A 121,896-nucleotide genomic window follows, 5' to 3' on the forward strand; every position below is an offset into this window, starting at 1 on the left:
GTTTTTTCTTCTTTCTTTCTATTTGCTTGTGTTTTCTTCAGTTGCAGTGCATTGAGCTCTCTCGGCCACCGAACAAAATTCATCGAAATTGCAATTCATACATACAATGATGGGAATACACCTCTGCTATGATGAGTTATTAATTTGTAAATTTAAAAAAATCATTTTAATTTCAGTTTTATTTTGTTGGGGGCATAAAGTAAAATGTCAGGGTGAAACAATATTAAAGAAAGAAAATACAAATATTATAGAATTAAATTCTTGAAAAATACTTTTTAGTCTTCATATAATATCATAATCTTTTATCATTACTTCTTATAATAAATAATTTAATAAAACTGCTTTACTGTTTATTAACTTTTGAAAAACTTTTGTCTGCTAAATATAGAATATATAAAATATATATTTATATAAATATATATATATAATATATATATTTTAAATATACATTTAAAAAGAACTATAAGTAGTTTAAAGAAGTATAGTAAATAACTGCCTCAGCTTTCCCTTTAAATCTGATCCACCACCTCTAGCACAGTTTCTAGTGTTAAAAACAAAAACAAAAAAACATTCTTGAATTCAAAACATAATTTTACTTCCTTGTTTCTGCTTCATCATTCAGGGGAATCAGCATTTTCACGAGAAATAGGGCAGACCGTAATGCAGACGGCCAGATCCAAGTCCAGCCTTTTCTGGTTAGAGTAACTGCAAGCATCAATACACACACACACACACACACACACACACAAGAGCAGATGTGAACTGATCCCACCCAGTGTGCATATACGGACAATGTGTCTCAGTGTCGTTTCCCTTTCTGCTGCTTCATCTGATTGTTACATTCCCAGCGGTCTCTCCTTAAACAGTCCAGACTGAAATCTCTCTGACCCCGATCATAAAAATTCCAATCTACTATTTTAATTTCCAACACAGGACTCTTATCAGCCCTAGAACATGCCAGAATGGTGTACATTCATACCATAAATATTTCACGGAAATATTCTCCTGCATTTCTCCACATTCCACACATTTTCATCGAGGGAGGATGCTGCATTCCCAAACTATTAGTCTACATTTCCACAGCTAACAATAACCTGGTGTGTACGCCGGAGGAGGGAGAGCAGAGCGTTCAGTAACTTGTCGAGAAGAGCAGAGTGTTCTGTAACTGGAATTTGTTATGAAGACGCTGCAAAGCAGCTGGTCGAAACAAATTGTTTTAATATGAAAAAAAAATTATGAAAAGTTTTCAAAGAAAATCTTCTAACTGTAGCTGGACATTATTAGTGGTGCTTGCTAACTTTTAAAGAAATAAGTAGGACAGATCAAATTGATCTGAAGTGACAGTAAAGACATGTATAATGTTACAAAAGATTTCTGTTTCAAATAAATGCTGTTCTTTTGAACAGTTTCCACAAACATGATTAAAACTGTTTTATAATAACACATGTTTCTTGAGCACCAAATCAGCATATTAGAATGATTTCTGAAGGATCATGTGACACTAAAGACTGGAGTCATGATGCTGAAAATTCAGCTTCGGCATCACAGGAATACATTCAATTTTAGAATATATTAATAAAAACGGCATATAAAAGTGCATTAATATTTCGCAAATTCAAATGAATGCAGCCTTGCCGAGGATAAGAAACATTTTCCCCAAAATAACATTAAAAACTTGTACTGACCCCAAAACACTTAATGCACTTTGAACAGTGATGTATATTTAATCAACTTTGCTGTGTAACTTGTCCCGCATGTTTATGCTAAACACATGAATGATACTTGGAATCATGTGGCTCGAGTAAGAAGTGTTGCCACTGTTTTTCTAAGCAGTCAGCTTTATAATTTTAGCCCAATGACAATTGAAAAGAGAAAACTTCTCATAGATTTACACTGAAAGAGGGATCCGAGCTCATTTTTACATGCATTCTGCAGATGTTTCATCTAAAGTGACTTACAGTGCATTCGATCAGCATATGCGTTTCTTCAGAATCAAACCCATGACTTTTGAGTTGCTAGCGCCTTTGGTTGAACAAATAGGCTACGTATAGAGACATGATATCACAATATAGAGATTTTTGACTTGGGCCAGTAACAATCATTCAGAACACCTTAGCAACCTTAATATTCAACATATTGATTTGACTGCACTGACACCCGGGATCTGAGCTGTATGATGACATCACTGTTTTCTGCAGAACCACTTTATTGAACTCATTTCACAACTGATTTTACAGTTGTCGAACTGAACTGAATCAACACTGAACTGATTTTAACTGAATACTAACTTTTTACTATTGCCTGATTTACAGCACAGTTGAATTCTGTTTGCACCATTGAATCATTATTATCCTGTTTATCACTGTAGCTGTTTTAAAACAATCTGTAATGTATAAAGTTCTATATAAATAAAGGTGACTTGACTTGAGCAACCACCTAGTAACCACCAATAACACCCTATCAACCAAATAACAACGCAGTAAAATCCACTCAAAACAACCGCTTATTGGCACAGCTACTTTTTGCACTAGAAAGAATCACTAACATTGAGAATCTCACTTGAAAATGTAAACATTTAATATACAGTACATTTACACATCTGAAATTGACATTATGCACCAGGGTAATAATAAATGCAAATATTCCAGATAAGGTAGAGGAATACAGTAAATTAAAGTTATTGGAGAACATTAAAATTTTCTGTGCACTTTAATCATTTTTTAAAATAGAATTCCTTGAGTCAACAAATGCACAGCTGGATTATGATTCTAGTTCTTATTCCAGAGATGCTAATATGACATTTCTATGATGCTTTACTGTATTGGCGACTTCATGATAAATATGACCTTTTTTTTTGGGCAAGATGAAGCAGTTCAATCCAGGAGATCAGAGAAACTTCAGAGCAACCCATCAAGATGATGATTCACGTGCTGTCAGTAGTCAAAGGTTAAACGAGTAATCTCCCTTTTTTCTTTGTAGAAGCAGAGACCTCACTAAAGGTTAGACCACAAACATCCATCACACACGCACACACACACACACACACACACACACACACGTGGGTCGCAGTGTAGGAGGGGGAGCACATGGGGACGAGACACTGTGATGCAGACGTGCGAAGACAGATCACTCTTCCCTCAGACGAGAAACATGACAAGAAAACCTGAGAAATTAAATGTAGCGTTTAAAGTTAACCAGAAAACAAAATGGACGTCTTAACTTTCTAAATGCACATTCAATGTGCATCAGTGCAGGTTTTTATGAGTAAAAATTACTGTATATATTTTCCTATTCAGCTGACATGGCCATAATACTGTAATGCAGCATATCTAAAATCTAGCCAACAGTGAATGCTGTAATGTCATGCATCAGTGTTGTGATATGTATCAGTGTTGTGATAATACTTTTTTGTCCTATTTATTAATTTATTAAAAAATAAATAAAACATGCAATAAAAAAGCAGCATGCTTTTAATTTATATTTTACATTTATTTTGTGTGCGTGTGTGTGTGTGTGTGTGTTGGTGTTCCTAAAAACAGGGTGATACAACCAAAATCATTTGGTCCAAACCAACATACAGAAACATGAATATATATATAAAAAATAAACAAATAAATATGATTGATTTCACAGAGAGTCCGCCTGTTGACCATCATTGTGTCAACGACTCCTTTAAAATATCATATCACTTAACCTTTTCATGGCATGGCAAGGATAGTTATTATGTGGTGTGACTCCCCAAAAATGCAATATTTAACAATTAACATAATTCATACGGTGACCGAGAGAGTTCAACGCGTTGCAACTGAAAAACACACACATCCAAATAGAAAAAAACACCAGCAAATTAAGCAAACATCTTCATCAGTTTGACAACACGTGCTGCAAATACTCATAACACAACCAGATACAGAAACTCATCTGACATATTTTTCTCCTGGAATATCCTCTTTCAGAAGAAAATATTTCATTTGGGAAGTAAAATGTCGACTTCAATCTGGATTTTTTTTTGGCTGTTAACAATGCAAACAGAATCAAACTGCTGTGTTTATCGTGGCCTGTGGTCTCTGGTCTGGCTCAGCTAGAGATGCAGCAGTGAGCAGGTGACAGGTGACAGATGGAGAGTTTTTGTGGGGAAAGCACCACATGAGGCAACTATTCTGCAATCCTCCATGTGCACAGAAAAACATCTCCCCAACAAAACATCTCTGGCATTTCTCCAAATTTCTTCCGCCTTCATCCAAGCCCCCTCCCTTCCCTTCGGCCGCTGCTGGACGATTTGTTGTTTAAGAAGCCCACACGTGATGGGGTGGGGAGGGGGTCTCTCTGTACGCATGTTGAAAACAGGAACAGCTTCCTAGCTCAGCTGCAACGCTATCAAAACAAGTTCAGCATCAAAACATGTTCTCACTTTGCTTTAACTTTCAAATAAGGGGAGAGGGGAGGCAGTGGGGTAGCGTGGGTGTTGTTTTAGAGCGTGTTTTTGTCCTCATGCTGTTTTCTACTGGAGGGTTGTTTCTCAACACAAGGTAGAAAATGCAACGCAGTCCCTGCGTAAGTTCAAGGAAACAAGAAATGCTGAGTCACAGAGATAGTGTCAGGAGAGACAATGACAAAGCAAAAACTCTCTCTCTCTTCCAGGATGAAAGAACTAAATTGCACTCAAAGGACAAAAGTCAAAAATCAAGAGAGTATGACATCTGGTTGTATACAAATAATTTATATTATGTATATTACTAAGAATAACAAAATTTATTTGAATTCAGAAATGAAAAAAAAAAAACATATAAAGGTGTTTTCAAGTAGGTATTCATTGCATTTTTTGTTGTTGTTGAATAATTTAATTGATAAAACTACATATTAGTCGGATACAGGCTATGTGAACCTTCTTTGCATACAGCACCAATGGTGACCAAAACCTTCACAGACCACCAGACAGTCTGAAAGCACACGTGCTTAACACACCAAGTTTCTCCCCATTATTGCGTGCCTGTAATAAAATTGCGTGCCTCTACTAACAGTAATGATTTATCAGATTTGGGGATAGCCAGACACATCATATGTGGGAATCTAGACAGTAGTCAGCCGTCTGGACGTCCAAGCCCTCGGTTTCCTGCATAAGCTCCAAGACGAGACCCTGAAAATCTCAGACCGCTTTGATGAGTCAAAGTCTGCTGGCGACCTGATGTAACAGCCGAGGAATTTACCTCAGCCACTCCTGGCCGTCTGCCCTGCACAGCAGACTAAACAACACAGACACAGGAACAGCCGGAAGACTGGTCTTTTATCGCCTCCTGCTGGTTCTTAAAGCTAATAGATTGTGTAGGATTCATGTTGGACCCTTTCAGGACTTTTAAAGGGATAGTTCACCCCAAAATGAAAATGTTGTCATTACTTACTGACCCTCAAGTTGTTCCAAATCTGTTTCAGAGTTTCTTTCTTCTGTTGAACACAAGAGAATATATTTTAAAGAATGTTGGTAATCAGACAGCATTATAATGTAATGACATTGTAATCCCATTGACTTCCATAGTAACATAGTAAATGATGACAATTTTTTTTGTATTTTATTTTTATTTTGGAGTGAACTATCCCTTTAAGATGTTCTGTCAGGAAATGATCTAATAAACTAGTTTGTATTAAAAGATTGTCCAAAATTCCATAATTAATATGCATAATAGACAGCGTTTTTGCGCTGACAGTTGAATGAAGAAAATAAAATCTCGCAAGGTATAGAAGTAAAAGTTTTCTGCTTTTAAAGTCCCCATGAAATCAAAACAGATTTTTTTTATATGGAATATTGCCGTTTTCATTGTAAATTATTTATCCATGCTTATTTTTATTTTGTGTTGATCTTTAATCAAAATATCCTCCCTTCCCCATTGCAGTGATTGCATCTCTTCTCTTCTCTTCTCTTCTCTTCTCTTCTCTTCTCTTCTCTTCTCTGATCATGTGTTTACGGTCAACCTGTCAATCACACAAGATCACAGCAATAGTAAAAGACAACAGTATATGATCCAATCAATTCCCGAATGACACAATCGTGGAGAACAGGGAAGAAAAGACACACACGTCTAGCGCATAAGAAAAACAATGAATTAATAGATACAGGGAAAAAAACGTTGCCCTTAAAGAAAGTTTCACACACACAAATAAAGATTCTGTCACCATTTACTACTTTTTCTACTTTCCTCATAGACAATTTGCAGACTTCAAATGGCCTTGACACAGGGGTGAAAAATTATACTGAAATTTTAGAAAGCTGAGCTGGTGCCGACTGGAACAGGTACATCATTTACTATAGCGTATACAGAAGTTCCTGTTTTTTGTTTTTCTTCTGCCTGTTCTAAGAACAGAGTCCAGGAACATGTTTAATGAGTACATACTGAAGGCGTACCGCCATTCCGGAATTCTCCTGAGCTTCCCAGCATCGCCGGGCAAACAGTACAGACCAAAAGCAGATCTCTTTGTCTCAGCCAATCACAGTGCCAGAGCAACTGTACATGGCCAATCAGAGGATTTATCGCTCACAGCCAATCAGCTGCCTTGCCACCTGATTAGAATGCACGAGTTCTAGAAAAATATTCAAGGTATGTGAACGCTGTTGCGCTGTACACAGTGTGCTATTGGTATGTGAATGCAACATCAGATCAATTTTGAGTGTGTGTGTGTGTGTGTGTATTTCTGCAGTGACAGATGTCCCTGGATCAAAGCCAAACTTGCGTGCAGCTATTTACATCTCAGAGGAGAGGTTTTGTTTACATTTGTTTGTGATAGGCTATGTTTTGCAGCCATTAAAATAACTGAGAATGGAATCTTTTAATTTTTGACAGGATAATTCTGTCAGAATGCTTACTTAAAATTGTATACATTCATATCAGTTTCAACACAGAGGTTGGTTCTGTTTGGTTGCTAATGGCGTTTTAGCACATTGCAATGTGGTTGTTATGGTATTCAAGGTGGTTTCTTACGGTCCTCAGAAAGCTATATATTTTTGGTTCCTCCTTCAATTAAAATTTTAGGGATTTTTGCAACTGTAAAATCACCAGCTGGGTAAAATCGTTTGACTTTGTCGTTTGAATCGTTTAAAAAAGTTTGACTGCTTAGAAAATTCATAACAAATCTCTTCTCAACAAGCCAAATGATTTGAATCATTTATGAGTTACAGGTTGAATAAAAAATAATAATAATAAATAAAATAGGGTTGGGGGTTGTAACCAAGTGCAACAAAATCCAAATTGTCTTCTACAGCTGTTAAAATAGAAATGTTCTAATTATTTTTTCCATATGCACCCATTGTTTTCAAATTCGTTGGAAACATTTGCACTATATCATCAAAAAATCGACATATAAAGGCATTCCTCTGGTGGAATCAGACTGGTTGCAGTTTCCAGGTGGTTCCCCTGTGGTCGCAGCGTCTGACGGTTGTTTGCCCAAATCAGTTGATGTCTGAGAGGAGGGGATCACACAGCAGGCATAGAGGAGTTTCCTGCTCCCCCAGGCAGGGTTATTGTTGTGTGGAAAAGGTCCTGGCTGGGCTGAACATTCCAGATTGATTTTTTGAGTCCAACGTCAGTCATGTGGTTCTTGTTGTCTGTACCCTCAGTGAAAACATTTTAGATAATACACAGCCATTACTGATTACAAAAGATATAACAGAGACACAAATCTGCAGAGACAAAATATCTTTCAAACATGAATTTGGAACTTTGCAACAGAACCAAAACTTAACTAAAATAAATGTGATACCCTCCCCTAATATGGTTTAAAGAAATGGCCAGCAGCAACCTTGCCTTGGAAAAACAGACACAGGCCCGGATTGGCTAATCGGGAGCACCGGGAGAATTCCCGGTGGGCCGGTCTGTTTTATTGGCCAGGAGGCCACTGGGTTAAATGTTTTCCCTTTTAGGCTCCAGTCACAGCGCAGCCCCACAATTTTTTTATTATTATATTCTCGCAGCCCCACAAAAAATAAAGTCAGTTGTTAGAGATGTGCGGACAAAAAAAATACAAATACAAATACAAAACATGGATAATAGGCGCAAAGGCGGCGCTGAAAAGGCCAGAATAATAAAAAATCTCTAGAAACTCAAGCGGCCAAATAGCCTACGAGTCAGAGCCGTACCCACCATTGAGTTCTCCGATTTCATCATCTGAGCTGCTTCAGCGCTCAAACACCGCTCGTCGGCAATGGCAAAATGTTTGAGATGACCGATCAAAGCAAGTGGGATTTATGTTCACAGAAGCGCGAGCCGCGGCCGCGCGCGAGTCCCAACGCAACGCTTCACGAGATAAGATGCAAGTGGCTAAACGAAACGGTTGTTTACAACTTCTATCGTAAAACAGCTGACATAAATAATCAGTTTGCAAAGACTGTGTCAATCAAAGCTCAGCTTCGGGAAGGGGAGATTTACAGGTAAAGATAAAGAGACTGAGAGAAGAAGAATGAGAGAAGGAGATGGAGATGAGAGAGGAGAGCAGGTAGAGGAATAGCCTATTGCATACTGTGCCCAGAATGAGAATAACTTTATAACAATGAATTCCTATTTAACACAGATATAGCCTACATAGCCTATGTTCTTTGACAATGACAGTGGAATCATAAAATGCCCCCGAACCCCCTAGCCAGATCACTTTTGGGACCTTTGTATTTATAAAACCCTGTGTACTGCTATTGCACTGAATAGAAAATTCTATTTTTTAAAAATACAATGAATTACAAGGCTGTACAAAGCAGTGCACTATTGTAGACTTATATACTGAGGGTTTAATTACATTATTTTAATATAGTCAGTCGGGAACTAAAGTGGGCCGGTCTAAGGCATGAAACTCCAGGGCTGAAAATGAGTCCCACTCCGGCCCTGAACAGACATATGTAGTAAAAAAGACTCTGGACTAACATTTGGGACTCCTTAACAATGTAATAATCATGGGATGATGATATTGAACTATACACACCTCTTTTGTACTGAACATGTTCAGCATATAATGCAGTTCTTGTATTCCAGCAAAATAACTAATAACTTGTAAAGTTACACAATGAAAGGCTGTGAACTGTGATGTATCAATGTGTATTTTACTTATTTTATTTTATGTTTTTATTTTGTTCTAGATGCATTTATTTCCTGTAATGTGTTTTTATTTTATTTTATTATTAATTAATGCATTTATTTCATTATTCTAGTGTTTAAACAAATGCCAATACATATATTTTGAGGGGGAAATAATAATAAATGTGTCCTACAAGTGAGACTCAATATATAATCACAGAAAACATCACCTTTCAAGATCAAGATTCGGATGTCTGACAGGAATTATCCCAACACAGACTTCACTTTATTATAATATATAAAAATAAATAATAATAAATACATTTGAAATTTGAAAACTATAGCCATAATGCATGACGATGGGCTGAATTTGAATTTGATAACCAGTACATCTTTAAACTGACAAATTAGGAGTTCATCAGAAACATGTGTGTAGTTTAAGTCAGTTTACAATTCCATGTTTCAGACTTTAATTTTGAACACATAAACATCAAACGACTTACATACTCCAGCCTATAAAACATGTTAATTATGTGAAGCTCTCAGATAGCCGTACGTGTTGTTTTCAATGTTGCAATAAACGTTAATAGGACAATCCTCCAAAAAAACAGGCTTTGCTCACATTTAGGATCATAAAACTGCACATGCTCCTTAACATGTTTTACTCCAGATGAAAAGCATTGCTTGTGCACATCATTTGCACAGGTTTTAGGCAGCCATGTATGCAACATCTGCGAGGAACTGTCTAAACACACTTGTGAGGTTTAGAGGTGCTGTCAGTGAAAACTGGTTTGTGATGCATGGGCCTTAGGCCAAAAGCTCTCGCTCACTCAAGACAGGAAGTGAGGTCAAGTTTTATCTACCACTCCTGTGACGTCAACAGGCATCTCCAGGGAAAAGGGAAAACAAATGACCAGCGGTCAGTGCTGCTGACATGTTCCAGGAATACCTTGCCATCCACAAAACAGATTAAATGGTGTGAAAACGTCTGTTTGTGTTCAAGAGAGTGTTTATGGCCTAAATGTGTATTTAACACTTGGCTCAGGGACAACATGCACAGACAGATGATGAGTAGACAACATATATTTTTTCAACCAATATTCAGTCCACATAACCATTCAAGTCTCCTTTCATGTAATGTTGCACGTTCAGTTTTGTTTTTATTACGTTTCATTCACACACGTTACTGTTTTCATGACGTGGTCTTTGCGTCACGAAGGCATGGATCAGCGTGGACTAAACGAACAAGCTGGTGCTCACAGCCTTTGGTTTATTAACGTCATCTGGACAGCGTGTATTCCAGCCAATGAGCACAAACAGCTTCTCTTCCAGATGTTGTCTTATAATCAGTACTGACATACAAAAAAGTGCTTTGTGTAACTAAACTTGGGAAGGAACAAAGAACTAGCAGTGATGTAGCCTACAGCGCACAGAGAAAACTGCAATATAACAATGAATTTACAGTTAAGAAAAACTGCAGCCTTAAAAAACGAAAAAGAAGAGAACATTAAAAAAGTTAAAAATATATTAAGAGGAATGTAAAAAAATACTGGAAAAAATTCAACACGAACATAAACACATAATTTAAATGATATTATATATATATATATATATATACAGTGCTATGCATAAGTTTAGACACCCATGCTAAAGTTGCCTAAAAAGAGGAATAAAAAATCATCTTTTGGAAATTTATCTTAATGCCTTAATTTAAAAAATGAGGAAAACTCCAACCTTTAAGGACACCAATTTTCTTTGTGAATGAATAATGTATCGTAAAAAAATTAATGTTCTTCCTTAAAATACAGGGTGCATAAGTTTGGACACCCCTATGTTAAATTCCCATAGAGGCCGACAGATTTTTATTTTTAAAGGCCAGTTATTTCATGGATCCAGGATACTATGCATCCTGATAAAGTTCCCTTGGCCTTTGGAATTAAAATAGCCCCACATCATCACATATCCTTCACCACACCTAGAGATTGGCATGGGGTACTTTCCATAAGATCATATCTCAATGCAAATTAAACCAGCTTTTAAGCTAACTGAAATAAAACCATGCCAATCTCTAGGTGTGGTGAAGGTTATGTGATGATGTGGGGATATTTTAATTCCAAAGGCCAAGGGAACTTTATCAGGATGCAGAGTATCCTGGATCCATGAAATAACTGGCCTCTAAAAATAAAAATCTGCCTGCCTCTATGGGAGTTTAACATAGGGGTGTCCAAACTTATGCACCCTGTATTTTAAGGAAGAACATTTATTTTTTTAAGATACATTATTCATTCACAAAGAAAATTGGTGTCCTTAAAGGTTGGAGTTTTCCTCATTTTTTAAATTAAGGCATTAAGATAAATTTCCAAAAGATGATTTTTTATTCCTCTTTTTAGGCAACTTTAGCATGGGTGTCTAAACTTATGCATAGCACTGTATATATATATATATATATATATATATATATATATATATATATATATATATATATAATTATATATAGGCTATCATTCTTATAAAAATGTCGGTAACACTTTCATTTAGGGTCCAGTTCTCACTATTAAAGTTTCTTATTAGCATGCATATTAGGATATTGGCTGTTTATTAGTATGTAAAGCACATAGAATTGCCTTATTCTGCATGGCCATATTCTACATCACTACCTAAACTTAACAACTACCTTACAAACTAATAATAAGCAATAATTATGAGTTAATTGAGGCAGAAGTCGTAGTTAATAATTGGACTAAACTAAAGTGTGACCAAACTTTCTTACCCTCATAATTTTGGGGTGAAAACAAAATAACCATTTGAAATAAACTGATTTGTTTCTGTGAAATTTTGGTGTCACTATATTGTAAAAATGACTACTTTCAAACAAGTTTCCTCTGTCATCTTCTACATACAGACAGTCCCGCCATTGGTTGAGTCCTTGTTGCTATGCTGAGTTGGCCTAACAAATAGAGCAATATTTTGAGCAAAGTGCCACAAGTGTTTGCCCTGATATTGAAATAAACCTACAAACGGCCAACTTATTGTAGACACAATAGACTGGGTAAAAAAGAAAGTATTTTAAAACTGAAAAACAATTACAAACTTCACATTTAAGCAGAAAAGTGCTGAAAAAAATGACCTGTTCCCTGCATAAACCCATAGCTTCTGTACCATGTGCTTCCAATTGAGTCATAGAGACCTATAACATAAAGTTCAGCACAGAGAGGGGGTATGTCCTGACTAACAAATCTGGTTCACATAGTGGGTTCAGTCAATAAAGCTGTACACAGACTACTGGAGTGAGAGGATTTTGTGATCATCCAAGGCTGCATGGAGAAGAAATGGGATGAGGGTCAGCAGAACAGATCCTGCATAATTACATCTTATTAGATTCATGAAATACATTTAATATTGAAATTGGTGCCCAGACTATATAAGCTCTGTAAATAGCAAAACAAATCTGAAATGCTCTTCTTCAGAAAACGTGGAGGTGGTTCACTACCAATGGCATGAGCTTGAGATGTCTGGTCCATGCTGCAGCGTGTTCAGGTGCAGAACTTCCCACTGAGACAAGATGAGCAACCTGACTGACAATGTACAGAAATTAACTATGGTTTGTATTTTTATGTGGTGTTTAGGGGCAGAGATGTCTGACATATGGCGCTTTTCCACTGCATGGTACGGTACGGTTCGGTACGGCACGGCACGCTTTGGCGCTTTTCCACTGCATGGTACGGTACGGCTCGGTTCGGTACGGCTCACTTATGGCGCATTTCCACTGCATGGTACGGTACGGTACGGCTCGCTTCGGCTCGCTTTAAATGGTACCACCTCTGTTGAGGTTCCAAGCGTACCGTACCGATACTAAATGTGACGTGAAAACACTGCAGATCACTGATTGGTCAGACAGAATCGTCACTTCAGCGTCATTGTATTTGCGACACGAGACACTAAACCCGCTAGATTTAAATAGCCAGACAACAGCCAACGCAGTAGCACCTGTTTTTAGAGTATTTACTTGACAAAAAAAAGTAAAAAACAAACAAACAAGAAATGGCTGAATCGTGGTCAGTGGACGAGGTGCAGACGTTCCTCTCGTTGGTTGCCGAGGAGCGGAAGTAGCACAGCTCTTAGCCGCACACGGCTACCACCGGACATACAACTTAACGATCAGTCCCACCCACTTTGAAGCGGTACTGCAGTGGAAAAGCAACCGAGCTAAAGCGAACCGAACCGTGCCGTACCGAGTCAAGTCGTACCACGCAGTGGAAAAGCAAAGCGAGCCGAACCGTTCCGCGCTGAATCGAACCGTACCATGCAGTGGAAAAGCGCCAATACAGTATGTTAGGGTTAGGGACCCTTGGCTCAGTGGACACACGTGCATCTATCTACATTTGTGTACCTATACGTAATTCACTGCAGATTCCTACTGAAATGAACACTGGAGGCACTAAATTATGATTATGGGGACAGACTGTAGTGTGAATTTACTATTACTATAAATGAAGACTTATTTTCTTGCGTGTTCTTGCACAATACTATGAACTTTAAACGCTTTTACCATAGCACATGATTTTGACATCTGCAGCACATAACCAGCTCCAAATGTATGGATTTTCCAACATAGTTCATCTTTTGAGTAGCGTACAGCATTGTGCATGCGATGAGGAGTGTTTGGGTGCGAGTCCCATAGAAAACAAGTCATGACATTGACATGGTTGCTTCAACAAATAATGTTTAGCTCGTGTTTGCTTTAGTTAATAATATCAGTTACGTTTAGAGTAGGGTTTAATGTAGTTGGTACGGTATTTTCAATTGCGATACAACATCAGCCTTTTAGATATCGCATTTCATTTCCCAACTGCTGAATAAAATTGAAAATGCTTTTAGCGTCACTGGGCATTTCACTTTGAATGTCACAAAACTTGAAGAATCAACGTAATATCAAAAAATCTCACCACAGGCACATACGTCCAAGGAGCCCGGGCTGGATAGACCACATATAGTGCAAGAAACAAATATTGAAGTTATTGATCAGCTCTCTGGAATTCTGATTTTCCAATTTGTCCATTCAGTGGAAAGATGTTACTAAATCTTCATCATCGCCTGCATGTCAACACCATATCAGGCTATAACCCGGGTTACTGAACTCTACTCTCTCGTATCACATCAGGATTTGCGTCCCAGTTTGTACTTATGCTCTTCTATGCTATTTTGTAGTATAAACAGTGTGAGTGCATTCAAATAATAATAATAATAATAATACCCGGATTATGCTCATAATTCACTGAAAAAAGTGGAATCTTGGACACATAATGCACTCAACTGTTGCATCTTTAAAACTGGAAGGGGAAGGGCTATCTGACTACGATTTTACGAAATTACCTTATCAAATTCATACATTACAGACGACTGAGTACATAGTGCATAGATTAAGTGCATAGTGTACACTAAAAAAGATTAGCTGGTATATGTTGTAAATACACCAGTCTGAAGGCAAAAAGTCAATTTCTGATCTCCTTTCCAAAAAAAGGTCATGCATTCTGGTGGAATAAGTTGTTTTGTAACAATCAGTCATAAAAATCCATTATATTGTAGTAGATTAGTAGAGGTTCTTGAGATGAACTCGCTGGATAATTGCTATTGAAGGGCTCGGGACTGAGCACGTTCACCAGCTAGACCAGCACAAACCAGCATAATGCAGCACATGTGTTGAGGGATGAACCTGAGGCTGTTCGTTCAGACCCTGAGTGAACCAGAGATGTAATCCATTTAGAGGCTCAGAGATCTGCTGTGTCACGCTGACACGTAACCAGTGCACAAGGGTTCAAGCATGGACATAAACAAGGGTTTTCTTCTAGTGTTCCTGTCAGGATGCATGTTGCAGGGTCACGTCTTCATCTACAGAATTTTGCCTGCAGGGGCTTGACACTGACTCGACGTCTTTAGAGGGCCCACGAAACAAAACAACAACTCTCTTTAGAGATGTGAAAAGAATAATGACCCAACAATTAAATTGACTGACTATTACAAAAGCTTTCTTTCTCATGCATAATTCGTTATGCTTCTTTATGCATTACAAACAGACAGGCAATTTCAAGCACTTTTTTTCAGTTTTTTAGGAGACTTTTTCTGGTCACAAGAGTTTGCATGATGGATTTTTAGTTTCTGACACCTTTGAAATATTGTGCAACAGGCATTTGGATGGACTGGGGCTCGTTTTAAAGCAGTCAAACACGGACAGTGTCAGATATAAATGACATTCATCCTTACTGTGAGTGTGTCAACTGATCAAACCACTTCTTTGTGAATCAACTGTCATAATCACTGGAGACTGAAACTGAAAGCAGTTGCAGGCGATATTTATTAAGACAGGGTGGCAGTACAACAGATGGAACAGTGACGCAGGGACTAGATGGTCAGGATCCGTGATGATGTGCGATGGTGAGGTGACGGTGAGAAGACAGGTAATCCAGACACGTAACGCGAAGACAGGAACACGGCTGGAACAAGGCAGGAACAGGACACCGGAACACCAACACGAACAACATCAAACAACGATCTGACAATGAGAGGAGATAAGCAGTGAGTATATGTAGAGTGGTGAGATTGCCCGCAGCTGGTGAAGTGATGATGATGAACAGCTGGAGCGGATCAGGTAATGTCAACATTCACGCCCACAAACCCACGCGCTCACACAACCACGCGCTCACACCACAACATAAACACGAGACTAGAAGGAACAGAGAAAACGTCTACCGTGACAGTACCCCTCCTCCTAAGAACGCCTCCTGGCGTTCCCAGACTCCCTTACCTGTCGATTGTAATCATCGATAAGGGAGTGATCCAGGATGTCTCGAGCAGGAACCCAACTTCTCTCCTCCGGACCGTAACCTTCCCAGTCCACCAAGTACTGAAATCCGCGTCCCCTCCGCCTAGAGTCCAGAATACGGTTAACCGAATATGTGGTCTCCCCATCTACGAGACGCGGTGGAGGAGGAACCGGGACAGGCGGATTAATGTGAGAATGAAACACGGGTTTGATTTTGGATACATGAAAGGCGGAATGGACCCTCCTGTACGCGGGAGGTAGCTTGAGGCGGACTGCCACTGGACTAATGATTTTAGTGACAGTAAACGGGCCAATAAATTTGGGTGCAAGCTTATTAGAGACGGTGCGCAAAGGAATGTTCTTAGTTGAAAGCCACACTTTTTGACCCACGACGTATACGGGAGGCTTTGACCTGTGGCGATCGGCCTTGGCCTTGGTGCGCGCCCCCACCTGGAGTAGAGTCTCACGGGCTCTAGTCCAGGTGCGGTGACACCTCTGAACGAAGGCGTGAGCGGAGGGAACCGCAACCTCGGATTCCAGACTGGGAAAAATAGGTGGCTGGTAACCTACACTACACTCAAACGGAGATAGGCCCGTGGCCGACACTGGCAACGTGTTGTGGGCGTACTCCACCATAGAGAGTTGTTGGCTCCATGAGGAAGGATTCTTGGATACCAAACATCGCAACACTCTCTCCAAATCTTGGTTGGCCCTCTCGGTTTGGCCATTGCTCTGGGGGTGAAACCCCGACGAAAGACTAACCGTCGCCCCCAGTAATCTACAAAACTCTCGCCAAAATTTGGACACGAACTGGGGTCCCCTGTCGGAAACCACGTCAATCGGAAGGCCATGTAAACGAAAGACGTGATCAACGACCGCTACCGCTGTCTCCTTAGCTGAGGGTAATTTGGGTAAGGGAACAAAATGGGCTGCCTTCGAGAACCGGTCCACCACAGTTAAAACCACTGTGTTCCCCTGAGAGGGTGGGAGGGCGGTAACAAAATCTAGAGCGATATGGGACCAGGGTCTCGAAGGAACCGACAGCGGCTGAAGTAACCCATCTGGAGGTCGATTGGAAGTCTTACCAGTGGCACAAACCGAGCAAGCCAAAACAAAATCGTGAATGTCGCGAGCCATACGAGGCCACCAGAATCGTTGCCTGACTAAAAAACTAGTACGATTAACTCCTGGATGGCACGCCACGTTGGAGCCATGACCCCACTGGATAACGTCAGACCGTAATCCCTCCGGCACAAACAAACGATTCGGTGGACACCCGGGCGGAGGCGTTACCCCTTCTAGGGCGCTCTTGACCCTCGACTCGACCTCCCATGAGAGTGTGGAGATGAATAGAGTCTCCGGCAAAATGCACTCGGGAGTAACCGGGCGTTCGGAAAAATCAAATATACGAGATAACGCATCGGGTTTGATGTTCTTAGAACCCGGACGATAAGAAAGAGAAAAATCAAAACGACCGAAAAAAAGTGCCCACCGAGCCTGCCTGGAGTTCAATCTTTTAGCAGTTCTGATGTACTCTAGGTTCTTGTGATCAGTCCAGACGATAAAAGGTACCCCCGCACCTTCTAACCAGTGGCGCCATTCCTCCAACGCTAACTTAACTGCCAACAACTCTCTGTTACCAATGTCGTAATTACGTTCGGCAGGAGACAACCGGTGAGAAAAAAACGCGCACGGATGCATCTTGTCGTCTGCAGGGGAGCGTTGGGACAACACTGCGCCTACTCCCACCTCTGACGCGTCGACCTCCACCACGAACTGACGTGAGGAATCAGGGGCGACAAGAATGGGGGCTGAAACGAAGCGGCCTTTCAGTTTAGCAAACACGGCCTCGGCCGTGTCTGACCACCTGAACGTAGTTCTGGGGGAGGTCAAGGCAGTCAGAGGTGCGACTAGTTGGCTGAAGTTGCGAATAAAACGCCGATAGAAATTGGCAAACCCCAGGAACCTCTGCAGGGCCTTGCGAGAGTCCGGGCTTGGCCAATCTATCACAGCCTTGATCTTCTCAGGGTCCATCCGCATCCCTTCAGACGAGACGATGTACCCTAGGAAAGGAACAGACTGTGCATGAAAATCGCATTTCTCCGCCTTGACAAAAAGCCCATTCTCTAACAACCTCTGAAGCACTCGTCTGACGTGTTGCACATGTTCCTGGAGAGAAGAAGAAAAAATCAATATGTCATCCAGGTAGACATATATGAACTGATCGATCATATCTCGCAACACGTCATTGACCAGTGCCTGGAAAACTGCCGGGGAGTTGGACAGCCCGAACGGCATAACCAAATATTCAAAGTGCCCCCTGGGGGTGTTAAAGGCAGTTTTCCACTCATCTCCCTCCCTAATGCGAACCAAATGATAAGCGTTACGCAAATCCAATTTTGTGAAGACAGACGCTCCCTGCAACCTCTCGAAGGCTGAAGACATCAGCGGCAAAGGATAGGTATTCTTTACCGTGATGTTATTCAACCCTCGGTAATCAATACAAGGTCGCAGAGAACCGTCTTTCTTCCCCACAAAAAAGAATCCCGCCCCCGCTGGAGAAGAGGAAGGGCGGATGAACTTGGTTGCTAGAGAATCAGAAATATATTTCTCCATAGCCTCCCTTTCTGGTCTAGAAAGTGAATAAATCTTGCCCTTAGGCGGAGACTTACCTGGCAGTAAATCTATAGCACAGTCATAGGGACGATGCGGAGGGAGAGAAGCAGCACGAGACTTACTGAACACTTCCTTCAGGTCCAGATACTCTGCGGGCACGTTAGACAAATCCCCTGCTTCCTCCTGAAAAACAGAAACAGGAACAGACGAACAAGCAGAAACAAGACAGGACTTATGACATTCCTTGCTCCACTCCAGCACAGTCTTATGATGCCAGTCTATACGGGGGTTATGCTTAATGAGCCAGGGATGTCCAAGGACGACGGGTGCAAGGGGTGAATCCATAATGTAAAATGAAATGGTCTCTGAATGATTGCCGGAAGTGATGATAGTGACATCCACGGTGGACAGGGAAATGGTGGGAAGCTCTTGTCCATTGAGTGCATTAACTGTAATCCTGTGAGTGAGCGGTCTGAGTGGAATCTGGAGTTCCCGTGCAAAAGAGTGATCCATAAAATTACCTTCGGCCCCAGAGTCCAGAAGTGCTCGACAGTCGTGCTGGTGGACTGACCATCTAAGTCTTACCGGGAGGAGCGTGGAGGTAGATGTGGTCGTAGATGAGGTCTTCCTGGCGGAGATCCCACCCGATAGTAGCCTCAAGTTTACTATCGGGCTTGACCTTTTACCGGGCAGTTGTAAGCATAGTGTCCCGTACCTCCACAATACAGGCAAAGGCCCTGGGACCTCCGCCTCTCCTTCTCCTCCCGGGAAAGCCGAGCTCGACCCACCTGCATGGGTTCCGGATCGGGGATGAGACTGACCGCGTCCCTCCTGTTGGATCTCTCGCCCTCAGCTCCTCCGATGGGTCGGGTAGACGGACTCCGGCGCTCGACCATGGACAGTCGCGCGTCCACCCGCAGTGCTAGATCCACGAGCCCGTTCAGAGTGGTAGGAAGGTCCAGGGCGTAGATTTCCTTCTGGACGCGGTCAGCCAACCCATGCAGGAACATGTCCCACTGCGCCTCCTCGTTCCATCCACACTCCGCCGCCAGAGTCCGAAATTCGATCGAGAAATCGGAAACAGATCTCTCCCCTTGGCGCAGCTCTGCCAGGGTCCTGGCAGCCTCTCTTCCTGAAACAGCACGGTCAAACACCTTCCTCATCTCGGCGGCGAGGGCCTGGAACGAGGCGCAGCATGGGTTCTGGTTCTCCCACACCGCCGTTCCCCACAGCGCCGCCTTCCCAGTCAGCAGGGTCAACACAAAGGCCACCCGGGCTTGTTCAGTACTGAAGGTATGAGGTTGAAGAGCGAAGTGCATTGAACAGCGTTGGAGAAATGACCTGCAAAAAACTGGCTCACCGGCGTATGACTCTGGTACAGGTAGGCGGGGCTCTGACTGGGAGGGGCGCGCTGGAGCTGGTGGAGGAACGGCCGGTGTGGGCGGCGCAGCAGGACTCTGTAGGCGTTGGATCTGCTGGGTGAGCTCGGACACCTGCGTCACCAACGCTTGTACTGCGCGACCCGTATCCCCGATCTCTCGTTGTTGAGAATCCATTCTTTGGACGGTGTGATGGATGAAATCTTCCAAAGATCCCGAAGACACGCCCGCTGCTTCCATTCCTTGGTCAGATCGTTCTGTCATAATCACTGGAGACTGAAACTGAAAGCAGTTGCAGGCGATATTTATTAAGACAGGGTGGCAGTACAACAGATGGAACAGTGACGCAGGGACTAGATGGTCAGGATCCGTGATGATGTGCGATGGTGAGGTGACGGTGAGAAGACAGGTAATCCAGACACGTAACGCGAAGACAGGAACACGGCTGGAACAAGGCAGGAACAGGACACCGGAACACCAACACGAACAACATCAAACAACGATCTGACAATGAGAGGAGATAAGCAGTGAGTATATGTAGAGTGGTGAGATTGCCCGCAGCTGGTGAAGTGATGATGATGAACAGCTGGAGCGGATCAGGTAATGTCAACATTCACGCCCACAAACCCACGCGCTCACACAACCACGCGCTCACACCACAACATAAACACGAGACTAGAAGGAACAGAGAAAACGTCTACCGTGACATCAACGTTATTTTATAGATGTTATGTTCAAGTAAAATAATCCAGGTCTAGAAATATTGTTCAGAATGGAGGAATATGTTCTTTAAGATGTTTTTAAGAATCATGGAAAATGGACATGTAGCAAAATTAAAGGTTTATTGAAAAGCAGCTTGAGTCTATTTCTTCCACTTACTTACTTGCATCTCTATTTACTGTACACTCGACAGAGGGCAGAAGCCAGCAGTTCGACTGCTCAAACTCGACATGAACAGAACTTATCTTATAATAGGTGTTTTATAAGTATAATATAAGATCATGTTTAATAGCATGAAGATTCTCCACGAGTTCAAAATGAACCGAGGAAAGGATGAATGATCATAGTTTTCTCAAAATCGTTGATGTGGGGTAAAGTGTGTCAGGTGCTAATAGTGATAGTGAGCTTTATAGTCAGATGTATAAAATTGTGAAGGCTAAAGGTGAGTGCTGGCAAACACTGAAACTTTGTTCAAGTGCTCATAAATAAGGTTAATCGGGGTGAAGGGGGAGTTCAGTCTAGGACACAAGCCTGTTTAATATCGCTGAAAGAACTCCACCTTGTGGTGACTGTGAGAATAAACATCACACACACATAACACATTACTTTTAAAAATCTGCCATGCACTGTGGAATTAAAGTTTATATATAGCTGTTTTGAGTCACCATTGGAGTTAAGAATTTGTATTTGTCTGTGAGCTTACCTTAGTTAATTTTTTCCCATTCAGGGAAGTATCATCAGAGAAAATGCAATTTTTGGTAGGGAGAAAATAAAATGTCACTCTTAGTTTCTTTTTTACAGTCTATGGGCTCAACCAATCAGAATCAACGACCGGAACTATCTGTTTTATAATCTCTGATAGATCATAGAGCATTTTAGTGCCCATTTGACCTTATTAGACCACAATTAGTTCATGTTTCTTGGTGTTGTCAGCATGATGTCACTAACATGTTTTAACATCATGTTACAGTTTCATGTTTGCTAGCATATAGGCTAGCATATTTGCTAGCATTTGATGTTTTCATGCTTCTAACATGTTCCCAATGTGTTTTAGCATGCCGATGGCATGGTTTTAGCATGTTGTTAGTACATTGCTAGAATGTTTCTAGCGTGTTTTAGCACATTGTTGGCATGTTTAGCACAGTGATTGCATTGTTCGAGGATGTTGCTAGCATGTTTTTAGCATACTGGCATGTGTTAACATGTTTTAACATGCTAGCATTGTTGCATAGCAGAATGGACATCAAACAAGTGTAATTTGTGACCATAGAAGAGAATACTGTAGGCAATGCTTCAATAACATTAATCGGTTTGGTCACAGTGCACAGATCAGTCATTCAACTGTAATAAACTGTAGAACTACCTACAGATTCATACCTTTTAAAACAGATTTCCATATCACAACACAATGAATTACTAACTCCAGCTTGCAACTACTATACAGTTGACCCTATTCAGCTTTATTCGCCTACAAACAGTATAACCACATTCACAAAGCTACAGTATGTTATAGCAAATCTCAACTATACATTGTGTTTAGATCACCATATGTAAACTATTGCACATATTTTAATAAAACGTTATAAACATTAAAGCATTAAAGCATTATAAACATTAATATCATGAATTTCTGTAAAGCTGGCAATTGAAACAATGTATAGGCTTTTGTGAAAAGCTATATTGACGTGACTTCACTAGTAAAAAGTGAGGTTACTACTAGTAAGCCTGCAGGAACACACAAATGTTTCACAGTGCACCTTGTGCAAATAACAAACACCACTGTTTGCAGATGCAATATTATATTTGACATGTGCAATATGAAGCCGTGGCAGCATTTTTAGGACGTCATGGCAGGTTTATACTACAAGTGCAAACAATTCTGAAACAATCGAGCAATTATTCATCGCATCGGACGACAGAAACCGCCCCCTCTGCCACACGTCCACATCCTGCTACTAAGGATATGTTGTGTGTCTGTGCTGGGAGCTCGGCTGTACTTTACACCTGTGCCGTTTTATTTTTATGTCTCACAGCATCACCAAAATGATCTTCTCGATAGTTATTGTTTTGCTTATTTCTGTCTCAGCATCACAAGGTAAGACAAAGTGCATGTAGCTTGTAATTTTCAAGATTCTGCTGTTGATTTAACCTAATATTATAATTTGATATTTAATTAAAAATAACAGGCCTACATAAGATAAGTGTTTGATTATATATTAATCAATTAGTAATACAAAATACAATGTTTTTGCTTCAGTATTCAAATGTGAGTCTTGCAGATAATCCTACATTTGTTTATTTATTATTATTTTAAAAATCTATTTATGATTCAAGTCAACTAAAGAACACACTTTTGTATTAGGCCTACTCAAACGAAAAAAAAGAAAGAAAGAAAGAAAGAAAGAAAGAAAGAAAGAAAGAAAGAAAGAAAGAAAGAAAGAAAGAAAGAAAGAAAGAAATACTCATGCTAAAATTGTGGAAATTGTAACGTTCCCATTACCAATTGTTTTAGGAAAACATTCTCAGAACAATTCTTTTTTAGCTGGGTTAACTAATAAACTGTAGAACTACTACAGATGCATGGCTTTCAACCCAGATTTACATATCACAGCACAATGTATTATTAACTTCATATTTATTGTTAACACTTTTATACTAACTACAAATACAGTACCTACCAGTCCAAGTCCCACTGACATGACTTCTGGAGATACTTCTGAGACACTGACTACAACACAACAAATCATAACTCAACAAACAACAACGGATGTTACAAACAGCGCTCAGACAACCTCTTCACAATCTACTCTACTTCTGACCACGTCCGAATCTGCGATCACCACCGCCAACTCGACTGAAACATTTTCAGAAAAATCAAACAGCACAGCCACAGGTACAAGATTCAACAGGAACACTGTATAGACTGAGATAACACGAGATCGAGGTCTTTTGCACAGTTTCCAGTGCTGTGCTGGATTAGCACATCATTTCAGGATTCATATCGGCTCAAGTATACCTCTGTGTTCGTTGATTTATATGTTAATGTGGTTGATTTATCTCTGTCTTTTACAGCTCATGGAGACCGAGAAGTACATGCACAAGACGTGGCAGTAAATCCAGGGCTCGTCGCAGTTCTGTGTATTTTCTGCATTGTGATGGCTGTAGTTGTTGTGGTTGTGATAGTGAAGGCTGTTCGCTCCAGAAGGACACATTTTGAGAGGCTTGATGATACATCAATGGTGAGTCTCAAATGTAGTGGTGCTGTACAAACTGCATTTTCTTCTGGCTGTGAATTTTTGGCAGCCCATGGTAAAAGGTTTATCACACTAATGGTAAAGTCCTCAATATTTGGAGTCAGTCTGTCAAACCCAACATTCACAATTTCATATGTTTTAGCCAATGACTTTTGAACGAATCAAATGGTCTAATCAAAACTCCTTCAGCAAAATAGGCTCAGATCTTCTTACAAACAATCTTCACAAACTGGACATTATAATTTACATCCCATTGGTGTGTTTGGCCCTTTAAATATTTATTGCATCTATAAAAATAAATGAATCTATATATATATATATATATATATATATATATATATATATATATATATATATATATATATATATATATATATATATATAATAATCATCATTCAAAGTTTTGACGTTTTCACACAAGTCTTTGAAAGAAGTGTTTTATGCCCACCGAGGCTGCAATTATCAGTAAATACTGAAATACTGAAAAACAGTAATATTGTAAAATATATATATATATATTTTTTTCGGTTTTAATATATTAGAAAAATTAATTTATTCCTGTGATGTCAAAGCTTTATTTTCAGCATCATTACTTCAGTCACATGACCCTTCAGAAATCATTCTAATATGCTGATTTAGTGCTAAAGAAACATTTATTATTATTATCAATGTTGAAAACAGTTGCGCTGCTTAATAGTTTTGTGGAAACCATACTAATGTGTGTGTGTGTGTGTGTGTGTGTGTGTATATATATAATATATACATATATATATATATATATAAACTTTTAAACGGTATGCATATCTCTTATGGTTGGGAGGATTTAATACGGTAACTTATTTTTACTTGAATGATTTTATCTTTTTCTTTTAACAGGGCAAGATAAGTGAGGACGCTCCATTTGCCCACTACCCTCCAAAATGAACGGCAGTTTCTGTCTCAGTAAACTGCATAGTTATGCCTCTAATATTTTTCTTGTTTGTTTTGACATTTTAATCTACAGATCTGATGTGCAATAGGGAATATGGTAATGATGTGCTTATTTTTTTTCCTTTAAATGCCACAACCCACAAACAACCTTCAATCAAATGAAGAAATCAACCTGTTATGTCCTAGATTTTTTATTGATCTTATTTTTTTTGGTTAATTAAATGCCCTTTGCAATTCATTTTGTTAAAAGCTATACTTTATGCTGAATGAATACATGTAATTTGAATGTAAAATGTACATAAGGATAAACACTCTGAAGGCTACCTATAGTTGTGTCAAGAAAATGTTTACTGTCAATATTTTTCAGAGATTATGATGGAAGCGTGGCATTTTCAGCTTGTCCTCCAGATGGCGACATTGCTCGCAAGCTGTTGTGTATAATGTGGTCATAAAGACCTGATCTTTTAATATTATTTAAGAACTGAGAGTTTTTTATGTTCTGTATCATATTTGATACATCCGGCTTTTATGGCCCATATGCTGATGATATATGGAGCTCACACTCAAGGAGGGAAAACACATCTAAAATATATTTCGGGGACCAAACTATATGAACATTTTCTTTTTTTTTTTTTTGTTCTTTTGTAACAACAACATGTTGTTACTGTATGCATATGGTCAAAAAGTGAGATGCAATTATGTAATGTAAAACAATGATATTTTCAGATTCCTTTTTTTTTTTTTTTTTTTTTACCGGTACTAAAAAGCCTTTAACTTGCTAAAGATAATGTAAAACAGTTTTTTTTTTTCAGCAAAGTTTTGCTCATGATGACAATTAAGAGGCTTAAGAAATTTGAATTTGAAATAAGATAGGCATTAACTTTTTTCAATTTACTAAAGTTAAAAGGTCAATTAATTTACCATTTTCAGCGTTTTAAGAGGTTTGTTTTAGATTATTTATGGTGTGACAACTGAAAGATCTGTGTAGTAACAAATATACATACAGAGATTAGAAAAAAGTTTAAGTACAGTATGTAACATCTTGGCATCTCATGTGAACACCCCTGCTATTACAGCATGTCTCATTGTTTACATCAAGACTTTCTCACCATGTGACTGGATCAGCGTCATTGAAATGAGTGGTTCAGAGTTTGAAGTCTAAAACCTTTCACCTGGAATATAAACTGAAGTATTGTGAACAGAACTGCAGAACAGACACACCTGAGTGACACTCCCCTCCACTGCACAGGAATCCACACGTAAGGCCTTTTCTTCTTTCTTTACGTCTTCTTCGGCTGCATTTACAGATGTTGTACTCCCAGACGTTTTCACTGTATATTTAACATATTATTACCAAGTTCAGGGTCTTAGTGAAATATTTCACTTCACTGGCTCAATGAAAGTTTCAGTTTATTATGCGATTTGAAACTGTTTGTCTAAATCAGGACTCAAGGGGCCACTTGTAAAACGTTTTATGATTGCAAGGGTATATATGACCTTTTCCCTTTTTTTTCTGCCTCATTATTCAACGAAAAGTCTTTACATGTGTTCTTTTAACAAGGTTTAGTTATTTCAAATTCAGAAAATCAAGGTAAATGTAAAATAATTATAAATGATACACAAGAAAGTTGCACATATGAAGTTAAAACGTGTTTCAGTGGAGTCCTTAAAGAAAAACTCTTTACAAACTTTGAGTTTCAGTTCAGTTCTCATTAAAGAGTTGCCATGCACTAACACCGATCTAAATCTAATAAACCCAGAGCACTCAAACAATGAATTTTTATTGACCGATGTTTGTCACCACTTTACTTCAAATACTGTTCAAATGAATTGTATATTATATGCTATATTTTAAAAAGAAAAACAGAACAATTCTTTGAAAAACATTATTTGGCATGACCTCATCATGTTACATGTTTAATTCAAGGTGCCGAAATCTTTAAGCATTCCCATTCATCATATAAAAGATGCTGTCGACTCATCTTAATAATAATTAATCTTCAGGGACCCCCTACAAGATGTTCATAGGACCACAGAACATTTTTAGTGGGCAGTAAATGCCACTCTGGGGCCATTGATGGCATTTAGACATGATTAAATACATTTTTGTAAAATAACAACATACTGATATTATAGGAGATGTTTATCAGTAATTTTCCTTTGGCTCCAGGTCAGTGGCACAAAAACTATTTTGGTGTCTAGAACTAAGCGCTTATGAACAAAGATTCACATACAGTTTAATGATATACTCTACTATATACTGCATCAAGGATTTTACGGTAGTGTGATATTCCCAACATAAGGTGCGTTTACGCCATGTCAAAATGACTGTAATCACGAGATTTGACTTGTAAAGTGTATTCACGTCTTTATAGAACCCGTAGTTAAACTCCGAATTTTCTTAAAGTTTCAACTTGTACCACCTGCACTGTCATGCAGATATACTCAAAATGGCGGAATCTTATAACATTTTTGATCAATACTTTATATTGTTAATATCTTAATAATGCAAGAATAATCTGAAAATAAAAGACAGACAATACAGTTTAATGATATAAAAGTCAATAATTAGGCCTATGTAACTGGTCCTACTTGCATAACACAGTCTCACCCCAAAACGTCACATACTGACGGGTCTTGACCATACGGCAACATACGACGAAAAGAGTACCCTTTAACGTCCATATGTGACGATTCGGGTATGGTTGGGTTTAGGTATGCGTTAGGGTACCGCTAGGAGGCGCTGCTGGTGCGCATATGTCTGCGTCTCATATTGACGTTATAGGGGTACCCTTTTCGTCGTATGTTGACGTATGGTCAAGACCCGTCAGTATATGACGTTTTGGGGTGAGACCGGGCTGACTTGCACCGCTCTGAGCAGGATTCAGAACAGTGTCACCGGCATGGGAGGCAGGCGTACTAACATTGACGGTAAAGACCACAGCCTCTAACGTCAGTCGCTAGAGCGTCTCTTACGGCATCTTTACTACAGTAGCTGGCCTCTGTTACACTCACCTCCCTAAACCTCCCTCCCATCCGGGTCATGGCACCAACATAATACTCACACCGCTCAGAGTGGGATTCAAACCAGCATCATCAGCATGGGAGGTGGGCACGCGAAAAAGGACGGTAAAGACACAGAGCCCTATCATACACTTAGGCGCAACGCAAGTGTTTTTTGCTAGTTTCAGCCCGACGCAGTTATCATTTTCCTGACACAGTTATCATTTTCACATCCTGCGCCACGTTGTTTAAATAGCAAATGCATTTGCGCCTATTTGTGCGCCCATGTGCGTTGGTCTGAAAGCGAGGTGTGTTCAGGCACATTGTTGGCGTGTTGCTATTTTGAGGCAACTGAAATGCAACTGAAATAGACTGCCCCGTTGACCAACTGAAACCTGGTCTAAAGTCAATGGCGCAATATTTGATTTAAAGAGTGCCTTAGTAATGTGCACCTATAGGCGAATCCACAACGCACATACACTCCTGTAGATAGTCTGCTTGTGTGCTTTAACATCGCGCACGAGCAGATCCTTTTCCTCGCTAGAAAAGCATTCAGTTTTTCCACTTGCAGATTCCGCCAAGTAAATAGCGAATCCGCCATGGTGCGAGTGCAACTGGCTTTTAAAGGGAATATGAGACTCTGATTGGTTGTACATTATGCCCAAAACACACCCAATACTCACTAAGAGAATAGGGACAGTCCTTTTAGACCATGCGCTTAGGTCATTAAAATAGGGCCCACAGCCTCTAACGTCAGTCACTAATGCGCCTCTTGAGGCCAGGGGAGTGAGGTTTAACTGCCCAGCTCTTTAGTTGGGCTCTGTTACACTTACATCATGTCTAAAAGTTTATTAACAAGTCATTTGCACAACGACTGTTGTTTTGTCTATTTATTACTTACATTACACGATTAATTTTGGTCTTAATAGTGTTGCCATAGAAATGCATAATTCTGAGTCAGATGACGTGAACAGCAACGTCCAGGTTATCATTTAATAATTAAAAACATTATTTTTAATGAGGAGATTATTAAAGATCTAGTAATTTTTTTGACTAAATTTATTAAAAATTAAACTATTTTCAGTAAAGCTACACCTGCAGTGTGTAAACAAGTAATAGTGCTTTTTCAACAGGAGATCTATTTCACTGTGAAGAGAATCTGGGCGTTGGGTTTAGACTGCTTGAAAAACTGCATAATCACTCAGAATGACTTTATTCAGTCAAAGTGCTTCGGCAGGAGCGATACGAAAACAACACTCAAGTGTTTGGTTTCATAGTATGGTTCAGACGCAGTATGTTCCCTAAGGTGCATGTAATAAACAGGCACAAAGTGCATGGAAATATGAGTCATAAGCATTAGCCAATGAGAAAGAGTGTATGTTAATGTTAATGATCAATCAGGGGCAAATGTGAAGAGCAAAATGTCAATCATCATGGCATAACCGCTTTGAAGTATTGCCGATATGCCATTTTAATTGAATGCATGTTTGATGTACATTGAGTATGAGTGATCATATAGTTTAAGTTATCATGAAATGGGTTTTCCTCCTTAAGTTGTTTATCTGTATTTTGTATCTGATAAGCCACTGAAATTTGGATGAGATTTTCGTCAAGGGTACTTTAGGTAGATTTAAAAGCCTGTGAGGGAAACTGTTCCTGAGGGATTTATGGATATGCCATTTGGTTTTTCTAAAGGTTATACTGTCCTCGAAATAGATTATGCTGAAATGTCATAAACTAACTAGATTTGAAAAGTTATTTAAAGATAATATAAGTGCTGTTTGTCCATTCAAACCTTACTGCTATGATGAACGCAAAAGCTAGAACAGGAAAGCTAAATCAAACAATTCAAACATGAACAGACTCTGACAGTATGATGGTCACATACTCCAATTTGTTTTTTTATCTTGAGACTTGAACTGACGCCCAGTTTTTCTCTGCAATCACTTACAAAGTCAGCATGACGTATGACAGTGTTTTAAAATTTTCAGTTTTTTAAAGTTGGTTATTGTTTTCCACCTATATATGCGTGAGGTTCTTTATCGAGTTGTCTATATATTTGTTTAGCTCTATGGAATAAAATCAAAGGTATAATTAATTATTTTTTGAATGTTTATTAAATGTTCATGGCCCTGCATTATATAATACACTTCAACAACTTCTACTACTACTACTACTACTACTACTACTACTACTACTAATAATAATAATAATAATAATAATAATCATATACATCACTTTGGATTTCATATATACTGTATATTATTTATAATTTACTATTTAATCTAATAATTGAAATTAATTAATTGAAATCGGTTAAAGGGTTAGTTCACCCAAAAATGAAAATAATGTCATTAATGACTCACCCTCATGTCGTTCTAAGCCCGTAAGACCTCCGTTCATCTTCGGAACACAGTTTAAGATATTTTAGATTTAGTCCGAGAGCTTTCTGTCCGTCCATTGAAGCTGTATATACAGTATACTGTCCATGTCCAGAAAGGTAATAAAAACATCATCAAAGTAGTCCATGTGACATCAGTGGGTTAGTTAGAAGTTTTTGAAGCATCGAAAATACTTTTTGGTCCAAAAATAACACAAAATAAGACTTTATTCAGCATTGTATTCTCTCCCGGGTCTGTTGTCAATCTGCGTTCATGACTCCGCAGTGACGCTGCTGACGTAAGACGCTGATGACGTGTTATCTGGTGCGCCCGAGCTTCGTTTACAGTCTGAGGGAGACGCACGCTATATTCAAGCTATTCTATATTGTTTGCGTGGATATCATTTTTTTAATGGTGCGTAAATGTGCATGTCGCGGATGAGACACTTTTACAGCGTGCGTTTCCCTCAGTCTATAAATGAAGCTCGGGCGCACCAGATAACACGTCATCAGCGTCTTACGCCATCAGCGTAACTGTGAAGGATTGACAACAGACCCGGGAGAGAATACAATGCTGAATAAAGTCTTATTTTGTGTTATTTTTGGACCAAAAAGTATTTTCGATGCTTCAAAAACTTCTAACTAACCCACTGATGTCACATGGACTACTTTGATGATGTTTATATTACCTTTATGGACATGGACAGTATACCGTATATACAGCTTCAATGGAGGGACAGAAATCTCTCGGACTAAATCTAAAATATCTTAAACTGTGTTCCGAAGATGAACGGAGGTCTTACGGGCTTAGAACGACATGAGGGTGAGTCATTAATGACATTATTTTCATTTTTGGGTGAACTAACCCTTTAATAAACAACAATCAGAGTTTTTTTATGGTTTCTGATCAACAGTGTCTAATGGATTTATTATGGTGTGTTCCATAAAAAAAAAAAAAACTTTTTTTGAAATCCAAATACTGAAAAACAAATTTGCTTTATTACTTTTGAGCCTCACAAAATCTAGCAAACCTAAAAGGGAAATTCATCAGTATACAATTGTAACTGCACTTGTGATATTACCAAACCAGTATTTGTCCATTTTCAAAAAGTGTGATGTTCCTTTTCTGAATTTGGTTGATATCTGCATGTGTGCCGAATGGTAGACGTCAGTGACACGTAAATCCACGTACAGGTGCTGATTAAAAGGTGTTGGCGTAACACAGGCTATCATACTTTTATCACAAATCAGGCTCTAAAACTATTTTATTGCCTTTTGTTGCAAAGAAGAAAGAAAAATCCCGAAACAGCATGAGTATGAGAAAATGATGAGGGCATTTTCAACTATTCTGAACTCTTAACCACACAGTCTATCAGATTACCTCTCCAGTCTCATATAGATGTGATTAATTAAGACACGACTAAAATAATGTGATCGAATAATGTGACCTTTTAGTTGCTTAGCGTAAATGAATGTAACGAATGCTAGATGCTCCCTGTCTCGCTTGTTTATCTCTTTCAGTGGCGCCTTGAAATGTTAGTTCAGGACAAGAAAGAGATTTATGATTTAATGAAAGTGTTCCTTTAATTAAAGTGCGTTAGACTAATCTGTCACGGAACTTATTACATTTGTTTTTCTCTGTGCATCCAGTCATGAAGAAACGCATTGCTCAGATCTGAGCTACGATGAAACATCAGATATGTTTGTCATCTGCCATATTTCAGCGTCTGTCTCTCAGAGGCATTTTGCCATTTGAGCGTCCCTCAAAAGCCACCTGTTGTGTTTGTACGCATCTCTTATTGCATTCACACACCATTGATTTAGACTAATACAGATCATCTTCAGTCCTTGAATAGCAAACATTAGATTTGATCTGGACTTTTGGCCAAACGTTGAAACAGATAAACTCATTTGATCATTCATTTGAAGGTGTGCACCGTTGCAAACTCAACAACTTACGCATGCGTCTGCGTCACACTTTTTCAAAGGAAAGGTTTTTTTATTTCAAGGAGTAATAAAGCACAGATTGTAGATTGTAGACTTGCGTAAACTGACTGAGCTCATCATTACAAACCGTAAATGAATTGTGGACTGAATTACATTATTTACTCATCCCCAAGTTGTTTTAAAAAAATGATGTGAAACAAAGTTAGATGTTTTGCTTATTGTTCAAGCTGATCTTTTCCATAGAACTAAAATGGATGGGGACTTAGAATATCAAGCTCCAAAAAGGGCTAAAAGAACTGAAGCAGCACCATAAACATACTTACAATTCACTGCAGTTCAGCTGAACACCAGTGGCAGTAAAACACCATCAACTTTTATTTCTTTGTACACACATTATTATTACAGTAGCAGATTTGCAGAGTCACAATACTACTGCATGTTATGACCTTAAAATACGTTTACCATAATGCAATTTGTTAACTAATACATTTTCACTTTTGCATCATATAACCAGCTACAGTTTTGTGATGTAGCAAACCCGCTCTGTATCTCACCGTTGATACATTGCACTTACAATATGGAACGCATGTGTCCGTGAAACATGAGTCGTGACACTCATGAGCGCAAAGCAAAAATGGCATGATTCAGCAAATGCATTGTTACCTCAAGTTTGATATGGCTGTCAGTATTATCGGTTGGCTTTGGTTTGGTGGCTGCGATTTAATTTCTAAACTGCCACGTGAACTGATACTTGCAAGAATCAATACAACATTGGACAGTAATGATCATCTTTTTCAAAGAGAATTGGATGACTTATGTTTTTCATACAATTCTGCATCTTCAAAATTTAAGCAGAGTGACTCACTAGAAATTTCACTCTGAATCTGTGAAATGTGCATGAAGCTACAAAATAGTCTATAATTAAAAGAAAGGAAAAAAATCCCCACAGGCACCACTGTAAAAAATTGCGCTGTATAATAACGGTAATCAGCGGTAGCTGTAGTTGCCAGCGAAGTACTGTTAATTTACAGCCCTCTACCGTTATTATACAGCTCTCTTTTTTTTACAGTATGTTACTGTAAAATACCATGGAAGGTAACTCACATAATTTCAGAAACCAATTACATCAAACAGTTCAAGTTTAAAAACGAGTATTTATACTGATAGTACTGTGAACTTACTTAATTTGAGTCCACAGAAAATTAATATCTCTTAAAAAACTGCAAACAACGAATGTCAATGTAAGAGTGAATTAATTAAAAACATGTCTTGAACTAAAATCTTTGCAGATCGCATTTAGTGAACAACAGTAGCACACATGTATGTGCTAAAGCACTTAGCAACGAGATTGTCACTGCATCAGCAACTACTTACTGCTTTTAAATAAAGCAACCGGCAGTATAACATCAGTTTTTCTCTGCTCATCTTTGACTGAAGCACAGGCTCTACTCTCCAGCACAATGGTGACCCACAAAACTAATTAATTCAACTAACAGATCTCTCCTATATCATCTTGTGCAAAAACACATAAAACACTTCAGATTAATATTTATTCTCCTTATCAGTTATTAATATTTACTCTCCTTATCAGTTATTGACTTTGCATAACTTTTTTCTATGACCTTTTACTAATATTTCAGTGAAATTAACTTCTTTTGTTTAGTAAATCTGACTGTTAAGTTTTACAGAATATTACTGTTTTTCCTTGATTTTACGGTAATCTACTGGCAGTTTGGTTGCCAGTAAAATTAAAAAGTACCAGTTACTTATAATTCAGTGAATAATTGACTGATGATTGAGCATTGGTGATGAACACCTGATGTTAACAAGCAGAAGGACAGAGGAACAACAAGAAGATAAAAAAGCGAAACACAAGAACTACAACTGACTTCAGCCACAGAAGACATTAAATCTCTGAAGATCTCAGCAGAGGAGTATTAAACAACTCTAAAAAATAGCATTACCAGCTTCACTTATTACTAACCCGATTGACTTAATTGATTTTTTCATACATCTACAGAAATTCCTATTGAGAATTCACAGAGGTTTAGAGGTTGTTTTGTTTCATTTGACATTACCATTATGGAGATCAGTGTTTGCTTTAGTTGGGCTCTTGACCCTTGACTTTAACATTAGTGTTTCTTTGGCTGCTTTAACTGTGTGTTTATAAAACACATTTGTCATGGCAGAAGCAAAGCCAACAAAAATGAGATCAGGTGTTGCTGGTTATGTTTTGAATATTATGTCATCACATAATGTTTGGCTCACCAATCTCATTCAGTGTCTAATTATTTATCAATAATGTTTTTTAATACAGCTTAATTTAATTTAATACACTACACTGTGACACTACCGCAAAAGACCAAGCAGTGCTACGCAATCAGTTTTGAAGGATTTGTAAACTCATCATTCACTAATTTTTTTTAACAACAATTTCAGTTAGACACACACAGGCATCAAGAATCAGCCAATGAATCTCAACAATGGTTACAACCAACAAAAAAGATATCAAATCTGAACGTCATAAAACACGCTACTAAAAGTCAACACAAAAGAAACAGCAAAAATAAAAGCAAATAAGACAATAAGAAAATAACCAGACAATTCAGCTGCATAATTTATTCATGCTGCAATGCATGCTGGGAGTCATGGACGATTTTTTTGTACTATGCTGTTACCCAACATGCATTGCAGCATGAAACGTTTGATTGTCACCATTGTTGAGATTCATATGCCGATTATTGATGTCTGTGTGTGTCTGGCTGATATAGAAGTTAAAAATGAGGATAAACTTTTTTAAATTATTTATATTTTCTGCTTGTCACAACTCTGATCTGTAAAATCACAATGATACCATGACGCCCTCCAAACGGAGGTTTTCACAGTGATGCCACAGAAGAACCAAAGAACCTTTCAGTGAACAGTTCTTAAAAGACCCTTTTTTTCTTATTGTGAAGAACATTTGAATAAGCTGAAGAATCTTGTAAACTATAAAGAACCTGTGCAGTGGAAATGTTCCAATGTTGTTAAAGTTTTATTTCATCAAACCATAGATTGTGTTCTTTTTAAGTGTGTATACTGTCATTCTATATCAAGGTATCTCTCGAATTTGCATCAGCTGACAACACTCTCAATCCTCTCAATGACTCTTTTCTTTATAATAAATAACACTACAACTGTCATTCTGTGTTTAGTGTGTGTACTGTAAGTGTGAGTGAACTGTAAATGCAGGAAACACATCCTTACACACACTTAATTAACACTTAAAGAAATCACACTATTTTTGGAGGTGTAAAAAAAGAGGATCTACCGCTGAATAATCACTGAGGTGAGAAACATCAGCTATTTGGTGTAGATTTTAATGTGTGAACTGTTAAAGACACGGACACGCATGGCGTAGATTTGAACTAACGTCTTTGTTTACTGAATTACATTACGTTTTACATTGATGCTCAAGAATGCCTTGCTTAAGGGCTGCATAAATCGTTCAGCAGAAACATTTGCCTGTGGCAAGAATGGTGGGATTTTACGGTGATGACATCCAAGGTACAGGGTAATTAGCTAAACTGCTTGCTTTTAAAGGGAGGTCCATTATCTATCTTCACTACTTTTGAGATGCCAAACATTGAGAAAACTTTATCCATTACAGGGGTCACAGCATTGCCTGTGATGGACTGAAGAACTCTAGAACCCTAATCCTCAATTAGAGAATCTGAGGATTAGGTTGTCATTAGGATTGGCAGTGATTTAACTGCTGATGCTTTCATATTTTTATATTTTAGAAGTGTTTAGAACCCCAGGAATTAGTGGGAATGAGTGAGCTGGGAATGAGTGAGCTCTTCTTTGAAGAACTAGGCTGTGGGCTGTGTCGAAACAGGGCGACAAGACATGTAATATGCCGGGTTGTCTGAGCCGTTCCTGTACTTTACTCTGAAGTTATAAGGTTGAAGTTCTCAAGCGGGTGGTTTGGAGCATGGATTGTTCTACAGTAGGTGAGCTCAAAGGTTTTGTGATATGTTATTGTGAACAGATTTCCATAAATGTAAAGGGGAAAAGCCTTCCTGGCGTATGCAATGATAGACTGCTGTCTATCAAGAATTGCACCCAGACCCACAGGGTTAGCATCAGCTATGAGCTCAGTGTCTTGTCTAGTATCAAAGTAGGCCATCACTGTGTTACTGGTCAGGCTGTCTTTGAGGTGCTTGAATAATGACTCTTGTTCAGTACCCTATTCAGTGTGTGCCTTTCCGTGTGAGCCTTCTGAACAGTTCTGTTACAGTTGCAAAGTCAGGAATGAAACGTAATAGTTTGCCATGCAGACAACGCATTTCAATAACACTTGCTGGAGCGCTGGCGTGTTGGACCGCAAGCACTTTTTTGGAGTCAGCAGATATGCCACTTGCTGAGAATACAAATCCGAAAAATTAAAGCTTAGACTTGTTGAACTCACATTTGCTGTGATTGAGCGCGAGACCCTTTTCTTCGAGTCATTGGAATAGTGCAATCGATGGCCATGTTGGCTAGCCGCATGTCGACACAAATTCTCACTTTGTCGGGGTCTGCTGGTTTTGGATGTGCGACTATGAGTGACACCGATGGTTTAGGGACAGTTGCAGTTTCTATGATGTCGTTGTCTTCCAGTGTTTTTAGTTAATCTTCAACTTTTTTGACAATTGGAATGTCACTCTCTGATGAGGTTGGCATGTTGGTTGAACATCAGAGTTTATGTGCAAACGGACTTGGAAGAAGTCTGGATGATGTGCAGCCCTGAACTTTTTATATCTCGGTTAAAGTGAGTGAATTCACAGTTCTTAGCAAGCATCTTAAGTCTTGTGTGGAAAGTGTCTAGATTTTCTCCTGGCTGTTGGTTAGCATTTCTAAATACATACACTTTATATTGCACGTTTTTATTTGGTGTACCTTTTCTCCAGCCAGATGCAACGGAAGGGCCTTGAGTCTTGTGCCGACATTAATGTTCATTGCAGTAAAGTTGTAGAATCTTTGCAACCATTTGGTCCAACTGTCACACGTACAAATTTTTGTTTGTTCTTATTTTCTGTTTTCACTGGTTTGTTATTTTCAATCACATGTGTTTGTTTGTCTTTGTTTCCCGCCAGTCATCAGTTGTCATGGACACTCTTTTAATCATCACACCTGTTCATTATCATCTCTTTATCAATGTTGCACCCTTTATCTTCATCTTCTTCATCTTGTAATACCAACGAATCTGCCAGAGTGTGGTTCACTTTCTATATCGCAGGCTGGAAATGAGAGCGGGGTAATAGCCATGTTATCGTCTTCGTTCCCCTCGTTATCATTGTGCTTCCCTTGCAAAAAAATAAGTACTTCAAGTTCATTTTCAGTAATATGCTTGAAGTAATATACTTGTAGTTACTACATACTTTATGTAGGAAGTATATAATATCAATGTACTCGAAGTATACTTGTAAGTGGACTGTTTCAATACTACTTGGGACAAAATCGGTCCACCTTTTAGTGTATAAAAGTATACTTTTAAGTAAAGATTAAGTGTAACAGTAATACACTTTGAGTACACTACTACTAGTTTATAATTAAGTTTTATTTTTTAGTTAATGAAAGTACACTTTGAAGTAAACTCTCAGTAAACTACTAGTTTTGTAGTTTTATACTGCAAGTATAGGCTACTTGTGTGTTTTTATCTAGTTCATTTTGGCCACAATTATTGACACCCAATTACTGCAACGTGCTTTTCCCAAGATAACAGCTCTTCTAATAACAAAGTCTTCTTCTATAACGCCTGATGAGTTTGGAGAACACCTCACAAGAGATCAGAGACCATTCCTCCATACAGAATCTCTCCAGATCCTTCAGATTCCCAGCTCCGTTTTGGTGCTTCTTCTCTTCAGTTCTCCACTCATTTTCTATAGGGTTCAGGTCAGGAAACTGGGACGGCCTTGGCAGAAGCTTCATTTTGTTTTCAGTGACTCATTTTTGTGTTGATTTTGATGTTTGTTTTGGAACATTGCCCTGATGGAAGATCCAACAATGGGCCATTATAATATTTCTAGCAGAAGCGGTCAGGTTTTGATTTTTTATGTTGGTATTTGCTAGAATCCATGATACCATGTATCTGAACAAGGTGTCCAGGAATTCCAGCAAATAGGCCCACAACATTAAAGATCCAGCAGTGTATTTAACCGTGGGCATGATGTACTATTTATCCCTGTTTGCACCAAACCCATCTGGTTTTCTGCCAAAAAGCTATTTTTCATCTGACCATAGAACCAGGTCCCTTTTGAAGTTCCAGTCATGTCTGACAACTGAAAATGCTGGAGTTTGTATTTGAATGAGTGAGGACGATTTTTCTTGAAACCCTCTCTAACAACTTGTGGTGATGGTGCTGTTTGATAAAAAAAAAAAGTATTTCTGACCCCAAGACTCAACTAATCTCTGCAATTCTACAGCTGTGATCCTTCAAGAGTCTTTGGCCACTCGAGTTATCCTCTTCACCGTGCATTAGGACGCTATAGACAGGCAGATTTATAACATCTTTAGTTGATTGGAACTTCTTAATTATTGAACTAATCAGGAGAAACTGAGGATTTTCGCCACTTTCTATTTTGTGAAGTTCAACAATCTTTTGCTGCACATTAGAACTATATTCTTTCACTTTACTAATTGTGGTGAATGATTAAGGGATTTTGGCCTTTATGTTTCCCCATATTTATACTCGTTTTTACTTGTCTGGTTGATATTTGGCTGCATTTAATTTTTGTAAAAATTAAATATGTATTCATCTTATCTTTTAGATGTCTATATTAATACACTATTTTAAGCCGTTCACCTAGACCGTTTCTACTCGTCTGGTTGATATTTGGCTGCATTTAATTTTTGATAAAATTAAATATGTACCCATCTGATCTTTTTATTCTGATGATGAAATAAATGGTTAATTCCTGGGGGGAAATGGATAACACCTTATTATTTGGTGCCCATCTCCATTCGGTGCCCTCCAGCGAGTTCTAGTCTCAGTGTCTGACTCACAGAAGGAGGGTTTAAGAGGGGTCAGTTCGTTTTTTTCCTGCCGGTCATCCGTTTCAGGAAGCTGGATTGGTTTCTCAAGCTATACTAGAGACCAGTCTCGAGAGGCTCTCAGCCGTAGTCGTCTTGGGATAAGACATATCTGAGGTCAGTCGTTATCTCGAAGAAGGCTTCGATTAAGAAGAAGTCCTGATGCTGAGGCTGTCAGACTTCTGAGGGGAGTCCCCTCCGGGGAGACACGGGTTCAAAAATCTGTGTCTCCTCGGCGCCCTCTGGGGGCCGACTCTCTGAGGAGGGTCGCAGCCCTGCCAGTTCGGTTTTCCCTGCCGGTTCACCGTTTCAGGGCGCCAAGGTGCCTGCATATCTCAACGATCCCCAGAACAGTCAGTTCGGTTGTTCCCTGCCGGTTCGCCATACAGGACACCGAAGTGGCTATTCGACCAATACCAGAAGCCAGTCTCGAGAGACTGGTGCCCTTAGTAGATTTTCTGGCAGTGTGGAAGCTACTGCCAAATATATCTCGTTGGGTCCTGCTCACTATAGGAAAGGGTTACAGAATTCAGTTCGGTTCTCATCCACCCATATTTCTTGGGGTCCTCCCTACGGCGGTGGACCCCGAACAGACTCTGGTTATGTTATGACAGTTTTCATTCTTGGGAAGCGACTCTCTGAGGAGGGTCATAGCGCTGCCAGTTCGGTTGTTCCCTGCCGGTTCACCGCTTCAGGGCACCGAGGTGCCTGCATTTCCCAACGATCCTCCGAGGAGGGTCGTAGAACAGTCAGTTCTGTTGTCCCTGCCGGTTCGCCGTTAAAAGGCACCGAAGTGGCTGTTCATTCCTGGGAAGTGACTCTCAGAGGAGGGTCGCAACGCTGCCAGTGCGGTTGTTCCCTGCCGGTTCGTCGCTTCAGGGCACCGAGGTGTCAGAGTTCCCGAACGATCCTCCGAGGAGGGTCGTAGAACAGTAAGTTCGGTTGTTCCCTGCCGGTTCGCCGTACAGGGCATCCAAGTGGTTGTTCGACCAATAGCAGAGGCCAGTCTCGAGATACTGGCTTAGTGGATTTTCTGGCAGCGTGTAAGCTACTGCCAAATATATCTCATTGGGACCTGCTCACTATAGAAAGGGTTACAGAATTCAGTTCGGTTCTTCCGGTTCTTTAGAGCAGGCTCTGGTTATGGAGCAAGAAGTACAGACTCTTCTGCGAAAGGAGGCTATAAAAAGGGTTTCTCCTCCCAGCAGTGAGTCAGGGGTTTACAGCCGTTACTTCATTGTGCCAAAGAAGGATGGAGGCTTACATTCTAACAGATTGTGTCACAGATTCAGTCCGAGGACTGGTTTGTCACGATAGATTTGAAGGACTTCGATTCTCTCAGCCGTAAATGGGGTAAAACTATGCCAGTCACTCACTGTGAAACAGTTTCAGAGACTGTTGGGTCTCATGGCAGCTGCGTCCAATGAGACCCCTGCAGTGGTGGTGCAGAACCAAGGGGTTTTCTCAGAGGGGAAATCCGTTTCGCATGATCAAGGTCACACGGCGATGCCTACGTGCCTTAGTCATGTGGAACAAACCTTGGTTCCTCGCCCAAGGCCCAGTGCTGGGGGATTCTTGTTGACGCGTAACGCTATCGATGAATGCTTCCCTCACAGGTTAGGGGGCGCTCATGAGTGGTCGCTCGGCGAAAGGTCTTTGGCAAGACCATCCTACTTTCTTGGCACATAAATCTGCTAGAAATTATGGTGGTGTTTCGAGCTCTCAAGCACTTCCTGCCAGAACTGAGAGGTCACCATGTGTTTGTCCGTACGGACAACACATCGGCAGTCTCTTACATGATCCCTCCACGAGGAAACTCTACACCTTGAAGTGGATATTGTTCACTTCCTGAAGAGGTTCACTTCCTGTTGCGGAGAACACCAGCTGGACCCAGTTATCTGCCCTGTCGTTGCAGTGCTGGAGTTCCTGCAGGAGCGTTTCCATAGCGCACCCGTCTATGGCGTCTCGTCTCTCCATTGGACTGATTATACACGTGCTTCACAATGCAATCACGCAGGGGCATTCCCGCCGCGTATCGACGCAGTGTCTCGTTCCCGAGACAGGTTTTTTTTTTTTTTTTGGGTGCTAATTGTTTAAAATGTAATACACCTTTGTTGTTCTAGTAAAGGTGTATATTAAAATAAAATAGTGTACTAATGTTCACTATGAAGAATAATTCTGATCATGTAAATCGCAGAAGAGTTTAAACCTGTTTTGTATTTTGATTTTATGCTTAGATCAAAATACTTAAATTAGAATAAATAAATAAATTAGAAGGGGGATGTAATACATCAGTATGCGTATCACTATAAGTGCATGTGATCAAGAGGTCTCACATAGTCTGTGCTAAAAATGTAGCTTCCGTGTGATGTGTTTGTGTGGTCAATAAAGCCACACAGCTTGTGAAGCTCTTAGCTCTGGGGTTTATTTCATATTACACGAGTCAACACTGCTATGAACTTATTAATCTGCTGTGTTTTCTTTGTGATGTGATTCATACAGTTGTGATTGTTGCTTTGCCAGTGGCATGTAATGAAGATAATTACTGCTAATAGTGCTTTAGTTCTTATTACACACACACACACACACACACACACACACACAGAATTATATTGATTATTGGAGTACTATTACATGGAAATATGTAAAATGTACTTTAATAATCTTTGTTTATTAAAAAATTTGAATTTTGATTTTGTTTTGTTTTTTACAGTGTACTAAGGCATTCTTAAAATGAGGGAAACTAAATATCCCAAGAAATAATTTACAATTTGTGTAAGAAAAATACTTAAATTCATAACACTATTAATGTGTAGATTTTTGTAAAAGAAATTATAAATAATTTGTAAGTAAGTATAATTATATTTATAAGAATAATAAGAAACAACACTGTGTGACATTTTTAAATCAAAGCAGGTGAAATGTACAAAAAGTTTAACATTGCCATGCATACAGTATATGTATTTGTTTTTAAAACCCTTAGAAAATGTTTCATTTTGAAAAGTTACCTTTTCCTTCTGTCAGAACATTGTCTTATATATATTCTCGGAATTTTGATATTGCATTATCACTCCTATTTTTTATACAATAGTACAGGACATATTTCTCAATACTAAGTTCACTTTTTTTTTCAAAACTCACTACACAGTTCTCCTTACCAACTTTCAGCTTGGCAGAGCAGTTAATTTCAAAGGCAAAATGCATCACAACTTCCAAAACATTCATACTGTACCTGTACATGTCTCAAATCAACTCAACTCAACTCACTCTTCCATGAAACTAGCAAACATATCAAAAAGACTGTCACTCATAAAACAATTACCTAAAAAGCACTAACAGGCAGCATTACACAACCATTTATTTTGTAACATTTCTTAACAAAACACTCTCAACTGTTTGTAATTCATTGCATTTTATGTTACATTATCCATGTTTACATTCCAGTACCAAATTATTCTCCTAGAAAAAAGAATGGTTTCCCCCCTTTTTTCTGGATGGTAATGAAATTGAAAGTCTAACCGCTGTGTAGGTGTTCAGCTTCATCTAATTATTTTGATAATATTATATTTTTAGATTGAGAATGTATTTCAGTATGGTATCACTGTAGAAATGTAGCATATTATTGTCCTCTTCAGTTTTGCTGTCCTCTTCAAGATTTAGGAACGAGAATGCAATGTCATAAATTCGAGCAAAATAAATCAATAAAATGGCATATTTCTGTTATCAGGTTGAAATGGTGCCATTGTCAAAAGCTAATGACATGTAAAACCGTGGGACATTTTGCTCCTATTAGCTTAGCAGATTTAGCATGTTAACACATTGAAGCATCTCATTGTGTTCCATCTTTAAATCATCTGTATATGTGGCGTATTGTTAGAGGGGCAGAATGCTCTGGGGAGGCCAACCAGCTGACATACACACTCAATACAAACAGCCATCGATCTACATTCAATCTACTGTACATATTACCAACCATAGCAGAGAGAGATCTGACTGACAGTCAAATAATGAGACTATTCTTCCATCTTTGGCTGTGATAAATCATTGTTAATCAACTGACCCAGAACCATTCATCACAGTGGCAATCTTCCGATATTACATTGTCTGTTTGAGAGCTTCCCTGTAGTTCAGAGACTGAGTCATTGTAGCTATCACAGATTCACAGCTTACATGAAGCAATTAACACACAAAGCCCACAGTTTGTCAGCCGATGTCCTACGGCGTCCTACTCTTCACATTAGTCACTGCAGCTCTTGACTTTTTGTCACAAGTGTAACAGATTGGAGGATAAAACCTGGTTCCAGCTCAACTGGAGCATTAGAGAAGAGACTGCTCGGTCGATATGAGGGCCTGTTTGTACTCTTCACAGACGACTGATCAATGTTTGTACTCCTCACAGACGGCTGGTCAATGACACCTTGATTCTTGATAATAGGACAATCCTCATGACATCTTTAAGAAGCTCTGGGAAGTTGTGTTGTTTAACTGTGAAAACCGAGCTCTGAGATCAAGTTACATAATCACACTAACGGTCTTACACCTCACAGTGTGTTAGGACTTCATTCTTTTGGCTTTAGTGGCTACACAGCAAAATCCCCAGAGTTAAATTAACTCTGCTCAGAGAACATTTGGTCCCTCTCTACAGAGAGTTAAAATAACTCTGAATCAGAGTTAAAGTTAATGAGATACTTAAGTGATTACAGTTTTTTTCAATCGCTAACAAGCGCTTACCCATACTCCAGATACTTTTTCTAAACTCTTAACACAGACTCACACCTACAAAACACAATTGGCCAAATGGATAATTTTCTTCTCAAAAACACATTTTGTTAAATATATACTAACTCTTCATTTCAAAATAGAACACATCTTTCTCAAAATGAAATGATTCTGTCAAAGAATAACACTTGTTTTCACTTCACAAGGTACATGCAGTCAAACAAAGTACACCAGGTTTCAAAATACTGAATATTGTTGACATTACAAAAACTGCATAGACTTTTATGTTTCTTGGTTGGGAACTGTCTGTCCACATGTAGTAATGTTCACATTCAAAAGCATTCCAGTAAAAGCAAATCCTTTACTGTTTACTACAGGAGGTACAGTAGAAACACGGTATGATAGAACAGAAAAAGTTTTACAGTATTGCTTACAGTGAACAAAATATCCATGAAACACACAAGAGCATTCTGAACAACAACAACAAAAAAAACTTTTTTTTTACTTTTTTTTTTTTTACTGAAAAAAACACAAAATTATTGTATCTAATCTCTGCGATCTTCAGGGTTAGGCCACATGTTTTCATCAACATCACATATGATATTATCCAAGGCGAGGCAATCAAGAACTGTGATGTCCCTGCACCAGCATCCATGGCTTCAAGGAAATAAACCGTCCACCTCCATGCAGAAACGAACTCCTCTGGGGTTGAGGAAAGGTGAATAGGGTGGAAGGAAGAGACTTACCAGTCTTGGGTGGACTTCAAACCATGTTGTTATTGCTTGAGAATGATGGAAAGCCACATTGTCCCAGGTAATTACAAAGGTCCTCATGTTTTCATGAGAACCAGGCGCTGCTCTGGACCCAAGCGCTGGTGGAGATCATTGAGAAAGGCAAGGACGCGCTCGGTATTATAGGGTCCACTGGCTCACTGCATCTCTCACTGGGCCTGCTCTTCTCCCTTCTCCTCCTTTTACTGAATAAGTGTCAATGTAATAGAAAAAAATAACCCCTGCCACTGAGTCCAAGCCAGTCTAAGCCAGACTGGAATCAGCTGTGGTTGGCCCAATTTACCCAACATAAATCAGCTCTGTGTCAATTATTTAATTGTTTGTTTATTATCAGCTGAGATATATTGTTTTTGAACTGATCATTGCAGATGCAGAGGTTTTTATACTGTATCTAAGGTTTGGAATATTGTTTTTGCTATTGTGGGATGTTGTGTGTTAACATTCATAAATACTACAAAAACAATCCATAGTTTTGTTGGGAGGTATAGCTTGTCTGTTAAGAAAATGCAAGCATTGTGGAAATGTGTTCACTGACTGCATTTTGTGTGAAAACGACATGAAATGTGTGAATGGTATGGCCACAAAATACCGATGCTGTGCTAATTGTGTTTAGAGTTTTGAAAATGTGACAACTGGCTGGACAAACGCTTGTTAGCGACTGAAAAAAACTGTAATTAAGTGATTATTGGGCATTAATGATGAACACCACATCTGTAAGGCTTTCGTTCATCTTCAGAACACAATTGAAGATATTTTTGATAAAATGTTAGCGATTTCTGAACTACCACTTTGACGCTTCAAAAAGCTTATAAAGAGATTATAAAACTAATCCACATGCAGCGGTTTAGTCCAAATTTTCTGAAAAGACTCGGTAGCTTTATAAGATGAATAGATTGAATTTAGGCTTTTATTCATAACATAAACAGAAGCTGAACTGAACCTGCTTGACACGTGAGAACAAACCTCTTGCGGAAACTCAAACGTGTATAATAAGAGAATGAACCTGATTGTTTCTTGCAGAAGCTCAAACGTGCTGCGTAACATGAGAATGAACCTCATTGGTTCTTGCTGAAGCTCAAACATGAAGCGTAACATGAGAATGAACCTCATTGGTTCTTGCAGAAGCTCAAACGTGTTGCGTAACACGAGAATGAACCTCATTGGTTCTTGCAGAAGCTCAAACGTGCTGCGTAACACGAGAATGAACCTCATTGGTTCTTGCAGAAGCTCAAACGTGCTGCGTAACATGAGAATGAACCTCATTGGTTCTTGCAGAAGCTCAAACGTGCTGCGTAACATGAGAATGAACCTCATTGGTTCTTGCAGAAGCTCAAACGTGCTGCGTAACATGAGAAGGAACCTCATTGGTTCTTGCAGAAGCTCAAACGTGCTGCGTAACATGAGAATGAACCTCATAGGTTCTTGCAGAAGCTCAAACGTGCTGCGTAACATGAGAATGAACCTCATTGGTTCTTGCAGAAGCTCAAGCGTGCTGCGTAACATGAGAAGGAACCTCATTGGTTCTTGCAGAAGGTCAAACGTGTTGCGTAACATGAGAATTAACCTCATTGGTTCTCCCAGGTCAAGAGAACATGCTTGAGTTTCCGTTTACCACAACTGATGTTTTAGTTCATAAATGTTTTTATGTGAATAAAAGCCTTAATTCAATCTGTACATAATATAAAGTGATCGAGTATGGTAAAAAGTAATATTAAATTCATATGGATTAGTTTTACGATCTCTTTATGAACTTTTTGAAGAGTCAAAGTGGTAGTTGCGTAGCCGTCAACGGAGGGACAGAAAGTTCTCAGATTTCATCAAAAAGATCGAAGATGAATGAAAGTTTTGCAGGTTTGGAATGACATGAGTGTGAGAAATTAATGAAACAAATTTTGGGTGAGCTATCCCTTTAATATATAATATTAGACTTTAAGAATGTATCTTGTCCTACACAACTTCTGCTACAGACATGAGTGATACTTGTTGAGGAAAGGTGTGCTATTACATTTCTAAGAAATCAGACTTGTGATTTTCATCTTGTGGAGGTGAAAAACTTCATAAAAGACTGGAGCTGAGTCATAACAAGATTCCAGAATATCATAAAGACTTGGGCTCTTTCGATTTAGGCTAATAAACAACCGCACAGGACAGCCACCACCTAACAAGGTCCTGGCAACCACCAAAGCAGCAGTGGAGTGTCGCATTGAGGCACGCAGAAAACCTTACATATACCCTAGAACAAAAATAGTGTTAGTTTTGAATTCATGCGGACTTTAAAGAAAATATTCAAGGCTGAATACTAAATCTCTCTTAAAGAATCAGAAAAGTATTCAGTTTATATTACCTAAAAAGTAACTTTCAGATCACAGGAAGATAATTATTTTATAAATATTATTAGGGAACAGTGTTTTTTTCTTCTTCTTGTTTTAATAGACTTACTTTTTAATTGAGTTTCATTGTGGGATTTAATGAGTACACTTAATAATGTCCAGTAATGGGTGTCCCCATCTTATGGTTCTTCTCAATCTGAAGTCTGTGTACTAGTAAAGCCATATATCCCGGGTGCCACATCATCAGGCTCCCTTGAAGGCAGCCTTCATTTTGCATCCATCATTCATGGATGAGTCAAGTTTGTATTTATTTATTGTAAATAAATCACATAATGCTAATCTGTGCACAATGTAAACCACTGGGAGACATATGGTTGTCATTAACTGTGCTGCATTAGAGGTAGGGTAGGCATTTTAATATAAACACTTTTAGTTATTCTGGTTGAAACTCTCTTCACATTCTGATAGCAATCAATAATAGAAGTGGTCTTAAATATTATTACATATATCTTCTGTGGAAGTCTTGGGGCCAATTTTTTTTTTCATCTAATCATTGCATTTGGTCCGAATCGTACTGTATGTCAACATGTGCAATATAACCGGGATTACCAGATGGCAAGCCGGAGCTGTTCACATCTTCAAACTCGGATTTATGCGTTTCTGTCAACACTATCAATGCCGAAATGAATCTGCAGCAGAAAGGTGGTGCAAGTAAGAGCTCTGTAAGTTGTTTAAATGCATTATTATAGCTTTCTGAAGGGAGGGTGAGATCTCATGCTTTCAAAGCAAGCTTGCTATTGCTAGCCTCTCTGAAAAACCCTACCTTTAAAAGAATGGCAGTTAAAATTACGATTTTTTGATGTAAAATATTTGTCAAATTATAATTTTAATAGTATTTTCGCAGCTTGACACTAACTGGACAAAGAGTGTCCAAATTTGATCCTGGAGGGCAGTTGTCCTGCAGAGTTTAGCTACAACTAGCCTCAACACACCTGCCTGTAAGATTCTAGTACGCCTAGTAACACATTTATTAGCTGGTTCAGGTTTAATATGGTTTGGAGTTAAACTCTGCAGGACAGTGCAGTAAACTTGCACAACTTTCTTGAATGAATAATTTACTAGATGCACGCCGGTGTGTTATTGTAGGGACATCGACATTATATTGTCAAGCCCCTAAACATGACGCGGAACAAAACGAACTGTGATTGGTTTTGCCCTACATGTCCTCTTGGGCGGTGCTTGGCCAAGAAAAGCTGCGATAGAGTCCAGACCTTCTGCCGTCAGTCTGAAGGTCTGGCTACGTGAGACTATATGGGAAAGGCAAACTCTCAAGTCATCTTCCACATTAAGCCGTGCCCTGTTTGTCTTTATTACCATCATGGCTGAGAAAGAAGTCTCACAAAGATATGTTGTAGGGAAAGGCGACAGTATTCAATATTCCTTGTACTCCCTTTCAATCGTGGGCTAAACTCTGCTGGGGCCTGCTGATTAAATCTCATCCTGGGAGTGTGATCACTTAATAATTCCTAAAGTTCATCTTCAGCCTTCCCACTGAGGCCACTGGCCATCACACCACAAGAAAAGGGATCTAGAAACCCACTCATATTTCATGTCAATGTCTGTGAAATGAGGTGATTGGTAATGGTGCTGAGCATGAAGTCCTCTCACATGCAGTTTGTATCCGAAAATTCAGATAGATTTGGAAACATGTCAGAGCCACCGTACCTCTGAATGGAACGGTAGCCGATCATGAGCAGCCTCCGTGCATAGTTATGCGAAGAGACGTGACTTAGCGAAGTTGGCGGTCGCTAATACTACTTCCAACACATTGTGCAAGTGGTTGATGATGAAGCATATACAGTAAATGGCTGCGATCTTTGGATTCATGGCTTGAATTTGGGTGACAACTCCACTCCTGTGTCCAGTCATTGCTGTCGCACCATCAGTGTAAACAGACACACATTATTCCCAACTCAGACGTTCTTCTACCATGAAAGTGTCCAACATTTAGAACATTTCCTGACCCATAGCTCTCCCCTCGAGTTCTTTAAAAAAAAAAAAATCTTCCACAATTTCACTGTCCCATAAATATCGAACGTACACGAACAACTGTTAGCGCTGCTAAGGTCAGTGCATTCATCAAGCTGAAGCGCGAACTGCTCACACAGTCGGAATCTTTCGGTCAGTTGAGATTTCACATCAAAAGAGATGTCTTTGACCCGTCTACTTACTGCATCGTTGGACAGTGGTATGGATTTAATCTAGTTTGTGGCCTCCACTCTGCACATACCCAATGCTGCTGGAAGTAATTATTCCTCCCCGATCATGTGAGGCTTTATACATTTGGTTATTCGCAGGGCTGCAAGATACGAGGCTTGCTGTGCTTTCTCGGATATTGTAGTGATGTTAGTTAGTCGTACCTTTTGCTTTACGTATTCTTCTTTCTTTTTGTGGAAAGAATCCACTTTTATTTGAATGCTCCGAGATGTCGGTTGAGTTTATCTTTTTTCAAAGCTTCAACGGACAAAATCTTCAAGCACAACGTGCACTGCCGTCACCATATTCCATAAAGCCCTATTTTATGTACGAGTCGTCAAATTTACCCAGTTTAATAGATGTGGCAATTGTTGATGACAAGTTGATTGGATAGATTATTTGAACATGCTCCTTCCGAACTTTGTTGATAAAACATAATTCTTTTGTCACAATCAGTCTTTTGCATGTTATGTGTGCACCAGTGCAAGAACAAGTGACAGTTGCTGGCTGCATTTCACTTAACGGCCACCGGTGCCGCTAATAACAAGGATTTCTGAATTTTACATATACAGTGCTTAGCATACCTATAGATTGGCATGGGGTACTTTCCATAAGATAAATAAAAAAATAAAACCATGCCAATCTCCAGGTGTGGTGAAGGGTATGTGTGATAATGTGGGGCTATTTTAATTCCAAAGGCCAAGGGAACTTTATCAGGATGCATTGTTGCAGGATCCATGAAATAACTGGCCTTTAAAAATTAAAATCTGCCTGCCTCTATGGGATTATGGGGTACAATATGGGAACATACTGTAGGGGAACATAGGGAAAACATACATTATTCGGGCATTAAGATACATTTCCAAAAGATGACTTTTTAATCCTCTTTTTAGTCAACTTTAGCATGGGTGTGTTCACTTATGCTAAGCACTGTAGCTCCTTTAATGTGTTTTATTTGTTTTTTACTCTTAGACATTTTATGTGTATTTTTTTTCTGTATGGTATGTATCATGTTCTGTTCATGATTTTTTAAATTAAGACAAGCAAACAAAGTTAACTCAATCCGGTTAAGAAAATCCTTTAGCAACCACCCAGAACACCCAACCATATAAGCAGTATGGCTGCGCTAAAAAAAAAAAAACCTTTCAGAAAACCTTAGCAACTGCATAGCAATACCCTGACAACCACCAACCACACCCTAGCGTAGATGCAGTGAGCTTAGCACAGCCAGGCAGAATTATAGATTTTAGATATGATATACGTACTTCATGTGGAAAATAAGTGCTTGTTTATTCTTGTTCATTTATTTTTACATTTGTGTTGGCAGTTCACTCATGGATAATTAAAAGTATCATCAAGATGTGGTTCTGAAGTTGTCCTACTGTGAGCTGTAGACATGGAAAATATGGTATGTGTTTAAAAAAAACAACAACAATTCCCCACAACAGCTGTTATTTTTGCACTTCAAACTAACACTGTAAAACATTTTGCTTAGCTGACTTGAATATTGATTATTTTTTACTCAGAGACGAAGAGACTCCCTGGTCTCCAACCCACTGGAGCTTCAGTCCAAAACCAACTATGCGGTTCGCCGCAGGTTCTCCGGGCCGCTGCTGCTTCCCCCTGTGGCCCGCAGACACTCCACCCTGGATGCGAAGAAATTAAAGGACCTCGAAGCGCTTTATAAATCAGCCCTGGCCTGCGCGGATGCCCAAAAAGAGTGAGTCAGCCGAGCAGATTTAGGCGTCTGATAAAAGTGTGCAATATGCTATCTGATGTGATAGCTACTCTTCAATAGAACTCTGTTTAATGAATCACATCCTCAGAAATCAGACACAGATTGCTGCAGTCACTTGTGGAGAGGTTTCCATAATGGACACTGAGTATGCAGTTACTGACACTGTGAGAAAAATGTGACTCAGTTCAATCATGATGCTTATTGTATGTCTATGTATAAGCCGGCATGGTGTGCACCACAGTGAGTGTGTTTGTGTTAAATGTCACCCAAAAACGTATCTAATCTGACTATTATATGACATGAAGTGACGTAGCCACAATCTTTAGGCAGATTTTTGGAAGTGGCACTGTTACTTCTAATATCTTTCCTCTTCTCCATCTAATGGAGTCAATGACGTGGGAAAGCAAATGAAAGAAAGGTCACGGAGATTTGAGCAGAGGGTGGGAACAACTCCCGGGTGCTCCGACTCTGTTTACTGATCTGGTGAAAGGGCACATTGAGATCATATGAATACAGAGACAGAAGTTCGAGACATTCAGTATGCTGTTAAGAACACACTAACATGATATATTTCACTTTTGGTGAGCATAAATAATAACAAAAGAGTAAAAAAAAAAAAGGCTATTTTTTTTATTCAAACACCTTAAAGCTTTTGTGCTGCCATCAGATTAGTTCTGTTCCTGCTGGGGGGAAACAACATGTCATATCAGCTTATAAAGTGGTCGAGCTTGTTTGTGGAGCATAGCAGCTGGTTTGTTACTGGAAGGTGGTCCAGCAGCTCTAACCAGATTGATCAAGGTCTGTCAGGTTGATGGTCCCACCGGCTGTGCAATATTCTTAATCAGCTTGAAGCAGTGAATGACCCACATGGTCCAGCTACAGTAAAAGCCATGCAAAACTCCTACAACACACATATCATACATTACATGAGAACCCAATTATTAAATGCAGTCACATAACTAGAAAGATTAATACAAATCAGTGTGTTGCGTTGCGTGTCTCCACAATCCTTATTTTCAATAAGCCCACAATAACCCCATCTGACCATATCATTTAAAGAAACTTAAAGTCTCTGTAAACTTGTAAAACTTGTAAACTAAACACACGTGTGTGTGTGTGTGTGTGTGCTCAGTTTGGGAGTGTGTAAAGAGCACCTGTGATGTAATGCACACTGGGCGTCACTGTCTGTATGGCGTCGCTCTGCACGATATTTATATCCGCCTCAGCGCGCGCTCTCGCGTTCACTTCAGCCGGATACAAGCTGCATGTGCCACCACCACGCTGGACGTTTCGCTTTTTTTGTTTGCTCTGAGACGGCCATATGTCTCACTTTCACTCCGTCTTCACCTTTATTGCTTCTGAACGATGCGGAGAGTGACTGAGCGAGTGTAAACTTGAAAGAGCTTTGCTTCTGCAAACACGCTGTTATAATAATACTGAGAGTTTAATTCGCCGTATAATTTATAAACTTGAAGAAACGGGCGAGCGGTTCTCGGTTTCAGCACCGCTGGTCGCTGGACAGCTCTTCTGACGTTGAGGAACCATATGAGACTGCAAACTTCGACAATTAAAAATTCCTGACTTTGGACAGTAGACACGGAGCTGAACTTCTGCAGTGATGGAGTGCTCGGCGCTGAGCAGGGAAGGCGCTGGTTTGGCCAAACCGCCTAAGCATCTTTGGAGGCAGCCCCGAACCCACATCCGAATCAAACAGCGGTACCACTCCGACAACGAGCGGTACCTGTGCTGTAACAAAGCCACTGAGCAGCACCGCCCAGGGCTGAAAAAACCGAGAATGTCCTGGCCGTCTTCTTTTACCAAACGGTAATTCGTACTACTTTAAATGTGTGTGAAATGTCACTTTGTACGTGCAATAGGAGAGCTTCCTCTTGTGAAATAACAACTTCCCCATGTGATAGTTGTCAATATCTCAGTGACTGTGGGGTTTTCAGTGAAACATTTCATTACAAAAATGTTTGTTATAAAACATTATTTTTTTTTACGTTTTAAAAACCGCTTTAATATCACATATTATTATTTTTGCGAATGCTATTTTTTTTTTTTTTTACAGAATTAATTTAAAATTCCAATATCATCATATTTTTTACTATAATTTATTAATTTAACTATTTAGTTAAATCTCCCAGCTCAAATCAGAACTGTTCTCAGGATTAGAGATGTCCACTCAGGGCAAGATGACACATTGTCATTGATAAATTGTCACAAACCTTTAGAATATTGTAATTTTATATAAATCATTAATATATATTTTTGTTAGCCAAACTATGGTTTTATTCATTTGTTTGCAGTTGTTGTTTTTTGTTTGTGTGTTTTTTGTTGTTGTACTAAAATGTTTCATATCTGTTTTAAATTGAGCTGAAAATGCATTATAAAAGCATATTACAAATACAGACAGTATTACCTTTTAGATGTTATTTAAAAAAAATTAACTAACAAAGTTTTATTCTCCAATTAGTGACAATAAACAGCAGGTTATCAATGTGTCAACCCACCCCATAAAGTGTGATTACATGCCCCGTCAGAACTGTCAGTGCGTGTTTAATGTATCTTTTTATGGAATAAAATAAACCATTAGAAATATTCACTGGAAATTGTAATAAAAGGCCCCTGGTCTCCCCAACACACAAAAAAAGTTAAATCAGCATGTTGTACACACACGTACACACACCTATATTACATATACAACAGTACATTTCATTGAAACCCCTTTCGATTAAGCAACATTTCCACCAGTCACCCACACAGTGATTTTCTTAAAATGAAAGCACAAGTTATGCACAACGTGGCCATGAGATGTTGCATTAAAAATATCCGATGGTAAGGCAGCGTATGGACAGTAAACTCTGATTGTTTGGCATTGAATTCTGAATAGCATTGACTCACAGAGAGTCAGAAGTGTAAAGTGACTCATAGCTCTGTTTGTACTTGTTTATTGAAGCATTTACTTTTCCAGATATTAATACTATCAAGCTTTGGGAGTTCTACGACATTCGTGTCCTCCACATTACACTTTCATAAGTATGTGGATCTGCTTTACATCCTTGTGTGTTATCCAGAGACTCTGATTCCTCAGGGTATCATCTGCTTGTGCTTGTGATGATTCTCTTATATGGAAGTGTTTAGACTGAATATCAATAATGTATATCATTTTGCAATTGCACAAGTGTGGTTGATTTTTGGTGCTGTGCACAAAGACATCATATTCAGAAGTCTAGGAACATAGCGCACGAGTCTTATTAACTTCTTTTATAATGCTTTTATGTTGGTTCTGTAAACAGTTGTACACACTTTTTTGGCAAGTCTTCTTACATAATGCAAACAAGTGTGAAATAATTGAAGCAGCAATTATTTTGATTTCTATAATAAGGATGAGTAGATGGTTTATAACTCTTGGACCTTTATTTAAATGTATGTGGCATTCTTAGGGAAATGTTGGCAATGATAGATAGAATTTTTGAATCTGCATGCAAAAGCACTGATACAATAATGACTCACTTTGTGTTGGCATCTTCGCTACCAAGTTCATTATGGTTTTTCTAAAATAGTGTCGAACACAAAAAGTTCAATATGTGAAAAAGACATTTAATTTTTTTTATAACTATTGTTATAGCAATACCCAGAAATATATGCATGCAGCAAAAAAACGAAACAAGCATGGCTTCAGGCAGGGCCGAGGCTTGGGTTTGCGGGGCCCCGGTGCAGATGATGATCAAAACATTGATTGAGTAGATCTGAGTGCATCAACACCCTCAAAGCTTGCACAGTCGTATTCCTCGACATCTCCTTCCGTAACGTTAGGCATTTAAATACTGTTGACTGTTTGATGATCACATTAGCGTACTTGTGCGTAAGCAACTTCTATCCTCTCCTTCTGGTTTACGTAGATCTCCTTGGCATGTTTTTGGATCTGGAAATGCTGAACTATTTCAGAAGAATAAAAACCTGCCATATAACAGCCAGCTCACAGCCCAAAAACATGGATTGTCAGAAATAGTCTTCAATGGTGGGAAAAAACAACGCGTTCTCATCCTAGGGCGTCATATACTGACACTTTTGACATTTCGTCTACATCCAACGCACATGGCACCCTTTAGCGTCAATATGAGACGCAGAGAGCTTTGTTCGGTTATGGTTGGGTTTAGGTCTGGGGTAGGGTTAGGGTTAGACCGCTAGGAGGCGCCTTCTGGCCCAAATCTATCTGCGTCTCATATTGACGCTAAAGGGTGCCATGTGCGTTGGATGTAGACGATATGTCAAAAGTGTCAGTATATGACGCCTTGGGATGAGATCGGGCTGGAAAAGAAGTTAAACAAAACTAAAAACAAACATGTAGGAGTAAAGCAAACACCAAGAACTGAAAGACCCATGGGGTATACTGTACATACAAAGTGGACAAAGTGAAGAAATATAAATACATAATGTTGGTTGATGGATCAAGGAAAACATCTTGGAACGCTACATGCTGGATGGACCTTGTGAAGTAATCCCAGAAGGTCCTCTTTGTTTGGGTTTCAAACTTATTTTTTGAAAGAGGCACTTTTTCCAGTCCAAAAAAGTTAAAAAGCCTTTACTCACATCATGGTTGACATTATAAACATTAAAAACGACTAAAACACTGCACACGGATGCATCAATGAAAATAGTCCCACTATGGCCAAAAGCCCAGGGTTTGATGCTGCCAAAAAACACACAGAATAAAACCCTGTAATAAACACAAAACTCAGGAATAATCTGTTTATTATAGTGAATTGACAGGATTAAACCATTTATAATCACTCCCCTCAAGCGTCATTCCAGCTTTTTCCGACCCTGCTTACTGGTCACTGCTCACAGCTCGAGTGAGAGGAAACACTCCAACACAACTCAACATAAATAAAGTTTGAAAAGAATGATCCTTTCTGCAGGCAGTTTCAAAGTTCTCTCTCCACTTAGATCAATTTTATTCCATTTCTGTCATAAGTGCCGTGACCAAGAATAGTTGGAGTGGTATTGACAAGTTCCAGACAAGTTCCATGCGTTGAGTCACTGATTATGAATGATTATTAACCCAAATTGGGTCAAATCAACCCAGCTTCCTTTCCTAACAGTCTCAAATCAGCATTGTGTTGAAAGAATAACCGAGGGTCTTTTTTTAAATGTAGGTTTTAGAAGAGAAATGCTCTTGATTTAACTGTGCTTCTTTCCATATCTGGAATCTAAAACTGAAGAAAAAGATTCTGAAAGATGGCAAACAGCTCCGTCTCTTTATATCTAATCACCATACAATGACTCCAGATCCTGACTATTGCCTCCAGTTATCATAATTCTCTTATTATAATTGACTTTTTACATTCCTTTTTCTTGGTGGCTTCATTTCTCTTTCTAGGCTGAAGTGATTGAGAATTTTTAATGGCTAAAGGGCTGATGATACTGTAATCGCATTGTATGCAATTACATTAAGCCATACTTAATTTCTTTTCCACCAATATTCCCATTAATATTCTTCACACTGCATCACTTCTTAATGAAGCGCTGCTTTCGACAGTAATTTGTCCCCAAGCACAGACACATTTCAAGTCTGCCTTTTGTCCTTTGGTAAGAAATGCAATCTAAAGTCTAGTCAAATAAGACGCCCGTTTTGCTTTTAAATTCTTCCCATTTTGTGGTCAATGCCAATGCTCAGGGGGAAAATACAGTATATAGGTCAGAGGAGAGGAAAACGTGATACCTCCTGTTCTGGATCAGACCAGGACATGCTTCAACATGCCACCCCTGAAGTACTGAAGAACTCTTTAAAGCTTGTTCTTCACCTTTTGACTCCATTAAACACATCAAAGTATAGTATTAAATGAATAAGACAAGCCTGTGATATAGAGAGAGCTGTTTCTGTGCCTTTATGTGAGCAGAGAGGAACTGAATGTTTTCTGGCCTATTGAAAAAAAGCCATTTTGTTCTCCTAACTATAGATTTTCAGCAGGATGCTATTTGTCCATTTGTATCATAGAACATGATGTATAGAAGAGCATTCATTTCAAAGTGTAATCTTTACACAAAGTGCTGGAATCACTGGAGATTGTGTCATTTAAATTCTACTAGCTGTACTTTTTCTGAATGCCTAATATTCTCAGGTCTGTTCAGCTTGCAGCGTAACTGCAGAAACGCATTTATGTGTCAGCGACTGACCATCTGAAAGTGGGTCATTATCTGTCTGGCTTCCCCGCGGTATATTTGTGAGGACCCATAAGAACGGATCCGACTGTGTTCATGTGCTTTATCTCTGACTTGCTGCAGAAAGTGAGAAGCTTTCGATTTCACACTTTGCTTGTGTGGTGTTTCTCAGACATCCCTCTGAGGTTTTCATTTAATGATGGAGCTTGCTAAAACAAGCTATTACTATTCTTCATCTTTAGGGCTAGAGATTTCTTCTTCTCAAAGTTTTTATTGGTTTTTCGCAACAAATCAAATTCAACAAAATCCCTTGACCCTCACCAACTCTTTCCTGGAATAACACCATTATTACCAACGTGATCTCTTGAGAATACGTGTGTATTTTTACGTTAAGTCTAGTTCTACCACAAGTACATTTACTTATTTTATACACACAGAAAAACATAATACAGATGTATTGACAGAACTAAAACGTAAAACATTTATGTATTGACAGCACCAAAACTTAAATAATGATCGTACTAACAACTTTACCGTTATACAAATTTGTACGTATTCCTATTTATGCATATTAAAATCGTGGCATTAATGTTTTGACTCTATTGTATTTATTGTCTTATCAATTACGTTTTCCGTCGTGTTTATTATAGTATACTAATTTCTTTAATTGAAATAATAACATTTCACTCTGTTCGTGACTTCTGCTGCAAACTCGTTTCGGAGGATTACATGATGTTAAACAAGACTGCACTTTAAAAAATTATTTAATCGTTTAACCATTTTGTAATATTTAGTTTGTTTGCCGTGAGACACAAAAGGCGTTTTCTCCTATAGAACAATAGTTGACAGTAGAAATATAACATGCATCAAAACACAACATAAAATCACAAAAGACATCAAATATAAAATACTCAAAAACACAACATAAAATAATGTACACCAAACCACAATAATTGTTAAAAACAACTATTTTTCTATAATCGAGCGTTATAGGCCCATGACGATCAATAGCCCCATAATGCTCGTTATGATGAATTCAAATTCAAAATGAAAAGTGAAAACTTATGTATTTTGAAAGAAGTCTTTAAGCTCAAAAAAGCTGCATTTATTTATTAAAAAAAAAAAAAAGAAGTAATATTGTGATATATTATTGCAATATAAATGACCTATTTTGTATTTTAATATATTTTGAGTGCAAACCCTGATCTATATATTTTTTTTTTCAGGATTCTATATTGTAAAGAAATAAATGGACTTTTTTGTAACAATCTAAAAGTCTTTACCTTCACTTTTGATAGTGTCCTTGCTGAATAAATAATTAAATAATATATACATACACACACATTTATTTTTGGTTCAGAAGAGAGATACTAACAGTCACTAAAAGTCACTAACAGCATTATAGCTATTAAATGAAGGGGTGAAATAAATCTTAAAAATATAATATGTTTTTCAAATCCTCTTATTGAGTATCTGATCTTTTCAAGGTGGAGGTAAGACAGTATTATAGGTTAAAGATTTAAACAACCCACTAACATAAATGTTAAACTTAAATCAAGAATAATATATAAAATATGATTTATTAAAAAGAGGTGTGACCTCACTTTATTACTTATTGGGCTGAAATGTAAACCAGTATTGATCAAACCCTCACTGTAATATATATATAAATAACTATTTTATATAATATAAAGATTATAATAAAAATATTATATTTTTTATATATATATATATAAAAAAAATACTTTTTTTATAAGTTATACAAGATTCAACACATTTTTTAAAGTCAGTTTAATGTAGTTTAAGTTGAAATGACTTAAACCTCCAAGTTGATTGTACTTAAAAATTTAAGGCAGCATTTTTTTTTTTTTTTTGGCTAATTATGCTCCCATTCACTGATGGCTTTCATGTTCACCTCGAGCATTTGATCTTAATTCTTTGTTTTAGGTATTTTAGCGACTGCAATAGTTTAGTTATCAACATAACTGTGGCAGCTGTGGCTGTGTTAGGCAGAGAACGCTTCAATGATGGCTACGTCATACGTGGCAAATACACCATGCAATCATACCTCACCCTGTGCAACCATGAAACCATTAGTGTATAAGTAGCAGAATTGGATCAGGATCATTTTCTTGTGTCTCATAAATATTCTAGATTCATTCTTTGTCTTCAGACAGCATTTCCCACTTCTTCATGCTCAGCTTTGCCCTTTTATTTCCAAGAATCGAGAAAGGAGGGAACATTTCGATTTATTTTACAAGCCATGTAAAATCTCACTCAGCAGGCCATATGTATCATGCTTTATTTAAAAGAACGGCTTTGTCTTAAATGGAACGAAATGAAGAGTGTTTTACATGAGTGGAATATGATTGCCCGATTTGATCAAGACGGCAGATGATGCCATTGGGTAAAATCCATATTACTCAAACACAAATTGTGGCCATTTCAATTGTTTCGAAGTGGGTTCTAATTGACGACGGATGCTTCCGCAGAGTGTTCGTCTGCCGTCTCCGGAACCCAAACACAGCTTTGGTCTCTGATCTTCCCCTACCCACCACATGGTGTCTCATCTGTGAAATTAAACTCATTTCTCATTTGGGGGAGGTGGATGGGTTAGGACGGGGAGCTGTTGCCAGACACCTCTCTCCACAGGCCACAAGGAAACGAATGGCCAACTCATGTCACGAGCAGATCTCCGAGCAACATCTGCTCACTGAGGTTCACCTGACCCGACAGCACCGCTACGACTCGTCGTTATTAGATCATTAATTCTGTTCGTATTTCCTTCCTCTCATTGCAGACACTCACTGGCAATCTCTCTCCCATTGCTGTCCAACTGAACATGCCATTTCTTCCCCCTGTGGATTTCTTCAAAGCTTTGATGTTTCTCTCCGCTCTGTCTTTTATCAGCGGGTCTGGTGTCCTAGCGCCTTCTAGACATACACTACCCATCACAAGTTTGGATTAGATTAAGATTTTTTCATGTTCTCTTATGCTCACCAGTTCTGCATTAATCTGACCAAAAATACATTATTGTGAAATATTATTATAGTCTAAAAGAACTGTCGTATGTTTTAATAAAATGTATTACTGTGATGACAAAGCTGAATTTTCAGCGTCATTACTCCAGTCTTCAGTGTCACATGATCCTTCAGATACTAGTCTCATATGCTGATTTGAAGCTCAACAAAACAGGTTTCGCTGCATAATATATATATATAGCCTACAGATGGTACTCAACCAGAATGAGACTTTTACCGCCGCCGTTCCCGCGGCGGTAAAATTGCGGGGGTGTATTTGCTGGCTTTGACCGCTAAGAGGCGCTACAATCGCAGACTTTGAAAAGTGTCAGTTTATTCTCTCTCTATTGTGTAATCTGCCGCCGCGCCGCGGCTCATTGAGAGTGATTGAAATGTGGTAAAACAGATCAATTCAAGTTAAACATGTAGTTAAATGAATTCATATAATCACAAGACTGAAATTAAATGTAGGCCTAATACATTTAATAAATAATGAAAACATTTCAACACAAAACATTGCAATAGAAAAATATTAGGCTACATCAATGAGGCTTTGCAAGAGCAACGTCTCATCAGCGGACCGACGGTAGTGCAGTGGACAACGCACCAGCACGAGCTTCACGGAGTTTCAAGCGATGCTAGATCGAATCTCACTAGCTTTGGCTGACAGCGTTAAATGTTTTACCATTCTTGATGCTTAGATGGGTAACTGTTTATTGAAGTCAAGCGTTTTGTTTAATTATCAATGGCACATTACAACATAAATTTGCTACTTTCCAGTAGAGCCGCTGCACAGACGACAAAACTGATGAAGGAAAGATTATCAGCCGATCGCGTCAGAAAATGAAAATGGAAGCTATATCTTTAATCTGCTAAATTATTGTTTTGTGAATCATCCACGAAATTGAGATGACTTGACAATTGATACCCGTCATAGCAAAGGAAGAAATTTTTAAAAACAGATCCTGGACATTTCAAGGTTTAAATAAAGTGTCGGGGCAGTTTATTTATTTAAAACAGGGTTGCATCGAGTTAGAGTTTATTTTCTAAGTAAGAAACAGAATCTTATTCTTGCGACATTTTAAATCTGTATTGCCAAAGAAATTGCAGCTAAATAAACAATTAAAACAGTAGGCTATAGTCTACAAAACGAAAATAGTTCAAAGCAACATAAATTAAGATTTTCTTCTCTCTCGCGCTGGATCTCTTTTATTTTAGTTTATGTCTCCCTGCACTGCGCGCGCCGGGTCTCTCTCGAAATTAAACAAGATTTCAGGGTAAAACCCCATTTTACAGCTGATAATACTGATGTCGCTGTGTGTCATCCAGACAAATCACGAAAAAAAAAACTGTAACATGATTGAGTCTTGCTTCAAACAGAATGCCTGGTTGAATTCACCGTACAATAAAACGAGGTGGATCGCGAATAAAACGCTCTGCATCTGCTGCTCACTTGCATTCGTTTAGTTGGCAAGAACGCGTTTCGTCGATAGTTCATGTTTAGATAATGCCAGATTGTTGACAAACACACTACTCAAACGTGTTAAAATTCTACAAAACCAGTTGAAACAAATGGATTGAACACTTCAACTGAAAGTGTGTGTGAAACCCCTTTAAATACAATAGCCTACATAAAACTACAATATTTATAATTTAAGGGCCTACATTTGGACACCGAGAGATTTATCTTTAAAAGTAGCCTATTTTGCCTTTGCCTGGTCATCAGGCTCACTCTCCATATGAAAGACGGAACATTAACACCTCCTGAACCCCCAACCCCCCACAGGCGATCTGAGCTCGAGACCGACTCAAAACAAAGAGAAGTCGCAATTCACACTTAATTCTAGACATAGGCCTAGCATTAGGCTAGTAAAGTGTTGATAATGTAATAATTTAATTATTTAGGCTAATAGGCTAATATTTCTGTCATAAAAGTTTATTAATAAACATTTAATTATTTAAATAATTGAAGAAATAAAACGCTACCTCGGTTTGGGCAGCTTTTTCCAAGCAAGCCTAAATACAAACGCATGTTAATTTGTTCAAACGCATGTTCATTTGTTGTCATGAATACAATGTTCAACTCAATGTTAAATTCCACGGGGATCTTTGGATCCTTACAACCAGGGTGCGCGATTTGTGAATTATCTATTTTTTTTTTTATATATATAAATCTCGAACCACAGTGCTTTGTGCTGCTGCTAAACTAAATAACATTTATATAATATTTATGAACTTAAATGAAACAATATCGCAACATTTCGGCAAATAAATTATCTGATCTATTTTTACAATTTAATTCAGGGCGATTTAGCCTAGAGACTACATTTAATTATAGCGAGATTTTCACCCTTGTCCGTTCATCATTGGGAAGCGCTCACAGCTTTTGAGTAGATCCTCTGCACCTCTCGGTTTCATACGGATTACCTAATCAGATAACATTTATTAAATATTTAGACATTTAAAAGCTTTAGACATAGCCGATTTCTTATCGTGACTGAGCGGAGGAAAGTGGCTTTCGGTTCATTTTTGTGACGCGCAGTTCCCGGAGACATGCAGAGACGACAGATAAACTTTTGAATAAAAGTTTGAATATGAATACAAGTTTACAGTTTTGACCGATGTAGGCTAGGCTACTCTACTCTGATCTGTATGACTAAAAAACTACGGAGTAGCCTATTAGAGCCTAAGTTATTTTAGCTGTCTGTTATGAGAAAAATAAATCCAAATGAACGCGCAGCCGCGTCTGCCGAACACTAATTCAACATGCCAGAATAAAACCCGACTTTAGAACAATGGATAGCGCCACTCGGTGTGGTGTGCCAAAATACTTAATTAAAAACTTCAATATTTCATTCAAAATAATCTCAAAACGCTTTGTGACATTTTGAAAGCCGTGCATGCATTAAGGCACTGGAACCATGAACTGAAACTGGTTCTGATTTTATTGTTTGTCGTTTAAACGTGCCTGTTGCATATCTTTATTTTATATATTTTAAATGGTCTATTGGTGAAGTAATTTATAGCATTGGTTACTGTGGAGGGAGGGGGGATTAAAATAATTCAGCAGAAGCAGGGATGTTTAGACCAGAAGGAAATCCCCGTCCCCCCTGGCAAATCGCACCTTATTAAAACCATGTTTTACAAACTCTATATGAACCAAAAAAAAAGGCTATCCTGTATAAAAAAAATGTTTTGTTTGTCTGCATTAATAATAGGCTATGACATGCATTAATAGGCTAATATAAAATGTACAATAATCTTTGTTTGTACGGGATTCGAACCCGTGTCATCCAAATGACCGATACGTAAGTTCTACCACTCGGCCATGAATATACTCATTTAAAAATGCCCGGTTTATCCATATATATATATTTTTTTTTTTTGGAAACTGTGAAACACTACCATTTTAAAGTTTGGGGTCAGTAAGATTAAAAAAAAAAGAAAGTTTTTTCAGCAAGGAAAATTGATCAGTAAAGACAGTGATACAAAAGATTGCTGTTCTTCGAACATTCTGTTTGTTTAAAGAATCCGGTATCACAAAAAGTAAAAAAGTATCACAGTTTCAACATAAACGTTAAGCAGAAAAAAGGATTTCAACATTGATAATAATTAGAAACTGTATGAATAATAGAGCAAAATATCAGCATGATTTCTGAAGGATCATGTGACACTGAAGACTGGAGTAATGGCTGCAGAAAATTCATCACAAGGAAAAAAATGACATTATTAAATATATTTAAAGCTACAATATGTCATTTTTTTTCGCCGCTAGTGGACGCTAACCTCTTACAATAACAAAGGTGTATGTTAATGACGCAGTGACAAGCTGATGGATCTAATAATGTAAATGGATGAGTGAAAACATTCATGTTTTTTAACATGACTGTGGTATGAAGCAGGGCGTGATTGCTAATAGATATCAGCGCCACACGCGAGTCCCGCGGATATAAAGGAAAAAGGATATTTAATTCTACCAAACTACCCGCAAGTGCTGAATTAATACTTGCACAGGTCAGTTTATTTGACGAATTAAACTTGTGAGGTAATGTTTCACTTGCTCTAACGTTACACTATCATACTAAACAGCGCTTACATGTGTTGAAAGTTATAATGTTATTCTATGTGTTAGTTCGTTTGCTATATGAAACTAGCAGCTTACTAGTAAGCTAGATCAACATTAGAATAACATACAGTTCATATTCTAACATTTCATCATGTTGAGCTATATAACATTGATTTGTTTTATGTACATTTTCTCACCTGTCTAATAAAGTATGTGCAAGAGCGGTGTCGCTGTCAAGTCGTGACTCCTGAAGCTCTGTCAAGTCCAAGTTTGTCACGGACGTGGAGCTCTCGGCATCTCGAAAACGCCACGCCAATATTGATCCTCCTCGGTTTAGTTCTCCTTTTTTTTGTTCCAAAGTCTCCTTGACATGGTCCTTAATGTTTGAACGAAATAAGAACAGCGTGCCGCTAAACGTTTCGCACTACGCAGTTTTCCACGTCTGTCTCCATGGTTACGTCATGGCTATGGCAGTACGAGCAGAAACCGAGGATAGCGCGGATATTGCGTAATTGACAGGCAATTTTTTTTTCCGGGACGGCCATTATTTAAAATTGGAATTTCTCTGAAATAAAAAATCTTTGGAGACTTTTGGGATATTGTAAGTACACAACTGCAGGAAATATATCACACTGTGCAAGTGATTTTTTGGATATTTTATTACAAAATTCTTACATATTGTACCTTTAAATATTAAACAGTTACTGTACATTTTAATAATATTTCACAATATTACTGTTTGTACTTTTGATCAAATGAATGCAGACAGACATAGTGTACTGTACATGTTTCATAACCCCATTTTCAAGGTTTTCTCATAATAACATTTAGGTGACTGAACTGCCTTATTTTACTGTATCCAAACTCTCTCTATGAAGGAGCACTTGGCACCGCAGTACTTTTAAAACCACTGCAATCTGACAATGCTTGTTCTGAACGCAGCGGTAATGTTTGCTAAGATGCCGTGTGCTCTTAAGAGTTTCGATGGTGTTGTGATTATAAGCGGTTTTGTTTGCCTTAATAATGATTAATGTTCTTGGGTAAAAGGTGCTGTTGCCAGATCAGAACTAATTCTCTGAGCAAACAGGACAGTGTTTATTAACCCATCATGCCAGATGCCAAACAGTCTCTTTATCAATTATTTGTGAATGGTGGCTGATAAGGGAAGCAGCAAAATTAATCTTGTTCATATTTAGGGTTAGTGATTTAACCCACGTATTATGTTGCAGGGCAACTTGCAACATATTTGAAACTAAACTTCAATTTGAAATTAAGCTGTTGGAAATACTTTTGTGACCTACTATTTTTTTATTTTTTTGTGACATTTTTTTATTTAGGGTCTTGAACATGCCTGCAAAATTGGCATTGTGGAATGTGCGTACTAAATGTCTCACGATTTTGATGTTCGTGGGTCAGTTTGACCCACAACTTCATTGTTAACCGCTGCAGCACAGAAAAAAAAAAAAAGATTTATTTATGTCAGTTTCTGAACTAGCCAACCCTGTGAGGGTATTTCAATTTACATGTATGCATTTGGCAAACACTTTTATCCAAAGAAATGTACACTGTTTTAAAGGCGTACATTTTTACACATAATTTTGGCGTAGCTAGCATCATCCTCTGCTGTTTGAGCTTCCAGAAAGCACACAAAACTAAAACAAAAAATGTTAAAATAATAATAATAATAATACTTTTTAGATTTTAAATTAAGATTTGTTACAATACTGTCTATAACATTCATAAAAACACAATGATTAAAAAATTGTTAAATACAGTTTTAAAATTAGTTTGTTCTCATGTTTGTTTTTGTTGTTTATTGTTTGTCTGTTGTTTTTCATAGTGTGATTTTTCGTGAATAGTATTGGATCCATTTAGAGTCAATTTGACATGCAACAAAAAATTGTACACTGAATATCAACTTAAAAGGCTTAAACAAACCTCTTAAAAAACTTTGGTGCATAACTCATGACTGTTTGTCCTAACGTAAATGTTCCCAATGACTAGGGGCACGAACCGATAGGTAAATCTCACAAAACCTATCCGATCATAAAAACAAATTCAAATTCAATATTTTATTTATAAGAATTAAGAACCCCTGTTTAGATGTATTAAATTATGAAATTAAAGTTAATGTCACTATACCAAAAAAAATGTTCATGGACTTAATTCGCTTTACATATTTCTTTCTTTTTTCTTTTATTGATGTTTTCATGAGATTCATCCTGCTTTTTATCTGATCGAATAGCCATCCAATCATTAAAAGACCATGTGTACTGTAGTAAATGCCCTCCAGAACACATTTATGATTGTCTTTGAGGTCATTCCTGGTTGTTCAGGCCACATAATCCATTATTCATCCTCCAACATAAGAACGTCAGCATATGGAAGTTTGGAAGCAACCACAATCCACACATGAGCGAGCAATCAGGAGTGAGAGGGAGTGTATGGGGCAGACGCGAAACACGAACACTAATTGCCATATGGTCTGAAGTGTTTTGCTACTAGAATCATGAAATTTATATGCGTTCTGCAGAGACACATTTATATTCGTTCTGCAAAGACACATTTATATTTGTTCTACAGAGACACATTTATAGGCCAGTTCACACTGCACCGTTGACCACCGGCAACAGACACTTCATCTGGTTTTGTTAGTTCAGTGTGTTACCCGTCTGTTGTCATTGGTCAGTGCTCGGTTTTGCTGATTAAACTGTTGAATCGGCGTTGGTCGTGTCGTGGAATGTCTGAGAAGTGACATACCGTAATCTGGTGATTGTCCACGTTGGTCGGCATCTGTCGGTGCAGTGTGGATTGACCTTATTTGTCCAAATGTAAATGGAGAATGCATGCAGAAACAGAGCTGTCGAAATGTAAATACTCAGCTACTATGCAAATTACTTGCAAATTACAATTCCACACACCGTATCTAGTGATTTGAGTATGCAGCCACCTAGCAACTACACGCAAATACCAGAAATGCACTCAAAAGCACTCGGAACACCTGAGCAATTGCATAGTAACACCCTAGCAACCAGCCACAACTCACTAGCATTGTGATGAAGAATTTTGGTTTACACTTTAGAATAATGGCCCGACATTAAAGCAGGACAAATTAATACTAACACTTCAGCTATTAACTAATATAGACACAAAATTATCTAATCAGTAAGTATACTGTAGCAAATTTAGGCACATTTTATTTAATAGTTAGGTAACCAATACTCACTGAATGAGATTAGGCTTATTAAGAAAGTATTAGATATGACAAAATTATAAAGAATCACCAAGTAATTACTAATCACAATAGTATCGTGTCTGAGATGTGAGCAGTTGTTTTGTTTACTCTGAACATGGTTATAAAATGCATCGCTAATCACTCAAGTGTTACCTAATCACTCTTCAAAAAATACTAGTGATCTGAAACATTATTTTAAAGTGAAAAGCATGTCGTTTCAATTTAAAATAATGGTCTGGGTCACTGGTAGTTCTTGAAGATAGTCTTTATTACTTTAAACATGCATAAAATGCATCATTATTATTTAAGTATTCCTGCAGAGGTCTCTACTAGTGATCTGGGCAATTTTTTAAAGTGAAAGTATTATTTGTAGCCTACTTTAAAATAATGGTCCAGATTACAAGTAGCCCTTGAAGATTGACTTGGTAACACTTGAGTAATCAGTGAGTCATTTTATGATCATGTTCTGAGTAAAAAGGACAATTACTCATGTCTCAGACACAACACACCCTGATTTTGCCGAGTTCGTTCCTGGGTCAACATGTTTCGTTGATCCTGGAACAACATTCCTATTTGAAAATGTTATCCTACCCCTCTAAAACGTAATGGTTATGAATACATTTTCGGACAGGATTAAACAAAATATGTTGAACCGGGAACACGTCTAACTTAGGAAAATCAGGACGTGAATTTGAATGTTGTTCCAGGGTCAAAAAAGATGTTGATCGAGGAACATGTTGCACTCGGTGAAATCAGGTTCTGCTCTCAGGACACATTAATGTTGTGATTAGCAATTGATTGTAATGGGTAATTCTTTACTCGTTCTCATAGTTAATAGTTATTAATGAGACTAATCTTATTCCGTAATTATTGATTACCTAATAAGGAACTATCTCAGTCCTAAATTTACTATTACTTATGATTAGTTCATTCTGTTTCCACATGAAAATGCTGTATTAAATTTCAATTTGTTCATTTCAAAGAAAAAAACTCCTTTTTCTCAATATCCACAGGCGTCTCCCAGAGATGTCAGCAGAGACACAGATTTTAGGTTAACAATACAGAGAGACAGGTTTTTATCTTTTTTTCCCTCAGTCTCAATTATATAATACGATCTTGTGGTCTGTATAATGAGCACACTCTCTATGTTTCAGTGCAATCTGCCATATGTTGTGTGGATCTCAGACATGGTTATTTTCGACAGCGTTCTTCTCATTTACACACACATATGCCTCTCATTTTTTTCAGCAGAGCTCAGGTGTGCACGTAATGCTGAAGCCTCAGAAAGAAACCTGCTGTGATGGTGATTATTTTTCAAATCAATGCCATCAAGAATTGTTACTCATCCTATATCAAAGAACTGTTGGGGGGGAAAAAAAGAGAAAAAGTCTTAAAGCAATAGGTCACTCAAAAATGAAAACTGTCATTATTCACTCACTCTCATGTCATTCCAAACATGTATGTTGTTTTTTTGTGGAAAACAAAGAAGAATATTTATGCAGCTCTTTTTGATACAAAGACAAGGTAAAAAAAATATATATATATGTATATATATATATATATATATATATATATATATATATATATATATATATATATATATATATATATATAGCACAAATGTAGTCCGTAGTGTACTGAAGCCATACGATATACTGTAGCTTTTATGATGAAAAGAAATTTAAGTTGTTATTGATCTTTGGCAAAACTTTGAATTCTCATTCACAAATCATGTTTACCTCATCGACAGACACCAAATGTCATTGGTTATTGCAAGTGTCACAACTGAAAATGTACACACAAAAAAATAACTGCATACAAATTTAAATTGATATGAGGGTAAGTAAATAGTGAGATGTGTTTTTTTTTTTTTTTTTACTAACCCTTCAAAAACTTCTAAAATACATGTATATGAAAATGAAAATATATGTATAGCAGTTTCTTACTGTACTACTTTAATTACTACTTTAGTCACTGTAAAATTGGGAAAATAATGGCAGAGACATGATTCATCACCTTCTACAGCACTGGTTCTCAACTTTTTTGGCTTAAAGGTTGAGAATTTTATTTGTATTAAAGCAAACTGTAAATAGATCCAGCACTTTGTTTCATTTTTAATTCAACACAAGCGTGACAGAAGAGCTGATCAATGGATCTAGCAGCAGTTCCGTTTTTTAACCCTCTGTCTGCTCTCGTCTCGTAACCTTCTGCCCATGCTAACCAGTTCTTCTGCCCTGTGTTCACTGGCTCCCTTCAGCCCTATGACGACTCCTTCACTGGCTCCTGTCAGCAGCTTGGATCCACCCTGGGCTTCCTGCACGCCAGCTCCGCCCTAGTGTGTTGACCCTTTGGCTCCACCTCGAATCTCCAAGCCTGTCATTACCTTGGCCCATCGACCATTTGGCTTTGCCCTGGCTTCTCGCTCCCTGTTCTGCCTGGGACTGCCATCCTTCTGGCTCCACAAGGCTTCCTCGTCCCTCCAGCTCCGCCTTGTTCAGTCATTGCTCTACCTCCGGCATGGTCTTCCAGGCCTTCAGCTGTGCCTTGTCCTTCCAGCGCTTTGGCGCCGTTGGGCTCCTTCTTCCCTCCGGCTCTGCCTCAGTCTTCAGGCACCATGGGTCATCCTTGGCCGCTCGTCACTACGGCTCCACCTTGGACTCCAGGATCTTTGATGTCAACTAGTCTCTTTGGCTCCGCTAGGGGTGACAAAATGTGATATTGCGATATCGATAATGAATATTGCGATATCGATATTAATTTCGATAATTAAATTCCGATCGCTCAAACCACTTCTGGAGGTCTGGGCCGCATTCTAGACGAAACTGGACAAGTGCATCTGGTTGTTGAAACCACATGTAAATTTTACTCCAAACAAAAATGCTAAAAATGTAATGTGTGAGAGCGTGTTATAGGCTATGTGTCATGTTATAGCCAGATATGATGACGCTACTACAGCACGCATCACCGAAGCTGAGCATCGATTCATCAAGCCAACGTGCAAACTATCGCAAATCAAAGTGAAAGTAAGTCGCAGACGCTTAACACACGATCATCTTCATTAAAAGTAAAGAAATTAAATGATCTTACCAGGGCTGCTGCCGCTCTCTCTTATTGCGGTCTTTGATTTCGAAATTTTAGCTGACGATCAATAAAATGCAGCTCATATCTGTTGCTTTCTGTGACTCCATTAAATCTGCATATAGCGCGGGAATTGAAGATCGGATTTTTATCCGTTTTGCAAAAACACATTTATGTGGCCAGGTGTAAATGGAATCGTTTTGATAAATCAGATAGCTATCGGATCTGAGAAAACACATGAAGCGGCCAGGTGGCCTGATGTTTATACTTGTGCGCTGGTGTGTGCGTCGAGCCGGCAAGTGTGTGTGTGTGGGGACTGTGTGGTAGAGCGAGGGAGAAGAGAGAGAGTGACGGCGATTAGCTTTGGAGCGAGTAGCGAACTAGAGTCATATTGAGAGAAACAAAGTGTCTTCTTTCTGACCACTGTGGGAAATCTGTAGCATGAAAAGTTAACCCTCTCCTTGATTGCATGTTGTTTATGGAGATGGAGAAACAGGAAATCAGTCGGGGGAAATGGAACGCTACCAAGCGACGTGTATTTTTCGAGCGGTGCATGTCGGACACATAATAAACAAAATATTGCAAAATTATCGTGAGACTTTCGATATAATATCGGGCAACGTGATATTGTGATAGCGATGTTGATTCGATATATTGTGCACCCCTGTGTCTCCACTGTCTCTGCCTTTAGTCAGTTGTCCCATTAGTTCCACCTGGCCTATCCGCCAAGGCTCCATCATGGCTTCTCCCTCCATTGACACCACCAAGGGCCTTCATCCTGCTACTGTTTTGCGCTCACTCCCTGGCTTCTCCCACTGTCATTTCTTCCCTAGCTTCTCCCTCATCCTGGGTTGTCTTGTCTGCCAGCTCTATGTACAGTACTCCTCCAAAAATAATTATTTGGTTTAGTCCCTAAAGTGTCCCAGTGTATTTATAGCCCTGTGTTATGTTCAGTCTTTGTCAGATCTCGTCATTATTTTGGTGGTTGTTCTGTGTATCCTGTTTTGTTTACTAAGAGCCTAAGAAGTGTAATACTGAGTTTATTTTGATTAAAGAGAACTGCTTGCAAATAGATCCAGTACTACTTACTTCCTTCTTTATTCAACCCCAGCATGACATAATATCTGACCTGAACCAATGGATCTAGCAGCAGATCAGAGCGTCCTCCTCTCCCTCGAGTCCCTCGAGGAGCACACACAGATGTTTTGAGAACTGGTCTCCTTTGTGTAATACGACGACATCAGCCTCTGTGTAGGTAGACGGCCCTCGAGGGACGTTCTACGATAACGTCGAGTGGGTATTACAGTAAATTAGTGCAGATCCCCTTTCATGAACAGAGAGAGTGAGGAGGATCAAAACTTTGCTCACAGTGCCAGCCCGCCACGATTAAAGATCCAAAGTTCTTCACACACCTCAAAACATTAAACATGATTCATACTAATCAACTAATTCCCAATCTTTGTTCTTTTGTCCATTCTAACTTTTTCTTCTTCTAATTTTCCAATGTCAGACATACTGTACCTTTTTTTAATATCTGCCTAAATGGCCAACAGCAATCCAGAGTCTTCTTTTTTGCTATGCCAGATGAACTGATGTTCAGTGAAGCTGTCTTAAACTAGAAAACTGATGTTTTTGTTCTTGTGTTTATTGTAGTGTATCTGGGATGACCATTTATTTCTCAGATCCAGTTTGTTTTCTTCTTTCAAGACAGGAGTTGATTGAATAAGTTCTCTCAAAAGAACATTAGAAAAATGTGTTTCTTGAGGAGTGTTTGTGATTTTTTAAATAAAAAAAACCTGAGATGTGTACAATACATCAACTGAATCATTAAAATGTGTTACAGAAAACAGTTATTTCAATCGATATGTATATTTATTTAATAATTTTTGATTAATCAAATGCTACAGGGGTAAACAGACCCCCCAATTTCTTTCAAAAATGCCTAGGCTTTAGTTGTGAGTTTGTGTGAAATCAGAACCAGAACCAAAACCAGCTTATGATGAGCTGGTTTTACATGTCTAGCTGGATCAGGATAGTAATTTAGTCATTAGTCTATAATATTGATTAGTTGGACTACTTGTGGGTGCGGATGACATTGATGTGGAAGACCATCTTAGTTAGGGCTGATAGACCGCTTTGGACTAACAAACCAGCTAATGTGTTCCAACAACCAACTTGAGCAATTCAAGCTTATATCCCTATGTTTTATTCTACCAGAACCAACCAAATTCATAATTTGGCCCTTTTTAATAGATGGGAATGGCTCTAATGCAAAAAAATGTGTTCTACCATATATATATATATATAAAAAAGCTAATCATCATCAACAACAAAAACCTTCTTTCTCTGTATTCCATTCTTAATTTACCAAACACTTTCCACTAGTTATAAGGGCACCATAGTTTACAATAATATGTGTTGTCATTGGGTCTCATTCATGAAACACGAGCAGAACGAATTCTTGTGTAAATCGTGTGTAAAGTGGTTCTGGCGTAAATTTTCGGATTCATTAAAATGTTCGTATTTTCCAAATGTTAGTTGGTAAAGAAATCTACACCTGCTCCCAGCCACGCGTAAATAGTGCGTTTAACATCCGAACGTTTTGCTGCATTTTAATTCACCTTAATCGGGGACATATTTACACAGCATTTTGAAAAAATAGCTATTATATTAATTACATAAGTTTTTTCTTTTTACTTTTATTATAAGAGCCAGTAATAGCATCTGCAAACGGAACACTTTAATCACATAATGAATTGCTCAATACGGCTCGGCTATATTTTTTCGAAGTGAACTAATTCGTTTTTTGCAGTCGAGCTTCATGTCGAACCATTTTCTCTTCACTTCTGGGACTGTTCGATTAACAGATGAAACTCCAGTAACTGCATCTGTAAAATCTGCCAAGCTTGCTTTTTTTAGGACCTGATACGCCTGATACGCTTGAAATAACAGGCGCTGTTATACAGGCTTTTAGTGCATGTGCGCGTCGGCGGGTGTAACGTTATTGCGCTCAGAAAAGCGCCCGTTAGAACAGCACATCAGCAGCGAATGACATGTTTAACCGGCAAGGCTTTAAAGCACATGCAAATAATTAATTTTTATAAACTACAGTGTCCCGTTCCTCTGCATTTCATGTGGATATACGTCGCGCTGTACAGTAGGCTATGTTGAGACGGAGGCGCCAGAACTGCAAACTGATAGAATGCACGATCCTACGATATTTATTCAAAAGCAGATCGTGGAGACATTTTAATCATAATATTTGACATAATATTTGACGGTGCCCAGGGCCCCTTAGATGTCCTGGGCCCCTGGGCAATTGCCCAATGGTTAATCCGGCCCTGTTATGTGGCGTTTTGAATGAACTTCTGATAATAAAATATTATCTGATAATGATAATTTTTTATTTTTCATTCGCTTTTAAGAAGACATGTTGAAATCCTTCGTTTGGTGTCATAATATGATGCCCATATATAGTTGTCAGTCGGATTTAATGGGCGGGATTTATGGTAATTGAGAATGAGCGTGAACGCGCGTCCCATTTACGACAGATTGGAATTCATAACACACACACACACGTTTCACTATCACATCTGACGTTTACGAAGTATTTGTGAATCAGGAGAAGAATTTTCGGGAAGGTCTCTTTACGCGCAGATCACTCACATATTTACTCGTATATTTACGAATGTTTCATGAATGAGGCCCATTGTGTGCATTATTTTCCCATATCACCAGAGGGCAGCGTTTTTTTTAACAACGTTACACATTACACACTGGCAATAGGGGTAAATTAAGTTGAAGCACCCTTTTGATTTGATTATTGCTAGTCATCGAGGCTCTTTTGGTCTGGGTCTGTACCTTCTCGTCATTTTCTTCAATACAATTAGATTAGTTGTTGCTCAGAAAGGATTTATGGTGTGGAAGTATTATAGGAATGGTAATGTAGGTTGTCACATGATACATGTCTACAGGGCCTACGCCAGTGCTGGAAATGTAGCTTTTCTTCTTATATCTGGCTGCTAATTGAAATGATGTTAAAAGCTTTTACAGCATTTGCTTGGTTAGGGTCACGATGTCATCAGAAACGCACTGGGACAGAATCCAGCTTTATCTGAAGGGGGATGGGGCCATCACAGTGTCTCACGACGGTAGCAGATGGCTTGACGGTACAAAACAAATGGTCCAGCCGGACTTCTCCACGACAGAAGCAATGTCCACCTGTTCTCCAAAGCACAAATCATCAGTTTCTCTTTCCCAACAGAAAATATAGACCATGATAACAGCAAAGTGAGAAAAGGGATAAATATCTAAATATAAATGTTCACAGGTCTCTTTAGAAGAGTGTCTGTGACTAGCTTTCACCACATATTGTATTTATTGTTGGACTGTCTGAATCGAATACTGGGCAGAATAAAATAACGTGTTTCTACGGTGATGGCCTTGAACAAAACATTTTCAGGTGGGGTATGACTGGAAAAGTCCTTGTTACGTCCTGACATAATTCAGGAGGCTTGTCGGTGACCTAAAGCAGGGTTACAATCTAGACGTTTACATTTTCTGAATAATCTGGGACTACCACAATGCTAAGGTAATGTGGATGGTTTCTATAGGGGTGTGGGTATGTGTTTGTTGCTTAAAAGAGCCCACTCCCCAGTTCCTAGATATGGCACTGTTCTTGTTCACACTATGAATATTCGACATGGAAATTTGGTTTGGTTCTTTAAAAGCAGAAATACCGCGGTTAACCCACAACTTTCTGCTTCTGACATCCAGATTTCACAGAAAAGAAAGGAAGTCAAAGAGTACATGTTTTCATTTAGCTGAAGATTTTTGTATTCACTGTGGTGTTTATTAAACAACACCAAATACAGAAATACAGAGACAAGAGAACCGGTTTTGGGATTCTTACTCTGCTTATCACGTTGCAAAATTGTCTATTTATGAGACCAACAAGTTGTAGTTTTATATAGCAGCAGCGCTCTGGGCATGTGGCCAGCTTTATTCGCAGCGTGATAAAAAGAGATTTGAACACCTCTCTTTTGCATTAATGGCATGCAAATGTTTGTGTCGGCCTGAACATATTGCATTAATAAACAAACTCAAATTGAAATGTTTAGCCCACCAAATAGCTATGTCTTATGTCTATAGGATTTATCAGTTTATATAAGTTATCGTCCACCAGGCAAAGATCATCTGATTTCTTATAAATGTGAGCAGTTTCCTAATAGTCAAGGAAGTGAGAATGCTCTAGCTTTGTGTGGCACAATAATATTGCTCCACACACAAATGATTCCAAAAGATTTTGACGTTAGCATGTTGCTAAGCTAACAACATAATCCAATAAACAAAAAAGAAGCACACCTATAGTACGTATTGGGCAGTTTACATTTTAATAATAATTTCAAAACTTTAATATTTAAAAAAAAAAAAATGAAATGCACACATATATTTATAGTTTACATTTCTGTTTTACATTTCCGCTATCTTGGATTAACTTTTCATTGAGGTTTTTGAAATACAGTGCAATGCTTCCTTCAAATTTCAAGAAATAAATGGTACTTTAGAAGGCACGAGGTTATAGCCAACATTTACATCTGAAGCATGACTATAATGCCTTAAGACATTCCCAACCCTGTTTCTGCAGGCACACCAATAGTAGCCTAGGCTACACATTTTCAAACTCTTCCTAACCAAACGCACCTGATTCAACTCAAAACCAGAAATAGATGGTTCAGATAAGGGAGACATCTAGAATGTCAACGGTTGGTGTGCCTCCAGGAACAAGGTAGGGAAACATTGCCTTAAAATGGTTTATGTAGGCAGCTCTACAATACTGAGCAAGGCTGGAGTCAGTGAAGGTCTCCGTGAGCCCCATCTGCTGGTGATATTCAGTGAGAACAGCTGTGTTTATGCATATGAGAGTTGTATTTGCTGTAAAATCATAGTGTGACAGTTAATGGTGTACAGATGGCGGTATGGATGGTGTTGAACACCAGCTGTTATGAATCTGATGGTGAAGATGATTATAATGAGGACGGAGGTCAAGATAATCTCTGCAGTTCACCATCTCGCTATTCCATCAAAAACACAGCTTTTACTGTTATGTGACACCACTGACGGGTTACTGAAACCAGGTTGACTTTTGTTTATTTATTAATTGAAAAGATGCTGTTTGTGCTGACAAATGAACGGTTGTCATTTATATGTATGAATAATCTCTTTTCAACTACACTGGCCTTATGTTTTATGTTACAAACATTTTAATTAATACAGAAGTAATTTGAAAGTATTAGGTAACTATATATCTTTCACTCAGTTCAGCAATCACTAATGTTTATCTCTTTCGGGACAACAAGTGGTTGGGCTAGTTAATAATAAATACAGTATATTTGCTCTGACAGACTCTCCCACAATGCACTGCAGTTTAAACAAACATTGTGTCACACATAACAGTAATCTCTTATCTTAAAGTACTAAAATCCATGGTTATTAAACATATTTAAGAATGACAATATTAGATATTTCTGAATACAGTGAAGAGTTATAATTGTATGTACAAATAGTTTTAAAATAATGTTCCCTTTCAAGGGAACTAGCGCTGCGTTATACGTTTTACAACCCCATGGGAACGCCTCAGCGTGATTGCATCCTGAAGCACATGTGAAACCAGTCCAATGGTGTGAGGGAACATCATAGGCGACAAGGAAGGTATAAAGCACCCCTGAACCAAACAATCTCAGCTTCTGTCTTCAGCAAGCGATTTGTGTCAGTCTGTCAATGTTATTTGGTGTTATCTGTGATTATATACCATATATATATATATTTAGACCCAGTTACCCAGTTAACGGCCCAGTTGGTACAGTGTTGTAGTTTCTACAAGAACGGTTCTCTGCAGGGTTATCCCCTTCTACAGATTGGTTGATACGGCTTGGGATTTGGCCTTAGTACTGGAGGGCCATTCGGCTGCTCCCTTTGAGCCTATCGAGGAGGTTTTAGTTTTAGAAAAGTTTCTGACCTTGAAGGCTTTATTTCTGTTGGGCATGACATCTATCCAAAGAATTGGAGATTTACAAGCCCTTTGGGTTTCCCCTTCGTGTTTGGAATTCGCATCTGGCATAGTGATGGCTTTTCTTCAACCTAGGGTTATGTTCCTAAGGTCCCCACTAATGTGGCCAGATCTGTAGTGTTCTTCTGTCCTCCACCCCTTCCTACGTCAGACCAGGAAAAATTAAATATGCTTTGCCCAGTGAGGGCACTTGATGCTTACGTTAACAGAGCTGCCATGTGGCGTAAGTCTGACCGACTTTTTGTATGCTTTGGGTCACCCAAAAAGGGGTACCCAGCATCTAACGAAGCAAGTGGGTAGTTGATGCTATCTCTCTTGCTTATGAATCGGCCGGTCAGCCTTCTCTTTTGCCCATTCTACTAGGATTATGGCCTTGCTTTCTGGGGCTTCTCTGAGCTGTATGTGCTGGTCCTCTCCGCACACATTTGTCAGGTTTCATGGACTTGACCTGGGCTCCACACTAGGGTCCCAGGTTCTTCAGTCTTAGTTGTGCTCTTACAAAGGATTCACTCTAGACAGGCACTGGTCAGCATGGCATAGTGGGTATTTTTTTTTCCATAGTGTCATAAAACTTACGATGCAGTGCAAGTTCCCTTAAAAGGTTACAAGGTTTCAAGGTTAACCTCGGTTCCCTGAAACGGAACGAGGCGCTGTGTCGCCCCGCCATACTTCCGGCGCACACGTTACCGACTTCAGCTATCAGAAGCTGACATTGTTTTGTTCAGGGATGTTTTATACCTTTCTAGTCCTGACGTCTCCCGCCTATGATGCTCCATCACACCATTGGACTGATTTCACGTGTGCTTCAGGACGCAATCATGCAGAGGCTTTCCCATAGAGTCTTAAAATGTACAAAGCAGCACCTCATTCCCTCTTCAGGGAACCGAGGTCACAGTCGTAACCACGGTACTTTTGACAAAGACTCCCACCAGTGTCAAATTATGTATAGGCTACATATCAAATTATTAAATCAAGTTAGGGTTAAAAATAAGAATATAGGTTTACTAAACTACTTATCTATGCTTAATCATTCAGCGCATCTTATACAACGTGTCATGTGAGGGGAATCTGTCAGAGAATTGTGAATGTGTGAAAATGTAATGACTGAGCAATCGAGATGGAAAATTGCAATGTGTATGGAAGAGGGTAAAATGTTATAATTCATCTAATTTATGCTTGAGTTACAGTACTTGGAAGTTTTGCACTCAAGATCGACAATTTCTTTCTCCTTACACTTTCCCAATCTGTCCCCTTTCTGCAGGTTATTCATTTATTTACCAAAGAGAAAAAAACAGGGTTTTTTACCGTTCTAGAAAAATTTGCTTTTACCATATACTGTATATACAGAAAGATTTTTACTCATTTGTCTAAGTATTGCAATCATTTTTAATGCATGCTTTGCTAAAGATTGTTTAACAGTGTTATTAAATTATTGATGTTCAAGATTAACTTTAAGGGAGAGTTAGATGAGCATGCACAATTAAATGTTCAATATTGGCTGATAAAAAAGAAAAACTCTCATAATTGATAATAATCCAGAGCTTCAATATCCCAAAACTTTCTTGTTCAGTGTTAAACTTTATACTTTAACACCATCTAAATCATATTGGAGAGGGCACTTTACTTGGTCCACTGGCAGTGTTTGGTTTTATCAGAGCACCTGGCCTTTCCTCTGCATAGACTGTCTCTGTTACAGGTACAATGTTTTTTTTATGCTGATGGTCACATTATTGTTTGTCTTGATATGCATCATCCTCCTCAGGAGATCACGCGGAGTCCTCCAGACTAAAGAGTTGGACGTTTTCTTCAGGTTAACCAGGGTTTAAATGATAAAATATGGCAGAAAACACAGTTCTGAAGAGAGCAGCCGCGTGTAGGCTTTGAAAGGAGGCTTTTGTTGGTTTCAGGTTTAGATCTTCTCTGCCTCAGGTGCTGTGTCTTGCACCCTATTACTCCTGGACAGGGCATTTCTCTGAGGCTTTTTTGAAAGACACAATAACAATCTCTTTCTTCTAGGGTTTGTTTGTTCTGCTTCATTCTTTGTTTTTTTCCGTCTCTTTTACTGGGATTCATATGTGAGACATCCTCTAAAAATAAATTCTGATTAATTTCTTTAAGCAGTACATGCATGGAAATAGTCAGCCACCAGACCTGACTTTCATGTAAAAAGTTCCATTGCCACAATCTACCAAAAGAGAGTGCATAGATTCTGGATTCTGACGTCAGACTATTTTCTATTTAGATCTATGTTGTTCATTCTTAACTGTCGTTAGAAGGATTCTAAAAATATATATTTTTCTTCTTCTTAAAACTGAACTAATTTTAATGACTTTGATCACCGGACCATCCAACCAGGGTGTTTCCCCGCCTACAGCCCGAGACGCTACAGGCTCCAGCGTTCCCGTGAACCTACATAGGACAAACCGCATGAAAAATAAATGGACGGATGCATGGATGGATGGATAGATGGTTCACCACAAGATAAAATAAATGCTGTTATCATTTAGCTTGCTATTACTTCATTACAAACCCTTCAAAATAATCTGTACGTTCCAGTCTCTATGAGAAAGAGGAAATCTAAAAATTCCAGATCAGAAAAGTGGGCAGATTTAGGCCTGACTCTTAGATGGCTCTAATCCAGGCAATGGAGTCATGTTCCTACAGGAAACACTGCATGCTTGGTGACACACACTGTGGCGATAACAAAACTGATTGCCAGATCAGACATACTGTATAAGGAACTGATTGAACAGGTTATTGAACCAAACTGAAAGTAGTGATGAAACTCAGTACTCGACAGAAGTTCCTATTGGAGACACTACTGGCAGATCTGACAACTATTTGAATGCTGTTCTAATCTGGACTATAGTTTTGATCGGACACATTACTGGACTGAATTTGTGACTGATCGGACACAATTTTTAACTGACTTCTGATCGTATATGGCACTGGACAAACATTGTAGCAAAATTAATGATTGGACACAGTACTGATTGAAGTCCTGATCAGACACGCTACCGAACTTAAGTTCTGATTGGACGCTTTGCAAGGCTGAAGTTCCAAAAGTTTAGATCAGGTCATTATCTCGCTTAATGGAAGAAATGAGTGTGCAATGAAAAGGAAGTATGCAGACAATAGCATAGGCATGTCAGAACAGCACCCGCTGCATGAGTGTGTTGTTATCACTTCATGCTGTGTGTATGTTTGCGTCTTACTCTGATGATGTTGGCGGGCAAACAGGAGCCACCCATCGCAGACAATTCACAATACACATGTATATGAAATGCAGCAGCGTGTGACCGCACACCACCCTCCAGGCTCAGTGTACTGCACCTCCCCCTCTCTCTCTCTCTCTTTCTTTTCTCTTCTTCTGCTCCTTCCCGCCCATCTAACATTTAGCCAAAGAAACACTCATATGGAAACTTAGCGGGACCTTGAACCTCTAAACTGTGTCCCTAGGGAGTCCCTTAAGTTAAATAAAGAGTTTTATGATTGAATTATGAAAGCAAGTTTTTGATTAACCTTATTTGGCATGTTTCAGAAGATATTTATCAGCTTTGGATGATGATCTACATGAGCTAGTCATCACATTCTTGTTCAGCAGACCCTGAGGATGAGGTTCTGTAAATGGAGACAAGACGTCCTGGACTAAGGTGTCCGATTTTTTGCTTAGGCTCTTTCGATCTTTACTTTTCTGAACATGGTTTTACCTGTCTGCTCATTCAGTTGAGCTTTAAAATAGACTGAAACTCTAAGGATGTTTCTTTTTACTAAGTGCTGGTAAAAGACCAAGACTTAAAGTTGTTTCCGCAGCTTTTTGACATGACGCACAGGGATCCTCGAATCCTCAGGAGGAATTCACTCTTTAATTGTGGCTCAACTCGGAGACGACACTCTTGCATTGGGTATGTTTGGACATCTACTGTACATTACGTCAGTTACATAGGATCTGCTTTGTCAAAGTTTATTTTGATGGCTGAAGTCAGATCAGGCAGATCAACTGCAGTATGAATGGAATAACTAAGAGTCGTTTGCCGCTGCAGGGCTGAAAAAACTGAGTTCAGATTTATTACTTTGGCACACTCACATGCGATGGAAAGTCTCAACAGCCCAAGCAGCTGTATAGACTTTCCGCCTTGGATGTCTCATGTCTGTTTTGAAGAAACATGTTTAAAATGTTAACGTTTCTAAGTTTAAAGTAGTTCAACTACTGTTAACCTACTAATAAAAAGCAGCTAACAGGTATACATAACATAAATATATTATCAGGCACATGATTAATGAGGATATCAATTTAATAATACAAGTATATATCCGAATGAACTGATTAACTAAAATTAATCGGACTACCACAGAGGCATTTGATTATTACCTCAGTTCACTTGGTTTTAATCATGTATGTGCAATATAATATGACAAAAAATATTCATTATATTGAAATATTTCTGAAAAGGCTACACTACTTTGAAGCTACTGAGACACTTTCAGTTCAGTTAGTAGCATCACTACTTTGAGCTGCAGTTCATCCCCAAAATTGGTTAGCCTACTTGATATTATTTGCACATACGTGAGTATCGTATATCTCTATAAATATTTGTCTGTTTAGGTTTGGTGCATGCAATGCAAAACAAATGCAAATTTGGGCTTTGTGGTCCACATGTGCTGGAAACATGTAAACAAATGAATGAACATTAACAGCATTAATATTTGGCTGTCTTTACTCATCACATTAACACCCTTTACACGGGACTACTCACATTTGTAATGCACTGAATGCTTTAAGATATGTGACTTTGGCCAGTTATTGCTTAAACTACAGCAGATTGCTAATCTATTTTTAGGTGGAGGGATTCTAAACTCCTCTGTGAACTTAAATTTCTTCCAGATGTGTAGACGTCACAATGCATGTGCCTGTGTTTGTGGATGCCATGTTTTAATAACCACGTGCTATCACTACCTGACCACACTTGTGTCACTCCAGTGTTTGTGTATTGTCTTCCCATACAACTCCATTCCATGTTTTTCATTCGTTTCATTTATTGGTTTTCAATTGTGAAAGTACTGTAGGAGAGGACAACCATTTATAATTAATCCTCAACTTTAGAACTGCACCACACTGTGCACCACACGCAATGCAGCGCCAGGCACAACGCAAGCGTTTTCTGCTAGTTTCAGCCTGACGCAGTTATCATTTTCACGTCCTGCGCCACGTTGTTTAAATATCAAATGCATTTGCGCCCATGCATTAGTGCGCTGGTCTAAAAACTAAGTGTTCAGGCACATTGTTGGCGCGTTGCTATTTTGAGGCAACTGAAAAAAAACCTGGTCTAAAGTCAATGGTGCATTATTTTTATTATTATTTAAAGGGCACATTAGTAATATGAGCTTATAGGCGAGTGCAAAGCGCACGTACACTTATACACAAAAACAAATGCCAAATATTACAAATAAAAGGATTACAATGTAAACGATTATTATTGTGTACATAAAGATATGGTGGAATCCGGCTTGTCCCGTAGATGGTCTGCTTGCGTGTTTTAACCTCGTGCACGAGCATGGCGCGAGCGCAACTGGCTTTTAAAGGGAATGGAAGATGAGACTCTGATTGGTTTATTGCACGTTACGCACAAAACACACCCATTACTCATTAAGATAATAGGGACAACCCTTTTAGACCATGCGTTAGACCATTAGATCGTTAAAATAGGGCACTTAGTATTTGCTGCTATATTGATATTTATTGAAAGTGGGTCATATAATGTAGTCGAAATGTAACACAAATTTCGAATTTGGTGCCTTCTTGACCGAGGAAAGACAGAAAGTAACTTTAGGGCGCATTTGTATGGAAAACAACAACTCCCACAATGCACCAAATTAAACAGCTCCGCAAGCCACTCCCACTAATCCAGAACACCGCGAGACTAGGATGGTTCACAACACAAACGTCCGTGTCCTCGTCTGATTCAGAGATTTGGTCCAGGAGAAATTGGCATCGTTTAAATTCTTTGCAGCAGACGGAGTCTATCTCTGTGTCCGTATGCGCACAGGAGCCAGACAGGCAGGTCTCCTGTTTCTCCATCAGCCTCAGCTGCTCTTCGTTATATTGCGGCTCGTAAAGGTAGCCACGAACATCTGAGTCATTAATCCTCTTCTTCCATATCATATTGAGTACCTTCACTTAACTTCGTAACTTCACATCTGGCTTCACAGCGCCTGTTAGCTTAGCTTCCAAACAAGATAGCGGATATTGCTTTTAGTTTCTGCAAGTGAAGTCCCACCCACTGATCTGTAATAGGATTTGTCGCAAAATGACGATTGTTACATCATTATAAGCAGGAATTGCAACACTGGAATCCATATTTCTCCCGTCTCAGGGGATAATGAGGGAATAATGCACGAGCATTCAAAAATATGACTGGGTTTCTAACGATACAAAGCTTACTGCAAATGGGTGAAGTGTCCCTTTAAGCGATTAGTCGACTAATCGCGTGTTTATATTAATAAGCCATAAATCATACTAACAAGCCTTTAATTGGCAATATATTACATATTCTAATCTGCGCTCAAACGCACGCGTAAAGCTTGCCACAGCGCACAGGCAAATTATTATGAGCATGTCGTGAAAAAACAGTAGGAGACTGTCTAAAGATTTTAATAATTTACTGATAATGTTTTCTGTGTTTATGGCTGCAGAGATTAAGTCACGATGCAGACTCATCATCTCTGCAGTAGTGGACGCGCCTAGCTGCCTATATGCATGTTTCATACGGAGTACATAATCTCTGAATATTTTTTTTCCATTTTAACATGAAAACACGTTCATGTAACATTAGAGCGAGAGGATTTGTAAAGTTGCTACTACTTACATGTTTCAAGTGATGAGACATATTTGAGGTTGATGGATGATAAGCTAATGTTTGGATTTCCAGAAGCAAAAAAAACACTATACGCCACTTCCCTTTGTCAGCATAATCCTCAAACTCCACAAAAACCAGTCATAAGACGCAAATTGAATTGTATGATTTCAAGATGAATGACAGTGTGCGAATGAGCCGCCTTTCAATTGCTGAGTTATAACGTTTTGTCCATTGTTACGGTGGCAACCAGGGGCAATGATGACAGAATTTTGCGAGTAGCAAGTAAACACAACAGTGTTCCTTCTGCTGCTGTAAAACTCTGAAAGAAATGGACTCACTTGCATCCCTACTCCCCATACTGTATGGATCAGTTTTTTCATTGTTACATTTTGAATTCTGCTTTCATCACCTTCAATGTTTCCAGTGATTTTGGAATGCTTTAGTGATTTTGCAACTGTTTACTTTGTCTTGTTGTCCAAATAGGTGGACTTGGAAGTTTTTTGCCAAAAAAGCACACGTGGACTTAGCTGGTTTTGCCGCAAAAGACAATTAAATGAGTTACATATCAATTAATTTACTAAAGTGACTTTTTGAAAATAAGGCATTTCAATAACTGACTAACCTTTTCATTGCCATTAAAGTGAAATTACTGAACCAAAACAGGAGCATGATAAGAAAAAAAAAGCCAATTTAAAAGAAAAGTTCATGCCTTATATCAAATTTTATAATTTGATAAAAGTTTTTAAAAAGTTGTACTAATGAAGTTTGTACTAGTTGTACTAACTACAATAATGCATTATTGAATGTGCTTATACGCTTTAATTCTAGACTGTAATTTACACAGTTGGCTGCAGAATTTATCGAATGCACTTTACAATATATGTAGTTTTATTAACAAAGTTCGGGAGGAGGAAGGAACACATTCAAAATGATCTATCCAATCAGCACGAGAGGAGGCCTATATACATAGCCGACTCGCCGATGTTCCTCGACAGTTTTCTGAATTTGGTCCCGTCCATTTGTCACAATGTTCAAGATTTAACTCTTTCCGTCTGATGACGAGTCCCTCTTTTCCCTGGATCCTCCACTTAATTTCATCGGCCCAAGGAGCACTTCACCTGACACCACAACCGAGCCTCCAGCATCATCACGCGGATGTCAGCTAATCCGTTCTGCTCCCCGTACCTCAAGACGTAGAGGCCTCACCTCCAACAGTGAGACACCCACCATCCTCTTCAGCGTCCTCTTGTACCTCTGCCTATCCAACAATATCTGCAATAGAGAAATGGACAGTGTTAGGTTTGAAGCAGGTGTTAATCAGCTTAAATGTCCATTTCTTGAGGGGAATGAACAAGTTTTATCACCTGTATGTCTTCTTACAATCAATGAATCCTTCTCGTAAACCCACTCCAACCGCCAAGGCGCTAATAAAGCGGCCAAGACCCTTACAAGACTGGGCCCTCTTCGAGCGTTGGGCCGTGGCAGTAGGCCTTCAGCAAGTCTGGCTCGGCAGAGCTTACATGTCTGAAGCTGTGAGTATCGAACTCCTGTCCGATGACGCGAGAGCCCTCCCGGTCCAGCAACCCACCCCTGCTCACAAATGCTGCACCAACTTTTTTGGCTGTTGTCTGTACCATTTCCTGGCTGCTGTCCCACGTCTGTTTTGCATTTTTTTCAGGAGAGTATTCTAGGTTCGGGCCAAGATTTTCATCATGTTCCTTTCAACATCTGACATGTTTATGTTTTACATGGCATAATTAAGTGACTTTGTTCTGCCAGTCAGAGATCTTGCCATGTGAGACTAGTGTTTGAGAAAACTGTTTGTTTTGGTTCTACTAGTGTTGCAGAAAGTACATACTGCTCCATAAGTACATAAATAGTTTTATTGTTTAAAGTCTGCGTGAACCGGAAGTTGCAAACAACTCATCAGAAAAGGAACGCCATTCCAGACCGGAAGTAACTTTTCAGACTTTGATTAAAGATTAGCACGGCAAACTATTTTTTTTCTTTGTATTAACTTGCACGGATTAATTGTTCACCACAAGTAATATGCACTAACAAAGTAAATAGGGTCGATTCTGATTTCATGTCGACTTTAAAAAAAGGTGTATGTTGCTTTGGATAAAGAGTGTAGGCTATGATGTGAAGGTGCTGTAACAATTTTAGGTCATATTATTATATATAATGATCTAAAACAAATTCAGGTAAGCTTTAGGTAAACCAAACAAACGTTTAGAGACTACAATGCTTATTTCTTGGTAGAAATTGAGTCATAATTTGGAAAAAAAAGGACGACTACTAGGTCATTGGGGTCAAGAAAAAAAAAAGTATCTAGAAATGATAGTCCATCAGCAAAGATGGCAGAATTTAAATCAAGTGTGCCAGCTGAGCAGTTACCATCAAGATGAATGGGAATGCTAACGGTTAGCTCTAACTTGTCACAGAAAGAGTGTGATACCACATATTTCTGTGGTATTGGTGTTGAAGTAGGGATATTTCATGAATGATATTCAAAGACTCCTGTGGAACTCTTGTTTTTCTTTTCATCCTGATTCACTCTCCACACAAACCTTTTTGTCCAGTTGCTAACATAACCGTGAATATGTCTTTCCTGATCATGCTCTGTGTGTAGGTTTCTTTTGTGGAAATAACTTTCCTAGCCGTTTTCAGTTTGTGGCTGCCCCCATCTGGCTGAAAGGGGAATTTTTGCTTTGTGTGAACTGCCAGGACTTGATGATTTGTTTTGAGAGTTTCGGCCACCATTAGTCCATAAAAAAATAGCATGCAAACACACACATACTTGCAGAAACAGCACTTGTTTTGGATATATATTGCATGTGGAAACGTTTGTAGGTGTGTGAGAGGGAGAGGGAGAGGGAGAGGGAGAGGGAGAGAGGGAGATACTGAATAAGATCAGTAGTCTCACCAGAGGTTTATTTTGGCTTCATCAAAAGAGAGTTTTGTTTAATTTGAGAAAAATAAGCTCAGAAGAAGTATGCAGAATACATCACTGATTGTGCTCTGGACTTGAATGTTATTTGAAATCATGGGAGGAGAGGTGAGCTATTTTTAAAAAATAAACAAATGGACTTTGTTGTGTTCATAAGTGTTATAGACCTCCTTAATGTGTATGAGATCTGAAGTGAACGAGTACAAACAAGATGGATGAAGTTCGCTACTCCCGTCTTGTGTGCTTTATTGCTGCTATTCTAACTCCTGACAGACACCACAGACAACTATTTTCTCATGGCAATAAATTGTTAAAGAATTTTAATTTAAAAAAGCAATAAATTGTGTGTATAAGTAATCATTGTGTATTCACACCAAGAGTGATAAAGATAACCTTACTGACAACTATAATCCACAACAATGCATGATAACGTTCTGTTTATTATGAGCATGTGCTTAAGTTATGTCATCTGCCGCTTTAAATGCTTGAGTTCTTTGAAACACGATGGATTCTGATTGGATGTCAATGTTGTAATCATTCATCAACTGAAAAAAAAAAAGTTCTCTGAAAGTGATTCCAACAATGTTGTTCCTCTGTGTTGTTATTGTTATAGTTGTGGTGTGGACCTCCCTAATCTCATAAAATTAGGATGATTATTAAAACTTTATACTTATCATTATCATCATAATTATTGTCCTTGGTATGAAATGGCCTTACAGGGATACCAAAAAAAAAAAAAAAAATACCCCATGATTTACTCACACTTAAGCCATAGGTGTATATGCAATTCCTCTTTCAGACGAATACAATCTGAGTTTATATAACTAGCTTCCGGCAGACGGCCTACGCAAGTCGACTTGCGCCACAAGAGTAACAATTGACGATATGACGTACGATGTAGGAGTAGCGTAATCTTTGACGCTTCTCGCGGTTCAAACAAACAGGACTGGGCAACAAACTCAAGCTCCTCCGACATTTCTCTATAAAAATTCTCGTTTTAGACTTTTAATTCGTGACTGGTGTTTTGCTTTGCTCTATCTTCTGCGCTTACGCGTTCATCATTGTGTTATGCGTTATGTCAAAGGTTACTCTTTCGCTGTAAATCGATGTGTACGGCTGTCTGCAGGAAGCTAGTTATTTTAGTCGATTAAGTTTTAAATATGGACATTTTTCTCACAAAAACACACACATCGGTCGCACACAGAGATATAAGAACTTGCTGCACACATACAGAAACATTCAGGAGCACAGAAACTTATCAACGCTGCCCCATGACTTTTATTAATAAAACAGCTTTGCTACTAAATTGCTCCATTATATTTTTCAGGAACAAGGGGGTAACATCACTGTTTTTGAAGTGATTAAACTCACAGATTCATTGCTAGTATAGAGACCCTTCCGGTCAAATATTGCAATGCACACATCAACAACAGCCTTAATTTGTCAGTGCTGGCAAATGACCATGGAATAACAAGGGTTAATCCACGGCTAGCTGTGCATTAAATTATAATGTTTTTTTGCCCCCACGTCATGCATTAATATCGTTTTTGCATACCTGGCCATGGATTTCCCCTTACTTATAAAACAGTATGCAATAATAATATATTTATTAAAGTCATAAATGGATGCTGCCTTTTTGGGACATTACTTGTCTCTGTCCCAAAACCCATCCCCTACACCCACCACTAAACCTACTCATTATATACTTTATTTGCACTTTATTATCTTTATTTTTTATTTATACTTTAATTCTCCCTTTGTATTAAAAATAAACGAGCTGATAAGCAATTATCAGGGTGTGTGCAGGCAGAAGAAGACAATGAAGGCAGAGGGCTCCAATACAAAGTGTTTACAAATGGCCAGGATACACACACCAATAACAATGTACATAGACGAGAACGGACAAGGACTGACTGACCAGAGGAAACTAAATACAGACACTGATGAACATAAACCAGGTGACACAGATGAAGATGATTGACAAGACACAGGTGATGATTATGAACTAATGATGGTAGACATGGCAACGGATGAGTGGCGGGAAAACAAAAGACATGTGACTAACAAGACTCAACAGAAACACAAGTTACAGCAATGGGAAAAGGGAGAACAATGTGTTCAGAAAAGACGGATAAAAGCTTGTACTTAACCAAGAATATTCTTAGCTATGCTCGTGTTCCCCTAACACTAACAATCAATTTAAAAAAGTGTATTTGTTATCATTTCAAATTAAAAACCTGATAGACATCTAAGAAAAAAAAAAGAAATTATTTAAATTTACCATGCAGTGCATTTGACAGTACAATAAACACATTTAAAACTGAATAGAAATAATTATGAAAGTATATAAGCATGTAGCTACTTAAGTCCTACTTAAGTGGGTCAAAAAATTACACTAAAGTAATTGCATTTAATATAAATTATTTAATATAAAACTACAGTATATCACACTTCAGCATATTTTCAATAGTAAGTATTCTTTTTAAAAGTATGCTAAAGTGGACTTATTTATCACAAGTAATGTTTTGTTTAAAACATGGCACTTGGTTTGATATTTGAATGTAGTGACATTCCTACCTTTTAAGAATGAGATAATTTACGGGGACATATAAATGCAGTAGCGTTATTGCTCGCTTTAAGGGGAGTCTCCAGTAAAGGGTTAATGTGCAGACAGTCATCTGGTGGTTCCGCCCTCTCCATAGGCTGTGACTCACTGTTCAGCTGCCAGTCCCACAAACACACATAAACACAAATGCACACACACACCCCCATATGAGGCCAGCATGCTGGTGTAAAGCATGTATATCAGAGTTCAGCTGTCTGAGCTGCAGGGAGAGAGAGAGTTTACTTTGGTGCTAAGTGACACTGGAAGTTTGTTTGTTTGTGTAGTATTCTTGCATTTAACAGCAGCATTCAAGACTATAAAACATTTTTTTTTATGAGGATTACAAGGAGTCAATGTGATTTTAAACTGAAGGATGACAACTAGGCTAATACAAGATGTCTGGGCGAACTCTGTCATGTCAGCGTGGCTCCATGTGTTTATCACTCTTCTACGACAGTAACTCAGCGGTGGGAAGCATGTGTTTAAGACTACATAAAAGGAAGAGCTGATTTCTGGAGGGAAACAGCAAAAAGAACCAGCGAGAGACACGGAGGGAAATATGAGTTTGCCAACTGGCTGTGTCTTTCTTCCACCCACTGACCGCACTTTTAAAGTTCGAAACGTCAGTCTTTGCGGCTCTCCGTGTGCTGTCAACTGTCCAATTGACATTGTGCAGAAACGCAGGCGGTAATTGAATTTCATATTCTTTTGCTTCTGTTGTGTCTAGAATCAGTTATGCATGCAAAATTGCTTTGGCTCTTCTAAAAGGTAATGTTCTCCCAGTATTAAAATAATTTCCCCCGACTTTAACTGTAAGCCAATTACGCAGTTTGATTTCCACAAACAGGGAGACACTGAGGCTCTGTGGTGCTATCAAATATTTGTTTGAGCGGTCCGTCTTGTCAACCTATGGCTCAACCAATAGAATATGTCTGGGGTGGGGCTATTTGTTTGCCTGACCAATAGAAGATAGGGGCAGGGGTTGAAGGGGTGGTAGGAGTGTTTGGAAATACCTGTTTGAACCCAATTATTATTTTTGATGGTCAGACAGGTGAAGTAGAAATGTCTGATTGCAGATATCAATAATTCAAGATTTTAAGTACAACGTAATTTGAGAATTTATTCTGAATCGAGGGGAATCAGAAAACCCTTCTGACTGCACGAGAGGAGGAGCTGGGGATGGAGGAGGGTAATTCGCTCCTGAGAAATGCGATAGCTGCTGATAATACTGAAGGAGCTTATATATGTATAGTGATAGGCGTTGCATTCCTATAGGTAAATGTAGATCAGCTGAGAGTCATGCGAGCTTGACTAGCGTGACCTGCCAGAAATTACGCTATGCCTAATTTTGGTCATTTCCAATATTGTCACAGTTTGGGTTTTGTTCCTGTTTCATGTACTGTATGTCATGTGATCCCTTGTTCTAGTCATGTGATCCTGCCATGTGTTCCCTTGCCTGATGTGTTATGTTGTTATTGGTTCATTGTTTCATTGTTCACAGGTATTCCTTGTCTAGTCGTTAATCTTGTGTATTTAAAGGGTTAGTTCACCCAAAATTGAAAATAATGTCATTAATGACTCACCCTCATGTCGTTCTAAGCCCGTAAGACCTCCGTTCATCTTCGGAACACAGTTTAAGATATTTTAGATTTAGTCCGAGAGCTTTCTGTCCGTCCATTGAAACTGTATATACAGTATACTGTCCATGTCCATAAAGGTAATAAAAACATCATCAAAGTAGTCCATGTGACATCAGTGGGTTAGTTAGAAGTTTTTGAAGCATCGAAAATACTTTTTGTTCCAAAAATAACACAAAATAAGACTTTATTCAGCATTGTATTCTCTCCCGGGTCTGTTGTCAATATGCGTTCAGGACTCCGCAGTGACGCTGCTGACGTAAGACGCTGATGACGTGTTATCTGGTGCGCCCGAGCTTCATTTATAGACTATATAAAGTAGACATATTATAGACATATAAAGTCTTATTTTGTACAGATTGTACTAAAATATACAAATTAGATCATACACATTTTATATGAATTAGCTGCAAATTGAGGTAAGAATTGTTTTGAGATTGTTTTGCAAATAAGTATGGTTTGCCTTTGGACAGTTGTTTTGTGTGTGTGTGTGTGTGTGTGTGTGTGTGTGTGTGTGTGTGTGTGTGTGTGTGTGTGTGTGTGTGTGTGTGTGTGTGTGTGTGTGTGTGTGTGTGTGTGTGTGTGTGTGTGTGTGTGTGTGACTCAAATAAGAACTAAACAGTATATATTCTTGAACCACACATGCTGAAAACATTACAGACATGAACTTTCACTGATGTTCATTCAGGAAGTTTGTTTTTGTCATTAGCAGTCCCCGTGAGACTTCTCTCATGACAGTGATGGAGTGAATTTCACAAAAACATGTCCATGTCATATTTCAATCCAAGGTCAAAAAAACTTTAATTTTCTCATAATATACATTGCAACATCACCTTTTTTCCAGGTTACAGGTTTGTGCAGGAAGTAAGACTGGAATTAGTGACGAGCCATTTCAGACAGTTCAGAATTTGTCTTTCTTTTGGGAGACAATAACTAAAAGATGAGCTTAGGGTTTCAATAACAGTAGCCATAGCCTGTGCTGAAGCTAATGCAGATCTAAATATAATATGATGCAGTTTTGTACTGGGACAGGTCTATCTGAAACATGTCTTTTTTCACCACCCAGTCTTTTATCTCAGAGCAAATTTCACATCACTTCAGGGCTGTGCACAGCAACACAGTCTGCCGTGATCGGCCTCTGTTATTGACCTGGAAAGAAGTGAGTGCGTATTTATTTAGTGTGTGCACATGGAATATTTCTGAATCTACAATATAAAGTCTTGTTTCAATTGTAATTTAAAGAGATAGTTCACCCCCCAACAAATGTAATCCCCTACTCATCCTCATCATGTAATTTGAAACATAAATTTAACATAAACATAAAACATAAACTGTCTAAACTGCTGCATAAAACATAAACTGATTTCTAAGGTTTTATATACAGTATAAATATATGTTAAGACTGTCAAGGTTCATGTTTACAATGTGCTTTCAATGTCAGGCAATGTCGCATTGTTTATTCTTCGTGTATTTCTTTGGGTGAGTGGGTTGTCTGGGGTTTCCCCTCTTGGCCAATATGAACAGTGCAAAAAATGATAACAGCTTCAGTTCTGATTGGTCAATGGCTATTATTTATAGTTAATTAATTATCAAATGTAGAGAATTGTAATATTGTATTTGCATGGTATGTTTTACATAATATAGCCTACACTGTTAATAATGGGGATGGTTTTACAGAGGGGATGAGTTTTGTAATTTTTTATAACAAGGACTTTATAGTTTTGTAAAAAAATGTCATACTTCCACATCCCCCCTCAAATGGAGTCCTGGCTATGTGGGGACTCAGTTTTTTTTGTCATTTGGCCAAAATCTCATGTTTTAAAATATGAAGTGCTACGACAGGCAATTTCACAAAACCGTATTGGCTATGACCCTACGACAAATGCTAGACTGAGATACTCTTCTCCTCTCCTCAAATACGTAAAACATTAGCCTTTATATATAGTCTAGTGTTTCTTGAGTAAGAAAACGGTTTTACTTATTCAAACAACCTGTTCTTTATTTACTCTTGCACTGCAAACAAGCAGAGACGGTCCGAAATGTGTGCGGCACTCTTTACCCAATTGAGACGAGGTGGAGTTATGAGACTTTATTGACAGTTTGATGATCCAGTGGTTCCCACAGACGGACGTAAAGGTTGACCAACAATGAATTGTGAAAAAATAATAATAATATGGAGATAGAATGTTTTTTTCACCAGACAGCGACAGAACTTGTGATTTTAATGTTCTTTTTTTGTGTTCATTTAGTAAAAAGCTGTAAGTGGTAAATGTCTTGATTATTATTTGTATTATTATTATTAACTAGTATTGCTGATTTTGCAGTAAACTTGTATGTGCTTTGTAACAATAGGTGTTCTATCCAGATCATATCTTTTTTTCATAAGGGCCAAAAAAAAATATATATATTTTTTTTAATAGTAAATGCACAGAAAAAAAGAAAAAAAGAGAGAAGACATCTATATTCTGAATATTGTCCGAAAAATAAATAAAAAAATAAATAAAATTGTGATATAAATGTTTAGCCACATAACCCAGCATGTCTCTATTATACTCTAAAAAGAGTAGATCAGCAGTTAACTTAATGTAAACTATCTACTGTATCGATCTAATGTCAGGACCATTATCATTAAATACGATTGAGAATTAGCATACAGTTTGGATTGGCGGTATGGTTCTGTTCTGGGCAATAACTCCCTGGGCATCCATGAAGCCTAGCATGGATAAGAGCAGGGAGAGCAGCGATAACCAAAAACATGATAAGATAAACAGTCAAGTAAGATAAACAGGACAACTGACTGGAGGGTTTTTTTTTTTTTTTTGGGAGGGGGGTGGGGGATTATACCTAATTTGAGCAGGAAGTGGCATCAGCCATGCTTGAATTACTCATTTATTGAAACATTTTGATTTAAACCACATCTGCACCTCTAATCAGGGTCCATCCCTCTCTGCAAAGCTGTTCTTGCCCATCATGCATTGAGTCTGTATATGACTGGCCACTGTGCACTTTAATTGCCTCTGCTCAGTAACTGATGTGTCCTGTCGTGTCACGATCGAAGCAATGTTCCAAATTAAGACCGATTCCTAATCGGACCCAGCAGAGAGACTACAGAGCTCAGGAATACAGCTGGTGTGCAGGTGAACAAGGGCTCTAGTGCATTGTGGGAGAAGAACTGTCCTCTATTACTGCAGACCTCTCATCGTGCTCTTCACATCAAGAGCTTATTGATCCCACCATTCCACATCCCCGCTCATAACATGAGCACCTGGACGGATTGGTCAAATCCGTCTCCATGTTTGCCTGTTCAGAGCCACCAGGGTCAACAGAACAATGGTGACTTTCAGAGCGTCACAACTGGTGCAGTTTAGTTCATTCTAAGTTGCTACATTTTTAAATGTGTGGAGTTTACAATGTACTTTAGTAAGGGTTAGTAAATTAATTTAGATTTGCAATATTTTACTAATATCACACCGACACAGTCCCGACGCCAGGACACAAGACTTGGGGAGGCTTTTATAATTCTCAGGGGGGCTTGAGATTGCTTTCTGGTTTAAAATCTGTTCCGTGGGTTTAGATCATCGCCAACAGCAATTCCTTCAGGTTAAAAAAACAAATATTAAGCAGCACAACTGTTTTCAACATTAATAATAAATCAGCATATTAGAATGATTTCTGAAGGATCATGTGACACTGAAGACTGGAGTAATGGCTGATGAAAATTCAGCTGTGCATTACAAAAATAAATAATATTTTAAAGTAGCCTATATTCAAATACATTTTTTTATATATTTTAAATAAATTTTTTATCAAATGAAAGCAGGCTTGATGAGCAAAAAATACTTATTTCAAAAACATTAAAAACAGTAATGTTTCCAAACTTTTAGATAACTGTATAAAGAAGTGCAGTCCCATATCCTCTCTGCTATCTCACTTCAAATTCAGTAATATTAAATATGTGCACAACCCTGAATGTAATCTAATAAAATCCGTTTCTTGCTTGCGTTAAGATGACTAACTAATTACATCCGCTATGAGTGTTGAATTGTGAAACATGTAATTCACTGGAATAACTCAAATTCATGACGACCTAACTGAGAATCATCCCTACATATTGCTTAATTTTACTTCCACGTATAATATTTGTACAAGCAGTTTGTTTTATACCTTGAGTAAACAACGTGTGCTAACATTCTACTTGTGACAGTAATCATCACTTATCTCGCTCTTTACTATAGACGATACTCATAATTATGACCTGTGAATCTGCCTTCACTTTCAAAGCAAAACAAATAAGAAAAACCTAAATAATACATGATTTTGCATTCACAAAGATATGAATCATATGTTATATTTAAATAATACAAGTGAGAATGACTTTCATTATTGTATACATTTCATGAATATATATTTATTTTATATTGAGAAGCAGCTATTTGGGGTTATTTTGTGGAAAAGGTGTAACAAAAGTATTTACAATGGGAAAAAAAATCATATTACTCCTATAAATCGGGTTTATTTTCTTTGTACAAAGTACAATTTCTTTTTTTTTTTTCTTCTCTAAAGCGTGTCTGATCCTGAAGCTGTCTGACGTGCGTTATTGTGGTATTCTACAAATCTGTCAGCTCTGCTGGCGTGTTGCGACTTGTGTGTTGGCAAAGAGAAGTTGCGTGTGTGTGTGCGGTCAGAATACAAGAGAAAAGGAGAGGACTGGATGTATTTATGGTAAAACACTGTATTTAGATTAAAGGCTTACAGATTTTGATCTCTGGATTTAAGTAATGCGAGATATTTAAAATAAATATAAAATCAAATTAGTATATGAAATGTAAGAAATTGCATCTCTTTATTTGGTAAGAAACATGTTATGTGGTAAGATTGGCATTGGATTTGTCTCCAAGGTTCCTTACTAAAAGTCTCGAGTTAGAATGGCAATCTGCTTGCAGACAAGACCAAGATCTGCTGAAAAGCACGTACTGTGGTAAGTTCACTGTTGACATTTGCCACATTATATAAACTGAGGCGTATTGTCAGACTGCTCTTCAGAACTCGTGATTTGTACTTTGCTCTTTTTCTTCTCTGTTGAAATATATGGAGTTTCCTACCATACTGAATTCTGAGAAAGAAAAAACATATGTGTAGGCTGTAATTGTGCTATATTCCGACATGTCATGTACATTGTGGTCAGTATTGTTTGCACTATTATATATATAGTTTCCCCCCAAATTCACATAATTTTACCTGTTGTCATGACACTGGTTCTCTGGTTTCTCTGATAACATATGCATGTTGACAAAACATATTTGATATTTCTGTGAAATGTCATTTTAGAGCATTTTCTCACCTGAATGTGTTTAAAACAGCAGATTTTGTTGAGACATTGGTAATTTAGAATGAGAGTGAGTCGTATGCTTTTTAGATCAAATATAAACAAACATTTTGATAAAATCTTTAAAAGATGTTTGTACACCAATAATATATTATTTCCAGACTTTACTTTATTCGTTTACAGTTTACTGGACAAATCTGCACAATTACTAAGTAATGTAGCATTACTGCAATGATTTTAATGTAAAAGCATAAAAAAGCAGATTTAATGAATTATGGCTGCATCTTATACAGTATAGAATGTTTACAAAATTTGCATTGATTTGGCTGCCTATAAAATTAAGACTTGAATATATTAAAATTATTTAATGTGAGATTATTGAAATAGTTTGGTTTAAAGTTCACTTTAGCATCAATGGTGTTAAAGTAAATAAATGTAAAAAAAAAAAAATGTAAAAAAAAATCCAGAATCTGCTCAAATTTCACCGAATCGATTCAGAATTCTGATTCATAGTAGACAAACAGCGGAAATCGCCTTTTAAAAACTAGATTTACTCTGTTTTATTTCCTTTATCATTCCCATTACATATTTTAAATTAACTTTCCTGTGACTGAAAAACAGTCCACCCTTTTTAGTCATTTTACAAATACTAATAATTATTTAGAGAAATAAAAAAATCTGTTTATAGAGAATGTAGTTCTTTTTCATATTTGCTAAAGGGTCATCTGTGCAGGCACCACCCAAACCAACACTTTATTTTGTTTCCTGTGGACATGTTTTTCATCTGGGCCCCCGTCTCTAAAGTGCCAAGGTCAGGCTACGAGACTCACCAGGACAAATGTATACAACCTGTTTTTCACTCTACATAAAAGAAAGAATGGGGTCATGTTTGGCCTTAATTTTCAGAGAAGCTCTCTGTTGTTCCAGGGACAGTGATCTTTAATGATAACATCTGTGTCTCAGTGCCAAACCACCATTCTGGGGTTCTCATAAATGCCTTTGTGTAGGCCAGCTGTTTACAGTCGATCCAAAACATCAGGAGGAAGGTTAGCTTGAAGAGAGAAAAAATGATGTTTTCCCTAGAATAATCTTGAAATATTCCATACGCAAATGTAAAGGTAATGTGCAGTTCTGTAAAGGGTTGAAAAAAAATGTTTTGGAGTCACACCAAAAGCATGCAAAATTTCAACCCATTCAACAACTTGCTTTACAAGTCAACATAAATTCAGAAATAACCAAATTGAATCGCTTAATGGATCAGTTTCATCAAAAGGTATTAAGTTATTCTACCTTTTAATGTTGCAGTCACTTGATTCAGTCACCAGATTATATTTCTGAATCAATTAAATGAAATCTCAGATTATGGCATAATTTAAGGGCTGTGTTCAGTTTTTTTTAGAGGGGGAAGGGGGTGGCGCCCTAGCGCCCTCTATTGGCCAGCCACCCCTGTACACTATGTAACTTTTGGCCCTCTGGCGGTAAAAAAAAAAATAACTGCATGTATTTTATGGAAGAACATTGTTTTGGTTGTGCTTCGGCTCTGAATGAGTGCTCATTATACCTTCACTACCACACTTAAGACATATAACCAGTATAGAAAGGATCTGAAGCTGAATACGATACTGTGGCTACAGCCATTAAAGTACTTCCTTGAAAATACATTCCAAGAAGCGCTACAAATGCCCATGAAATGACCCTTCACAATAGATAATGCTTTCCAATGAACTCTGTTAGAGATACAATATGGAAATCTATAAGTTAAATAAAATACCTTACTCACCTGTTGAATAACAAAAACGCAATCTCGCAACAAAAACACGATTGCTCACCATCTCCAACCCAGTGTTTATTCTGGTTTTATTACGAGCTCTGTTGCGTTCTCTTTTTTCCAGCAGAATCTCAGAAATGTTTTGTGTTTTTTTTTTTTTTACGGTTGATTCCCCGGAGGTTCGAGATTTTCTCAATCATTATGACATCTAACCTATGCCACTCCAACACCACATGCGTCAAAGTAGCCGGAGCATCTTTTCTCTATACGAATATGATGAGACACCCAGGCAAGTGACGCATGTACGCAATTTCCCACGAAAACCATCCCAACAGGTCTAAAATATTTTTAAATATATGAATATATATACTGTATATACATTTGTCATTAAGGACTCAAAGGTTGCAGCGATGTTCTGAATGATTGTGGGTCAGAAATGAACTTTTCCGTTAAGGGACATATTCGTCCCCTGGAACTGATTTCCAGGGGCATTTTTTTACTGTTGTAAAGGCACTTTTTATAAATACCTTTTTAAATGTATACGTGTTCTGTTTTATGTCAAATGCTAAAGTTTAACCAAAATACTCGGTCAGAATACTATAGACTGTTACCAATAAAATTTTAGCAATATCAACAAAAGCCATCTTTACATTGCAAAGATCAGAAGATGCATCTGATATGGCATTTATGTTTATTTACGCAGATTGACTTGTGCAACCTGTAATTTAACCACACCATGTTGCTGTATTTGGCCAAATGAGGACTGGTCCCCCAATTGAGCCTGGTTTTTCCCAAGATTTTTTTTTTTCTTTTCTCTCCATTCTGTCACCTATGGAGTTTGGGTTTGCCACTGTTACCTCTGGCTTGCTTAGTTGGGGTTACTTAAAGGGATAGTTCACACAAAAATGAAAACTAGCCAATGATTTACCTTCCATCTCCAGGCTGAGAAAACTCCGCAATGGAGTTCAGGAAGGGGTGTAGGAGCAAGGAAAAGGGACATACTTCTCTGATGGGCTTCAGACCAGGCTGTGACTGCACGGGAATGGTGGAATGCCACATTGTCCCATTTTTAGATAACTTTAATCAGCTGTTTCTCAGTAGCAATGTAATAAAATACAGGGGATATATTTGTGTTTCAGTTCACAATATGAACAGCTGTTCAGTTTGACTTTATAACCTATAAGTTTAGAACATGATGTTATCTGTTCTGGCATACAGTGTGAAAGTATTTGTAAATTTGGCTGTAAAAATACTTTGTTTTAGTCTTGGTTGAGCTTGCGGGTAAAAAAAGTTCAAGCATTTTAAATATTGGATATCTGTATACATTTTGTGTCAAAGCAACAAGAAATGTGTTAATTGTATAGCCTACACAGTTAAGAGTTTTGGAAAATTGTTAAAAATATTGAAAAAAACTGTTTGCATCATTATCACTGCAAAGCTTCTTTGAAACAATATGTATTGTATAAAGCGCTATAAAAGTAATGGTGACATGACTTGACTAGGTGCTGATAAGGTGATTTGGTTGGTTTCTGGGGGAGGGGGGTTTACATTCTGCCCCAAGTCACAAAAGCCCACCGACCAAGTCTCTATTTTGGATTCTAGATATGGCTCAGGTACCTCTTTCACTGTAAGTTTATGGGATTTCTTTTTATTCATTTATAATCTACCAAGAGAAAATTGTAGGTTTGCTTACCTAGAAAAATAATAGCATGAATTGACGTGCCATTCATATTTTACAAGCGATGCTACTGTACTGTATGTGCTAAGTTTTTTACTAAAGATTGGAAATTTGAACAGATCCATAAACAAACGAACAATAGTAATAATGATAATAACTTGGAACACCAGTAAACACCAAAACTTGTCATAAAGGGTGCTTTTATGAGAATGTGTTCATATTTCTGAATGGAGAGAGGCAATGTTTTACCTTAGAAACTAAAAATAGTCCCTCAGCCACTGAACCTTTACCACATATATAAATAAACCAGAAGCCCTGGCTCACTTTCTCTTCAAGTCAGTCTGAATCAGAGCAGAGAGTCCTTGGATGCAGATCTACAGCCAGTCTAGCAAGGCCTGTTACTTCTCTTTTTGAGCTTGTGGGCCAGAGGTCTTCATTCACTAGAAATCATGAATGAAACAGTTTCATTCAGAACATAAACTTCTGTCATCTGTCTTCATCACAGATGTAGCATACACAATAAACTTGTGCTTGCTGTTTTAACTGAGTTGCTAGAATACCCGTGTATATTCTGAAATGAAAGATAATTGCATCTATGTTGCAATTCTCAGTATTCCTTTGATCAAATGTTGGGCAGTTTCTTATTTTTGGTTGTCAAAATGTTTTATTCAGATAACTAATTTCCTATCACCTGTATGTCTGTTGCAGTTTCGATGTGGAAAATGGGTTGTCGATCGGACGCAGTCCACTGGACCCCAGTCCAAGCTCTGGTCTGGTCCTCCAAGCAAACAGCCAGAGGCGAGAGTCTTTCCTTTACCGCTCGGACTCGGATTTCGACATCTCGCCCAAGACGATGTCCAGAAACTCCTCGACTACCAGCGAGCTGTGAGCTTTTATCACATACTAAAGCAAAATATGTTATAATACTTTGTCATTGAACTGGCTCAACTCATTTTCTTGTTCAGAGTGATTTCTTGCTTAATTATTACTTAATCTTTTGGCATGTAGCTCTTAAGAGTAGCTCTAGAAGCAAGTGTGGGATAGATGTTGTAATAGTGTAAATATAAAGTCAGTGTGAAATACCATTCACAACCTATGCATTTTTAAAGAAAACAAGAAATGCTTTAGAAAGAAAAATGTAAGATGGGATTGGGAGTGCAGAATTAAGAAATAAACCTTTCATTAAAAATGTCAATCAATACAGTGTGTGTGTGTGTGTGTGTGTGTGTGTGTGTGTGTGTGTGTGTGTGTGTGTGTGTGTGTGTGTGTGTGTGTGGGCTTGGTTTATTATGCATTGTGGGAACCGAATGTCCCCACAAGGATAGTAAAACCTGAGATCACCTCCATTGTGGGGACCAGCCAGCGGTCCCCATGAGGGGAATGGGTTAATAAACATACTAAATTATATATTTTTGAAAATGTAAAAATGCAGAATGTCTCCTGTGATGGTTGGGTTTAGGGATAGGGGCAGTGTAAGGGGATATAATATACAGTTTGTACAGTATAAAAACCATTACGCCTATGGAATGTCCCCACAAGGATAGAAATGAAAGCTTGTGTGTGTGTGTGTGTGTGTGTGTGTGTGTGTGTGTGTGTGTGTGTGTGTGTGTGTGTGTGTGTGTGTGTGTGTGTGTGTGCGTGCGTTTGCGTGTGCTTGTCTGTGTCTGTTTGTGTGTGTATTTGATATATGAAACAAGGACGATGCTTGACTTGGGATTATCAGTACTTTAGGCAGGTGAGAGGAGCACATGTGGAGACCAGACAGAAGGAGTAAACAGTGGAACAATGAAGTAGCAGACAGACTATGGAGAACAGATGATGGAGAAATTCAGGTAAATATTTCCAACAGGTAAGATCATAAGTGTCTGAACAGTCTTTGGTAAACAATGACAAAACCAAACAAAGAGTGTGTGTACATGTGAGCAGAGTATAAATGCAGTCGTTGATGAGCAGGTAAATGGTGACCAGGTGCTTGCGCAATTAAAATGCAGGTGAGATTGAGCAGAGCGAGTTCCTGACTGAGGATTGTGAGGGAAAGCTTGGTGTAGCCGTGGCACAAGGTGGATTAGGGGACAGAGGCAGAGCAGGAAGCGCCAGGATCCACCAAGCAAAAGACCTGAGGGAGGTTGGCTAAGTGGGAGACCTCAGGGATGCTGGCTGAGCAGGAAAACTCTGGGATGAGGAAGACTTGGGAGTGCCGGCAGAGCGGGAAGCCTTAGGCAAGTCGGCCGAGCAGGGGACCATGGTGGAGTTGGCAGAGATGGATTACCTTTAGGTAATCAGCATGGATGAGGACTAGGGTGAAGGAGATGAGACCAGAGGATGAGGGACTATGATTACCATGTCCATGACAAAGGATAGAGACACATTTTTTTGGATGATGAAGATGAAGATGAGGATGAGCGAGTGGCCTCCATGGCCGAGATGAGGGAGCAGACAGTGACCTCCATGGCTGAGACAAGGGAGCGGAGAGTGGCCGTGACAGCGGTCACCGGACTTAAGACCAACCAGAATACCAGACTTGGGACAACCTTACCACCCGACTTGGTGGTAACCTAAACACTGGACTTGGAACCACCCTGACTACTGGACTCAGGGTCACTTGACCAGCGAGCTCTGGGACCACCGGACCAGGGACCACTGGACCTGGGAGCTCTGGGCCTCTAGACCCTCTTCAGAGTGTTCAAAGACAGGCTTCTTCCTCCTCCTTCACCTCTTCTTCTGGACTGCGGTCAATGGGGTGCCCGGGACTGGAGGGAGGGTTAGAGGGGTCAGTAGGAGGGAAATCTTGAGAGTAATCTGGAAGTAAGATGACTACAATGGACTGTGGAGTTCCTGGAGAAATTTGATTGGAGCAACTAAGGGTCCTCATCCACTTCTTCCACGGTTGAAGGGGGATCCATCCAATTGAAGGGCCAAATCCAGAAGTTGGCAGAGCGTCCCTCAAGGATCATTGGCAGGTAGCAGTGATCTGAGGGGTTTGTTAAAGCTGGCTCTGAAGAAACGTATAAGTATATATCATCCTCATAAATCCTTGAGGGTCCTGGGTGAGGCTAATGAGGATGCAGGAGTGATGAAATTTCAGTGTGTTTGGTCTGGTCTTCTGTAATGGAATTTTTTTGTTTTATGTTTTTTGAGATGACAGGTAACGACGGTAAGTATATTGATGATAGATAAAACACCAGCACTTAACTTGAGAGTAACACTACTTTCTAGTCAGATGAGACGAGCACACAAGACAGATGGAGTAATCACAGCGGATCAAGGAAGGAGTAGACAGACAATATAACGATGGAGAACAGAGGTGATGGAGAAATCTAGGTAAGTATATCCAACAGGTAAGATCAACACAAGAGTCTCAGCAGTCTTTTGTAAACAACGAGACCAGACAACGAGTGTGAGAGTTTGAGCAAAGTATAAATGCTGTCCCTGATGAGCATTGATATATTATTACATACATCAAAATCCAATGGAATGCAAAAGCCAGTAGCAATGAAAACATTGAATTTATATTATTTATTTATTGACATAAATTAAAACCATACTAAATCATGAAATTTGTTTATACATTAAGAAATAACATGTATATTATATTAATTTAAAGGGATCAAGTGTAGAGGAGAACCGAAGTGCAGATAATTTACAAAAAAATCCAAAAACATTGCGAAAACAAAAGCATGGCGTGGCATGAACAAGATATAAACATGGAAAAGACTCATACCAACAGAGGTTACAGTGAAACAATACATGACAAAGACACATGGCAAACATGAGGGCTTAAATACATACAAGACTAATGACAAGACAAGGGACACCTATGAACAATGAAACAGTGACAACATGACACATCAGACAAGGGAACACATGGCAGGATCACATGACTAACAGGGAATCACATGGCAGACATGAAATGGAAACATGACATGAACAAACCCAAAACGTGACAGATCCCCCCCTCTAAGGGTGGCTCCAAACACCCAAACAAAAGAAAAAACATTCAAGAAGGGTGGTGGAGCGGAGGCGGCCTTGGGGGAGGGATGATTTTTTTCAAAGCGGCTTTACAGTGATAAATAGATAATTTAAGGTAACAGATTGTTTTGGCTTTATAGCGGTTCTTGAATACAAATAAGCTAAAGTTAGTTTTGATTGATTAACTTCCGTTGCAATGATCATTAGTTATTAAATTAGAGACCGCTAAGACGACACTGTTCTCTCTACACAGACTTTAAACGCGAACCTGTAAGAAACGCTGATGGCGCTCACATGCGCATCAATAATTAATTATATAGTCATGCGCATTTTAATATATTTTCGCTGGTTTGTAATTCCCTACAAACCAAGCCTTAACAAACTACTTGTCTGGCCTTAAAAAATTTATACAGAATTTTATCACTTCGGGGTAGATACGCGAAACCGAAATTATCCGACAACGCTTTATCTGTAGACTGGTAAAGGGATCCTTCACAGGGGAGAGACTAGCTGGTACTTCAGCACTGCGTTGTCATCGGGTCCAGGCGAAGGTCCTTCGTCAGATCTGGATCCGGCAGGCTGCGGGAAAACCTCGGGATAAACAAAGACACTAAAATTAGCGTAGATGTCATTCTTCTTATGATGTAACGAGTACATCAGGATTTATGGAAGGTGTTCCCAGTTCCGGCTGACCTAATCTATGCAGCCTAACATTGAATTATAGAAGTCTATAATGTATTATGTGAATGCTAGGTCAAAGAGACGTGTCTTTAATCTAGCTTTGAACTGACAGAGTATGTCTGCTTCCTGGACAATGGTAGGAAGACTGTTCCAAAGTTTTCCAAGGGGGCATCAGTAGATTAGGGGGCCAGGCTGAACCCAACAGTTCAGGGGACCATGGCAGCGCGGCCTCCATGGTCCTATAAAGGGACCTACTGCCCCCCCAAAAAAGTATCTTGGGGGCAACTATGGGGCTATGGGTAGGAACAGACACCGGCTCAGGAACAGACACCGGCTCAGGAACAGACACTGTGGCGGCCATCTTGGGCAAGGGCTCACAAGCTGGAGCCGATGTGTGTGCACACACACACACACACATAAGAGCTGTAGCGGCTATCATCATCGCTGCATCATCTGGAGCTGACTGGAGCAGCAGGCTTGAAGTGAACAGTCTCTGGCTGGGCAGGCTTGACGTGAACAGTCTCTGGCTGGGCAGGCTTGACGTGAACAGTCTCTGGCTGGGCAGGCTTGACGTGAACAGTCTCTGGCTGGGCAGGCTTGACGTGAACAGTCTCTGGCTTGGCAGGCTTGAAGTGAACAGTCTCTGGCTGGGCAGGTATGACGTGAAGAGTCTCTGGCTGGGCAGGCATGACATGAAGAGAATCTGGCTTGGAGGGTACTGTGGTTTTGCGGGGCTCCTCGTCTGCAAAACCCACCGTAAAAGTTGACCCACTCACCAACAAGGCATAATCTATATATTGGGCCAGAGAAAAATACATGTTTACCCCTGGCAATTGGGACCGCACCGGTTCGTTAAGCCCAAAATGAAAAATGTCCTTTAGAGCCACATCATTAAAATCTACCAAATCGCAGAGTTCAAAAAACATAGTCCTCCAGGGAACAATTCCCCTGGCGTAAACAAAGGAGGGAAACTGCTGGGTTCATGGTTGGTCAAGTATTCTGTAAAGGGATCCACTGGAGGCAAGTGTAGATGAGAACCCAAGTGCAGTTTATTTAGAAAAAAAATCCAAAAACATGAAACAAAACCATGGTGTGGCATGAACTAAAAAGCATGAACAAGATATAAACATGGACAAGACTCTTACCAACAGAGGTTACAGTGAAACAATACTTGACAAGACTAATGACAGGACAAGGGACACCTGTGAACAATGAAACAATGAACCAATAACTGTCACGACACGCACACACAGGGAATTGGAGATCCAAACGCAATGATATTTATTGGGTAATCCGTACTCACGATCAGTCCAGGCAGGGGTCAAATACCATGTAAGCAATCCAAACATAAAAATAAACAAACGACAGGGAAACAGGCTCAAAGCACAACGGAAGTGTGGGGACAATATACAAGGACTCCGTGACAAACACTGAAACAGACAGGGTATATATACACAAGTGCAAACAAGGTGACGAGAGACAGCTGAAGGAAATGAACAATCAGTGACAGACAGGATTATGGGAAGTGTAGTGATAATGCCTAGACACCGTGAAAACTGAGACCTCAAATGTTAAACCCAGGCAACCACCAGACACTGTGACATAACCTCCCCTCCACGGAGCGGCTACCAGACGCTCCAAGACCACAAGAAACAAACAAAACAAGAGTCCAGGCGGGAGGAGGAAAGGTGGAGGATCAGGGGGTGGGATGGGGGACCAGGTCCATGGAGGGGAACAGGAACAAGGGGGAACGGCTTAAGCGCCGGCCAGGGCGAAACAGACAGTCCATCGGGTGGCCAGGGCGGAGACGACCCCTCGGGCGGCCACGGCGGTAAAGACCCCTCGGGCGGCCACGGCGGTGAAGAACCCTCGGGCGGCCACGGCGGTGAAGACCCCTCGGGCGGCCACGGCGGTGAAGACCCCTCGGGCGGCCACGGCGGTGAAGACCCCTCGGGCGGCCACGGCGGAGACGACCAGGGTGAAGACGACCACTCGGGCGGCCATGGCGGAGACGACCAGGGTGAAGCCGACCACTCGGGCGGCCATGGCGGTGAAGACCAAGGCGGAACAGAGACAGACCCTGGCTCAGGAACAGTTACAACCGGCTCAGGAACTGGAACAGACACCACCGGCTCAGGAACGGGAACAGCAACAGACACCACCGGCTCAGGAACGGGAACAGCAACAGACACCACCGGCTCAGGAACGGGAACAGCAACAGACACCACCGGCTCAGGAACGGGAACAGCAACAGACACCACCGGCTCAGGAACTGGAACAGCAACAGACACCACCGGCTCAGGAACTGGAACTGCAACAGACATCACCGGCTCAGGAACTGCAACAGACACCACCGGCTCAGAAACTGCAACAGACACCACCGGCTCAGGAACAGCAACAGACACCACCGGCTCAGGAACTGCAACAGACACCACCGGCTCAGGAACTGCAACAGACACCACCGGCTCAGGAACTGCAACAGACACCACCGGCTCAGGAACTGCAACAGACACCACCGGCTCAGGAACTGCAAAAGACACCACCGGCTCAGGAACTGCAACATACACCACCGGCTCAGGAGCTGCAACAGACACCACCGGCTCAGGAACTGCAACAGACACCACCGGCTCAGGAACTGCAACAGACACCACCGGCTTAGGAACTGCAACAGACACCACCGGCTCAGGAACTGCAACAGACACCACCGGCTCAGGAACTGCAACAGACACCACCGGCTCAGGAACTGCAACAGACACCACCGGCTCAGGAACAGGCTCGGCGGGCGTGAAGTGAAGCTCAGGCTCGGCGGGGGTGACATGAATCGCAAGCTCGGCGGGCGTGACGTGAATCTCAGGCTCGGCGGGCGTGACGTGATGCTGGATCGGGGCCGGCAGGGCGAGCAGCTCGGGCGGGGCCGGCAGGGCGAGCAGCTCGGGCGGGGCCGGCAGGGGAACTGGCAGATCAGGTTGCTCGGGGACGACCTCCGTGACGTGAACGGTCTCTGGATCGGCAGACGTGACGTGAACGGTCTCTGGATCGGCAGACGTGACGTGAACGGTCTCTGGATCGGCAGACGTGACGTGAACGGTCTCTGGATCGGCAGAAGTGTGTTTCTTCCTCCTCCGCCTACGATGGCAAGACGGTGGCATCGAGCCCACCGCCTCAGGGGAAGTTACACTCACCGGCAAGGGTATGTCGGTCATCCTGTCATGAGACACAGGCGTGACTGATGCATCCCACTGGCTCCGATGCTAAAGGTATCTGGTAAAACCCCAAAAGTCCAAGATCTCCAGCCCCTTCATTTCCCACCCAGGCAATGGGTCATCAAGACAGACATTAAAAACATCCTTTAATGCTGCCTCATTGTAGCCCATACCTCTCGAGAGTGTCCAAAAGGTCTGAGCAAGTCAACCCACCGGCTGGCCCCGCTGGCGTAGGCTCATCAAATTTTGGACTCGCCCCTTCCTCTCTTTCTCCGTGTTAGGAGAAAGGATACGAAACCCCATCATGCTGGATCTCTTTTGTGACGGAGTCCTTCTGTCACGACACGCACACACAGGGAATTAGAGATCCAAACGCAATGATATTTATTGGGTAATCCGTACTCACGATCAGTCCTGGCAGGGGTCAAATACCATGTAAACAATCCAAACATAAAAATAAACAAACGACAGGGAAACAGGCTCAAAGCACAACGGAAGTGTGGGGACAATATACAAGGACTCCGTGACAAACACTGAAACAGACAGGGTATATATACACAAGTGCAAACAAGGTGACGAGAGACAGCTGAAGGAAATGAACAATCAGTGACAGACAGGATTATGGGAAGTGTAGTGAAAATGCCTAGACACCGTGAAAACTGAGACCTCTAATGTTAAACCCAGGGAACCACCAGACACTGTGACAATAACAACATGACACATCAGACAAGGGAACACATGGCAGGATCATATAACTAACAGGGAATCACATGACAGACATGGATTGTTCTGGGAGTAGGGATATGATGTCTCTGGTCCATTACCTGCAGTAGATGGCGGTAATACTCTTTTTAAGAATGCGAACCGCCAATGAGCCCAAATAAGAAGAAAGAAGAACATGACAGACATGGAAACATGACATGAACAAACCCAAAACGTGACAATTCCATTGGACTTAGATGCAAACATACTGTATATTTTTTTTTTTACTGACACATGTTGTGATTTATTTATTTATTGATGCTTTTAATTAAAAAAAAATTTATCAATATGGCACTCCCAATCCTACATAGATTTATCCATCAGGAAATTATGTTATTGTTGATTGGAGGGAAATTGGTTAATGGGGATTTTTGACATCAATGGCATTGCAATGTTCTTTTAGAGTCGGAGCGAATTATTACATGCGCTCTTGTCAATCATTTACAATAAGACTAGGCAAGTGCTTTAAGAAAGTAAATTTGGTCAATATTGATTTCTTGTTAAATATTAATTAAATAAATTAATCTGATCACTGTTGACTTCTCTTTTGCAGTCATGGGGAGGACATGATTGTAACGCCTTTTGCGCAGGTCAGTTGGGTGCAAATTTGGATTTTTTTTATATATATATTTGTAATTTCACAAAGGTTCCAAATAATTGTGCAAGGTACTATGTGCATTCTATTGTGCAGATGAATGTGTAACACGTACACATGACTTACACGTGGTGTAACAGCTGTAGCTCTTCACTGTGTGTGTGTGTGTGTGTGTGTGTGTGTGTGTGTGTGTGTGTGTGTGTGTCAAACCTACAACATGTCAATTAATCGATATATATTTGTGTGTGTGTTCTATAGGTTCTTGCCAGTCTGCGTACAGTGAGGGGTAACGTTGCAGCTTTAACCCACATGCAAGATAGAAGCAACAAGTGAGTCTGTAGTCAAAACATCTTTAGATAGTCAGCGAATGGAATGATTAATGAGACAAATATTTATAACAATTGTCACATGAGGTCTCTTTAATCTTGTTTTTTTTATATGTCAGGAGACCGTCAGGCACTAACCCTCAATCTGCCTGTAAAACAAACCAGACTGGTGAGTGGAAGAAGAACATGAGCTGGTCTAGCCAAAGATGAGGATTTTTTTTCTTGCTGTAAACCTCAGGCAGATTTAGACGTAAAGGTTTGAACATCTGAGTAGTCACCAGAAATGAAAATGATGTATTTGAGGCTTATTCTAACATTATGTAAAATAACCAGGGCTGTTTTGACATCTAAGGTTTTGTTTTTCTAGATGAATCATATCAAAAACTCGCTGTTGAGACTCTTGAAGAGCTGGACTGGTGTTTGGACCAGCTGGAGACCCTGCAGACACGTCACTCTGTCAGTGAAATGGCCTCCAATAAGGTATTTAAAGCAACATTCTTAAAAGCAACATTCTAAAAAAATCTAATACCGGTAATTTACTCTCCTTAAAGGGACAGTGTGTAGGAATTTATCCCATCTAGCGGTGAAATTGTATTTTGCATTTAAACGAATAGTGCTCTCTAGCTCCTCGCTTTTTCAAATGCGTGTTGCAACTACGGTAGCCGTTATGTACAAAGAAGCTATTACAACAATAGCCCTTCGTCGAGTTTAACTATACGTTACATGTTCTACTGTTATGCTGCCTATATAATGAATTACACAACCAAGGAATGAAAAAAAGCTTGTAATTTAGACCGTAACATTGACTTACCCATCGAGGAGAAAGCAGGCCACTTCAGAGTCCCTTTCAAAGTCTTTCTCCTTCATCAGCTCTTTCTAACTGCTATCCCGTTATTTACCCTCGTTTTTTTAATTCGCCGGTCACGTTTCCTTTCAAAGTCAATTTTGGCATTTCTCCTGTGGCTCGGCATAAGTATCATCCTGAATTATGAACCTTTCATGGCTACCTACCAAATGAATCAATAATTTGAATCAAAATATTGATTTAAAAAGGAGTTTATTGATTCCGTTAAAGAACACTGTGCCCATGGCAACGTTATTTTTAATGGCAACGGTGTGTTATACTTTGCAGCGGTCTGTTATCAAGAAATAACAGAAATAACATTCTACACTAGAATTTAACCAATGTAATAAACTAAAATAAACACTGCACACAATGAAATCATATGACTTCAGAAGACTTGGAATATAGTGCATGAGAAATATGAACTATGATATTTTATTTTTGAATGTTCCATGCCCAAAGCCATGCAACACGATAATACAAAACCAACACATTTCAGTACAACACTGAACAGAAACTTGGACGTAAGGCAAGCAATGTTGGCAGAGGGGTTTCTGTCATTACAGTGCATGAGGCACACTGTATATTTGATACTGACTTGTAATATCGTCAAAAGGCTCTTTCTGACAAAACTATTTCGGTATTGTATTGCAATGCATCATATTCAGTTTATTATGTGTTAATCAGAGCTGTAAATCATTTTTCTGATGCATGATTACATAACCCCACCATGCACTGTAGAGTCTGAATGAGTGTTTCCTCTCTGGCCTTTTGGTATGGACTCACTCAGTTACCATAGTAACTAAGTAACATGTTGAATATTGTGCTGTAGGGTTCTGATAGCTGATCAGTTACAATGTTCATAACACTAGTTTTCTTCCGGACTGTGTATATCATCTACTGTTCACAGTTACATTTATTGTATCATTTGCTGTCGGTATTACACTGAAATTAGTTCAATAATGCAATAAATGGAGTTTTGTTATCAGAATATAATGTTTCACTTTTATTTGTTGTATTATTTTTAGTTTAAAAGAATGCTCAACAGGGAGCTAACTCAGCTATCTGAGACCAGCCGGTCAGGAAACCAGGTGTCGGAATTCATAGCAAGCGCAATTTTACGTGAGTGACCACTTAATGTAATTTCAATGTAATTTTGAGACAGGATTTGTAAGAACATGGTGTGTTTACTATTAACTCTTTCCCCGCCAAACACATATTTTTTATGATACTATATAGAACATACTTTTTTAGCAGCCCTGATGTAATTACTCAAATTCAAAACAAGTACCTACTCAAGAGAGTATGCGATTTCGGACGCAGCCCAAGTGTGCCGCACAAGTCCTGAAAAGTGAAACCTAAAATGTTTTGATCACCTCCTGGTGGCTGGATGAAGTATAGGTCATAAACTCCGCCCTCTCCATGTAATCCAATGGGACTTGAGACAAACTAAACAATCAAATTACACTTCAAATAATTATTATTTTTTGAAAGCAAAGTTATTTTGATATATTGCATGTTCAGATATTCATACAACAAAATATTCAGATAATTTTTTGTGAAAATGATCAAAAACAATGGTGGTGCTTTTTTTTTTTCACGCTGGCGGGGAAAGATTTAATTCAGATTTTGTCTGAATGTAGCTCAGGGCTTTTCTCATACTTTTTGTTTGTGTTGCAGAAAAACAGCATGATGTGGAGATTTTGTCAGCAGCTTGTAAGGAGGAGAAAAAACGGCGTCCAATGTCTCAGATAAGTGGAGTGAGAAAACTGAGCCCCGGCCCGAGTCTCCCACCAACATGCATCCCACGATTCGGTGTCAATACGCAGCACGAGAGCCTCCTGGCCAAGGTATCCATTCATTTTATTTTATGTCTATTGTTAATATTATTATTAGTGCTATTCATTGGAGAAAAAAAAATACCATATTTTTTACTCCAGGGGCTTGAGGACATGGATCATTGGGGTATAGATATTTTTAAGATAGCAGAGTATTCCGGGAATCGGCCACTGACGGTCATAATGTACACCATTTTTCAGGTAAGGTTTTTGAATGGTTTGCTGCTTTGCTATGGCATTGAAAAGAAAAATACAGTAGATAAAGCCATTGTTGGAAAAACTTCCAAAAGAAAAAGCTCATAGTTTGATCATTGGTGTGAAGCATTAACTGGAAATTGCTTTCCTTTGTATTTTTTTATGTTGATTTTAACTGCAGATTTGACTCTTTGTGTACTCTGTTATTCTCAGGAGCGAGATTTGCTCAAAACCTTTAAAATCCCATCGGACACCTTCTTGACTTTTCTGATGACTTTGGAAGACCACTACCATGCGGACGTGGCGTACCATAACAACATCCACGCAGCAGACGTTGTACAGTCTACACACGTTCTTCTCTCCACTCCTGCCTTAGAGGTGTGCATGGATGTGTGCACACGTACACAGTGCTCATGGGAATTAATCTAAAAGACAAATCCTGGTATTGACAATGGTTTGTTTAGTTATTTGTGTATTTTTTACTTTCAGGATGTGTTCACAGATCTTGAGATCATGGCTGCTCTGTTTGCCAGTGCTATTCATGATGTAGATCATCCAGGAGTGTCCAACCAGTTCCTCATTAACACAAGTACGACTGACAAACCATTCAAATGACTCCCAAATTCATTCACTTAGGCTCTCTCCCCAACACAAATACATGAAAGACTATCTAAAAACCTAGCTGGACCTTATGATGTTTTTCTCTTCACTCTTTCAGACTCTGAACTGGCTCTCATGTATAATGACGCCTCAGTGTTGGAGAATCATCACTTGGCTGTCGGCTTCAAGCTTCTACAGGAGGAAAACTGTGATATCTTTTGTAATCTCAGCAAGAAACAAAAACAGTCCCTGCGACAGTTGACTATAGATATGGTGATTCTATTTGTGTATATCATCATTAAATGTTAGAGTAAAGGCCCAGATATACTCACAGCGAAGTTTAGGGGTAAAACGAAGTTTGAAATACATAACCAGTGATATAGTGTTAGCGAATTACCAGTAGATACCAATAGATTGCTTAAAATGAAGCAGCTTTACCGTATTAAACACGAAAAACCTGGTCAGTGTCTCAAGTACATCTTCATTTTCTACTATTAAGCAGCTCTCCAGTGTGAAGACGGACTGAACAGGAGAAATTAACCAGAAAAGATTTCTATGCGAAAGAAGGCTGAGCCTCCGCGCACACCTACCTTTTACATAATCGCCATGAACCAATGGTAGTACAAAGATGTTTACCAGCTGTAGCAAACTTTTCCGGAAAGTTTGCTTTGGCAAGCTGTTTCGAACTCCCAGAACGAATTCCAAACGAAGTTCGTTTTGGCCTGATTTTGTTCGAAATGACATCACAGCAATTTGTTCTTCGATTACGCTTGAAGTATATTGGGGCGTTAATACTATATAATTGTGTATACACACTTATACAGATATACTGTATACAGAGTACCGATGGTTATAGTCATGATTCATGATAGTCATTGATTCAACTTAGTGACTTTTACTACTTTTGCACCATATATCTGATCCTCCATACATTTTATCATGTACTATTATTGATATTTAATTGAATTATTTTATAAACTAAAATACTTATCATGAATGATACCATGATGCTATTTTGGTCACATTGTTTAAAGTACTATTGTTACAACAAAACTCTGTTCTTAATGTGAATCTTAACTACACCGATTCGAAATTACATTTACCTTTTATGGACTTTAAAGGTCCCAACTTTTTGGGACTTTAGCTTATTCAACGCAGTGGCGTAGGTTTGATTTTAAAATTGGTGGGGACGGGACATCAATATTTTAAGTTTTGATCAAATTATTGCTAGGGATATATCAGTGTCACTGTATATTGGTAGGGACATGTCCCTAGCGTCCCTACTAAATTCTACGCCCCTGATTCAACGTATCCCCCAGAGTTAGATAAGTCCATACATACCCTTCTCATCTCCATGCGTGCCGTAACTCTGACGCACCCACCGCTAGGCTAGCTTAGCACAAAGACTGTAGGTAAACGGCTCCAGCTAGCATACTGCTCCCAATAAGTGACAAAATAACGCCAACTTTTTCCTATTTACATGTTGTGAAGCCCCGTGGTGAGGAGCAGAGAGTTCGCTCAGGCGCTGCGAGCAAATCACTCCGCCTAAGTAGCAGTGATTCGCCTTCTGAGAATATAGTTCCCAGTGTGTATACGGTTAGAAGATGGCTGTGTCTCATGTGACCTTGTTATTTGTACACGCTGTGACTATACAAATCACAACATGTAAATAGGAAAATGTTGGCGTTATTTTGTCACTTATTGGGAGCAGTATGCTAGCTGGAGCCGTTTACCTCCAGTCTTTGTGCTAAGCTAGGCTAGCGGTGGGTGCGTCAGACAGAGTTACGGCATGCACGAGATGAGAAGGGTATGGACTTATCTAACTCTGGGGGATACTGTGAATAAGCTAAAGTCCCAAAAGTCGGCGTGTTCCTTTAAGGAAAACATAACTGTGAAATATCGTAATCAGATCTGTCTGATAATAATGATGTTTCAGTGAGTGCCAGATTTAGTAACTGTTTCAAATGATTCAGAGAGGTAATGAGTGATTTAGACCAATGAGTTACCCAGTGACTCATCTGTGAGTCATTTCAAAAAAGGAACCAGTTGAAAAGATTTGTTAATTTGTGAATCAGACTACTCTACTACTACTGACTTTGTTATTTTACAACATGTATTTAATCCAGACTGTTGATGAAACTGAATAACATAAAAAACTAAAAAATGTCCAACCCTAATCAGGGGCGGATCTACTGGGGTGGCACGGGGTGGCAGCTGCCACCCCTAGTAAAGGTCTTGCCACCCCAGCTGCCACCCCATTGATGTCAGCCAGTCCGGCCACTACTCAGTTAAATTCACGCATGAATTTTCCTGCATTGAACTTGTTTTAGCGCCGGCCAAAGTTAAATTTTGTCCCGCCAAAGTCTTATTTGATCGGTGAGTAATGTAGATGAACTGCCGCGCTTGTGACAGGGCGCATGTTTTACTGCAAGAACGAGCAGAGAGAGAGAGAGACGGTCGCGCGCGCGCACTCTCTCTCTCTTCGGAGCCAGGCGAAAGTGTAAACAATTCACCATCTCCAAACTAAGCGCTGTCTTGCTTTCTCTCCCTCGCACATATTAATCAAAATAAATCGACACGGTGGTAAAAGGTGTTGTGGTTTCAATCTTTTTATGAAATCACTTCTCAGAGATCTTTGATGCCAGAAATATTAGACTTTATTCACAAACAAAGCCGAGCGCCCTTCTGCAGAAAAAGACGCTCCAGACATGTGGTCGGCTTCACATATATACCCACATCACTTCCAAAAATGGTAATACCTCCTATAGATATTTTTGGGGCTGAAGTCTCACACATGTGACACACACAAATAGAATCATCTGCTGCATCAGCATTTTGACCCCTCCCAAAAGTCAAACCAAAGACACGCAGAGAGGAAATAATGGTGTACAAATATATAGCTAAATTACTGATCTTCTAAATAATAAAATCTTCAACAAAGGTCGGAAGACCAAAGTTTCATGTGGAGCATTCGGAGATTTTTTTTCTCTTTTTTTTCTGAATTACCGATGGGTGTGAATTGTGCTAAATAAGTTGCCTTATCTTCTCTGAAAAGCGTTCTGGACATTCAGCTGACATAAAATAACACTTTAATTAAACGGGAAAAAAATATCCAGTGATGAAATGTTTTCTGTGTTGACAGAAATATTGGATGTCAATGTCCTTCTGCTGGGATAATCACACAACGCGCATGACACGTCCAATTCGCGAACTAATGATTAATTTGAACCGATTCATTTTAATGAATCGGTGTATAACTAATCAGTAACACTTTACAATAAGGTTCTATTTATTACATAAATTAGCCTACATAAAAAGTACAGTTTGCTTACTCAAGCTTAAGCTTTAAAATAAATAAAACCACTTGTTGATGTTTTTTTTGAAAAGCATTATGACAAATTTTTTTTTTTTTTTTTTTTTGTCCCAGATTATACCTAGTGGTGCATTCCATGTTTAGTCCTGGTTTGGAAAAGTCTTCCAGGTTTTGTCCTTGTCTGGAACTGTCTAAATTCTAGTGTAGTCATCAACCTGGCACTTTATAAATGCATTGTTTCAATGACTAGGCTAGTTGCAATCCAGATCTTCAAAACCTGATTAATTTAATCGTTCTTTTGGTCTGTTTAACAAATGTGATGTCTCACATCTGCTCTAGAAGCTACTTGGGTGCTTACAGAGGCTCACTCTCAGTTAGTACTTTTTTACAGGACAAAGAATTATAATAACTTTATAGCTAAATAAGGAGCCAGGTGCCAACTCCTGTGGCTCCCAAGATGATGATTTTTTTTTTTTTACAAAAATTACAATTTTATCTGAGTTTAAAAAAAAACTACTTATAATATGGACAATGCTACTTTTCTATATAAGTTTGGGAGGCTCAGCCTTCACCTAAACGGAAAGATTGCCTTGCGATCAAGCAAAACTTGCGTACCCCCGCTATAAACATTCGCCACCCCAGAAATTATCCCTGACCCTGCTTGCCACCCCATGATTTTTTTTCTAGATCCGCCCCTGACCCTAATAAAACGTGAAGACAAACCTTTTTAAGACGTCACATTTAAAATACTGTTTTTAATACTCATGGGTCTAATACCAAATTTCCTGTTGTGTTTTCAGGTATTAGCCACTGATATGTCCAAACACATGAATTTCCTGGCTGACCTGAAGACAATGGTGGAAACTAAAAAAGTGACCAGTCTAGGAGTCTTACTGCTGGACAACTACTCAGACCGAATACAGGTATTGCAGATCTTACCAAATGCAAAGTACAATTCCAGTATTAGGGATGTGAGGCCCTGTATAATTTGGGGCCCCTGATAGCACAAAATTCAGCCCATTTAAAGCACCACAGCCACCAAAAAAATATTCAAAGAGAGTAAACAACTCTATTTAAGTATTTTTTCGGTTGACTAGTCAACCATCCTGACATTTTTTAGTGCTATTTGCACAGCTAAATTGCTAGTCAGATGTAAAACTTCTTAATTCTTTCCTTCTACAGGTGCTCCAGAACATGGTGCATTGTGCCGACCTCAGCAACCCCACAAAACCCTTGGAGCTCTATCGACTGTGGACAGATCGTATCATGGTGGAGCTCTTCAGTCAGGGTGACCACGAGCGTGACAAGGGCATAGAAATCAGTCCCATGTGTGACAAACACACGGCTTCTGTGGAAAAAACTCAGGTATCCTGTACAAATCGGATTATGTCTCCTATTTTAGGGGGTTTCAAAGTAAATTTGTGCTCTTGAGATATTAATCAATTATGTTTAATATAATGATTTTAACATTCACTAAATTTGATTAATGAAATCATGAAAAAAAGTATGTTTTTTTTATTATATTAATATCAATATTTTTAACTGTTTGATAATAAACAAATAGTAGAAAATATGTGTAAATAAAACGTTTGACGACATTATTTTAAAAAAATACAATAAATGACACTACTATTTTTTATCACATATTGCATAAATTACTTTTTATACATAACAAATATATAGCTGTCTTTTTTAGGAAGAGGGTACCTTGCAAAAAGGATCAAATGTGGGGATTAACAAGTTAGAAAAACCCTGTGCTATTCTATACTAATGATTACTGTGTTTGATTATCGTTTCTTAAGGTGGGATTCATTGATTACATTGTCCACCCTCTATGGGAGACATGGGCTGATCTGGTCCATCCAGATGCTCAGGACATTCTAGATACATTAGAGGACAATCGAGAATGGTACCAGAGCATGATCCCACGAAGCCCGTCGCCCACCCCCGAAGAGCAGGACTCACGGGCCACGGTGGGCTCAGCCGGGGAGAAGTTCCAGTTCGAGCTGACTCTGGAGGAAGAGGATGGAGAGTTAGAGGCTGAAGAGGAGCTCATGGATTCAGAGAGATCAGGGACTATGACGGACACCAGGCATTCACAAATGTCCCCCCTTCGAGTCACTCCCATTTTAGACAGCAGTGAAAGAGAATCGGACCAAGAAATGACCAGCGCATCCATCCTGCAGTTGGGAACTTAACATGACCCAGTACCAACCGCAGCACAGTTCATTTGTGTTTCTAAGTTGCACTTATTAGTTTGGGGTTGAGTAGAACAACCATTCACTGAAAACTAAAAAGACATTAGACCCAAGGTTTATCTGACCAAATAACCTGTATTTTAAAGCTATATTTGTGTCCCAGACACAAACTTTTAAAAAAGGACTGAGCCCGAAGTTGTAGATGAATGTTTTTGTGGTCTCATGTCGTCTGGAGAAACATGAGTCTTCCCTTGAGTGACTGTCCATGCCAACTGCAGAGGAAAGCTGATTTACTCATTATGTGAACTTTTTCACTGGACCGCAGTATATTTAATATCCTGAACATTTTTAATAATGGATAAATTAATGTTCTGTTTTGTTTTTGCCACTGAAATGAAACGGGACAGTTGCGAGAAATATTTAAGGCAAGACACCACAGGTGAATTGGGTAAACATTTGAACTAATATATCACTATAATTCCCCAGTTGATTAAACATTTAACATTGAGACCTTTTTTGGAACACTTTATTTTACACGTTACATGTACTTTCTATAATAACAGCAGTACATTATGCAGAATTACAAGCAACAAACCTGAAACCAAACCCTTACTCTAACCCTATAAGTTATTATTGCTCAGTATTTAAAAGTAATTACACTGTAACACGGACACATCAAAACAAAGTGTAACCCTTTATGTTAAAGTGTCCGTGTTACAGTGTAATTATACATTTAAGAACTGAGAAATAATAATTAACTACATGAATTTACTATAGGGTCAGGGTTGTTAGAATTAGGGTTAGGGTTAGTAACAACATGTGACGCGTAACAAAGACACGAAGATAAAGTGGGAACATTTTCTGAAATGTTGTCTAATTATTTATGCTAATTCAATATGCACTAATTTGCATACGTTTTCAGAACAGACATCTATCCATTGGTTCAAAATATTTTATTTTATTGACATATTAGAGATAAAGGTTTTTACAGAGGGAGTTTTGAATATCTTTGTATCATTCCAAAGAATATTGTCAGAAAAAAATACTCTGTATTAATCAGGCGAATGGAAGGAAGTTTTGCTTGTAGTGTCTTGCCTTAACTGGTCAGCGATAAGATTGTGATTGCTAACAACCTCAGGATCATATTGATTTCAGTTTAATGTAGCAAGACTCCAAAGTGCAGTCACTAAACAATCTGAAATACTCTTGTTTTGAACATATAAGAAAAGATAAAAAGAAACCTTTAATCCAAAAGCCACGTTTATGGGCTCAAGACCACCATCCGGAGAATCCCTTTACATGTGTCTTTGTACTGAAATACCTTTATACCTCTTAAACATTAGCACTATGTAGACATAATGATTCTATAAATAGAAACAGGGTTGATGTTTTATCTGATTTATGAATGAATTCGAATGGTGACAGATCTTCTCATGTTTGCATGTCTAAACTCACCTAACTTCACCCCCACGAGTGTTATACAGCCATGTTAGACATTGTCAAATTGAAGATTGCCTCTGGCTGAAGTGGATCTGATATGTTTCGTGGTTTCATGGTTACAGGTGGATTTAAACAGTAAGTTCTGATCCCAGACCAGCGCAGGCAACCCCTACTCTTAGCCAAACGCATGTCCACCTCACATAAAGGGCTTTGACAAAATGATCCTTGAGATCCTGCTCTGATATTGCCATCATTTTCAGAGATTTTGGCCTCAAAATATTCCATAAATATCTGATTATATACAATCAGAAACGTGCTATGAAATTACAGAGCAATTTTGAAGGTGAAATGTGCAATTTAAATATATATAGTTCCAGTAAAGGCAACCAAAAGTAAGTCATTTGCATGGTGATATCCCTGAAAAGGGTAAACCAAACATCAGAGACAATTGTGTCAAATTGTGTGAAATCAATAAATAAACACATTTAATACATTATCATGTACCAAATTTAACATTACTGCTTCATTCTAAATACTGCTCAGAAATTACAAGTAGCAAATTGATTTTATTATAATCTATCTGTAATCTATAGATTATATTTTAACATTTTCCAGATAATATTTTATTACATATTTTATTTATTTGGGTATAAACTCTCTCTTCCTCTGACCAATCAGAGATGGGGGTCTGCTTGGGAAACCTGTTGTAAAATGATTTGTTTTTTATTTATAGTAGCCCAGGAATCACACATTTCACCTTTAGTTTGTTAAGAACATGAAACCGTGATACATAATGATTTTGTTTAATAATAATAATAAAAAAGTAGTCAGCAGTGCTGGGAGAGAACCTGTTGCCAGATTGATACTAAATGCTTAAAGTGCCACCAAGAAGGCTTGGACACACTCATTCTTAGAGATCAGAAAAGCCAGTATAGAAATCCAAGCGTACAGCCTTAAAGCACATCCCTTTAGCTTCAGTGCCATTACAACAGTGACTGTGAAACATTTATAGTGTCTAAAATGAGTTTTTGTTGTATGATATTAACTAAACTGTGTCCTCTTCTCTGTAAAAATGTTCTATGTGTATATGTCCTCTGTTTGTTAGTATTGCTGACATTGTCAAAAAAGCATATATTTATGTTTACAGGTTGAGGTCACATGTTTCAGATAAAGGTGATCACAGTGTGTGTTTGTGTTCTCCACTGTCAGAGCCAAAAAAATACTTAATTTTTAATTAAGATTGTTCTGAATTGCCAATAAAAACAACAACAAAAAATACAACAACTATTCTGTTGTGTGGTTCTGTGTTTTAAGCAATAATGTATAAATAAAATAGCTGCCAAGAACATGTAAGGTCCAGAGCAGGTGTTCGATGGTTAGCTTCGACTATACATAATCGTCTACATAATATAACATAATATAATATAATGCAGGCAGTGTTTTTCAGAGCCATTGAGATGAACAGAAATGTTAACAGGTCTCTCCTGGT

General features: G+C 38.9%; 2 protein-coding genes across 6 annotated transcripts; both read left to right on the plus strand.

Annotated features, from left to right (window-relative positions):
- Positions 1 to 22,500: 22,500 nt before the first annotated feature.
- On the plus strand, positions 22,501 to 26,536 carry cist1 (colon, intestine and stomach enriched 1). Its single transcript, XM_079598189.1, has 4 exons — positions 22,501 to 22,680; positions 23,257 to 23,478; positions 23,658 to 23,824; positions 24,716 to 26,536. Exons 1-4 carry the CDS (start codon positions 22,608 to 22,610, stop codon positions 24,761 to 24,763), a joined length of 510 nt encoding a protein of 169 aa, XP_079454315.1. The 5' UTR covers positions 22,501 to 22,607; the 3' UTR covers positions 24,764 to 26,536.
- A 25,693-nt stretch (positions 26,537 to 52,229) lies between these two features.
- On the plus strand, positions 52,230 to 121,662 carry pde4cb (phosphodiesterase 4C, cAMP-specific b). 5 transcript variants are annotated; one of them, XM_079598080.1, is made up of 16 exons: positions 96,323 to 96,393; positions 96,570 to 96,649; positions 101,152 to 101,328; positions 109,612 to 109,648; positions 109,912 to 109,982; positions 110,099 to 110,148; positions 110,347 to 110,459; positions 111,852 to 111,945; positions 112,504 to 112,673; positions 112,764 to 112,862; positions 113,070 to 113,234; positions 113,346 to 113,445; positions 113,575 to 113,729; positions 117,570 to 117,692; positions 117,952 to 118,134; positions 118,572 to 121,662. In XM_079598080.1, the coding sequence occupies exons 2-16, from the start codon at positions 96,597 to 96,599 to the stop codon at positions 118,965 to 118,967; spliced, it is 1,986 nt and encodes a 661-aa protein (XP_079454206.1). In that variant the 5' UTR covers positions 96,323 to 96,393; positions 96,570 to 96,596; the 3' UTR covers positions 118,968 to 121,662. The 5 variants fall into 5 exon arrangements, with proteins under 5 accessions (XP_079454203.1, XP_079454205.1, XP_079454204.1 ...); XM_079598077.1 differs by lacking the exons at positions 96,323 to 96,393; positions 96,570 to 96,649 and adding an exon at positions 52,230 to 52,810; XM_079598079.1 differs by lacking the exons at positions 96,323 to 96,393; positions 96,570 to 96,649 and adding an exon at positions 81,306 to 81,527.
- The last annotated feature ends 234 nt before the right edge of the window (positions 121,663 to 121,896 follow it).

Source organism: Phoxinus phoxinus, assembly GCF_949152265.1.
Source record: "Phoxinus phoxinus genome assembly, chromosome: 22".
Lineage (NCBI taxonomy): Eukaryota > Metazoa > Chordata > Actinopteri > Cypriniformes > Leuciscidae > Phoxinus > Phoxinus phoxinus.

Coding starts and splice junctions, on each gene's coding strand:
- cist1 (XM_079598189.1), top strand. CDS start 22,608: ATGTCTCACAGCATCACCAAAATGATCTTCTCGATAGTTATTGTTTTG. Junction 23,479..23,657: donor ATCAAACAGCACAGCCACAG/GTACAAGATTCA, acceptor TGTCTTTTACAG/CTCATGGAGACCGAGAAGTA. Junction 23,825..24,715: donor GGCTTGATGATACATCAATG/GTGAGTCTCAAA, acceptor TTCTTTTAACAG/GGCAAGATAAGTGAGGACGC.
- pde4cb (XM_079598077.1), top strand. CDS start 52,605: ATGGAGTGCTCGGCGCTGAGCAGGGAAGGCGCTGGTTTGGCCAAACCG. Junction 109,649..109,911: donor TTGTAACGCCTTTTGCGCAG/GTCAGTTGGGTG, acceptor TGTGTTCTATAG/GTTCTTGCCAGTCTGCGTAC. Junction 113,235..113,345: donor TCTCCACTCCTGCCTTAGAG/GTGTGCATGGAT, acceptor TTTTACTTTCAG/GATGTGTTCACAGATCTTGA.